Source organism: Dipodomys spectabilis, unplaced genomic scaffold (assembly GCF_019054845.1).
Source record: "Dipodomys spectabilis isolate Male_0828 unplaced genomic scaffold, ASM1905484v1 ptg000714l, whole genome shotgun sequence".
NCBI classification, from domain to species: domain Eukaryota; kingdom Metazoa; phylum Chordata; class Mammalia; order Rodentia; family Heteromyidae; genus Dipodomys; species Dipodomys spectabilis.
In genome coordinates, this window is record NW_024871391.1 from 332613 (window position 1) to 454508 (window position 121896).

The 121896-nt window shown below is 44.6% G+C and overlaps 2 protein-coding genes across 3 annotated transcripts; both read right to left on the reverse strand.

Annotated features, from left to right (window-relative positions):
- Positions 1-38337: 38337 nt before the first annotated feature.
- On the reverse strand, positions 38338-42236 carry Fam170a (family with sequence similarity 170 member A). The gene is made up of 3 exons (XM_042672520.1): positions 42167-42236; positions 39775-39915; positions 38338-39098 (listed from the first exon to the last, which is right to left on the reverse strand). The coding sequence occupies exons 1-3, from the start codon at positions 42234-42236 to the stop codon at positions 38338-38340; spliced, it is 972 nt and encodes a 323-aa protein (XP_042528454.1).
- Positions 42237-65900: 23664 nt separating this feature from the next.
- On the reverse strand, positions 65901-121666 carry Hsd17b4 (hydroxysteroid 17-beta dehydrogenase 4). 2 transcript variants are annotated; one of them, XM_042672485.1, is made up of 24 exons: positions 121541-121666; positions 119786-119839; positions 111157-111264; positions 110477-110536; positions 109854-109875; positions 109715-109761; positions 108157-108241; positions 106442-106629; positions 103901-103992; positions 102032-102056; positions 99906-100034; positions 98247-98353; positions 95126-95362; positions 92960-93011; positions 89528-89599; positions 86424-86527; positions 83947-84012; positions 80892-80961; positions 80230-80336; positions 79152-79238; positions 77001-77087; positions 74549-74687; positions 70556-70683; positions 65901-66295 (listed from the first exon to the last, which is right to left on the reverse strand). In XM_042672485.1, the coding sequence occupies exons 1-24, from the start codon at positions 121596-121598 to the stop codon at positions 66206-66208; spliced, it is 2214 nt and encodes a 737-aa protein (XP_042528419.1). In that variant the 5' UTR covers positions 121599-121666; the 3' UTR covers positions 65901-66205. The 2 variants fall into 2 exon arrangements, with proteins under 2 accessions (XP_042528419.1, XP_042528421.1); XM_042672487.1 differs by lacking the exon at positions 65901-66295 and having other exon boundaries at positions 70597-70683; positions 74471-74687.
- Positions 121667-121896: the final 230 nt, after the last annotated feature.

Sequence of the window (121896 nt, forward strand, 5' to 3'; positions counted from 1 at the left end):
TTAGGGGAAAGCATGGTGAAGCACTGCTTGAAGGGGCAAGGGGGGGTGGCATTTATGAGAAGGTAGAGAGAGGACTCAGGAGAAAGAGTTGGAAAGAAATTACAGCTAAACTTCTGTTCAGCAGTGGTGTGTGCATGTGTATGTGTGTGCTTTGCCTGGTCTTTCCTTTCTTCCACCCTCCATTTCCTGCTAGTGTCAACCAGTTACAAGGCCATGTGGAAGCCAGGGAGCAAAAGGGCCATCAGGAGAGGGGCAGGTAAACGGTGGAGACCATTATCTGATCTATACTGCATATGTATTAAGTTCTGCTGACTTTTGTATGCTCCACCAGATAAGAATGAATATTTCAAAAGCACTAAGAACTTGTCAAAAGATTATTCCTTTTTTAATTTTCCTTTGCTGTTCTTACATCTAAAGCTGTGGGGTGTTAAAAGAATTCAAAGGGGGGGGGGGGAGTTGGCTCAGTGGTAGAGCGCTTGCCTTGCATGCCTGAGGCCCTGGGTTCAATTCCTCAGCACCACATAAGCAAAAAGAAAAAAGCCAGAGGTGGTGCTGTGGCTCAAGTGGTAGAGCGCTAGCCTTGAGCTGAAGAGCTGAGGGACAGCGCCCAGGCCCAGAGTTCAGGCCCCACAACTGGACCCCCCCAAAAAAATGGAAAAAAAAGAATTCAAAGGGGGAAAATAGTAGGCAAAAAAGTCAGGAAGAGACATATAGAAGGGACTCGTGTGTGTGTGTGTGTGTGTGTGTGTGTGTGTGTGTGTGTGTGTGTGTGTGTGTGTGTGTGTGTGTGTGAAATACCTGATTCTACATATATTTGAGAATTTAGCTAAAGAATTCTGCATTTAGTCTGGGGAACTTTTCATTAACGCATCACATGAACAGTGACACACACTCTTGGTTCATTCAATATTAGTCCTATACTTTTTTAAATTGTGAACAGATTTTCATTTTGTCTCGATATTTGTGGTCAAATACTTTAGGAAAGGCTGGCCCTCCCTAGGACCAGGGGTGAGTTTTAATTAGCTTTAAGAAGGTAATCAAGATGTTACAGGATGCCAAGTGCTATCATTTTTGTTTCATTCACATAGCAAATCTGAGGACAATGTTCAGGGACTATATGCCCTAAGGAATGTATATCTGTGAGGAATTCCAAGTGATTTGTACTAAAAAAATTATGATGGCTCCATCATATAAATCAACAAGATAGATGTGATGAGATTTGAGACTCTCAAGGTGTTAGTGGAGTAGTTCTGGGCTTCTGCTTTCCTCCAGCTGAGACAGTAGACAGCTTCAGTAAACTATATATAGGGTGTGGAGTTATACAAGTTCTCAAGGCTATAATCCACGCATCAGCAGACAGTAGTTCCTAGGAGAAACTATGTGGTCCCTCTTGATTTTTAAACCCTTACATTGGTGGCTCATTGGATGTACCAAGTAAAATGAATAGCAAGGGTTTCTGTAGACACAGGCTGTTATCTGTGGATTGCTTTATCTTTATGTCACCTCATCGAAACTGTTACTGGCAGTGGGAAGCCATGACACTTATTTCCATAAACATATTTAATTTAGTTCTGGTTAAGATGTTTGTAGAAAAGAAATCTAATGCAGAGAACATAAAAGAAATTCTGTGTAACAAAATATTGAGATGCTATAAGTCAACGCCAATGATGGATGTAAAAGAATTATACAAAAATAACAAGTTAATACTAATATATCTCCTCAGAAATGCAGAAAAGACAGGCAGTGTTCACTTATAAAAGAAGAAATATGGGCTGGTAAGGTGTCTCAGTGGTAGAGTGCTTGCCTTGCATGCATGAGGCCCTGGGTTCAATTCCTCAGCACCAGGTAAGCAGAAAAAGCCGAAGTGGCACTGTGGCTCAAGTGGTAGGGCCCTAGCCTTGAGCTGAAGAGCTGAGGGACAGCACCTAGGCCCAGAGTTCAGGCCCCATGACCGTCAAAAAAAAAAAAGAAATATAAAAAGTCACAAATATGTGCAAGTTTTTTTTTAATGGCAGTCCTGGGGCTTGAACTCAAGGCTTGGGGCTGACCTGAGCTTTTGTGTTCAAAGCTAGTGCTCTACCACTCAAGCCATAGCTCCACTTCCAGCTTTCTCATGTTAGTTGGAGAATAGTCTCACAGACTTTCCTGCTCAGGCTAGCTCTGAACAACAGTCTTTAGATTTCAGCCTCCTGAGAAGGTAGGATTATAGGCATAAGTCACTGGTACCAGGTAACAAGTTTATTTTTAAACTTTGAAGTTAACACACTGATATACTTGTGGTAAAGAACAAATTTTTAAAATCCAATTTAGCGATGGCACCCAAATAGATGATGTGAATCCAGAATAATCAATGATGACATCTTGTTTGAAACAGGGACATATGCAGAGACATCTATTTATATTGATGATAATTGGAGGGAACGTCTTATACCTCCACAAAAAAGCAAATAGCTCAATGAATAAATGTACACATGTAGTATGCTCATAGTATGAACAATAATATTTTAATGACCTGGGAATATTCTCATGATAGGTTGCTTAAAAGAAGAAAGAATAGAAGAAAAAAAAATAGGACAAATCAGGTCAGTGGCTACTTGGGAGGTAGAAATGCAGGATGATGGTTCAAGGCCAGCCTAGGCACAGAAGTCCCCATCGCAGCCTTTCATCCCAGCTATGGGAAGTACGATGGTTGGGTATAGTGGCGTGCACTTGTCATCCCCAGTGACACAGGAAAGCACCATCAGGATGATCATAGCCAAGAATGGCCCAGGCACAAAAGTTGGGCACTACCTCAAAAGTACCCAAGGTGGCGAGGGAAAGGGTGACATTTTCCAAAAAGAAGCGTACTCTTTATCTGACTTACATAACTGAAACCTCTCTGTACACCACCTTTATAATAAACATAAAAATTTTGAAAGATAACCAAGGTGAAAAGGACTAGGAGATGTAGCTCAAGTTGTAGAATGTCTATCCTAAAAGTACAAGGCCCTGAGTTCAAACCCAGTGTTGTAAAAAATAATTATATACATATATATTTATAGAGAGAGAGATGTATCATATATACATATACATATATGGTATATCTGTGTATGTATGTGATATACCCAGAACATAAAAGAACCCTAGGGAAAAACTGACAACCTTATTAAAATAAAAAATTACATTATTCTTACTAAAATTTTTAAAGCTGAGCTGATAGTGAAATAAAAATGCAAACCATGGACCTGGAGAAAATATGCCTACCTATGCCTGTCTCAACAATGCAAGGAAGACCAACCCCACAAAAATAGGAAGCAGACTTGGAAGTTTCTACGTGGTTGTAAAAAATGTTGCATACTTAAATGCAGCTTATTGTTTATAAGTTATTGACTCAATTCTTGCAAAGGGACTTGAAACTGCCAAGTTTTGATAGGTTCACTCAATGAATGAGCATGCCACTCTAATTTTCCTTTGCCTTGGACTGTACCACCCACTGGCAGGTTTGGCAGGAAGGTCTCTGCAGTGAACAGTGGAAGCAGCACAGGGTGTTCTGTCCTGGTGACCATCCAGCCACCTGGCTTCTGTGCCCAGCCCTGTGCTTGCCAGGTCATTCCTTGTTGCAGGAATTGTTCCCTGTGGCGGAGAGAGCTTAATAGACATGTCTGTTCCTGAGGTTTCTTGCTGCAGATTGATAGATGAGTACTCTGCTTACAGATTTGCGTCGTTGGATCCCCCACTTGACTCGGAGGTGACTCAGGCACCTTACCCAAGTGTTCACAGAGGAGTCAGTTCTGTCCCTGTCCAACCACCTTGTGGAATAGTGTTCTAACTAGAGTTCACTTTAGTTCTATGTCTCAAATCTCTGAAGGGATTTGGCTTGTGAGTAGAATCAGGCCCATCACATTGTGACGATCATTTTAAACTGAAGCAGGATCTGGGATGAAAGACTATAGTGTTAGAGAAGGCTGAGTTATCACACTTGGATATGATGTCCTTCTCCTTCACAGTAGGCCAAAGTCATAATGTTTCTGTTCTTCATTGATATTCTCAATGTAACTGGTACTCTCTGATTCATGGACACTAAGGAGATGTTCTTAAGAGGATGATGACGGGTGGGAAGATGAGGGCATTTTTTTAAATTTGGATATGAGAACAAGCGAGACAGTAACACAAAAGAAAGGCAGAATGTCATTCTTCTCCATTTATTTTTCTAAGAACTGTGACCAAAAAAACAACAATAATTGCCTGAAGAAAACTCAACCAAGAAGTTAGTTTCTTACTGCTTTCAGACAACCTGGTAATTTACCATTAAGTGAATAGACAATAAGAATGATGGGAACATCAATAACAGCTAGGCTTGAGGAAAAATTGCTCTGCGGAGAAGGAAAGTTCTGCAATTTATTTCAAACAGTACTCACAAGATTCACAGCATGCTATGATCGTTGTCTATTGCATATTGTTCTGGGTAATGAAACTTATGGCCTCTTCTCATCTCCCCTTAAGATGAGTCATAAAACTCCAACACAGTTTTATTCTTAGAGTCACAGATTATGTATAAAAATATAAACTCCACTTGCAGTTTTAGATTGAAAAAGACCGTGTCAATAGTAGTTTAAAGATGTTCTATGGGAGATTTTTAAATGTGCTAGACAAAAACAGAAACCACCCTAAGTGTAAAGGATATTTTATGACTATATAACTTACAGATTTTTATTAAAAATTAAGATCTGTATTTTATGTATTTATAAATTCATAATATTTGCATGTATAACTAAGATTATAAAATGAGTTTCCAAAGCTGGGTGCTAGAGGTTTACACCTGTATTCCTAAACTGGGTGCCAGTGGCTCACACCTGTAATCCTAGCTACTAAGGAAGCTTAGATCTGAGGATTGCGTTTCAAAGCCAGCCCGGGCAAGAAAGACTGTGAGACTCTCATCTCCAATAAATGAGTAGAAAACCAGAAGTGGCGCTGTGGCTCAAGCAGTAGAGTGTTCATTTTGAGCTGAAGAGCTGAGTGACAGCCTCTAGCCCAAAGTTCAAGCCCCATGACTGACCAAAAATAAAAAATAAAAATAATAATAATAATACACCTGTAATCCTAGCTAGCCAGAAGGTTGAGATCTGAGGATTGCTGTTCAAAGTCAACCCAGGCAGGACAGTCTGTGAGACTTTTATCTCCAGTTGACCACCAGAAAACCAGAGTTGTGGCTCAATGTAGTAGAGAGCAACCTTGAATGAAAGAACTCAGGGACAGCACCCAGGCCCTGAGTTCAAGCCCCATGACCCACCAAAAAGGAAAAGTGCATTTCCAGATTTCATAAAAAGTTGTAAAACCCTGAATGACCCAAGATATGAACAACACTCTAGACTCAATATTCAATAATGAGCATCACTAACTTGTTAGGGACTGTTTCCTGCAAATCAGCTTTTCTTAAAAATTAGAAATCATGTCATATATAGTTTTGAATTTTTTCTCTTTAATAGTATATGGTGACATTTTTAAGTTATATATTATAATTCAAAAACTAAATGGTTGTCTATTAGTCTATTATTTAACAATATTGGCTTATTATACTTTTTTCATGTTTTTCAAACAAGTATTATAACTATGATAATGAATATCTTTGTGCATTAGTTTGTGTATGTATGTCTGAATACTTTATACATAACTTATTATATCAAATTACTTTTTAATGTAATCTCACATAGGTTATAAAAGATTTTTTAAAGCTCTTAATACTAATTAAAATTTATTTTCAGAAATGCTTTCACTCTTTTGTTCAGTCTTTGGATAGTTTTGTTTGAAGTGCTACTATGATGAATAACACTTTGCATTTTAATGCAGTCAGAATGCTTTGAAATTTGTAGGTATTTTAATGGAATTACACAGATATTTTGCTCTTGATTTTTTTTTGATCATTTCTGGTTTTTATTTTTTTTCTTCTATTTGTCCTACCCCTTGACTTCTTACCTGTGTTATTTTCATATATTTTGTAATTTTTTTAGTGATTTTAAAGATTCTACTTTTTGCTGGGGGCCAGTGGCTCACGCCTGTAATCCTACCTACTCAGGAGGCTGAGATCTGAGGATCACGGTTCAAAGCCAGCCTGGACAGGAAAGTCTGTGAAACTCTTATCTCCAATAAACCACCAGAAAACTGGAAGTAGTGCAGTGGCTCAAGTAATAGAACGCTTGCCTTCAGCTGGAAAGCTGAGGGACAGCGCTCAAGCCCAGGTTGAAGCCCCACGACCTACCAAAAACAAAAACATTCTATTCATAAATGATGCTAGTTACCTTTCCAATTATAAAATAATATACCTAAAACTCATCTCTCCAGTTACTGTTATCAAGAATAAGATACTTTTTACTATGCACCACCATATATATTACTTTGCTCTTTTCCTGTATATCACTTTCTAGATTTCGTGGATATTGTCAAGAACTGAAAAATCTGGGACTTGCAGGCAGGAGGAATAAAACTCCTGGGTCAGACAAAGGACCTTAGTTCTCATATCACAGTGGGCTACAGAAGCATTATGCTCATTGGGTCTTTGGCCCTACTTAGAAGTCCCACAGATGACAGAGTGGGCCTCGGTGGGCACTGTGCCTGCAGTGGCTCTCACCCGGTCAGCATGGAGCCGGCCATTCACAAGTTTGTACTGAGTGGCAAGAAAGCCTGTTCTTCACCTTTCACCCTGGAACTAGTCCATGATAGACTGCAGGTAATATTACAGTTAGCTGATATTCCACAAAAGTTTTCCAGAATTATTGCTGCATTTTCATGCAATTGTTTCTCCTATTCTCTCCATTCTTGCATTTTTTAAATGTTGAGTTATCTTTCTCTTGGTGGGTAAGTCTTTGAGTTACTTCCATGATGGAGAAATGAGTCCTCTTCATAGAATGAGTGAAAAGACTCATACTTGATGTGTGAAAATTTGACACAGAATTTGGAGTAGACACTAAAAGTGACTATGAGCCCAGTAATCAATAAAGAAGCTTGGGTAGCCCACTTCCAGTGCTCTTCCCTGGTAGACAACATTTTCACAGTCGCTGGCATAATACAGTACAAATAATAACACATTATCTGAAATAGACAACACGAATGCAATCCCAGTTACAATAACTACAAAATAGGAATGTTTAACCAAAGAGGTGAAGGATCTCTGGATTAAAATTATTTTTAAATTGAAGAAATATGTTTAAGAAGAAGACACAAAAGAGTAGAAATATATCACATGTTCATGAATGATAGCAGTTGATGTTGTTCAAATAACAATACCCAAAACCCTTTACAGATTCATCATAACACAGTGAATCGGTAATCAGCCAATATGTTAAAATGACATTTCTTACAGAACTGTAGAAAAAATATAAAATGTATATGGAACCACAAAAAATCCCAACCAGCCAAACCATCTTTAACAAGAATAAATCAGGAGGCATTATTTCCCTTGCTTTAAACATTCAACAAAACAACATGGTGATGCATTAAATATAGCCCCGTGGAGCAGAATAGAGAGCTTAGAAATAAACCCCACATCTGTAACCAACTGGTTTTCAACAAAGGTGCCAAGAGTTGACAGTGGAGAAAGGACAGTGTTCAAGAGAAGTGGGTAAACTAGACCTCCCTCTAGTTAGAAAAATCGAGTCAAAACAGTTTTTATACAGTGTTTGCAGGCAAGGTTTATAACCCAACACTTCTGAGAGCTCTGCATTCTTATTTCTGCTGCTGCTGTTATCATCAGCATCTGTAATAGCGACAAATAGACACAGCAAAAGAAAGTAAGTGTAAATCAGTTGTGTGGCCGTCACTTAGTACTTAGTAAGCGGCAGAGAGTGGACTTCAGTGCGGGTCATGAAGCTCTGAATCTTTCTTTCTTTGTTTTCTAATTGCATACCTGAGTGTCCACTGATAATTATAAATTATATTTATCAATGTGATGCTTATTTCTCTAGAGATAGTTGGTTGATCATTTTGGCGGATTGTTTGCTTTCTTGATTGCTTGGTAATTTGGTTGGTGCTAATGTTGAATCCAGGCCAGTTTTTGCCAAGCACCTGTTTTATAGCAAAGCTGTGGTTCTTATTTTGTGGGTAGTGCTACTGGGATTTGAACTCAGGGACTTGGCCTTTGCTAGGCTGGTGCTAAGCTGCTGAACCATGCCACTAGCCCTGGTTATTTGTGTGTATACGTGTGTATATATGTGTGTGTGCATGCACACATGTGTGCTGATCCTGTGGCTTCAACTCTGGGCCTGGGTATTGTCCTTGAGCTTTTGCACTCAAGACTAGCACTCTGCCACTTGAGCCACAGCTCCATTTCTGCTTTTTGGTAGTTGGAGATTTTAAAATGTCTCATGGACTTTCCTACCCAATCTGGCTTTGAACCATAATCCTCAGATCTCAGTCTACTTAGTAGCTAGGATGCACCTACTCTAGGCTCCCATTCTTGCTGGGTTCACTGGTGTGTCACATAGAGCTTCCTTCTGTAGAAGGAAGTTTTGAGGACTTAATATGGGCTCCAGTTATACTAATATGCAACACAATACTGTAATATAAACCTGGAGCTACATAAATCTTATTGTTCCTTTTTAGTTTTTATTCATCCAGTGGGTAAAATCATGTGTTAATCTTTCCCTCTTACAGTTCTTGAGAAGTGTTTTCATACTGGGACATCTTTTCTTACTAGTTTGTAGACCACTTTTTTTTTTTTTTTAATCACTCGTGGGGTTTGAACTCTGGACCTGGGCACTATCCTTGCACTCTTCAGCTCAAGGCCAGTACTATACCATCTGAGCCACAGCGCCACTTCCAGTTTTCAAGTGGTTTATTGGAGATAAGATCTCACAGACTTTTCCACCCAGGCTGGCTTTGAACCATGATCCTCAGATCTCAGCCTCCTCAGTAGCTAGTAATACAGGCATGAGCCACCGGCACCCGGCTGTAGACCACTTTTTCTCAGTAGTGAACTATACAGTGCTAAAAGATATGTCATTTATTTTATCTTCTTTGGTCTTTGAAGTTTTGGCAAGAAAAGACCAACTATCTAGGGATGTCACCTTCTCTGGTAGAGATCTGTTCTGCTAGCTTAGATGAATGAGGTCCTTTTAAAACCATCTTCATTGCATTTCTCTTAAAAAGACCTTTGGAAATTTATCTTAAAAACTTCTTTTTTGAGGTCATTAAAGTTTTTTTTAATCAGTGGAATACATGTCTTTGTTAAAAACTAAGATGGGAAACTGTATAACATTGAAAAAGAAGTAATTTTTTCTTTAGCCTCTCTCCAATCCTAATCACCAGTTATTTTAATTGTTTCCAGTTTTAGTTATTTTAGTAATTACATACACAATTCTAAATTCTATACCTATTCTTCAATTCCTTTTATTTATGATAACTAGAGAAGAGCTTCATTTGTCACTTGTGGTTTTAAGAATGAAAATTTAACTCCATTGAACAATTCCTATCTCTTTTGCTCTCTGCTTTTCATTTCTTATCATTTAAAATTACTCTAAATCATCTACTAGTTCCTCTTACAATTTCCATATTTGAACCACAGAGAAAGTCATGGAAGTTTCCATCTAATGAAAATTAGGTAACTATACATAGAAATTATATATAATCACTTTTGATAATCTTCATTCTTGCTACATGAAATGGATGTTTTAGAACTGCTATTTTTCTTTAATGTGTCTCTTGCCATTTGTCTACTTCTTGCAGCTGTGTCTGTATACTTTCTAAATGAAAACTTTTACTTTGTTAAATATTTGTATTGTTATTGTAAAGAAGCATTACAGTTACATAGGTCAGTTAAAGAGGACCTCTCTTTTTGGACAGTGTCACATTTTCCCTCGCTCTCTAGTTTTTCCCTCCCTCAAATAGAAACTTTTATAAATTCTTTTGGAACCATAATTAACCCTGTTTTTGTAGGTTGATTTTTTAGGTTGATTCTTCCCTCAAGAAAGCCTTTACATCATTATGTATATGTTTCTATTTCCTTCTCTGTGGATCATGTATCACCACCCCATTCTGATTAAGGGAGAGTATAGTGTTAAAGTCAAACTGGAAAACAGTTCCCTCGATGCACTTTTAATCCCATGTCTTTAATTCCAGTGAGTTTTCTACTCTTCTCCTTTGATAATTCCTAAAATCACACCTGCTAGGAAGACATGTACCACTTCATCTTAGCCAGTACTTGTTTTCTGAAACCTATAAATGACATTGAGTAAAAAAGAGATGGGAAGATAGGGCTTTATGGGAGCTTTATATGTTTATCTGTCTCGAAACTGGGGATTTTGTGGCCTGTGTCAATGCTAAAATTTCTAGTTTGCTGTTTCCAAGAGTCTTTTGAGATTTGCAATTATTTTAGTTTTCATGTTCTACTAATATAGACAGTGCTGTTGATAGGATGTTAAAGTGTAGAAGCAAGGAAGTGTTTGTCATCCAGTGATTGACATGCGAAGGACATGCTGGAATTTCACCATTAGGTGTTCGGGTATGGATTTCTTGTTTATTTATTCAGTACCCTGAAGCTTCTCAAGTCCCATCTCTCTCCAGTTTTATTGAATTTTCTACTCTTCCTTTGATAATTGACAAAAATTTATTCTTCTGAAACGATTATTCATGGTTAACAATGAAGGACAATGTTTGATGGAGCTAATAAAATTTGTTGTTCATTTTCTTCTGTTGTTTAAGTAAAAATGTTTTCTCTGTGTGTTTCTCACCTGCATGATGGAAAGACTTCTAGAATGGCCACTTTCATTCAGACTATGGCATAGGTTGCAGGCAGAGGGCTTTAATCAGGAATATCAATTTCTTTTTTTTTTTTTTTTTTTTTTGGTCAGTCGTGGGGCTTGAACTCTGGGCCTGGAAGCTGTTCCTCAGCTCTTCAGCTCAAGGTGAGCACTCTATCATTTGAGCTACAACGCCACTTCCGGTTTTCTGCTGATTTATTGGAGATAAGAGTCTCACGGACTTTCCTGCCCGAGATCCTCAGATCTTAGCCTCCTGAGTAGCTAGGATTACAGGCGTGAGCCACCAAAGCCCAGCTTAGAATATCAGTTTCTAGGAAGCATATCTGCAGTTATCAAGACTCCATCAAAAAGACCTACATTCTTGCTCTGTACCCAGCATTTTACCTGAGAGAAAACCAAAAGATACCTATGTGGTTGAGAAAGACTGAGGCAGTAACCAGCCAAAGTTTCCTAAGGGTTCCTCCCCAGTGCTGTATCTTTGCTTACTTCTGAATTTGGTCCCCCTGACTCTAGCCCCAGTCTCTGAGGATCAGCTCTCAGCTCAATTTCAGATTCCTTATTAACTCCACTGTTATCATTTGACCTATTTGAATTCACCCACTATAATCATTTACCTGTGTTCTAGAAACTTGGGCTATTACTATTCTATTCATTTTGCATATTTTTAAATTTCAATAGTAAATTGTACAAAATGGTTATAATTCCATAAGTTAGTTTACGGCTGTAATGCTTCTTGGTCAATATCACCCCTTCCATCATGTATTTCAACATCTATGGTTGAAAAAAAAAAGGATGAATATAGGTGCTTAGTCTGTCTTCACGAACCCAGGATCTTAGTTCCTTAAAATCTGTAGCCAGGAGGGGTAAGTGTTGTTGGTGTTGGGCAGCTCAGGAAGACTAGAGGCGAGAGGAGAGAGCTCAACTAGACCCAAGCAGGCTGGTCACCAAGGACCGTTAGAGTCTGCTTTTCACTCCCCCAGGGTCTGGGCCAGCCCCCACTCACTGGCTCAGCCAGCGCAGTTCTCACAGTCAGAAATGACCTTCTGCAGACATTTATTAATACTCTTCTGACTTCAGCCTTTGTTGTCTTTGCCCTACTTCACACACTATTCATTCCCTTGGCTCATATGCTACCCTTTCTCCTGTTGACCTTTTTTTTTTTTTTTTTTTTTTTACATTATACAGATTAAGAAAGGTGGCCAAGGAAATAAAAATCACCTTTGTAAGCTGATTCTGATCTGACAAGCCACTCTGGACCACTTAATCCATATTGAAAGCTCTTCCTCCCCTGAACTTAGAAGACCCACATATAAGGAGTTCACAAATAAGTAACTTCACCTCAGGAACATCTGAAAGTTTTATCTGTATCAGATCTTTTAACTGTTCTGTCAAATCCTATCCTTTCTTCTATTTTTTCTTTCTCAGTAAGTGGTGCCATATCCTTCACATTACCAAAGTCCAAACCTCCCATCTTATCCTACATCTTGTCTCCCTCATATAGTTTTATAACTTTTAACTTTTTATAACTTATGAGTTTTCTAACTTAAATATCTCTTGTAGTTATCGGTGTGCCCCAGGGTCACTGTCACAACCATACCCTGTTCAGGCTGCCTTCTCACCTGGACCACTCTTTTTTACGTACTTCTCTCTTTTTTCATTCTTTTGTCTGCGCAGTACAGTGAGAGTGTGCATCTTACCTCCTATTTCAAAATACAGCTTGCCATTGCTATTAAAATGAAAATTCACGTCCTTAATGCAATCCCAATGTAAATTCTTGCATGGTCAGGCCTCATTCCTGCCCTACCAGGTTGCATCCCAATGCCCATTTCTGCTTTCTTGTTCACTGCATCAGACTGTGCTTGTTGTATATACAAAGATTAACCTGTCCCCCCAACTTCAGCAAACCCTCATAGAATGATCTAGCATGAGATTATATGTCTTTATTTCATCATACTTAGTCACAGTAATCATTTACCTTTATCTGTATGTTTATTAGTTTAAGTCCATGTCCTCTGCTTGCTATGATTTTCCTCTGTAGTGTTCCCTAAAGACCACGTGTTAAAGGCTTGGTTCTAGGCTGTGGTGCTACTAGGAAATGGTAAAACTTTCAGGAAGTGGAACATTTAGTGGAAGGAAATTAAGTAATTGGAGAGAAAGTTAGCAACCCAGCTCCTTTTTCTGTGTGTGTGTGTGTGTGTGTGTGTGTGTGTCTGTGTGTGTGTGTCTGTGTGTGTGTGTGTGTGTGTATCCTGGCTGCCAGGAAGTGACCCCACCCTCCACCACATGTTGTTGTATGATGTTTATGATGTTCTAACAGTCCTGTATAACAGCAGGACCAGGTGGCCTTGTATTAAATCCTCTGAAACCTTGAGCCAAACAAGCCTCCTTTTAAGTTGATTATCTTTGTTTCTCTTTTGTCAGAGAGATGAAAATCCATACATTCCATAAGGTGTGTCACACCATGTTTGTTTTGTTCATTTGAGTCTTCACTCTGCAAAACTCCATGGCAGGTGCTGGATGCTTATTAAGCAGGTCTGCACTACATGGAGACAGAAAAGCAAAGGAGTTGTGATGGAAGAGGGGAAAGGTGGTGAGTTCTGGGCCCGCAAAGGTAAATGGCCTTTGTTGTCTTCATCGTATGTAGTTGTCCACTCCAGGGAGGATGGATAACTTTCTCTCTGCCTGGGAGCGCAAACTTCTGGGCACATGGTGGCATTGCTTCTTTGAACATTGCTATTTCTCTTTTGTGCTTTTTTTCATGAGCTGATTTTTTTTAATGAGTATATCTCTGTAGGAAAACAATGACAAGAATTAAACTATAAAATTTTCCCTTGAATCAATATCAAACCCACAGATTGGGAGAAGATCTTTACTAAACATACAATGAACAAGGGTCTCATATCTAAAATATACCTGGAACTCAAAAACTTAAATCCCCCAACAAATCCTCAAAGAAACAACTGCCCAATAAATAAGTGGGCTAAAGACTTAAAGAGAAGGACTGGGAAGGTGGCTCAGTGGTAGAGCACTTGCCTTGTATGCCTCAGGCCCTCAGCACCACATAAGCAAAAAGAAAAAAGCCAAAAGTGACGCTGTGGCTCAGGTGGTAGAGCTAGTCTTGAACTAAAGAACTGAGGGACAGCATCCAGGCCCAGAGTTCAGGCCCCACAACTGGACCCCCCCACACACACAAAAAAAAGACTTAAAGAGAAACTTCTCTGAAGAGGAAAGAAGGATGGCTAATAGACACATGAAGAAATGCTCAACCTCTCTAGCCATAAAAGAAATGCAAATCAAAACAACATTGAGATACCACCTCACCCCAGTTAGAATGGCTAAAATCAAGAACTCTAATAACAACAGATGCTGGAGGGGATGTGGACAGAAGTGTATTGTTGGTGGGAGTGTAAACTTGTTCAACCACTTTGGAAAGTAGTATGGAGGTTCCTCAAAAGACTCCACATAGAGCTCTCTATGACCCAGCAATTGCACTTTTGGGCATTTACCTGAATGATCACAAACAAGACCATACTAAAACTACCAGCACAACCATGTTTATTGCAGCATTATTTACCATAGGTAAGATATGGAACCAAGCCAGATGCCCCTCAGTAGATGAATGGATCAAGAAAATGTGGTATATATACACCATGGAATTCTATGCCTCCATCAGAAAGAATGCCATTTCCCCATTTGTTAGGAAATGGAAAGACTTGGAAAAAATTATATGAAGTGAAGTAAGCCAGGCCCAAAGAAACATAGGTCCCATGGTTTCCCTTATTTGCAATAACAAATATATGTCTGAGACAAGCAGAAAAGGTCAGATAAGTTGATATTAGGTGAAATGAACCCCAAGATAAGTATTCAAATGTTTTTTCTTTCATTCAATTGTTTCTAACATATTTATAAGATGAATTCTTTGTTGCTTTGTATGTCCCTCCCCCACAGTATAACCCCTGCTTTCACTGTATTTGATGTTGTTATAATTTGTGGAGGGGAAAAAACAAATCGTTTAAATAGGGATACAGGTGGACCCATTGCAACAATGAAATGTACAAGTCGTATGTTGAAAACAAACTTTACAACTTTGGTGGGAGGGGGGAGGGTTGGGTGGGGGGAACGGGTGGAGGATGGGAAGGGAAGGGAAGGGTAAACAAAGGAGGAGGCTATGATGCTTGATAAGAAATGTACTCATTACCTTGCCCATGTAATTGTAACTAACCCCTCTCTACAGTATTTTCACAGTTAAAAAAAAAAACAGATATACAATGACAAAAAAAAATTCCCTTGATGAAACAAAAATACTCTCACTAGCTTGGAAGGTTAGGATAGGAATACTTAAGGGCCACTTCTCTATTCAGATGAAGAGGTGTTCATAGTATAAATTTGCCAGATAGTAAATCTCTGTTCATTTAAACTCACACATTTGTGAGCAAGTAAAATTACCTGTCATGATTTGAAAGGATTATTATTTATAGTTTCCAAACATTCATCTCTTCCAGTTCAGCTCACATATTGCTTTTAGAAAATGAAAATTTAATTTTATTACATTGTCCTATTGTCTAACACCCCTTGTTATATTGTAACAAGACTACATTCAATTGCCTCACTTGCCACATTAGAAAATGATAAAGCACATCAAATAGTCTTTTAACTTGTTACTATAATACATACTGGCTGCTATGGCTGAGATCCACAATCACTGCAAAAGAAAAGTGACAATGCTTTGCATTGATCCAAAAAGAAAATAGTTCACTGTAATATAGAAAAGAATAGTGATGAAAAATGATCAACAATAGACTCTCCAAAATAAAACATTCAAGGTAGAAACAGAAAAATAGAGTTTAAATGACATTTCTCTGAATTTTACAAATACTGTTATTCATTTATGTTGAGTTGTATTAATTTTGATGTCAAAAGTATAGTGCAGATAGAACATTGGTGTGTCTATGAGATGGTTCAGGTTAGGTGTAAGGGACAAAATGAGACCTGACAAAATTGTCTCAAAGATGACTTGAGAGATTATGATGGAGAGATGCAACTGAAAGAAAGATCCCTATCAGAGTCTGAAATTAGTTCTCTTTTATAATTTGGCCAGATTTTGAGCTTCTAAGAGGAGACATCATCTGCAAAAGACACTACTCACACTGAGGGGGGCCTGAGCAGTAATTAAGAGGAAATATTGCATAGATTGCTACCAAAACCCACAAGACCTTGGAGGAATTTGATACTGAGTGACCATGTAACTAAGAAGGACATGTAGTCAGAAATTTGAAGGGAAATTCAGGATGAGCATTCAGTAATGAATTTTCATTTTTAAATATCAGATTGTGTTTTTCAGACAGGAACAGTCTGTGGGATTTGTTGAATGTCTATGTATTCTTTTTTGTTTGTTCTCCTCTACTACTGACTCTGCATTTGGAATGACCTTTGAAAGAAAACGTGTATGATTCTCCGTAGCTTCTCCTCTAGGCATAAGCAAGTACCACTGGGGGATAACTCGGAGGTGTGCTCATAGCCAATACACTCACAAGGCACCTTTAGAGATGATTGGCTTCCCCAGAAGTGAAGTAACTGATTGAAACCATTTCCCTATTATCCTGCAGTCTAAAAGCCACACCATGAAGCTAATGCACTGTCATTGCTCCTCCATTATTTGCTGGAAATTTTTTGTGAAGCATGATTTTTTGCTATGGAGGAAGAAAGCTTTATTTTTCATGTAAAAGGCACAATCGTGGCAACTCGAGATTATCATAAAATTTGTCAAATGATGGCAAGTTTTATTAAAATGTCATTATAACTTAACTCTTAGGAGATTTTTGACAATCATTCCTCAGTTTTAGTGACAGTAGATCTATAATGTGAACAAAAGATCTTAAAAGCATTTATATTATGTATGCATGTGGTTATTTTTGTAATGCAATGACAGAATTTTGTAAGGCTTACTACACATTTCTCCTAAATGATAAGAACAGCTAACATTACTGACTATAGATTGGCTTTTTAAAAGAGCTGTTTGATGGACTTGGCTAATTCGTATTGTAAAAATTGTCATACTGCCAAAAGTAATCTCCATATTCAAGATGATACTTGTCAAAAATTCAGTATCATTCTTAAGAAAAATAGAACAACAAGTTCTAGAATTTACATGGAAATGTAAATAACCTTGAAGAGCAAAAGTACTTAAAAAGGTTGAGGTGTCTCAGTACCAAACTTCAAACTGTACTACATAAACATAGTAACAAAAATAATACGTTACTGGCCCCAAAACAAATAAAAACACCAACGGAATAGCAGAGAAGACCCAGAAATAAAGCCACACAACTAAAGTCATCTGATCTTAGAAAAAGAAGCCAAAATGGAGAAAAGACAGCCTCTTCAACAAATGGTGCTAGGAATACTAGCTATCTGTGCAGGATACTGAAACTAGACCAAAGATATCAATGATTTTAATGTAAGACCTGAAACTAATGCAGTATAACAGGGAAAACACTGAGCTACAGTATAGGTAATTATTTCCTGAACTAGAACTCCGATTTTCCAGAAAATAAAGGAATGGCAACTGGGAATGCATTAAATTAAAATTTTCTGCTCATCAAAAGAAACGATTACTACAATCAAGAGACAACCCATAGAATGATAGAAAGTCTTCACCAACTATTAAAAACTTGATATCCGGATTATACAAAGAGCTCCAAAAACTAAACAGCAAAGGAACAAACAATCAAATTAATAAGTGGACAAATGGATTGAACAGTTTTCAGAAGAAACACAAATAGCTGATAAGATACATGAAGAATTGCTCAACATCTTTAGGCATAAAGAGAATGCAAATCACAAGTACAATAAGATTTCATCTCACTCTGGTTTGAATGGCTACCATCAAGAATACAAACATTGCAGGATGCCAAAGGCTCACACCTAGCCACTCATCAGGCTGAGATCAGCCCAGGAGGAAAGTGCATGACAATTAAGCATCAAAAAGCTGGAAGTGGAACTGGTTGTTAAGTGATAGAGCACTAGTTTTGAGCAAAAACTACATCAGGGACAGTGCTCATGTCCTGAGTTCAAGCCCCAGGACCAACATAAGCATGCGCATGTGCACGTGCATACACACACTCATACGCAAATAGCTAAAAAACTCATTTCCATTCATTTGTAGAGGGTAGACCTAATATGATGATTATAATTGGTAACATACATTAATGCAAAAAATATAAAGGAGGGTCTGTCTAGGAGGGGTCATCAGGAAGGTGAGGGAGACAGAAAGAGGCCCTTTAAGTATGAAAATCTGTATTTTATATCTAGACATATATACATATAAATATAAGGATACATTTATATAATATGTAAGTATAAATTTATATGTCTATTATATATTTGTATCTATATCTAGATATAAATAAATATAAATGATACAAATATAGCACAAATATATACTTATATACTATATAATAAATATATATTTATATCTAGATATATATCTAAATATAAAATTCAAATTTTCATATTTAAAATCTAGATAGGTAGGTAGATAATGTTTTCTAGCTTTCTATGTATCAAAATCCTTAGAGAAATTATTCTAAATTAGACTGAGAGTGATAATTCTATGCTCCATTTGTTTCGCATAAAAATACATGTGGAGTATTTTAATAAAGATTATGGGTCTTGGGGCGGGGAAGGTGGCTCAGTGGTAGAGCGCTTGCCTTGCATGCATGAGGCCCTGGGTTCGACTCCTCACCACCACATAAGCAGAAAAAGCCAGAAGTGGTGCTGCGGCTCAAGTGGTAGAGCACTTGCCTTGAGCTGAGGGACAGCGCCCAGGCCCAGAGTTCAGGCCCCACGACTGACAAACAAACAAACGAAACAGGTTATGGGTCTGCCCCTCTCTGGTTCTGGTGAGAGCAATTTATCCACATAGGTGAAGGAAGAGTTTTGGCATGGCCTCCAGGGTGCTTGGAGCATAGCAGATACATTTGTTGAAACAGCACCGTGCTTTGTAGCTACATGATCTCAAACCTGCCATCCTCTTGCCTTCGCCCCCTGAGTGCCAGGGTCACAGGCAGGCACCACCACACCCTGCGCAGTAGCAGATGCTAAAGACCAGGAGCAGCCTGCTCATGGCAGGGACTAGCTTGTGGTACATACATCTTGCCTTAGGACCCATTTTTTAAAGAGTTTATAATCAGAAATTTTCTGATAGTAGATAAACATTGTCTTGATAATATTTTTTAACTATTCTTATAATATATTAAGGTTTAGGAGAAAATACAAGTATTATTGCAGCTAACAGGTGCTAGAGTCAATATGTTACTAAATACAAATCAAGTTCTGTAAGATGACTTGGAAGAGCCATGTCTAGACGGGGATCACAGCACACCTCTGCGTAGCCTGGTAACCCTCCACTGTCGTGGAGACCTGTGAATTGCCTCCTCAACTCATCTTCCAGATGGAATCTCCTCAACTGCCTTGAGCAGTTCTGATTCCATTCTGAACCAGTTTCCTTAGTCTTCAGTTGAAGAGCCGTTGGAAGATGTGGGTCAGCCAGCGTGAGCTGTGCAGCATTTGACAGTGACTTTTTTTTTAATACCCTCTCCCGCAACTGACAGGTTACAGCTACAGATCCAGCTTTTGTGGAGGATAAATTCTTTTTTTTTATTGTGAAAATACTGTACAGAGGGGTTACAATTACATGGGCAACATAACGACTTGTACATCTCATTGTTGCAGTGGGTCCACCTGTATCCCTATTTAAACGATTTGTTTTTCCCCTTCCCCTTGTGGAGGATAAATTCTTAACTTAAAGATATGCAGAAGAGAAAATTTGATTTGACTCCTGCTTACCATTTGTCCTTTGTTCCAGCTGGTATCCCACCCTGAGAGACTTTAGCGCTGTGATTTAGGTCAGTGTCCTCTGGTTCTTGATCCATTTCAATTTGCATTGGCAGTTTTGTTTCTCAGTCTGTGGTGGTGTTCGTTGCACATTGTAATTGTTGCATCAGCTGTGAGTCCTGGTGTAGGGGAGGAGGCTGAAGCACAGTCATTGTAATGCTAACATCCAGCTGTAGTGCATTAGTCATGCATGTGTTTTAAAAATATAATTTAAAGAAAAACAGTGTCTTACAACATTTCCTCCCACGACTGACGAATTTGGCTGTCTTTTACTTTTCATGACTCCAAAATGAAGCATTAACCACATGCATTAGACTAACTATTATATTTTAGCGTTAGAACAGTTCTTCATAGCAAATTTTCTGCAAAATAGATGGTTGTAGTCCTGCCCTGTGCCAGAAAAAAATACTAGGTGACCTGAAGTGCCTTGCTGCCTTGATCTGTTAAATGTTAGGTAAAGATGGATTGTTGATTCTAGTTGTTTTCAGAGCAGATGCTGTGTTTTCTATTCAATTACTACTTTCTAAGGAGGTTTTTTAAAAAACCAACAAGTGTTCAGAGCCTTATCCAATTCATAGCTCAATGATGAATGAATGTCTCAAGTTCAGTAAAGGCAATAGTGTTCTAATTTGGGAAAAATTGAGGTCCCTGTCATTGACATTTAAAGCACCAGTATCATTACTTCATCTGCTATAGAAATTGCTCTATTATTTTGTTTTCAAAGCTTCATATTTGGTAAAAATTATCTTATTTTTTATTTGTTTTTCTGACATTTCTGGGGTTTGAACTCAGGCTCTGTCCTGGGCTTTTTTTTTTTTGCTCAGAGCTAGTGCTCTACCCCTTGAGCCACAGATCCACTTCTGGCTTTTTGTGTGTAGTTTAGTGGAGATAATAGTCTCAAGGTCTTTCCTGCCCAGGCTCGCTTCAAACCATGATCCTCATATTTCAGCTTCCTGAGTAGCAAGGATTACAGGCGTGAGCCACTAGCACCTAGTAAACATTTATTTTTGACTAGTATACTCACTTGGTTGTATGATTACAGTGACATGTTTAACTACATGTGGCATACTCTTACTTTACATTTTCAAATAAATGCAATCATTTACCACAGTCCTTCTTCCCTCCAAAGGGCATCAGTGTTGTCAAGGAAAGATACTGAAACTGTTACATAAAAGACAGCTTCAAGAGATCTCTCCAAAATGAAACTGTTGTTTTTCTCAGACTATGTTAAAAGTATAATTTACGTGCATTTCAGGTTAAGGAAGTAATGTAGAAGCAATTCATTTAATGCTATAACTTTGGAAAAAGCTATCAAGACTTTTTTTTTTCCCAGTCATAGGGCTTGAACTTGGGTCCTGGGCCCTGTACCTGAGCTCTTCAGCTCAAGGCAAGCACTCTACCACTTGAGCCACAGCGCAACTTCTGTTTTTCTGGTGGTTTATTGGAGATAAGAGTTTCACAGACTTTCTGCCCGGGCTGGCTTTGGACCACAATCCTTGGATCTCAGCCTCCTGAGTAGCCAGGATTACAGGTGTGAGCCACTGGCGCCTGGCTCAAGACTTTTTTTTTTTAATTTGAAGGTTCAGTGATTAATGCTACTAATATAATTAATACAAAAATGCAAGCAGGAGAAACTTCTGTGAAGACACATGAGACCTGATTCTGATGCCTTTTTATATAAAATTTTACTGAAATCTTCCAGATGGAGATGATGTAGATTACTTGATGACAGGGTAAAGGGGAAAAGAAAATAATGATTGTCTTTCAAGGCATAAAATGTAAAGCCCAGGGGAACTTAACAGGAAGTGCATTGAACAGCAGTGCGTGTTATTTGAGTGTTCAAGAAGCCATGTTGGAAAGCAGCATATCAGGATGGTCACCAACCTCATGCTCTTGCTGGTAGTCTATTCTAAACTTGCCTTTTAGTATTAAAGGATATAAGCTTGAAGGAAGCCTAAAAGGAGATACTCTGAAATACATTGGTATTTTTTGACTAAAAGTATATATTGAGCTACATAATGTCATAGAACACTTAGATTTGAAGAGATCAGTTGATAGATGAAGAAATTTACTGAGAAATTTGCCTAAAGTTACTTATGACAAAGCCAGTTTCCTGTAGTTTCTTTTGTAGTTCAGTGCTCTTTTTCACGATATTGTTGGCATACAGAAGTTGGGTTATCACTCCTTTCTGAGATTTTTTTCCCAAATGAAATGTCAACTCCACATAGCATTCTAGATGTTATTTAAATCATCCCTGAGGGATGAAGGTAAGAAATGCAAGAAGTAAAAATAAATTGATTTTCAAGAAACCTATAAATGCTCTCAGTATTCTTGATGATACATTAAGGAATGAAAGGCCATCAAGACTAACAGAGCTATCTTGGTCAAAATCAAGTTTTATAGCTGAAATTATGAGAATGGCCAGGAACGGTGGCACACCCCTAGAATGCCATAACCTGCAAGGCAGATGTAAAGAGACTGCTACTCAAGGTCAGCTTGGGCTAGCTAGCCAAAGACTGTCTAAAGAATACTATGAAAATGGGTAGATTTTTGCTGGAGACAAAGTGAGAATAAGATTTACAGAGGAAATTACAGACTTTGCTTTTTCTTGTATATTCTTATTGAAAATGTTGCACAAGCCAGGTGCCAGTGGCTCAAGCCTGTAATCCTAACTACTCAGGTGTCTGGGCAGGAAAGTCCATGAGACTCTTATCTCCAATAAACTACTCAGAAAAAGCTGTAAGTGACTCTGGCCAAAGTGGTAGAGTGCTAGTCTTGAGCACAGAGAGGCTCAGGGACAGAGCCCAGGCCCTGAGTTCAGGCCCAGGACCAGCAAGAAAAAAGATGTTGCATAGACCTAAGATGATTCTTGCCCAGCACAGCTCTCGCCTGGTGTTATGATCAGACTAGCCACAGCATGGAGACGGGAATGCCAGCCTTTGTAAGGCATGGCTTAAGCCATTGATTGAATGCTACTTGCCAGTGGTCAACTGTGAGCAAGTAAATTTATCTGTTTGAAACTAGTATCTAGTCTGCTTTCTCTGATCACTTTAAAGATTTTCTCTTTGCTCCTAGTTTTCAAATATTTACTTGTATAAACACATATGTGATTCTTTTTATGTGTATAGTTATCTCACTTGGTATGCCTAGTATGTTTTGAATTTGTAACTTCATATTCTTTAGGACACATCTCAGCCAATTTCATTTTGTGTTTTTACTTCACTTATTTCTCTTTTTGTATTTACAAATACGTATATGCAATACTTATTCATCATGTGCCATTTGCTGTTGATATAGTTCTTTCTTGGACTCCTATTTTTTTTGCCAGATTTTGTCTTATTTTGTTCCTGATTCTTTTTCCAAGTCACTGTTTCTACCTAGATCCTTATTTAATACGGCTGATTCTTAGAAACTTATTAAACACGTCCATTTTGCTTATTTTTATCATAGCTTTGTCTGCTCAGTTGTATTTGCTGTTTATAGTAGATATATTTATCTTGATGTTCTTGTTTCTCTGCATGATTACTTCTTCTGTTACTTGTTATTTCTCTTGCATCTCCTTCCTGCCCAGTTATGTTTGACCATATGCTTGATAGTGCACAAGTATAATTTGAGGACAGTGCTAGTGCTATTTTTTGTTGTTGTTGTTGTTCAGTTGTGCGGTCTGAACTCTGGGCCTGGGCGCTGTTCCTCAGCTCTTCAACTCAAAGCTAGTGCTGTACCACTTGAGCCACAGGACCACTTCTGGCTTTTTCTGCTTATGTGGTACTAAGGAATCGAACCAAGGCGTTGTGCATACAATGCAAGCACTCTACCACTGAGCCAGCTTCCCAGCCCTGATGCTATTTTTGACAAGAGAGCATTTATATTTGTTTCTGGAACAATTAGGTGCACTAGTCATTTCAGCCCACTTTAATCAAGGGTTGAAATAATTTATAACTCTACTTCTGGACACTTAGAATTCCTACTTGATTTTACTTACTGAGTTTTAACTTGTTTACCAGCATGGCTGGTCCAAGTTTTTAACTACTTTTTCATCAATTCTTACTACTAGAAGTCATTCTACCAAAATCTGTCTTAGAAATTTGCCACATTTTAATATTTGTGAAGCTTTCATTTTAAAACCATCACAACTTTTTGGTGGTGGATATAACTGTTACTTTCTTTTTCTAACTAGTGATAGAGAACTAATAGCTAAAAATAATTTAAGCTCAGTATTTTTATGGCATCCCTTTCAAGATTGATAGTAGAAATTAAATGGAATACAGTATGCTATTTTTTCTTAATGACTAGGATTGCTTCAGCTAATATCATATGTCTGTTCTAGAAATGTAGGCCTAAGGATATATATCAGAAATAAAACAAAAGAGTAAAGGAAATTTGGGGCTGGTGGGGTTGGTTCTGTGGTGGAGTACTTTCCTGGCATTGACAAGGCCCTGGGTTTGGTACAAAGTCAAGTGGAATTACTTGTATTTTATCACTATTTGTGTCATAAAATATAATTTGTAATTAGTTTTTCTATCACTACCATACTTTTGAATGTGTTACAACATTAAAAGCCTATTAAGAATCACCTTTTAGGGGTGGATGGAGAAAGGAATGATGAATGAATATGATCATAAGACTTAATGTCCATACATGAAAGTGGAGACAGGTAACTTGAGGGGAGGGGTAGGTTTGAGGTAGACTTGTAGGAGGGGTAGTGTGGTAGAAGGGGTGACATTGATCAAGATGTATTGTACTCATAAAGTGACATTCTGAATTGAAACCCCTTTGTATACAACTAAAAGATAAAGAACCAACTTTTATGTCATTGAAACAATTCATTCCTCACTTTCAGAATCTTACAAATGAAAGCAAAATTGTCCTCACTTTCAGAATCTTACAAATGAAAGCAAAATTGTATGCAGTCATAATTTATTAGTGTGCATGAATATTATATGTATGTATGTATGTATGTATATGTGTGTATATATGAATATATACAGAGAGATTTTTTTTATTTTGCTATACTTTAGGTACATAAGTTTCTTAGAATAAATTAACATCCATAAAACCACCACCTACAAAACTAAATCTTACAAGCACACATACTACTCCTGTCTACTTCAGACTGTCCTCCTTCTATCCAAATGTAACCACTTCTCTGGATTTTTGTTTATATGCCAAAATAACATGTTACCTAATTGTAGTTGTTTTAAAATTGCTGAAATCTTAATCTTGAAAGTCAAGGTCTTCCTGCTACTGCTGAGCCACTTGAATAGAAGGAAAACCCTACCAACATCTCAAGATCACTGCTGATCTCTCTCCAAGCAAAAGAATATTTTTGCTTCTTGCTCAACTGGTATCAAAACAGAGCTTGAGCATACATACTTCATAAGCATTGGTGGGTGGAATACTTGTGCAGCAATTATTGTATTTCTTAGTCAGTTTGTAAAGGCAGTTAAGTCCACCTGGACTACAAATACGTAGTATGTATTTTATGTCCAGAAAGTAAATGCAGCCCTTGATGAGCTGCCCCAATTCCATTCCTGTTTCTGTTATTCTCAGCTTTATTCAGCACCCGAGGAAAGCTAACTACTTGGAACCACATGAGTTGTACATTGCCTGTGACCCTCATCCATATGAGCTCTGAAATGGTGACTGTATCATAAGGAAGCATATAATTTCAGAGACTCAGGTTCTGGTTTTCCCCTAGATATTTTGAGACATTTGTTAAGGAGCAAATGATAAGAATAAATGCTTGACAAGAAATGTACTCATTACCTTAGTCATGAAACTATAACCCTTCTGGACAGCATCTTTACAATAAAATAAAATTTAAAACAGAATAAATGTTATTATATAGAGCTTAGTGCCAAAAGCCAAGAAAAATATGGTTAATTCAAAGCTTAAAATGTCAGTCACAGACAGTACTGGTGTGCACTTTGCTTCTGCAATGGCTTTGTAATTCAAGAAGAATGTCTTGGTTTAAAAATATGATTTGATTTTATTAGTAGTACAGGAATTTGGAGGAGAATGAATGGAACTGAAATAGAACAGACATATTTGACTAAAAAGAGAATATATTCTTTGAAGAGAGATTGAAATCGTAGAGGTCTGACTACATAGGTATGTTGAACTACAGAAAATAGCCCAAATTTAACTGCTCTTGAAAATGGGATTATAAAAGTGGCAGTGGATTTAGTTTATTGCATCAGAGAGGATGATTGGCACCTAGGGAAATGTCATTGTTAAATAACAGCATGCTTATAAAATGTACTTGGATTTTTATGCCATGGAATTCTAGATCTATCTAACAAAATACTGGCTTTTTAAAATTAATACACAAATATATACACAATGGAATTCTATGCCTCCATCAGAAAGAATGACATTGCCCCATTTGTTAGGAAATGGAAAGGCTTGGAAAAAATTATATTAAGTGAAGTAAGCCAGGCCCAAAGAAACATAGGTCCTGTGGTTTCCCTTATTTGCAATATCTAGTGTATGCCTGAGACAAGCAGAAAAGGTCAGATAAGTTGATGTTAGGGAAATGAACCCTAAGATATGTATTCAAATGTTATTTTTCTTTCATGCGATTGTTTCTAACACATTTGTAAGATTATTTCTTTGTTGCTTTGTATGTCCCTCCCCCATAGTATAACCTCTGCTTTCACTGTATTTGATGTTGGTATAATTTGTGGAGGGGAAGGGGAAAAACAAATCGTTTAAATAGGGGTACAGGTGGACCCGATGCAACAATGAGATGTACAAGTTGTTATGTCGAAAATGAACTTTACAACTTTGGTACGGGGAGGGGGGACAGGGAGTATTGAGTGGGGGGGTGGGAGAAGGATGGGAAGGGGAATCAAAGGAGGAGGCTACAATGCTTGATAAGAAATGTACGCATTACAAGTTGTCATGTTGAAAACGAACTTTACAACGTTGGTGGGGGGGGGGGGGAGATTGGGTGAGGGGGAGGGGGGAGGCTGGGAAGGGAGGTGATGGGTAAACAAAGGAGGAGGCTGCAATGCTTGGTAAGAAATGTACGCATTATCCTGCCCATGTAATTGTAACCCCTCTGTACAGTATGTTCACAAAAAAATACATAAAGTTAATACACAAATGTAGTGTGCATTGATTGTGCAAAGGAGCTCTACTGAGGCATTTCACACTTGCATATTGAACTGCTGCTCTTTTTCCTCTTCACTTGATTTCTCGATGGCTTTCAGCAGGGTTCTGTGTGCCATCTTCATACATGGACATAATGTATTTCAGTGGTATTGACCACCTCCCCAGTCCTTCTTTTTCTCCCTCCTTCCCCTTCTTAAACAGTCTCTCAAACATGGTCACATCCAACACATATCTAGGAAACCTTGGAAAGCAGATAGGCTTTCATGTGTAGTAGCCATAGAGGTATAGAATATTTGGACAGATTTGACAGAACGTGACTGATAGCTTGGCCTAACTTGAAATGACAGCATGTCCAGGTGATTCGGTTATTGTGAGGGTGAAGCTACCCTCTCTCAAGTATGAGCAACTTAGGAAATAAGGGCTGGAAGTAAGTACGGAGGCGGACACACCTAACACACCTAACACACGACCCTCTGAGACGGAACCCAAGGAAACCTATGCAAAGCAGTTAGTCAGGGCTTAGGAACAGCTGCGCGTGTGGTTGAGAAGGAACAGAATCGATGTCAGAAGCCAGCCAGACTATTTTGAGCCTCTTCAAATATAAGACCAGATAGAAATAAAGCATCAAAAGCCATCCCCGTGGCAGCAAAGTGCCCACAAGAAAAGCTGCTGGAGCAAGTGTAGAAGGTTTGGAAGCTGAAGCCAGGTGCCGGTGAGGGGGAGCGGGCCTTGCCGGGGCGCGCGGAGGGCGCCGGAGGCGTCCCCACAGACGGAGCCGTCGCTGCGCAGCGGGCCTGCGTCGGCCAGGCCCCGCTTTCCAACCCGGACGCAGACGAGGCAGGGTGGGCGTCATTCCTCCCACAGTAACTGAACGCCCTCTCCCTAGCCGGCTCCTCCCTCCCCCCAGCCGGCTCCTCCCTCCCCCCAGCCCCGGCTCCTCCCTCCCCCCCAGCCCCGGCTCCTCCCTCCCCCCAGCCCCGGCTCCTCCCTCCCCCCAGCCCCGGCTCCTCCCTCCCCCCAGCCGGCTCCTCCCTCCCCCCCAGCCCCGGCTCCTCCCTCCCCCCCCAGCCCCGGCTCCTCCCTCCCCCAGCCCCGGCTCCTCCCCCCCCCCAGCCCCGGCTCCTCCCTCCCCCCAGCCCCGGCTCCTCCCCCCCCCCCAGCCCCGGCTCCTCCCTCCCCCCAGCCCCGGCTCCTCCCTCCCCCCCCAGCCCCGGCTCCTCCCCCGCCGCCTCCCCCCAGCCGGCTCCTCCCTCCCCCCAGCCCCGGCTCCTCCCTCCCCCCCAGCCCCGGCTCCTCCCTCCCCCAGCCCCGGCTCCTCCCTCCCCCCCCCAGCCCCGGCTCCCTCCCCGCTCCCCCCCAGCCCCCCGGCTCCTCCCTCCCCCCAGCCCCGGCTCCTCCCTCCCCCCCAGCCCCGGCTCCTCCCTCCCCCCAGCCCCGGCTCTCCCTCCCCCCAGCCCCGGCTCCTCCCTCCCCCCCAGCCCCGGCTCCTCCCTCCCCCCCAGCCCCGGCTCCTCCCTCCCCAGCCCCGGCTCCTCCCTCCCCCCCAGCCCCGGCTCCGCCCTCCCCCAGCCCCGGCTCCTCCCTCCCCCCCAGCCCCCGGCTCCTCCCTCCCCCCCAGCCCCGGCTCCTCCCTCCCCCCAGCCCCGGCTCCTCCCTCCCCCAGCCCCGGCTCCTCCCTCCCCCCAGCCCCGGCTCCTCCCTCCCCCCAGCCGCTCCTCCCTCCCCCCCAGCCCGGCTCCGCCCTCCCCCAGCCCCGGCTCCTCCCTCCCCCCAGCCCCGGCTCCTCCCTCCCCAGCCCCGGCTCCTCCCTCCCCCCCAGCCCCGGCTCCTCCCTCCCCCCAGCCGGCTCCTCCCTCCCCCCCAGCCCCGGCTCCTCCCTCACCCCAGCCCCGGCTCCTCCCTCCCCCCAGCCCCCGGCTCCTCCCTCCCCAGCCCCGGCTCCTCCCTCCCCCCAGCCCCGGCTCCTCCCTCCCCCCCATCCGGCTCCTCCCTCCCCCCAGCCCCGGCTCCTCCCCTCATCCCCCCCCAGCCCCGGCTCCTCCCTCCCCCCCAGCCCCGGCTCCTCCCTCCCCCCCAGCCCCGGCTCCTCCCTCCCCCCCAGCCCCGGCTCCTCCCTCCCCCAGCCCCGGCTCCTCCCTCCCCCAGCCCCGGCTCCTCCCTCCCCCCCAGCCCCGGCTCCTCCCTCCCCCCAGCCGGCTCCTCCCTCCCCCCAGCCCCGGCTCCGCCCTCCCCCAGCCCCGGCTCCTCCCTCCCCCCAGCCCCGGCTCCTCCCTCCCCAGCCCCGGCTCCTCCCTCCCCCCCAGCCCCGGCTCCTCCCTCCCCCCAGCCGGCTCCTCCCTCCCCCCCAGCCCCGGCTCCTCCCTCACCCCAGCCCCGGCTCCTCCCTCCCCCCAGCCCCGGCTCCTCCCTCCCCAGCCCCGGCTCCTCCCTCCCCCCAGCCCCGGCTCCTCCCTCCCCCCCATCCGGCTCCTCCCTCCCCCCAGCCCCGGCTCCTCCCTCATCCCCCCAGCCCCGGCTCCTCCCTCCCCCCAGCCCCGGCTCCTCCCTCCCCCCCAGCCCCGGCTCCTCCCTCCCCCCCAGCCCCGGCTCCTCCCTCCCCCCAGCCCCGGCTCCTCCCTCCCCCCAGCCCCGCTCCTCCCTCCCCCCCATCCGGCTCCTCCCTCCCCCCAGCCCCGGCTCCTCCCTCCCCCCCAGCCCCGGCTCCTCCCTCCCCCCAGCCCCGGCTCCTCCCTCCCCCCAGCCGGCTCCTCCCTCCCCCCAGCCCCGGCTCCTCCCTCCCCCCAGCCCCGGCTCCTCCCTCCCCCCAGCCCGGCTCCGCCCTCCCCCAGCCCCGGCTCCTCCCTCCCCCCAGCCCCGGCTCCTCCCTCCCCCCCAGCCCCGGCTCCTCCCTCCCCCCCAGCCCCGGCTCCTCCCTCCCCCCAGCCCCGGCTCCTCCCTCACCCCCAGCCCCGGCTCCTCCCTCCCCCCCAGCCCCGGCTCCTCCCTCCCCCCCAGCCCCGGCTCCTCCCTCCCCCCCAGCCCCGGCTCCTCCCCCCCCCCAGCCCCGGCTCCTCCCTCACGGTTCACAGGACACGCACTGTAGTCCCCTCCCTACCCCGGACTTCCTTTTTTTCTTCTAGAGATAAAATCCCTTTGGGACTAGGGTTCCTAGAACTGGAGCTATTCTAATACTTTTTTTTATTGTGAAAATACTGTACAGAAGTGTTACAATTACATGAGCAAGGTAATGAGTACATTTCTTATCAAGCGTTGTTTCTAATGCTCGTCTGTTCTTAGTTAACTCTGTGCTTTCTAGGTAGTGGGACAGTGATGCCTTTGTTCCATTCCTGTGGAACAAAGCAGACGAGTGCAGCTGGGGCCTATTCTAGAAAGACGCGAAAGACGTTCAGGAAAAGGGAGTCTAAGCTCCTTGTTTTACTTTAATGTATAGGTCAAGCCTCGATATCAATTGGACTTCAGTGTTTGCTGAGCACCTCCTCACACTCCACTTGGGGTAACTTACATATTGTTGATGGGAATGCTGAGCCCCTGCTGGATCACACTCTGTCGAGTGAAACGTGGACAGCGAGGCTCGATGCATTTGAAGATGGGAATCAAAACAGGGCAAACCTTTGTAGTCTGGAGCCCACAGAGATCCAGAATAAGTCAGTGTGCTGTTCTCTCTACATGGGGAATCATGGTTGGTATTTGTGGGAAGACATGTGAACTTCGGAGAAAAATGACCTGAGACCCATCTTCTCCTGGGCAGTGAGGCGAACCTTTCATTGACTGTTTCCATTACTAAACAGCATAGGAAAAGAGAAGGGAAGACAGGGATCATGTATGTATGTGGGGACCTAGCCCTTCCCCTCACTTCCCAAGTATGGGGTGGAGACTTAGCCCTATTCTGGACTACCCTAATATAGGGTGGGACTTAGCCCTACTCCCCGCTTTACAAATATGGAGTGGGACTTAGCCCTATTCCCGACTACCCTAATATGGAGTGGGACTTAGCCCTACTCCCCGCTCCCCATTTTTCCATGACTAGGATGTAGAAGTACTCTGATTTCCATAGGCAATAGTATAGGAATCTCCACTGGCCTTCCACTGCTTCCTTGTCTCCCTCCAGGACTCATTGGATGGGTTCTGGGAGATCAATTTGGGGAAAGTACAAAGCCTGATCAGTTTTGCGCCCTATGAGTTTTCTCGTTTTTATTTTTCATTTTCTTTCTATCTGTATGGAACAAACACAGGAGGCAGTTTGCTGTGTTTGAGCTGTCCTTGGAGCAGTGGGATCTGTTGTTATAATGGAATTAACTTCAAGTCAAGGTGAACTGTATTAGAAACCTAAAGCTAATCATCAAACTTCCTCGTCACTAATGAAGTTCAATTGTGATATTCATCTTCCTGACTCCAGGAAAGCAGACACTCAGAGTATGGTTATCCTCCCCACAACTCCCGCAGTCACAGAGGTACCCACCAATGTGCTAGAGACGGTGCACGTGAGGTCATTCAGTTTGCTAGGGCTTCAGCACAGACGCAAAAATCACCAAAAGCAGAATAAAAAGAGGGCGGGGTTCGTGACTCATGCCTATAATCCCAGTTACTTTTTTTTATGCCTATAATCCCAGTTACTTAGGAGGCAGAGATGGAAAGGATTATAGTTTGAGGCCTAGGCAAAATGTTGATGAGACCCCAGCTCACCCAGCAAGAGGGCCTGGTATGTTAGTTTACAGTAATGATCTCAGTTTCATAGGATACTGTAGGTAGATGGACCAGTCTGCGGGACGCTCAGAGGCCCTGTGCGAGCAACAATTACAGGCGAAAGGGCTAGGGGTGTGTGGCCCAAAGACAGCACGCGTCCGGCAAACTCAAGACCCTGAGTTAAAACAGAGGTACACCAAAACAACCAAAAAGGTGACTTGTGACATGCAACTATATTGTCCTGAATGCTTCTTTCAAGGGAGAAGAGCGGCAGAAGGCTGGCTGGATGTGTGGTGGTGGCAGTGGCCCAGGGGACTCTGTCTCTTCAGGATTGGAACTTGCAATGTACCATATAAACAGACCGTACCTATAAGGAAATGATCGTTTCTTCTTATTTTTAAAAGAAGAGAGAAGTATTTTTGTAGAGGATTCTCTTAATGTTTAAATGTTGGCTTTAGTTGGGTGGGTATATGCTATGTGGAGATTTTGTGCTCTTGCACTAAAACTGGTATTTCTTACCCCATGCCCTTAAATTAGCTTTCTTTATTAGGGAGTGATTTTATGCCACTTGGTCAGAGCAGCCCAGTGTGGTGTCTGCTTGCGGTATTTAAACTTCAGCACTACCTCTTTTATTACCATGGATTTAAGGGTTTATCATATTCTACCACAGACCACATGTAGGTTTATGGCTCCAGTGTCTCGAGACTGGATTGGACCTGAGGAAACACAAATGGTGAAATGTGCCATCTCAACATTCTGTCAGTTATGCCACAAAACTTGCACCAGAGAAAGTGATTTTTGTCTTCTAAAGACATGAGCCAGAAAGATTCCTTGTTTTATGTGACATTCTGATGCAATTAGCAGGCCTCCAGATGTTCCTGAATTTTATATGCAACATATATAGTCACTTATGAGTCCCACCAGATGCAGGATGGTTTATGTTGTAGAAACTCAGTTGAAAAGCATGTCTTTTAGCTTGAACTTGAGATGGCTAAATATTTCATGGTATAACTTTTAATTATATATATTTGGCAAAATTAGAGGACTTTTATTTTTATCTCTGTAACTTTGAATTTTGGCCACATTTATTGAACAAACATCTGATTTTAAAAAATGGAGCTATTTGCATCTGTCATGGTTCACTGACAGGATCTCTGAGGGGGCTTTATTTGTAACTTTCAGACTCATTGTTTGAAATCATTGTTGTTCTATATCGGAACTGTTTCTTCCGATTTTCACTAGGCTGTGAGATCCTCTAGAGAGCCATACACCGTTTGAACAGGACCTGCATGTAATAGGCGTTTATGAGATTTCCTTCATTTGTGCAAAATCACTCTTAAAATCAGACAAAGGCATTTATACATTATCAGCTGTCTGAGAGATTTTAAGATACGTAGTATTATCATCAGCACTCATAGTTTGCATAGTTCAGCATTCAAGGCTGACTGCCAACCTTGTTTAAAGCTGAAGCCATTTAACAGGGAATCAGGATGTACAGACAGAAAAGCAGCCAAATGACCAACTCCATTGAAGCAGTTTTATCTAATATACCACAGTTTTCATAGATCAACAATGAGTCATGTGACCTTTTACCTTTGATAGCCTCAGATGCATAAAATCATAACTTTGGGGGCATATCAGAGATCATGTACTTCAGTTTTGTTTGATTTCATAAGCTCTTTATAGATGAGGGTACCCTTACAGGGACAGAGAACTATATCCTTAGGATGTAGGCTGAGTCTTCCGAGGAAAGAGGCAACTCTTCTGTACAATAAGTTTACATTGTGTCCCTTTCGTCCATCAGTTCTGGCCTTCCCTTTGGGTAAGGGTAGTATAAATTTAATTCCTATAATCCCAGCTCAATAAACTAAGGTAGAAGGGCAGCCTGAGCTGCATAGCAAGACCTTGTCTCAAAGGGAAAAGAAAAGAATTTCACGTCACAATCATATCATCAGTGAGACAACCTCATAGAGACGCATTTAGGGATAGACTGCAATGACGCATGCATTTCAGGAACGATGTAGGGGGAGGGGGAGGACGCACATTGCTCCCTTGAGAAGTGTGCTCAGCTGGGGACGGGCGGGGTGGGGGGTAAGGGGGGAGATGGGAAGGGGAAACAAAGGAGGAGGCAACAATGCTTGATGAGAAATGCACTCATTACATCATATGCCATGTGCCTGTCCAAGCTCTTCATGCGTATTATTCATTTAGTTCTTAAGGCAACTCTGTAGAGTAGGAATTATTATCATCATCATTTTGGGATGAGAAAAGTGAGTTAGAGAAATGTTAGGTAATTCTTTCTTCTCCTTCTCTTTCACCAGTTGGCTGTTTAAATTATTACTGAAAAAATAGCTTGGAGTTCCCAAAATAACATCAATTATCTTAGATTCAACTTTTACTATCTTAGGTATCCCAGCCTGTAAAATTAGCATTACACAAATACTGCAAAAAATTCAAGCATTCACTGCCTAGAGTACTGTGGCAACCTGGAAATATTCATCTGGTCAGGGTTCTCTGTAGAATGCCTACAAAATAATAATGTTTCTTTGATTAGTAAAGCATCTGCCTTTACAGAATGTGTACTAGTCACAAGTTTGCAACATTGGGGTTTTATTTAAACCTTTGATTTTACTAGTCTTAATTAGTGCTAGTAATGACCAAATGCCCAGTACTCTGATTTTTAAATTGTATGTTTCAGTTCTGGACAAAACTGCTACACTATGCTCAGTAGAAATCGGTGTGTTCTCAAGGATTTTATAGACTGTAAATGTCAACTGGAGTTCATCCCAGTGTCACGCATTAAGCACAACCAGGATGTTTAGGACTAACTCGTATCCAGAGTTGATTCACTCACTCATAAACTTCTTATTGAATGCCTGCTGAAGTAGAAGGATGAATAATCTCTGCGGCAAAGCACTTAAAAGCTTCTCAGGAACATTCTCACCAGTACTTGTTAGCATTAGTCTTTTGATAATGACCATCCTTGCTGGATGAGATGGTTTGACTTTCACTTCCCTGATGATTAGTAATTTGAGGGTATTTTACAAACATGTTGAGGATTTCTATGTCTTCCTTGTAGAAAATGTCTTTTGAGATACGTTACTCATATTTTGATCTGATTATTTATTTTTGGTATTCTTTTTTGTTATATTTTTGTGCTGGGACTGGAGCTTGAACTCATGGACTTTGATTCTCACTTGCCTTCTTTGCTTAAAGCTGAGACTTGGCCTCTTTGTGCCCAACCACTTGAGTCATGCGCCCACTTCTGACTTGTTGCTGGTTAATGGGAAATAAGAGTATCATTGACCTTTTTTTTCTTTTGGCCGGTCGTGGGGCTTGAACTCTGGGCCTGGGCACTGTCCTTCAGCTTTTCAGTTCAAGGTGAGCGCTCTACCACTTGAGCCACAGCACCACTTCTGGTTTTCTGGTGGTTTTATTGGAGATAAAGAGATTCACGGATTTTCCTGCCTGGGCTGGCTTTGAATGCAATCCTCAGATCTCAGCCTCCTGAGTAGCTAGGATTCAGGTGTGAGCCACCAGCACCTGGCTCTCATAGAATTTTGTACTTGGGCTAACTTCAAACCATAATCCTAAGATCTCAACCTTCTTAGTAGCTAGGATTACAGGTGTGAGCCGCCAGTATCTGGTAAGTTTTTGGAGTTGTTTTTTTTTTTTTTTTAAATTACAGTGTTGTTCCAAAAACTTACCATCTAACAAATCAGTTTATGAATGTAATGCATCTTCCATTATTCTTGGAGTCCTTAATATGTTCTAATTATCAACCCATTGTCTGGCAGATCATAAATAGTTTTTCTGATTCTTTAGGCTATCTCAATACTATATTGTTTCCTTCACTGCAGAAAAGCTTTCTAGTATTTTTTTTTTGTTTTGGAGTGTTTTTTGTTTTGCCAGTCCTGGGGCTTGGACTCAGTCTGAGCACTGTTCTTGAGTTTCTGTCTCTCAAGGCTAGTGGTATACCACTTGAACCCAGCACCACTTCTCTTTTTGTGAGTATTTTATTGGAGATAAAAGTCTCATGGACTTTCCTGCCAGGGCTGGCTTCAGTGATCCTCAGATCTCAGCCTCTTGAGTAGCTAGGATGACAGGCGTGAGCCACCAACACCTAGCAGCTTTCTTGTTTTATGTAATTCCATTTGTCTATTTTTATTTTTTTCTCTGTACCTTTGAGTCTTTTCAAAAAAGTCTTCAGTGTATTGTCTTTTGCCACATCTAGTAATTTTGTTTCTTTTTTTTGGGGGGGGGCGGGGAGGTCCGGTCATGGGGCCTGAACTCTGGGCCTGGGCGCTGTCCCTCAGCTCTTTAGCTCAAGGCTAGCACTCTACCACTTGAGCCACAGCGCCACTTCCGGCTTTTTTCTTTTTGCTTATGTGGTGCTGAGGAATCAAACCCAGGGCCTCAGGCATGCAAGGCAAGGCAAGCGCTCTACCACTGAGCCACCTTCCCAGCCATAACTTTGTTTCAATCTTCCTTTAAGCCTGTAATGCAATTTGAGTCTATTTTTATTTAAAAAAATGGTCTAGTTGATTCATCTGTTGTGACTAAATATTGAACTATACCAGTACTACTGAGTGAAAAGACAGTCATTTCTCCAATGCAAATTATTTTCACCTTTGTCAGATATAAACTGGCTAAGTCAATGTATTCACTGCAGTCCCATTAGTGTCAGTTTTAATGCCACTGTCATGCTATTGTGACTAGGATGGGTTTGTAATACATTTGTAAGTCAGTTTGTTCAGCTTTATATACTTTTTGGCCATTTGGGGGATTTGGGTGTTGCATATACATTTTAGGGTTGTGTTTTCTAGTTCTGTGAAGATGCCATTTTTAACATTCTGATTAGTTACATTATATCTGTAGATCATTTTGGATAGTGTAGATACTTTAACAATATTGATTCTTCCAGCCCAAGAACGTGACATATCTTTCTACTTTTTGTGTCCTCTCCCATTTCATCAATATTTAATAAGGCCTGCCTGCCATTTCTTCAGAAGAGGGAGACACGCAGCCCTTCACACACACACACACACACACACACACACACACACATTTTAACGCAGTGAGTCCTCTAAGTTCTGTCTGCCATATCTTCAGAATAGGAAGATATGCTGCCCTTCACACACTCACACTCACACTTTTGGATGACAGTGGACAAACTCTTCATCAAAGCCAGTCTTCAGTGCCTCCTGGGTTCCTGTTGTCCCAGTACTATTATCCAGTATTACCACAGTACTGTGATAATACCGTTCAGGAGGTGCTTGAGTCAAACCTTCAAAAGACAAAATAAGTGTGTTTTAAAATCAAAACATGGCTGTCAGAACTAGAAGTCTCAGAGTTTACCAGCTCAGACTCCTAATATGGCCAGCTCTTTCCCCAGGCTCAGATTGGGGTCTTCTGTCCTCTGCAAATGCTTTTGAGGAAGTCCCACCATCTCAGAGATACGCCACTCCTTAGTTAACACCAACACTGAGAAATTTCCTTTCTGGCTTGCTGTTTCCTGTGAAGCTGCACCTCACAGCCCCTCTCTGGTCCATCCCTGGGGGGGGGGGGGGGTAATGCAGACTGCACTAGACCTCTCTAAGTTCTTCTTCCAGTAAACCCTACCCAGGGCTTTCAGCCATGGTCCACAGTGCCTGCCACTGCCCCTTGGCCTCTTTTGTGCTCAGCGTGGCTTGTTGTAGTCTCCTATGAAATGTAGTCATGCACTAGAAGCCTAATAACCCTTGGAGCTTGAATATTGAGGGCTTCCTATGGAAAGTGCGGGTAGACTCCTATAGTGCTGATGGGAGACCTCATTTGCAAACTACTAGAGGGCCAAGTGGATGGACTGATTGGTTCATTAAATAATATCTTCAGGCAAAGTGTGTAAAAGAAGTTTTATTGGATATAACATTTGCATGGTAGACTGGGTATTGGTCCACGCGTCCTCCTGTGTGCTACTGGTTTCTGCCTACATCTGTCTTCATGGTTCTCTTCTCCCTGGAAGTGAGGAAACAAGTAAGGCACAAGAGGAAGAGACCGGAAGCGACAGAAGCTCAGCTGCTCAGCTACCTCTTTCTTTTAATCTTAAAGCTAGAGTCATGCTTTCACAGTGAGTTCACTTTCAGACTCACTACAGCAAATGAATGCCCTACAAGTTTCCTAGACTTCTTGAGACCTCACTTCCACACTTCCCTTTCCCCCACCGTGTTCACGGACCAGTGAGATCCCAGTTCAGACTGAAGACTCACAGACACAGACCTCTGATTTGCTGGGCCTTGTTCTCTACAGGCCAGTCTGGCCTTGAGTTAGGTTGAACATCTTTTTCCCCTCTCTCCAGTATTTCTGCTTAAAGTTGAGCTACTGAGAAAGTTCCCCCTTCTCATTTTAGTAAAGAAGCCCCAGGTGTAACACAAGTTGGCTCAGCAGCAGAACCACCGGGTAAGCCAGCCCTGCAGCCCTTCCTTTCCATTCCTGTGATGTAGCTCAGCAGACAGGCCTTACCTCTCCCAAGAGAAGGGCTCCCCAACTTCCGGGATCGTCTGGCCCATAAATCTCACTTGCTATGTGAAAGGGAGTAAAAGGCACTTCTTAGTTACAAAGAAGGGAGTTCTGCTGCTCCTAACAAATTGTCTCAACTCCCTACGAGAACTGGAAAACTCCAGACAAACCTGGACATAGTCATGTAAGGTGTCTGAGCAGAAGCAGAGGACCCAGTTAATTCCAGATTCTCTTGTTCCCCACACTAGGGAATTTCCTGTTTCCTCCTCATGGAGGCCCCAATCTAGTTAGAGGAAGGGTACTGGCTTGGAAAAGGCACTGGCCCCTCAGTTTTCCCCTCACGCTGGCCCAAATCTAGATTAGAGGAAGGGTGCTGGCTAGGAAAAGGCGCTGTCCCCTCAGTGTGCCCAGCCCCTGCTCACTTCCTGTCCTTTGCAGAGTGAAACACACATCCTGGGCATTGGCTCCATGATCTCTTCAGTCCAAGGTCTTCCTCTGTGGGCTGCTGCTCCTCATTCTCCTCTTCTGGTCTCTCCTCCTCCTCCTCCTCCTCTTCTTCCTCTTGGGTGCTCTCTGATTCCACATTTTCTATCAGGTGAGCCATGGTGAGGTGGAAGACGTGGCAGCTGAAGCCCTCCCTGATTCCATATTGTACATGTTCTCGAAGGATCTCCATGGTAGCAAAAACCCGGCAGCAGGCCATGCACCTAAAGCCGTTCTCCGTTGTCACCAGCCAGTCAGGCGTCTTGGCCCGGGGCCTCTCCTCCACTGCGGGTGACCCTGGTGTGCTGTCTGACTCTACTTTCTCCTCGTATTCTTTCTCCTCCCCGCCAGGCTCACTGTCAGACAGGAGGTTCCTGGTTGACACGTCGGAGGGTGGCGTGCCCACCCGCACGCTCCCCAGAAGCACTGCTTCCTCCATCCGTGGCTGCTTTTCTAGGATCTCGGAGGTTTCTTCCCTCTCCCAGGAGACAGCCACACCTTTTATCATTTGTACCTGCATGTAGTATATTTTCATGCCCTTTTCATCTGTGTTTAAAGGCAGGGAAGACACACAGGTCTGATAGGATGAATGGGATGAGGAGACCTGCTGTGAAGGGGCAGGAGTCTCTCCTGGCTCCTGAGCCTGGGCTGCAGGTGATCTGACCTGGGGACTTCCTTGTTGTACTCTCTGGCATCCTAGAGAGAGAAATTAGACGCATCAGAAGATGCCCGGGGCTCCCGGCAGCTAAAGGGTGTGGCATAAATGTGTGAGGAGCTTGATGTTTGTCAACTGTGTGGTGGTGACATTGTGTTTGTAGGGCTGTTGATACATGGGAGTATGGCCTGTGGTTTTCAGGGCTGTGAACTTCATGGAGCAGGGGTAGGATCGTGTGGCTCATTGGCATGTTGTTTGTGGAAAGTAGGGGCAGAATAGCATAGCATCACACATTTGAGTGTTGTTGTATGTGCCAAGACTAGATACACCTGTGTGGAATATCATCGCATGGTAGCTGTACAGCTAAAGACCTGGTATGACACAGTCCTTTTGTCCTTTTCTGGTAGTCAGACATAGGCAGAGTATAGTCCCTGCAGAGGTGCTTACTCTGCCGCTTGGCCTGATGCTCCAGTCCAGATCCCCCTGGTCACTTTCCCCCAACTCCCACATGATCACACCAGGGCTCCTGGCCTCCCACACCAAGCTCCCATCCATGTGCCTCACAGCTCTGAGCCCCCCTGGACCCCTCCACAGAGCTGACCACTCCAGCTGCCCTGGGCCTCCTCTCACCTTGTGCCTGAATAAGCTACGTGCCTCTAGCCTTACACAGGAGCCACACACCCAAAGTGTCTCACCCCGAGAGCCTTGCACCCTTACTACCATGGCCGAGCTTGCATGGAGGAGAAACACAGGAGAAGTATTCAGAGGCAGAGGAGACCTCCCCTACCCCTGGGCTCCAGACTGTGGCCATTGCAGTGGGTCCAGGCTGAGGGCCATCCTCTTGTATCTTTGAAATTCCTGGAAAAAGGACAAAGGGCGCTTGAGATACGGTGGAGTGGGCATGCTTGTACATTGTTCACTTAGCCAGCACCTGACATGCATGCCCTGTATGGAGACTACAGAGAGCCTTCGCGTCTGGCTCCTGGTGGACGCACCGGTATTTCATCATAGTCAAAGGCCCTTTTATTAGTGTCTTGTTAGGAATGTAGGCCTGTGAGATGACTGAGTATGGACGGCTCACGTGGAAACCTTTGATAAGCATGGGGTCAGTGCAGGGAACAGAATGGAAGTGCTTGTCTGGGTCTGTGGAGAATTGTGTATTCACAGCTCAGGATTGACAAGTAGAAAACAGTTACTAAATCCGCATAGTGAACGGCTACTACGTATCAGGCAGTATTCCCCACTCTGTGTTCTGGGATATTAGACCAGATAAAACCCATCTTCTAACTGGACCTTCTAGTTTAATCTCAAAAGGCAGGCACTAAGCAGAAGCATTAAGTATATGACAGGTCAACTCATAGTTACCAGATTTAACAAAAATACCTGACTCCTATTTCAATTTGAATTTCAGATAAATTACAAATGATTTTAGAGCCAGTAGATCCTATTCAATACTCAGGACAAATTCGTCTTAAAGGAATCATTTGTGGGAAGTGACACTGTGGCTTAAGCAGTAAAGCACTCGCCTTGAGCTGAAGAGCTGAGGGACAGCACCCAGGCCCAGAGTTCAAGCCCCACAACCAACAACAACAACAAAAAGAATCATTTGTGGTTTATCTGAAATTCAAGTTTAATAGGAATATATAATACATATTATATATCATATATATGACATATATAATGGTGGAACTAGGTTTGAACTTGTGGCTTTGTGCTTCTGCTTGCTAAGCAGGCACTGTACAACTTAATACATGACCCAGCACTTTTTACTTTAATTACTTTTTCCGATAGTGCCTTGTGTCATCCCCCACCCCTACTCCGAGCCCAGCCAGCCTAGGACCATGATCCATCTCCCCATGCCACCCATGTAGCTGGGATTACCGGTACACACTAGCATGCTCAACTTTTTTGTTAAGATAGGATCTCACTAACCCTTTGCCCAGGCTGGCCTTGTACCATGATTCTTCTGATTATCTTCTGAGTATCTGAGATTACAGTCATTAGCCACCAAGACCAGCCTGGACATTATATATTTTCTTTAAGGAGGTGGAAATGAATCTTTGCCTCATTGTATGTTGTACAGAATAGCCCTGGTGTTGCTGTATATTGTGTTATAGATGTGGCATATTAGAACATTTGACTCGTTATAGAGGTATTTAGAGACAGAAAAGAGTTGAGAGTACACACACACACACACATGCACACACACACACATGCACGCGCATGCACACACACATACACGCACACACACATGCACACACACGCGCACACACACCCCCTCCAGAGTTTAGTGAAAGGAGAACTGTCCCAGCCATGGGCTGTGTGTCCATGCCCCTGGAAGTTTGCCTGCACTCCAGGCCTCTTGCCCAGTCTATCCTGGGCACTATACGAACTGCCGGGCTCTGATTTGACCAGACGCCTCCAGCTGGCTCTCACCTTTTTCGTTTACATCTAATATATGCCGTTAACATGCAACCTGACTCCCTCTGGTTCCTGTGAAGTCTGGCCCCGTCCGTTGGGTCATGTTCTCTGTGAGGTTCACACACACACACTTTTCAGTTCCTCAGGAAACACCAAACCTGTGCAGTCACAAACTCTGATGGACGGTTAGGTGATTGTTTCTGCTGAGGGCGTACAGTCTCTGTGATCTCAGCGTGACTCTGCCTCTGGACCACTCACGTCAGCCATCAAGGCCCCTCTCACCAAGGCCCTCACTCACACACTCATTAGCCTACTCTTTCCCACTTCCCTGAAAGGAAGGACAACTCAAATTTCTTGTTCACAGTGCTCATTCAGTTGACCCTAAGCAAACAGCAAACAAAGAGCGTGAAAGAGGCAACTTGGAAAAGCTGCATCTCCACGCTGGGTGGCTGTGACCCTGGTCTTTGTTGCAGTCGAGTCTCAGGGGCCAGCCTCTGGAAGAAGCTGCAGCCCAGGAAATCTGCTTCCTGTCTTCGAGGGCATTTGTATGTTTTATGCTATCTCGTACCCTAGAGATCAGCAGTGTCCACGGATGCCAGGCCCCTCCTGACTTACACATGCCACCCTGCTCAGCCCTGCCCTCCTAGAGAAGGCTGGGCTGCGCAGCGCCCCTGTTCCCAGCGCATACCTCCTCCCAGCTCTTCATCTTCCTGGGGCTCCTCACTCTCCAGGTGTTTTCTCTTTTGTCTTCGTTTCATAGTATAGCTAGAAAAGGCCCTTCAGGGATGTCTAGAGTGGTGTCTACCTCCCCTTCTTCCTACAGACTGGCCCTTATTGACTCAGGAAATCCGTTGAAATGATTCAATACAAATAAATATACCCAAGTCTCTGGATGGCGGAAGAACTCAGACCACTCTGTGAACCAGCCACCTGCCCAGAGCTCAGTACCGTGCAGGGCTGTTAAGGTTCAAAGGTCACCAGGCCCATAGCAGGATTCTCTGACCTCAGTGATGACATCAGAGAATTCTGAGAGCCTTGGTCCACCTTGGCCCCTGCAACTCCAGAAACCCCACTTTCAAGAACAATCCTCTCACCCAATGGAACCTCTCTAATGAAGTCAACTCTCTCGTCTTTCAAATGTGGCAGAATATTTTTAGATGTTAACATGTTTCTGTTTAACTTTTTCTTTTCGCCTTTTACTTCACCCTTTCCTTTCTGCCCTCAAGCAGGAAGCAAGGCTTGTGTTCATTGCTGAGAGCAAAGGTAGGCAGAATTGAAGCACCAGTAACTTGCTAGAACCCCGAACTTCAGGAGAAGAATACTGTGGCAGAAATACAGTAAAAACAGGATCTTTTGAGATTATGTATTGACTCTCTTCTTACCCTACTAGAAGAGCTTAGATGCTTAGATCAGAGATTTTTGTTCATTCTATGGGTAGTGGAAAAAAAGGATCCTTGAAACATAACTAGAAAGATAGGTGTACAAAAATTCCGGGAGGAGATGGCTGCACTGTGCATCTAAGCAGAATAGTGGCAGCCTGTCCCATTCATAACAGATAAGCCACCAAGCCTTCAGAACTGTGGCAGCCCAGCTGGTGGGCATCCAAATGCAAGCTGCCTTCAGAGCAACAGTCCTTCATGGCTTCCAAACAGGGACAGGTGAAACACGGACAGAATAGCAGCAAGACCAAGGGCTAAACTAAAAATTACATAGAGCCAGGCACTGTGGCTCACACTTACAATCCTAGCTACTCAGGAATCTGGTTTCTGGGGGAATCTCAGTTTAAAACCAGACCAGACAGAAAAGTCCATATGACTCACCTCCAGTGAACCAGCAGAAAGCCAGATTAGAAGCCTGGTTGAAGTCTAGAGCACCAGCTATGAGCAAGCAAGCCAGGATCCAAGATCCTGTATCTGAACCTCCCTCCATACCAGAAAAAAACACACGTGCAGTTGTAAGAACTAGCATGCTATTTCTTGCTGACAAATTAGATATCCTCCAAGAGACAGGCTTCTACACTGTATCCGATACTCTACCAAGAAGCCCACTCCAAGTCTATTGCTGGGAAATGGAGACTATGGATTAGAGGAGATACGCTCATGGAAAATCTGGTGAGACCACATTTTGTCCCCAGAAGCCTAACAGTGGAGGCCTTCAGGAATAACCAAGGACTTTCTGCTTTGCTTTGGAGAACATGGTTTGATACAGTGTGAGAATTCTTCACTGCTAATGTCAAGCTGAAGTGTGGGAGGCATTGCTGAAAACCACAGAGAAAGTGAGTGACAGTTTGACTCTGAGCAAGACAAGGCTAAATTCATTGACCCTGGTTTTCAGTCTTGTAGCAAACAAGTCTGTCCTAGAAGGAAGAAGCTAGCAAGGATAGCAACCAGCCTTGGAGCAGAGCATCTGTGACTTAAGTTTGTAATCCTAGCTTCTTTGAAGGCTAAGAGCAGGCAGAAAAATTCTTGAGACATGTCTTCAATCCATAGTTGGGTTTAGTCATCCCAAGTTACAAGGGAGGCTGAGGTTAGGGGATCATGATGCCCTCAGTAGGCAAGTGTCTGGAGGTAAGCTGGGTGGGGCCATATGTCCCTGTGATCTTAGTAGCCATAAGAAGGCAGTCACTAACCTAAGAATTACAGCTAACTCCTGTACACTAGAACGCACACTGGAAGTTCTCAAGCCAACCACCTTCCTTCCTTCCTTTTCTACAGCCTCCCCATCAAGGGGCTGCCCAGGCCATAATTCAGCATTTCTAACGATAGGAAATACCAGCCTAAAGTGGCTTGGACACCAGCTGTGGCCATCACTATCGGCATATCTCTACCCTATCCATCCCAGGCAGACTCTCCAGAGGCTGCGTCAACCATGATAATAAATACCCCAGGGAAGGATTTTGCTGTTAGAATGTGCTGGCTGTGGGCTAGTGGGGAGTTCTGCTCCTCTCTGTCTCTCTTCTCGAGTTTCCAAAGCCACAGCTCTCTGGAAAGTTGACAGATATGGTTGCAGAGGGGAGGAGAATGCTGGAGGGCCTCACACATTGGGGCTGGCCTGGAAATACCCACATGACACCCACTCAAAAGTTATTCCCAGACAATAGAGTCAATCAGGCCAGACATTCTCAAAACTAGATCTAGTGCTCATATCTCTTACATTATATGCTGTTAGCATTTTTACACAAAGACAGTGTTGTTCGATTGAATGCATTTATTTTACCTTTTGTCTTATTTTTCTTCTTTTATGGTAAATTCAGGTGAAAAGGTTGGAAGTTCCCAAAATTCTTGGCTTAAACTGAAAAGCAACTGGAAAATCACTTTGTTTTGAAATGGTTAACCTAGCAAAGATTAGATATATGGGAGGGTTTTGTGCCCTGAATATAAGGAATACAAAAAGAAATGGTCTTCTGAATATTTCTAGAGACAGTAGGCAAACTGATTCCCATTTGGCTGTTTCGATTATCCTGTTGACACTCCGGGTCTTTGAGTAATATGGTGGCAGGAACCTTTCACAGGCGTCAGCTGAGATGAAAGTACATATGATAGCAAGCAGCCGTGCACGGCCACACACCATGGCAAATGCCTTAGTGCAATCCTATTTGTTCACAGTCCTGTGCAAAGTACACATGGCTCTGACGCATTTTCCAAATAGCTTTTGCTCTTATTACTTTAAAGATAACTTGACTGCCAGACGCTGTTCCATGATGATAAAGAACTCATACATGGAAAAGGGGCTTATGCATTGCAGTTACACTGCTTATTTTGTCCCTGCAAAATAGACTCACATTTTATTAGAGACAATCTTTCCTCTTTTCCAAATTGTGAACACATGACCATATCATTTTTTTCTTTAAATCCATCTTGGCCACAGTTATGTTTTAAAGAATAGCATTCTCTAAAAGTGGCTTACTAATAGAGAATAGAGTCTAAAATAACTCACCAAATCTTAGAAGCCCTGCAGAATTGGGTTACTGATTGGATTTTCCCATCTAGAGCACCATACTCACCTTCAACTTAGCCAAACATCCCTCAAACACAGCTCAGGGCATTTCTCAAATCATTTCTTCCAGTTGTACAAATTTTTAAATATATTTTTAAGTTCCACTAAAACTTTTTTTAAAAGATTCTTTCCAGATAGACCAAGGACACTAGCCCACACATTCTCATAGCATGTCAAGCCTTCTTCTACAATAGTTCTTCTCAAGTTCTATTTTTCCCTTGCAACCCATGGTGTAGAAATCTTTGATGAGTAAGGCTGACTCCTTCAGTTAATTCTGTTTCTTGTTCCGAGGCCGAGCTCCCTCACATACCACTTTTCCCTTGGAACAATAAAGATCTTGTAAGTCCTTTGTCCAAGGATCTTCTTTGTCCTTTGCTCAAACAGTTCCCAACTGGTTCCTATTTCATTTTATTTTCTCCAATCCAAGACCATAAGAGTCATCTCTGCATTTATCTGAAAAAAGGGGATATGGCCATTCTCTGCTCCAGTGTGTCTGAAGTACCGTGAAAGCCCAACTTCATCCTTAAACTACCCAAAATTCCACCACTGAGACTTAATATTCAACCATACACAATTTTTCTCAAAATTTAAGTACTTTTGTGAGCAGTGACGTCTTAAGTCATTATCAGCAAGGACTGGGGGAAAGGTTAGGCTAAAAATTAGGCCGTTTTTGAATGACCCCATCTGGACAAAGGGCAAAGGAGAAATGACACATGGTAAAGAAATAGGTGTTGAAGGAATGAGGGGGAAGTACCAAAAATAAATACCCACCTTTCTCATAAATTGACAACAGTCTAGATCTTCTGGAGAGTGGAATCCTTGAAAGAAGTTATGGCTTAAGAACATGAACACATAAAATATATCCATAACCAAACTGATAGTGCTTAACAGAGCTGATGCTCATGATAGTTCAGATGATTACATGGTAATGAATCTCTAGTTAGAAAAGAATCCAAGGAGTAAGTAAAACACCACAACTGTAAAAACCCTTCTCGTCAGGGGCTCGGTTGCTGCGTGCACATTGTAAGCCACAGAATCCAACCTTACAAAGCAGGCTTAGATGGTTAATAATGCCAAGGTGAATCCCTCATGGAGAGTCTAAACTGAGCCACATCTTCTTTTAACCTCATCTTGTGGAGTTTTGGAAATTTCTTCCATGTTCCTGATACCTTTGACATCAGTGCATGGAAATAAGTGGGATTTAATAGACTGTGACCAAGGTCTCTGTGTCCCTTCTAAGGGATGGGAAGTATATCCACAACCATGGGAAACAGGAATTGCTAGTCAGTCCCAGGCCTTAAATAACTCTTGGTCCATAAATTCTGTCTTACTGCTGTTTAGAGTTCAGTAAAGGATCAGCGAGAAGCTTGATTCTAAGTGTGAGGGCTGAGATCATTGAAGATTAGGTGCTGCTGTGAGCACACAGGATCTGCCTGAGGGAGCAAGAAAATGGGTTCTTTCTCCAGGAGTAGTTAATGGTTGTTGCTACAGAAGGTCTGTGAGAAATTAGCAGAAGCCAGAAGCCATCTACCATCCTCACTCAGCCCCTTAGTGGGCAAAAAGGGCTGAGAGGCTCAAGGCTGCAGAGCAAAGATGCCCAACTGGCAGGGAGCTGGAGCCGCACAGCAGATGTGCATGGGAGCTCCAACTGCTCTCTGTCTTCTTGAGTGTCCCAAGATTTACATCTTGTGGAAATGTGGCAAACGACTCAAATCCTTTCTTCCTTCAGAGAAAAAATACAGCCACACTAAAATTAGAGTCTGTACATGGTGCCAAGCTACACTGCCTTACTGTTGAAGCCTGACATTGCATATCTAATAAAGGTTATTATCAAATAACATGTATAAGAACACAGTTGCATGAGATGATTAAGTTGCAGACTCATATCTACAGGGCCCATAGTGTATGGCAGACATATACAGGACACAGAAAAAAAAAAGTATATCAAATCAGCATGGACTGCCAGACATCAGTGTGGCTCAAGCCTGTAATCCTAGCTGCCCAGGAGGCAGAGATACAGGATTGTGGTTTGGAGCCAGCACAGGCAGACACATCCTTGAGATTCTTATCTCCAGTTAACCAGCAAAAACTCTAGAGGTGAAGGTGTGGCTCAAGTAGCAGAGTGCCAGCAGTGAGCAGAAAAGCTAGTGAGAGCTCAAGGCCAGGAGTCCAAGCCCCAGTACGAGCACAGAAAAAGTAACTCTTTGCTGTGTGGATTCTTCCCACATTCTTCCTTCATCACCCCCTCACCCAGGGCTCTTAGAAAGACCGCTCACAGCTGCTGAGATGCTCGATCCAGTGCCTGTGTTACCCAGGCATTTCCTCAAAACTGGCTCGACCACATAATTGCCTGCCCCAACAGACAGCGTCTTCCCTGGCTGGAGCCATCGCTTTTGGAAGGAATTTCAATGTCCTTGGGCAGTTTCAACAGATAATCTATGCTTGTAGGACCAAATTTCCTCACCGCTATCTAGCACAAATCTACATTCCTCTTCTTTCAGAGAGTCTTTCTATTATTTGAAGACGGTTATCTTTTGTCTTTTTATCAGCTATACAAATATACAAATTTCACTTTCTTTTCCTATCCAACTTTTCCCAAATGGGTTCTACTTGCTTATATTAGTTTCAATGTATTTCTCTAGAACTGAGCATTCTGTGATCTGACTAAGGCAAACTAGGACATGGGTTTTCTTCCATTATAGATATTTCAACTTAAATCACACCAATAATGCCTGCTGAGCTGATACACGTCATTTCAAAGGGTCCAGGTTAAAACTCAACTCATCTATTTAAGTAATGTAGTCAAATGGCATCCAGAATGACCTCTTCTAGCCTATACACAGAGCCCACTGGAGGATAGAAAAGGAACATGAAATGGGTGACATTGCCTGATTTTAAACGTTGCTTTAATTCTCTCAAGATGCATCCAACTATTTCCAGATTAAAAATGGTCATTTCAGAACGTTATGCAACTTGGTGAGGTAACTGAATAAAACTTTTAACTTTCATGAAGGAGTATCAAATGAGTTGTGAATCAACACCCTGCACAGTTTAAACAGTAAAATACAGAGGAGCTCACACAGGTCTGTAACTCGGACCATGTGGTTGGAATCCTAGCCACATTAGTAAACAGCTGTTGCTCCAGGGCGCCTGAGTTCACACACACACACACACACACACACACACACGTACCTTGCCACGTCCTTCTGTAATGTGCTTGGTACTCTGCCTACAAGCAAACAGAATAATTAACAGCAAAGAATTCCCCTCACAGTACAGATTATTACAGCTTATATTTCATTTCTCTTAATTAACTACCAACTCTTAGAGAAAAGGGCTGAGACTTGCCTGTCTTCGTGTCCCTCATTTTCCTAACAGCTAGCATAAGTAGACACCCACATTTTTCTTGAATACAAATGGGAGCATCTGGCTTCAAATTCACTTGTATATCAGCTAGAAATAATCACACTTCTGTTCTGGCTTCTTATTTTCACAAGAGCTGCTTGAAAATTCCAAGTAAGATTCTAAGATTACTTTTCTTAGAAGAAGAAGAAGAAGAAAAAAAAAAAAATTGCCGTCACGAAGTCCTAGGCAGTCATGTTGAGTCTAGGCTCTAGGTCTAATCTATTTGGAAAACAGTTTGGTATTGATATTTCCTACATTTTTTATGTTGACCCAATTTTGAGCCCTATTTCCTTTTAAGCTTAATAATGTTCCAAGATGCAGCTAAAAAAGAAGAGGCCATAGGAGACTGGTGGGAAAGCCAGCATCTAATATATCCAATTTCCAACCTGTGCCTCAGCAAGCTAAAGGAAAAATTTGTTGGTCTCCAGTGCCTGCCCTGAACAGTAAAATTAAGAAGGTCCACTCCCACACTGTTTCAAACAGGCTGAGGTAATTGGTCCTGTTATGGCTTTAGCAACTTGAGTGGGAGATGATGAGAATTCTGAAAGAGATTTATTTACTGCAAAGCATCCCAAATATCTCATTAGTCTGCTTTTCACTTGGCAAGGTTTTCTTTCATTAAAAGTGCCATGCTCAGCCGGGCGCTGGTGGCTCACGCCTGTAATCCTAGCTACTCAGGGGGCTGAGATCTGAGGATCGCGGTTCAAAGCCAGCCAGGGCAGGAAAGACCGTGAGACTCCTATCTCCAATAAACCACCAGAAAACCGGAAGTGGCGCTGTAGCTCAAGTGGTAGAGTGCTCGCCTTGAGCTGAAGAGCTGAGGGACAGCGCCCAGGCCCAGAGTTCAAGCCCCACGACCGACAAAAAAAAAAAAAAAAGTGCCATGCTCTGTAATTTAGGACAAAGCAAAAATGTCTCTGGGAAGAATATGTAGAAAGGTGTGCCCACTGAGTTAGGTCTGAGTTTGCTTCCCAAGTATTGGGCTCCTTACTTCTGTCATCATAGAAGTTTTCTGCGATCTTCCGGGACTTCATGTCCTCATCTACAAAGGGAGGGTTCGTGAGTAATGAGCTCAGTTCTAGAACCTTAGGCATTTTGCTTTTATTTCTTTATGGCTCCAATGGCCATCTCCAAGATGAAGGTCCGAATAGTGGCAGCTCTGTAGAGCTTATGATGAGTCTGTCTTGACATGAGTGAGCATACGTAAACTGATTAGGACAGCATCCATCCCAAAGGAAGTGGTTGGTAAGTGTGTGTCACCAACGTAGTGTCAGCATCATAGGAATTAAGTGGCACTGTGCAGTGTGAGAGGGATAACATCTCCCCTCATGACTACAAACTTTCCACCAGGATCTGAAGACACTAAGTTGACAGTCACAGACACAGACCTTAAAGGAGGGTGGTGGAGATCAAGCTTGCTCATAAATGAACCAGTCAAGAGAGGTAGAGAAGGGAGATGCCCTGACATAGTTAATAGAAAAAGAAAATCCATACTTCCTGGCAGGAGAGAGACCATAATCATGGAAAGAAAAATCTCCTGTCGTGTGACAGCTGATGAGCTCCCCTCCCATCTCACCCCACCCCCAGTGAACCCTGTTATTTGAAGGTGTCACATGGAGGAGGATTGCCTTCCCAAAAATAGTTGACAAGGTCAGTGGCTTCGGATTCTTTATGGGGCTTGTGGGGTCGGAGCAGCTGGAGGAGACACTGGAGCATAATGGGAGATGATGTCTCCCAGTAAGCCTTTCTAGATGCCCCAACTCAGAGCGGGGAGCATTCGCCTCACTCTGAAAACAGAAGCAGTGCTCTTGGCCGCCCACAAATGCAAATCTGCAAGCTTTGTCTCCCTTGGCTAATTTTAAACATTGCTTTTACGTCTCAGTTTAGATTTGTTTTGCTGTGTATGTGCAACATAACTGAGATCCAGATCTCTTATTTCTTAGCCTGAGGAAATGCGAAGCCCTTTGCAGCTGATTTGCTGTCACTCTGAACCAGAGAGCACAGAATGCCCCTCTTCTGAGCAGACATACAAGGAATGGGTGGCTGCGCCTCTGGGCTCCCTTCGTTCTCTTCCTTCCTGTCAGTGAGCTAGATCTGGCCTATGAAGTTGGGCCTTCCAAAGCAGGTTTTTATAAAACTTCATGAGCTAAAAATAAAAGAAATTCAATTAACCAAAAAAGCAAAAGCCAAGGGTGGCGGGGGAGAGGGAGAGATGGAGAGAGAGACAGAGACAGGGAGAGAACAGAAAATAAGGGGAAATTAGTACTGGTTTGAGCACAAACTATTGCTAGTTTGGGTATGCTCCATTCCGCGGCAGGCTTCTGGGCCGCTGCCTGCGGGTTCAAGGGCGGCTGAATGAGGACTCGGTGAGGGTATTGTCTCAACACAGCACTCCATCTTTTCCCTGGCTTTGTCCCTGCCTCATCTGCGCTCAGGGGCTCAGGACCAAAAAGAGAAAAGCCTACACTGCAAAAATAAAGACAAACTATACTACAATCCCTGCCTTGCTTTGAGATGCATGCTTATCTCCAAAGGCAGGAGAAATCGCCCTGGGGCCAGGCAGGCTTGGCAGCCGGGCGGCTCTGACCAAGGACAGAGGCAGCAGCCTGACAGCAGGGTCCTGAAGCAGGGAGGAAAATATAGACCACAGGTGGCCAACAGAACCGGGGAAGTTCACTGTCATGAGCCTGGAGGACACGCAGGTTTGCTATGGTCAGAGGATCAAAAGCTGAAAATACAGGTTATTATCATTTATACGACTCCTTTAAAGCTCTGGGCTCACACAGCCTGAGGAGAGCTGCGTACATCAGCAATAGCACCTCTTTCTTTGCTTTTCCACAACTTAACTTCTCTACAATTTAACTTTTCTACAATTTACATGTACAGTGTTATAGTGAGGATCCTTTGTGGGCTGTGTCCACCAAACTAACTCTGTTCAGATGCAGAAATACGATTTTTAATAGAGAGTTTGTGTGTTGCTCATCACATATTAAAGCAATTTAAACAAGTGAACTACCAAGCCACAGGACTTTTGTTGCTTCTCTTTTTTTTTGGGGGGGGGGGGGGAGGGAGATCCGGTCGTGGGGCCTGACCTCTGGGCCTGGGTGCTGTCCCTCAGCTCTTCAGCTCAAGGCTAGCGCTCTACCACTTGAGCCACAGCGCCACTTCCGGCTTTTTTCTTTTTGCTTATGTGGTGCTGAGGAATCGAACCCAGGGCCTCAGGCATGCGAGGCAAGCGCTCTACCACTGAGCCACCTTCCCAGCCCCTTGTTGCTTTTCTTACAAGTGTAATATAATAGGTCGGGACAAGATCACCCACTTGTTCATTCAGTTTCACCAGCAGCTATTCACACACATAGAAGGTCAAGGTTAGAGGCACAGTCTGCATCCATAAGAGAATTTCTCTGCAAACAAGCAATATAATATACAGAACTAAACTGCATTGATTTAGAGAATAACAAAAATACTCAGGTTTACCTGCTAAAGCCTAGTCTCAACCTATCTGGGCCACAGTTTCTTCATGAGGAAAAAATAGTCTTGCAAATGAAATCTCCTGTGTTTCCTCTCAAAGAGTTGGTTTGAAAGATGTGGGGGGTTTTTGTGGTTTTTTTTGTTTTTTTTTTAAGCTTATGAGAGATCTTAAAAGTAAGAAACTGGGGCTGGGAAGGTGGCTCAGTGGTAGAGTGTTCGCCTTGCATGCATGAGGCCCTGGGTTCGATTCCTCAGCACCACATAAGCAGAAAAAGCTGGAAGTGGTGCTGTGGCTCAAGTGGTAGGACACTAGCCTTGAACTGAAGAGCTGAGGGACGGCGCCCAGGCCCAGAGTTCAGGCACCATGACTGACACAAAAAAAAAAAAAAGTAAGAAACTGAAGCCAGGCGCCAGTGGCTCACGCCTGTAATACTAGCTGCTCAGTAGGCTGAGATCTGAGATTGCAGTTCACAGCCAGCCTGGGCAGGAAAGTCCTTGAAACTCTTATCTCCAACAAACCACCAAAAAATGGGAAGTGGCACTGTCGCTCAAGTGGTAGAGTGCTCGCCTTGAGCTGAAGAGCTGAGGAACAGCGCCCAGGCCCAGAGTTCAAACTCCACAACCGACAAGAACAACAACAAAAAGTAAGAGACTGCCTAGTCCATTGCAATAATAGAAATTTGTTTGCAGGTGAGTTCAGGCATATGCTTCCCTAACTTACTATTAAGATACAGTGATTCCCCAAATGTACCACACCACTCAGACTTCTCATTCAGGTGAAATCTCATCAACTCTGTGGGCACTTGGAGTTTTCATACTAGAACTCTGTGTGGGACAGTGCATTCCTAACACTCAAGCCTGAGACCTTCCTCAAAGAACAGAGAAGGCATGTGCCAGCACTGCCTCGCGTCAGCCATTGCTCTCAGCAGTATCTCTGGGTGTCTTCTTAGGACACTTTGAAAACAGTATGCCACCAACCTAGGCAAGGGGGCCGCACACACCACAGGCCTGACTGCTGTCCTTCAGAGAGGGTACAAGAGAGAAGTTCAGCAGGAGTCTGTGGGTCGTGATGGCAGAAAGGGGCGTCCTTTTCACACCCCATTTCCTTTACACCTTCATGTTCAGAGAAGCCCAGCCTCCAAACTGTGAGCTTCCATATTGCCTTGGGGAAAGTGACTTACAGTGATTGACTGTATTTGATCAACTTCCCTTAACACCCCAAGCCACTGAGAGATCCAGCAAGCCATCATTCCTAGCTCAAAATCCTGCCTTTGGGTGTAGCAGCTTCGGTCAAGTTGTTTCTCCTGTTACTCATTCTGAATAAATATAATCATCATGTCAGGCCCTGGCCTTCAGCTTCAGCCCTCTGAGTCTTGTCCTCTGCTGTCAGCCTGGACAACAGTAACTCTGAGGAGAATTAACTGAGACGTCACTCCATGGTCCCTCCTCTGTGAAGGTTCTATGTGGCGCATAAAGCAATCACAACATTTAGTCCATGTACTTGTTTATATTTGTGTCTCCACTCACCACACTGAAAGAGTTCAGACCTTGCCTTATTCATTTTAGGAATTCCCCAAACCAAGCTGTACTAGTATTTGTTGTTTAATAGTTCCAAAGAAATTTCTACTAGAGGATTGCTGTGTTGACTCTGATTGAACAAATGCTACCGATCCAAGTACCTCATAAACTTTCTCTATCTAGACAAATGTGAGACACTATTACTCAGAATTCTGTGAATTAGCTTTGTACTTAAGGTAATTAGTTGTTCAATGTCAGAAGGTAATGGACCCGTAACTGGCTTTGTGTCATAGTATCCTTAGTTTTTGTTTGTTTGTTTAATCCATACAACTGCCAAGATTTACACACCCCAAAACAATGCATAGAAACAGTATAGACATAAAAATATAGGAAATATTTTGCTTATTAGTTTTGACTCTTTGAAGATATAAAGTAATGAACTCCTTTAAGTTTTGCCTTTGGGGTAAAATGTTACCCTAGCTGGATGCCAGATTACAGGCTCACGCCTGTAATCCTAGCTACTCAGGGGGCTGAGATCTGAGGATCGAGGTTCAAAGCCAGCCAGGGCAGGAAAGTCCGTGAGACTCTTATCTCCAATTAACTACCAGAAAACCTGAAGTGGCGCTGTGGCTCAAGTGGTAGAGCACTAGCCTTGAGCTGAAGCGCTGAGGGACAGCGCCCAGGCCCAGAGTTCAAGCCCCATGACCAACAACAACAACAGAAAAAGTTACCCTAATGAGAACCATGCACAGGGCCCTGTCCTGGGGTGGTGTGTGAGAGTACTTAAAGCAAGAGGAAGGGTTTGAAACATGTATTCCCCACCACAGTTCAACTTCATGGTATAAACCTTAGACACCAGTATGAGGGGGGGAGGTTGTTACAGAAGTCTTGATAAGATCACAGATACCATCACAAAAGCAGAACATAAATGCCCTAAGACCAGCTCCCAGTGCTGTGGGTCTAGAGACCGAGAAATAACAATTGGAAAAGACCAAAAAAGACTTCATGGGGGAGGAAAACTTGTGATAAAAGCAAAGCTTTGGGTGGGACTTCAGTCCAGAAGGAGGGCCAGAGGAGTGTGGAGGCTGCGGGGAATCCAGTGCTATACAGAAGGTCCAGGACGGAAGGGAAGCTGCACAGTGAACTGTGGTCTTCATTTCCAGAAGTTTCCAGATCATCTCCTGGTATACCAGCTTGACTTTGACAAAAGCCAATTTAAGATTACCTGCACTTACTGTAAAAAAACAAAGTTGGGTGCCACAGGCTCATGCCCGTAATCCTACCTACTCAGGATGCTGAGACATGAGGATCGGAGTTTGAAGCCAGCCCGGGCAGGAAAAGCTGTGAGACTCTTACTTCCTATTAACCACCAAAAAACAAACAAAAAACCCCTGAGAGTGAAGCTGTGACTCAAGTGGTAGAACACCGGCCTTGGGCAAAAAAGCTAAAAGACAGTGCCTAAGCCTTGAATTCAAGCCCTGGTTCTGGCAAAAATAAATAATTACATAACACTAAGGTTACTACAAATCAGTCTTCCTCCCTCTCTCTTCCTGTCTCCCTCTCTCCTCCTCCCTCTCTCTTCCTGTCTCCCTCTCTCCTCCTCCCTCTCTCTTCCTGTCTCCCTCTCTCTTCCTGTGTCCCTCTCTCCTCCTGTGTCCCTCTCTCCTCCTCCCTCTCTCCTCCTGTGTCCCTCTCTCCTCCTCCCTCTCTCCTCCTGTGTCCCTCTCTCCTCCTCCCTCTCTCCTCCTGTGTCCCTCTCTCCTCCTCCCTCTCTCTTCCTGTGTCCCTCTCTCCTCCTCCCTCTCTCTTCCTGTGTCCCTCTCTCTTCCTGTGTCCCTCTCTCCTCCTGTGTCCCTCTCTCCTCCTCCCTCTCTCTTCCTGTGTCCCTCTCTCCTCCTCCCTCTCTCTTCCTGTGTCCCTCTCTCCTCCTCCCTCTCTCTTCCTGTGTCCCTCTCTCCTCCTCCCTCTCTCTTCCTGTCTCCCTCTCTCCTCCTCCCTCTCTTTTCCTGTCTCCCTCTCTCCTCCTCTCTCTCTTCCTGTCTCCCTCTCTCCCTCCTGTGCCCATTTCCCATTCTGGGGCTTGAACTCAGAGCCTGAGCACTGTCTCAGTTTTTTCTGCTCTAGACTGGCACTCTACTACTTGAGCCACAGCTTCACTTACGGCTTTTTGGTGGTTATTTGGAGATAAAAATCTGGCCTCAAACTGCAATCCTCAGATCTCAGCTTCCTGAGTAGGATTACAGGTGTGTGCAACTGGTGCCTGGCCAAAATATGCCTCTTCAACATGAAGACAGTTGACAGCAGATAGAGACGTCAGAGTCAGGAGTAGAAGAGACTTACTTGAGGGGAAGGATAAGCAAACTGAGAATAAGGGACAGAGAAGGATTGGGCAAGAAAAGCCTTAGGCTGGTAGCGGTTTGATGTGTATGAAGAGGAGAGGACAGGAGGAGGAGGGGCCTGGGATGACAATGCCAATCTGCCAGATGCTGTCAACCTCCTGGGAACCTCTGCCAAGCTGGCCCTTCAGAGCTGCCACACTCCACCCTAGCGTGGGAGCTTCCTAGCAATACTGTGGCCTTGAGTCAGAAGCAGAGGCAGATCCCACGGGTACTGAAGGCTGCCAGGAGGCTGGGAGGCCATCAAGATGGCAAACTCTTCTCCAGGTGATCAGAGCTGATCACCTTTGTGGCCAGGGCCTGCGCTGCAGGGAGGCCCTCCACCACCTCTCACTCTCCAGGGCGAGAAAAAGTCATCCCCGGCAGTGTGGAGCCCTCTGAATTCCTGTTCCAGCTTTGTGATCGCTGACCCAGATTCTGTACACTCTGTGATCCCCCAGTTAATAGCAAATTGGGTGTCCGCTGACACAGTTGTTTCAGGCTGTGAGAGCCAATTCAGGGAAAGAACAGCATGGGAGCAGTGCAGTCACCAGGCACACACGAGCACCGGCTTCCCAGGTGGTGGCGACCACGCGACCGGTCGCTGGCAGAAACAGACATGACGGGCAGGATGGTGCTCTGCTCCGGGCCTGGTGCCGGAGCCCCTGGTGCACATACTGTTCTCATAGGCACTGTTGGTGACTGAACTGCTGCAAGTCTGGCTTCCAGATAGCATTCAGACGTGTGCTTCAGGGTGGAGAGGCAAGTGATCAAGGGGGAAGTTAAGTGATGGATCCGATTGTGAATTCGATCGAGGTTAAAAGTGAATTCCCGGAGAGAAAAACTGGGAGAAAGCGAAGGAAGGGGTGACACTGTCCAAAAAGAGATGTGCTCATTACCTGACTGATGTAACTGTAACCCTCTGAACATCACCTTTATAATAACCGTTCTTAAAAACTCAAAACGTGAAATCCCATACCAATTCTGGAGCAATCCCATTGCAACTTTCCATACGCTTCGATCATATTCACCTACTGCTTTCTCTCTACTCTCCTGCTGGTCCCTTCATCTTCCCAATAGTGAGCCCTCTACTTTCATATCTTTAAAAAAAAAAAAGAAAATCTAGTTTCTTCATGCACTATTTGTCTTTTAAAGTCTGGCTTATTTTTCCTGGCACAATGGTCCTGCAGCTCCAGCCATTTTCCTAAAAATGTCATGATTTCATTCCCCTTTATGGCTTTCTAGAGTCTCGTTGAAACTTTATGTGTCCGTGTGCCGCACTGGTGAGCCCTTAGGCTGATTCCATCGTTTGGCTGTTGTGAGCTGTGCTGCAGGGCACAGGTGTGCGTGTGCGTGGGGGAAGGCTTAGATGCGGAGGAAGGGTGTGAGCTGGGCAGCCTTCACTCTTTCCTGTCTCCAGGAGTGTCTAGTGTGACTTGGAAGTCAGCTGTTCTTTGAAAGCTTGCTAGCACTTACGTGTAAGCCTGAGCCTGGAGCTTGAGGGGAAGTTGCTTTTATGTAACATTTATGGCTATAGCTAACGTTGCTTAATTTTGCCAGAAATCAGTCACTGTAGGCAGAAGGGCCGTCTAACAGTGAGGTATAGTGAACTGTCCAGAACAGTCTTTCAGCCTGGGAACCAGGAGTTCTGAGCTGCGTGGTTCCGTGTGCCCCGGCTGGCTGTGGTGTCCTGCCACCTAGTGGCACTGGTCCCCCCCGACCTCGGGTGTACATTTGGATTACATAACTCTGTGACGTACGCTGGCAGAAACGCTAGGCCACTGGGAGCAGTTCCAGAAAATTCCAGTTCAATTTGGTTAGCACTCATTCTGTTGCTTAATGTTGCAGACTTAAGTCAAACTGATTCCTACTGCCTTTAAGGCTTCTCCCGACTGCACCCCCACATTCTGTCTCAAACTCCCATGCAAGGAGTGCTGGGTGCTTGCTCGCTCTGGTCCTGTCTTGTGGAAATTCATAATGGATATCTGAGAGAAACAGCGTGACTACAGGACTTTCGTGGACGCAGGTCTTCAGAGGTTTCAGCCCATGGCCGGCTGGCTGACTTGTGTCCGGGCCTGTGGTGAAGGGCACAGTGTGGGGCGGAGCAGGTTGGCGCAGAGCTGCTCACCTCTCAGCAGCTGGGAAGCTGAGAAAGAGGGGGAGAAGGACCAAGGTCAGACGGCAAGGCCCTCACCCCTGTGGTAGGCCTCACCTAGACCCCAGCACTTGCAAGGGTGATCTTCCTGTGCATTTTAACAAGCAAACCAAGAAGCCGTGAAAGCTGCAGAAATCCTTCTCTATGACTACTGACAGGGAACAAGATAAGCAGGCTGGCCTGCATCCTCTGAGGACAATGGGATAGTCAAGACACTGTTCTGGAGCAGAGCAGCATCCGAGGGCCCTGAGAGCTTACGAAATGAGGATTGCTCACCTCACCAGAGCTTCTCGTTTAGTACTGAGTGGGCCACGATTTTGACCTTCCCAGGAGATGTGATGTTGAGGCTACTGGCCGAGGAACCTTAATTTGAGAACCGGTGGTCTAACAAGACATAGTGTCTCTAAAGTGTACAAACTGGTGTGCTATTTAACAAATTATTTGGTACTTGGTAAATCACATATGAACAGCAGAATGTAGTGCTGAGAAAACTAAGCCACTGGTGACAGGAAACTGGTGAGTAATGGTTCAGTCCCAGAAATCTGTCCTGCCCCTGGATGAGGTAGGCAGAGCCAGTTCCACAAGCATCTGCTAGCGTCAGATCAGAGCTGCTGCCCTTGCGGTGCTGGGGAGAATCAGGTACACCACCACTGGTGTGCAGAACGCTGTGGCAGGAAGCCACGTCTCCTGAAGACCTTGGGAGCAGAGGCATCTGCAGGTGGACTGGAAGACACGCTCCCTCCCTCACACAGCACCTCTCCTCCCGCCGTGGCCCATTCTGCCACAGTGACAGCCAGCCAGAGCCCTCCCGCCGTGGCCCACTCTGCCACAGTGACTGACAGCCAGAGCCCTCCCGCCGTGGCCCACTCTGCCACAGTGACTGACAGAGCCCTCCCGCCGTGGCCCACTCTACCACAGTGACTGACAGAGCCCTCCCGCCGTGGCCCACTCTACCACAGTGACTGACAGAGCCCTCCCGCCGTGGCCCACTCTGCCACAGTGACTGACAGAGCCCTCCCGCCGTGGCCCACTCTACCACAGTGACTGACAGCCAGAGCCCTCCCGCCGTGGCCCACTCTGCCACAGTGACTGACAGCCAGAGCCCTCCCGCCGTGGCCCACTCTGCCACAGTGACTGACAGCCAGAGCCCTCCCGCCGTGGCCCACTCTACCACAGTGACTGACAGAGCCCTCCCGCCGTGGCCCACTCTGCCACAGTGACTGACAGAGCCCTCCCGCCGTGGCCCACTCTGCCACAGTGACTGACAGAGCCCTCCCGCCGTGGCCCACTCTGCCACAGTGACTGACAGAGCCCTCCCGCCGTGGCCCACTCTGCCACAATGACTGACTGCCAGAGCCCTCCCGCCGTGGCCCACTCTGCCACAGTGACTGACAGCCAGAGCCCTCCCGCCGTGGCCCACTCTGCCACAGTGACTGACAGAGCCCCTCCCGCCGTGGCCCACTCTGCCACAGTGACTGACAGCCAGAGCCCTCCCGCCGTGGCCCACTCTACCACAGTGACTGACAGAGCCCTCCCGCCGTGGCCCACTCTACCACAGTGACTGACAGAGCCCTCCCGCCGTGGCCCACTCTGCCACAGTGACTGACAGCCAGAGCCCTCCCGCCATGGCCCACTCTACCACAGTGACTGCCAGAGCCCTCCCGCCGTGGCCCACTCTGCCACAGTGACTGACAGCCAGAGCCCTCCCGCCGTGGCCCACTCTGCCACAGTGACTGACAGAGCCCTCCCGCCGTGGCCCACTCTGCCACAGTGACTGACAGAGCCCTCCCGCCGTGGCCCACTCTGCCACAGTGACTGCCAGCCAGAGCCCTCCCGCCGTGGCCCACTCTGCCACAGTGACTGACAGACAGAGCCCTCCCGCCGTGGCCCACTCTGCCACAGTGACTGACAGAGCCCTCCCGCCGTGGCCCACTCTGCCACAGTGACTGACAGAGCCCTCCCGCCGTGGCCCACTCTGCCACAGTGACTGACAGAGCCCTCCCGCCGTGGCCCACTCTGCCACAGTGACTGACAGCCAGAGCCCTCCCGCCGTGGCCCACTCTGCCACAGTGACTGACAGAGCCCTCCCGCCGTGGCCCACTCTGCCACAATGACTGCCAGAGCCCTCCCGCCGTGGCCCACTCTGCCACAGTGACTGACAGCCAGAGCCCTCCCGCCGTGGCCCACTCTGCCACAGTGACTGCCAGAGCCCTCCCGCCGTGGCCCACTCTGCCACAATGACTGACAGAGCCCCTCCCGCCGTGGCCCACTCTGCCACAGTGACTGACAGCCAGAGCCCTCCCGCCGTGGCCCACTCTGCAACAGCTCTCTGGGTCTTGACAGTACATTTTTTTTTTAAGGAATTTTTTATTTATAGTGTTTTATTTATAGTACAACAGGGTTAAAGTAGGGATACATGGATACTTCCTGATCTCCATGCAGGAAATGGGGGTTAAGGACTCAAAGTGGTGGTTCTTACCCGTGGGCACCTTCTTGAGTGTGGTGAATATACGTGGTCACGTCACCCAGCAACTCCTAGCCCGTAGACAGCGGTTCACTGTGGGTAACACTGGTGAGCCCTACCCAAAACACATGCAACCTTCAGTACTTTCTTTTGCTAGATAGCTCCTCTCATTCTTTCTGTCTTTATCCATTCATAAAGAGTTCTAAGAATTTCGCATTTCAAACAAAGCAGGCACAGCTTCCAGGTCCACATCTCGTAACTTAACGTTAAAAGGTAGCGTGATGGAGAACAGCTTATCTTCTTTTCCAGTTCACTTTCTGGTTTCAACTTCTGAGTCTGGAATAATGCAATTTCCCTGTCTTCTTACCTATCCTGCTTCATTTCCCTCTCAACCACGTTAGTCTCTTTTCATCTCGAAAAGTTCAGAGGATCAATGGTCCATCTTCTACAGCCGTTTTATGCTGAAAGTGGATTATTGGGCCTGCCTGGAAAAAGGAGCCAAAAAGTATAATTTCCTTATCTAATTTAAGAGGAGACATGAGAAATTCTGTTGTCAGCTGCAATAGTGACCCAGTCTTAACAATCCTTATATTATGAAGTAACATGCTTACATCACTGGACACCACACTCATACCCTCTATGTATTGTCTGCAACAATTACATAAGGTGTCACTGAAGATTTCCATATTCCGTCTCATCTGACTCAAACCCATGAGAAGGGCCAGTAACCAGGAGAATAGATCCTTAGGGAGCACCGGGAGAGCCTGGTGCAGCAAGCCCAGGTCTCACATTTCCCCCCTTGTAAACCAATTTTTTTGTTGTTGTTGTTTATTTACTTTTTAATTTTAAACTTTTTTATTTTATTTTATTTTTTAGGTCTGGTCATGGGCCTGAACTCTGGGCCTGGGCGCTGTCCCTCAGCTCTTCAGCTCAAGGCTAGCGCTCTACCACTTGAGCCACAGCGCCACTTCCAGCTTTTTTTCTTTTTGCTTATGTGGTGCTGAGGAATCGAACCCAGGGCCTCAGGCATGCAAGGCAAGCGTTCTACCACTGAGCCAGCTTCCCAGCCCCTGTAAACCAATTTTTAACCAACTCTACAAAGCAGGAGGGCTTTATTCTCCCCTGCTAGGATGACAGGCGTGAGCCACCAGCACCCAGTTAATTTTCTCCTGCCTCAAAAGCAAAAATCAAAGTCAATAGATTATTCCAGGAAACATTTCAGCCCTGCTCTGAATTTCCCAATATGGTGTTCTACTTTCCCAAATCTGTCCTCCCATGCCCCAGGAAAGCCAGAGCCCTCCAGCGTTATTAGTAACTATGAAAGGCAGCTGGTGAAGAACAAAATCGAGGCATTCATTGGGCTAGATAGACTGGATTCATTCAGCCCTATTGAATCTAAAGTCTCTCTCTTTTTTTTTTTTGGTGGGTTGTGGGGCTTGAACTCTAAGCCTGGGCGCTGTCCCTCAGCTCTTCAGATCAAAGCTAGTACTCTACCACCTTGAGCCACAGCACCACTTCTGGTTTTCTCGTGATTTATTTTGAGATAAGAGTGATCTCCCGGGCTGGCTTTGAACCGTGATCCCCAGATCTCAGCCTCCTGAATAGCTAGGATGACAGGCGTGAGCCACCAGCGCCCCGCTCAGGCTCTAATGTCTGATCAACCTTTTCTGCAGCTTCTAAGTTTCTGTGGATACCATAATTTTAAAAAAAATTGTAGACTTGGTATTTTAGTTGCAATAATTAACAATGCTTTTTTTCATATTTGTCAGTTTATTTTCAGTCAAAACTCATGACTTCTTATCATGGGTTTGGAATAACAAAATTTGAATAATACTAATACCTCACAACCCAAAATACATTTCTTGTCCAATAGTACCTTTACTATGGGAAAGTGTTTCTTTAATCTTTTTTTTTTTTTTTTGGAGGGGGGGGGTCCAGTTGTGGGGCCTGAACTCTGGGCCTGGGCGCTGTCCCTCAGCTCTTCAGCGCTCTACCACTTGAGCCACAGCGCCACTTCCGGCTTTTTTCTTTTTGCTTATGTGGTGTTGAGGAATCGAACCCAGGGCCTCAGGCATGCAAGGCAAGCGCTCTGCCACTGAGCCAACTTCCCAGCTCTCTTTAATCTTCTTTAAACCAATCCTTTCCTGTTTATTTCCCTAAAAATGTAAGACCATTAGATGTCAATTGTCTGGTGTTTATCATAAAATTTTAATGGAGCCATTTAAGTTCTGCGTGTTTAACTAAAAGTACAGATACGTTAATGTTTTAAATGCAGAGCCTACCAAACAAGCATGCCTTTAGAGTTTTTTTGGGTGAGTTGGAGTTAACTCCTGCACAGTGCATCCTGACATCCTAAACTCTGGGAAAGGCTGATTAGGTACAAAGACGGCCTATTGTTTCCAAACCTGTCACTTGATAGCAGTGTGGTCTAGAGGAAGTTATTTAACCTCCCTGAACCTGGATCATTATCTTTAGAATAGGGATATTTAGGTAATAATTGTTGGTGTCATGATAACTAATCTGTCACGCTGAGCCAAGTGCTGGTGGCTCACACGTGTAATCCTAGCTTCTCAGGAGGCTGAGATCTGAGGACTGAGATTCTAAGCCAGGAAAGGCTGATACTCTTATCTCCAGTTAATCACCTAAAAGGTGAAAGTGGAACTGTGGTTCAAGTGGTAAAGCACTAGCCTTGAACAAAAAAAAGCTCAGGCAGTGCTCAGGCCCTGAGTTCAAACCCCAGGACCTGCACCAAGGGAAAAAACAAAAACCTTCACACAGAGAAATGCCCATGGTGGACAACTTACGGACATTACTTTCCTTTTCTAGCCGACTTCCTAAACTTATTCTCTCTACTTCTTTGTCTTGAATACATTCAGAAACAGAAATCTTTAAGCATACACATTGAAACACTTGTTAACTATAAAAAGAAACACTCCAGAGTCTAGCTGAGAAACTGAGCTCTTCAGAAAAAACAAGGCAGGGGTTTGAAGCAGGGAAGCATGGGAGATGGGGAGTTAAACAGCCAGGCAGGAATTCTCAGCAGTAGGAATGGCTAAGGCCACTGTGAGACAGGAACCAAGTATCGGTCTAGTGTACTGCACGAGGAGTCATCTTGGCTTGGCTTTCTTAGTGTAACGCTAAAATGATGGTTTGTTCGCATTCTAGCATTGAATGTTTGTGAGATTTAAGGGAACATAACAATGCAAATGTACCACATTTAGACTCAACACAGGAAGCAGAATGAGGTGCGGTATTATAATTCAGTGAAATCATAGGAAAAAAGTGGCTGGAAAGTCATTAAACGTTTTTATCTGGACAGTAGTTTTCTCCCTGTGAAGAGGAAGGGAGCTCTGAGCGTGTGTGCTATCTTAGGTGACTGCCTGTATATTCTGTAGTTGAAACAGTCCCTTATTTCAGCTGTTAATCGTCTAATAGATGCATTATTATTACATCTATAATGAAAAACTCCCCTTATGGTAAAAATATCATGGTGAAATTTTTCCTTTGAAATCTGAACATTACAAAGGAAAGTAGTTCTCATTGTCAGAACTTCGGAAACTATACTTTGTGTCTAGCTGAACTACACCCTCCACTCCTGATCTTTTGGTGGTTAATTGGAGATAAGAGTCCCATGGACTTTACTGCCTAGGCTGGCTTTGAACAGCAATCCTCAGATCTCAGCCTCCCTTAGTAGCTAGGATGACAGGTGTGAGCCACCAGTTCCTAGAATTAGGGAATTATTTGGTTTCTCTGAATGGTATTGATTTCGTCGCATTAGCTATTATTGATCTCATATATACACATACGTGTTTTTATTTATATTACTATATATTACATATATTCAGGCATATATGTTGTGTGTGTGTGTGTGTGTGTGTGTGGTGTGAATATATACAAACCATTTTGATATTGACTGCATCCTGCTTTTTTGTGTGTGGGGGGGGGGGAAGGGGGGGTTCCGGTCGTGGGGCCTGAACTCTGGGCCTGGGCGCTGTCCCTCAGCTCTTCAGCTCAAGGCTAGCGCTCTACCACTTGAGCCACGGCGCCACTTCCGGCTTTTTTCTATTTGCTTATGTGGTGCTGAGGAATCGAACCCAGGGCCTCATGCATGCAAGGCAAGCTCTCTACCACTGAGCCACCTTCCCAGCCCTGTCCTGCTACTTTTTAAAACATTTCTAAGAATGGAATGATACCATCTACAAACTGGGAAACAACTTATTTCATTTCCTTTTTTCTTGCCTAACTGCCCTGGCTAAAATTTCCAGTAGTGTATCAAATAAGAGCAGTCAAGAATACACACCTTTGTGTTGTTTTGACCTTAGAGGAAATGCTTTCTGATTTTCTCCAGTATGATGCTGTCATGATGATGATGTTGCCCGCTATAGCCTTTACTGCACTGCTTCCTAAATCTAATTTGTTCTGGGATTTGATCTGGTCTTTAATTTCATCAGATGCTTTTCTCTACTCAAATATTATACAACATTTTATCCTTCATTCTGTTTATATGATGTATGTTTGTCTTCGTATGTTGAGTTCATCCATGTAATCACTTGTTGAATTCTATCTGCTAGTTATTTTTTCTTTTTTGCCTATTGGGTTTGTGTGCTCTTTTAATTATATCTTCAGCTGTACCGAGAGGTTTCAGTTATTTTGTGAGAACTTTACAATCTTCTTTGTCAGGTCTTAGTAACAACGTCGCTGGCCACCTTGTACAATGAGTTTGGAAATGTTCTGAATCCTATAGAATAGTCATTAAAAGTCTAGGTAATATCCAGCAGTGACACCACGTACTGTCCTGGGATTTTCTTTGGTAACTTACTATCAATCTTGGTGTGGGTGTGTGCATACATATGAAATAATGGTTTTTTTCATGTCATTACGGTTAATTCTGGAATGTTATATGTGCCTAAAAATCTGAAAATGTTGTCATTTCTCCTGTGTTTTAGTTTCAGTCACTTCTGCAAAATAACCAAGTATGAACAATGCATAGCTACAGAGACATTCATGTTAAAACCAGTGTCAATAAATTTAAAAAATGTAAAAGGTCTCAAAGCAGCTTTTATTGATTTTTCCTTTCAAGTTACAATTGCTATTACAGGTTCTAAAGAAACTGGATTCATGAGAATTTATTATGAAGATACAGATCTGGTAGCAGAATTATGTGCTAGATTGCAGTTTCTTGTAAAAATAATATGTGAAAAATTAGTAGAAAATAAAAATCTGAAAAGGTACCTGAACCCTGAACCCTTAGGCAGTTTCCCCTGTATTTTAGTTTCACCCCTTCTGCAGCATGACCACCACACGGGTGAGAAGAAGCACTGTTAAGTCTGGCGGGCAGGACTCTCAGAGCTTAGCATAGTCTTTGAGGATCATCTGAAGTTTCTGGCTCAGCATGATGTTCCCTTTGGCCTTCAGTCGGCCACTGAAGAAGGCCTGGGAAGGAGATTGGAAAGAGAACCAATGGTTAGCACAGTACGCTTCATTTCTTGTTAAAGACACTGGTTCAGAGTGAATACAGTTGGGCTGAAAACATGGGACTGCAGGGCGGCTTGTAAGCAATGACAGCTTCATGATAATAGACAGCGGTCACATTTTTAGATGCCTGAAAAAAATAAGACTCCTGTGTGTGTTCTAGAAAACCAGAGAATAATTTATCTGCACTGACATGTCTGGGAGTTCTGTTTCAACCTGTGCTGTCTTTACTCTGTTCTGACACATGAATTTAGGACTAGGTAGATAAAGAGCTGTACTGTATCCCTAATAACAAGTCCAGAACTTTAAAAGCAGATTAACAATGTTTATTGTACTTAAGCCAGGAAGTAACAAAAAGGATCATGTGTAGCCCTATGGTAAACAATAATGGCAGTTAGCATTAGTCTTTGTGTGACTTGATTCACTTAAGCATCTGAAGTTCTCTAGTTCCATCCATTTTGCTGCAAATGATACAAAGTCTTTCCTTATGGCTGAATACTCCATAGTTTATGCACACCACATTTCCCTTATCTACTCTTGATGGCATGCAGCCAGGCTTATTCTGTATCTTAGCTTCTGTAAACAGTGCCACAATAAACACACATAAACTCCTTTCTATGATGACACCATTTATTTTGGAGATACACCCAGGCTTAGTGTTAACAGGGTCATATAGTAGTTCTGTTTTTAGTTTGAGGCCACCTGTATAATGTATACTGATTTCCAAAGTATTGTACTACACATCACCAGTGGTGTGGAAGGGTTTCTTTTCTCCAACAGCATCTGTTATTCTTGCTTGATTTTAATAGTCATTCTAAGCAGGCTGAGATAGTATCTCACTGTAGTTTGGTTTTTGTGTCTGTATTGGGGCTTGAACTCAGGGACTAGAGCTGACACTCTACCACTTGGCTAGGTTTTTGGCTGGTTAACTGGAGATTCAAGTGTCTTAAGGTTTTGTCTGCCTACGGTGGCTCCAAAGGGCATGAATCATTCAGATTCACTTTCAGTTTTGACTTGCATTCCTGGTTGCTGATTTATCAAGCTCTTCTGTATTTTGCTGACCATCTGTATCTGTTCTTTCAGGGCATCTTTTCATACAGCTTGCCTCTTTGTAAGCCGATTACCTTTTCTGTCACGTGATGGGCTCAGCAGAATCCCCCCATTCACACTGTGAACTATTTCCTTTGCTGCACACAGCATTCTGTTGCAGATGCTTTTCAACTTCTGCTTTTGTTTCCTGGGCTCTTGGAGGCCATCTGGAAAGTCATCCCTGCCCCAACACCACCGGGCGAGAGCTCTCCCTCTGCTTTCCCCAGTATGTTCTCCTACATGAGTCTTGGACCCATTTTTGAGCTGGCTTTTGTAGAGATTGAGCATGCCTGTTGGGAATCAGGTGGCTGGAGACGTGTGAGTTTACTTCTGAGTCCTTTACTGCTGGCTCTGTACGACTTGCAACCAGGACTGTTCAGGACTGCTTTGGCTATTCAGAGTCCATTTGCCTCCATAGGCATCTTAGGGTGGTTTTCTGTGACTCACTGAAGAGTTTAACTGGTATTTTAATGGGGATTTCACTGTGTAGAATGGATATAGGTAAGCCGTGCTTGTCTTATTCCTGACACCAGAAAGCACATTCCGCTTTTACCTTGTATGCTGGTGCAGGTGTGTTACATACGGTCTTTCTGCTCTGGAGTACGAATCCTCTGTGCCTGATTCCTCAAGTGCAATGTATAGATCACTTGTGTCCAGAAATTTGTCCATTTCCTTCCTCTGAGTTTTTTAATTTTTTAGCATAGGTTTTGAAAATAACACTCAAGACACTTGAAATGCAAAGTCTCCCTTTCCATCTCTAGCTTTTTATGCTGGTACTGTGTACAGCTAGCTAATCATTTGTTGATCATTTTTTCAAAGATTTTTGCTACGATGATCTGTTAATTTGTTCTCTTAGACTCCATTTCATTTATTTCTGCACTGACTGGTTGAAGGACTTCAAATTCAGATACCAGGTGCCTTCTCAAGGTGGACCCTGGCTGCAGTATTCTGTCCTTCTCCAAAACCAGGTTGCCATGCCATGCAGAGTTCAAGTTACTGTCTACACAAACTGTAACCCTGTAATGGTGGCTCGGACTGCCAGAACGTGCACTGAGCTAGGATCAGTGGCAAGCGTGCATCCGTTGCTTTGGAGCCAGTGCCATTAAGCAGTGTTACTCTCCTCTCGCCATCATTCCCTTTGATCTCATGTTTATAGGACCCTTCTATGTGGTCTGCCAAGCAAGAGTTCCAATTTCTACTCAACTGCACTTCCGGATCGCTTTTCATGTTCAATGTACTTAAGTATTAACCGGGTGTCTGCAGGGTACTGGACAGTATTCTATGCTCAGGACAGATGTCAACCCCTCTTATCATGAAGTTAACATCAAGCTGGGAAGTACAAAACGGTAATCAAATAATTAAAACCTGTTATGAGCTCTATCAGGGAAAAAAAACAGGATGCCATTTGAGTCCAGCAGGAGGGAACTCCTCTGGTTGCTAGGGAAGAATTCTAGAAGAGATACATGTACCAGCTGTGAAGCAGTAAAGGTTATGGGGAAGAACTAAGAGGAAGGGCATGTCAGTAGCATGATGGGTGAGTGGTGTGGGAGAAGGCCAGAAAGGCGAGCAAGGGGAAATCACACCGAACAGCCTCCCAGGACGCTGTGAATGTTTTCATCAGGAACAGCATTGCCGGGCCACCTCCATAAAGGGCTATGATTAGTCTGATGTGTGTGGGTAGACGGGCTGGACAGCAAACAGCATTAAGAGAAGATATTCTAGGGTCATACCACCCTGACCAGGCCCCATCTCACCTGATCTCGGAAGCGAAGCAGGGCCAGGCCTGGTTAGTACGTGGAGGATAATAGGTGAGAGGTGATGGGAACTGGATCTTTTTCTCATCCCAAGAGATAAAATTAAAGCAGTTCTTACATTTTTATATATTTTATGCCACTTAAAGAATCAAACACAGTTTAAGGGGAGAGGCCAACATAGAACACACAGAAGGCTTTAAATGTCAGGTGTTAGAGCTCATGTTCTAAGTTTAATGAACAAGGAGCCGGGGCATCAGAGGTGGAGAGTGAAAAGTAGGGCACACGTCATGCAGGCTCGAGGATGAAGGCATGGGCATCGAGAGCGTAAGACACAGAAAAGACAGAGAGATCTGTTCGCAGACTTGATCATACAGAAGCCTGACTTGCACAGACCTCTATCAGAGGAGTGGTAGTTGCAGGAGCAGATGAGAGGCAAAGAGCAGCAGGTGGCTACATGGCTACTGAGCATTTAGGAGCAGACCTCCGTGGCCAGACACACACATTCTAAGCATGACACAGACATTGAGAAGCAGTAACTATCACCAATAGCACCAACGTTTTCATACTGATTACATACTGAAATTAGAGTATTTGTAGGTTCTAGGCTAAATATTCTTTGAAGTGCACCTTCTAACATTCTTTAATATGTCTACTGGATACTGCTGGTTTAAGCCACCCTTTTTGTAAAAAGTTGCAGACAAATGTATACCAACATGTTGGATAAGTGTCTGATATGGGAGAAAAGGCTTAAAATTGAGATGTTAACATTGCCTTAAGCCACAGGGAGCTATGCAGTAGACGGGGAAACTGATACGTCTGTTCCCAAGGTTTCAAAGAATTACTAGACCTTTACATGGAGAATGAGTATCTTCGTGGGCACTGGTTGCTCACATCACTACTCGGAAGGTTAAGATCTAAGAACTGCAGTTCCAAAGCAGCCCAGAAAGGAAAGTCCTTAAGACTCTGACCTCCAATTAACTACCAAAAAAAGCCATAAGTGAAGCTGTGGTTCAAGTGATAGAGTGCTATCCTAGAGGACAGTGCCCAGGCCCTGAGTTCAAGCCCCAGGACTGGCAAAAAAAAAAAAAAAGTCTTGTTTTATGTAGTACCCACTAATTCATAGGGTTTTTGGACTAATGACATTAAGAAGTCTTTATAAGAAGCCTTTGTTGTTACTAATGTATGGTAAAGCTCCATCCAAGAATAGATGTCAACTGAAAAAAAGTAAGCTATGATCTGTCAGCCAGGTGTAAGTGCCAACTCTGTCTCTTCAGAGTCTGAGGGGATCTTAGAAATCCCCAACTGGGAGTCAGATCAACTTGACCTGCCATTATCAAGCAGGAAGAATAACGCTGAGTAGAAGTTAGGAGAGCATTACCTTCTGGGGGTCGAGCCTGCCCAGGACCACCTCCATGAAGTCTTCATCTGAAATGATGATCGTGACATCGGCAGCGACTTCTGCAGGGGCTGGATACACTTTTCCAGCATCGTTTTTCAGGTCAATAGCTGGAGAGGCAGGAAGAAACCACTGTAACCAGAGGAAGTGGTTTTTATAACCTGCAAGTTCTAATCAGGAGCTTGTTCTACACGATTTTACACATCATCTGTCATTTAGAAAATCTTACAAGTTCTTCAAAGCAGTGAAATCAGCAATGTTTCCTAAATGAAGAAGTTAGTATAAGATGCTATGAGTATTAGCTCAGAGAGAATAAGAAGTGAAGTTCCTGGAATGTGTAATTAAGGCCTTTGAATTTAAAGACCCCAGTCAGCACAGCAGGAAAGCGGAATTCAGAAGTTTCATGTTCAAACACCTGAATCCATCAAAACATCCTGCATATGAATAGCAAGGTAATAAAGACTGAACATGCTCTAGCTGTATGTTATGCATTTAATACTATAAATACTGTGAAAACTTTTTAAGCTGTAAATGTTTCTTTAACAAAGCTTTGTTAGCAGAACTGCTCCAAAACCATATAAAATTTATGAAGCGTTAGCTGAAGCCACACTTTAGAAAGTCTGAGTTTGGCTGGAGGTGAGGGGTAGAACACCTGCTTCGTGTGAAGTAGTGAGTTCAAAACCCAGTACTGACAAAATTTAAATAAAGTGTGAGCTGCCCATGAATGAAAACCCAGGTCCAGTCCTATAGTTGGTCACACAGCACGTGTTTTAAGCTCCACTTACATTCAGACAAAATGCACAACACATCATTTGTCTAGTCATGCTATCCAAACGTAAATCCTATGTTCCTACATGGAAGAGATGTAGACTGTGTGACTAGACTTGAAGCCAGTCTGGAGGCACGGCTCAAGTGCTAGAGCACTCTATGAGCAAAGCCACTCGTGATTACTCCAGTCAGTTAAATAAAGATGAATCTCACACAAGTTCAGCTCAGGTTTTGCTAACACTGGAAAGAAAAAACTTCATTTTCAGAGCTTTGGGGCTTTACGAGTTTCAGCTCAGAGTAAATGTTTAATTTTCAGAAGCCAATTATTCTGCAGTCCGCAGAAAGCCTGTTTTCATTCTTCTTATTGCTTTGTTTTTTCATTTCTTTTAGATTTTTACTGTTGCACAGAACAACTTCTGACTGGTTTTAGAAATAATACTGTAAAATAGTTAACTGTTTTATCTCAATGGTAGATATCATTACCATATATTGTACCCCGATATCGGAGTGTTTGCTGACATTTATCTTAATAGAGGGTAAAAGCAATCCTACTTCATCTAAACTAAACTTTCTGCAATGCTTTTAGCAAATAAGATATCCATAGATCTAGAGGAGCTGGGAAAGAACAAACAAACCGTCAGAGAAGCCCCAGGGGAGACAGAGAGTGATAACCACGCTGCATAAGTGACAAGCAAACAGACTTTGTTAAAGGGAATTCAGAAACTTACTTAGCAAGTAAGCCTTTACTCAAAAGAGTAAAAGCAACGCCTGTGGACATAGGGTATTGGAAAACCAAATCTGGATATGCCCAGGCATTCAGTTCCACGTGAGTCGTAAAAACGCAGATGGCACAATAGCTGCGTTCTTGCTATTCTAACAGCTATTCATCCTGACCCCGTCACCCACCCAGGGATCAAGATGGCTTGTATTAGTCTATTCTAAAGCTATACTTCCTAGAGTTAAAAATAAGCTACAAATATACGTGAAAGTGGGGCTTCTTTCCCAAAAGAAACTCTTGGAAGCCTTCTCTTGGCTTCCTCTCGGTGGCTCCCTTTTGGCCCACAGGAAGGATGAAGGGCTCTGCAGTAGCTCAGCAAGGCAGAAGCCACGCTGCTCCCCTCCTCCCCTGGAACAGTGTCAAAGGGCTAACCCTCAAGACACAGCCACAGCCTCTCCCTTCAGTCAGAATCAAGGGTGGTCTGGCTAAGGAAACCATACCCATGCTTTCCGGTCAAAGACTTCTCTCTGGGGGCTAGGAAAGTGGCTCAGCACATACATCCTGCCAGACAAGTATTGTCCCTACAGGTGAGTGGGTGGCAGAATGGGGGACAAAAGGAAAAAATGGGACAGATGGGGAGCATCGGGATGAATTAGCAAGAATGGAAAGAGATGAGGGAAAGGACAGATGGAGAAGAATGCTTAGCAATGAGGAGGAATGGGGAAGGAGGGAGAGGCTAGGGAGGATGGGAGGCAGGGAAGGATGGGAAGGAATCAAGGAGAAGCTGGAAAAGTACGGGAGGAATGTGGCAAGGAAAGGAATAGGAAAGAATGGGGGAAACTGAGTTAGAAGTTCGAGGATTAAAGTAGGGAAGGAATAGCGACTGAGGGAGACTGGGAAGAACATGGGAGAACAGAAGAGGAGAGGGACAAAGGGAGGACGGGGAAGTGGGTCAGATAAGACAAAGGCAAGGAACAGGAGAAAACGAGGACGGACTGGGAAGGACGGGGAGAAGTGAGACCAACGGGAGAAAATGGTGACGAATGGACAAGAGGAAGGATGAACAAACGGAGTCCATCATCACAACCTAATGAAAGAATGGAAAAGAATTGGGGAGGAAGTAGGGGCAGGGAATGGGGAAGAATGTCTGAGAATCAGAGAGGAATGAAGTAAGAACAGGAACGAATGGGGGAAACGGTGAAGAATGAGGACCGAGGAAGGGCTGAGGGCTGGGGAGGCCGGTCAGGAGCAGAGAGGGGTGGGGAGAATCAGAAGAGTTGGGGCCAGTGCAGATAGGCAGGGGTGGAGAGGAATGAGCAAGAAGGATGAGAGAGGAGAATAGAAACGGGGAACTGCAGAAGAAGGGGTGGAGTCTGGGAGGCCCAGCAATGGGGAAGGGTAGAGTGGTGAGCGAGGATGGGGAGCTGTCTGGGAGAGGAGTGGGGTTCAATGGAGAACAGGAAGGAATTGGGGAGGCATGTGGGATGGATGAGGAGGTTGGGGAAGAATGGTGAAGAGCGGAATAGGGAGGAATAGACAAGAATGGCTCAGGCAAGCTGAGTTCGGAACACAAGGCCCCGAGTTTAATACCCTCAAGCTATTACACATTGCTTTTCCCATTTATGAGAAAGACTGCCGAAAACTGCTTGACTAACAGGGAAAGACTTCTGGTTCCTGGGACTTCCAGGTTAAGAAAGAGAAATTAAAAGATTTCAGTGAAAAATTAAATGAAAGTATTATTTTCCTGTATCCTCTAATTATACTCCTTTCCTCACACAATGGTAGCCTTTGGAAGAGAATAGGACTGCTGTGTTTCCTCAGGAAGTCAGTCTACGATTAGATGCCTAGCCACCTTGCCAACACAGTGAGATAACTTCCTGGACAGATCAAGTAGCTTTGACTACAGCATACGTATGTCAATGAAATAAATTACAATTTCATACTGATAATAGTTGAGACAATTCAGAGTATTGTTTTGGGACACAGAATTCTCAAATGACTCACTCACAAGTATTTCATTTGACTAGAGTTAAAGCAGCTGACTGTTTCTAATGGACAGGTCCATTCCAAGACCTGTCCACTTGGGGACTCAGAACGCTCAGGTTCCTTTTGCAAAATGGCACTGCATTTGCATGGAACCCACGCAGAAACCTCTGGACAGCTTGTAACACCCAGTACAATGTAAACACTGAGTTGTTTAGAGACAGAGACAAGAAAAACATGGAGCCACAGACCCAGCTGCATTTCCCATCTGTGGCTGACTAAAACCCCAAGTGTGAGACCATGCATATGGAGTGCCAACTGCATTAACATTACAATGAAATCTTTAAAACACAGTTTTCATTGTTTCCCTCTATATTTAGGAAAAACTACAAGGGTTTGGAGGCTCCAAACCCTGAGAAGAAGCTTACCTAAGAAGGTCAAAGGCAGAGTCTTTAACTCTCCGCCCACAGAGTTTTATTACAGCATTAGAGTCAGGGCCCACTTACTCCACTTGGCCACAGTGTGTCCACCTTGAGTGATGTGCCACTCAAACACAGCGTGGACTTTCTTCACCACCTCACGCCCAACCTCCTTCAGGCGCCGGCCTATCTCCTCAAAAACAAGAGCGCTCTGGAGCTGGCCATTCTGCCAAGAAGACAAAGTGTGAACTTTAATAATACTCTGACAATCTGAGGGCAAAGATGATTGTGAGCATATGCCATTAAAAGGGGGGGGGGGGGGGGTGGTATTTTTTAGAATCCTAGACTTTTTAACCACTGAGTTTCAGGCAATTTGGGTGACAAAAGTTTCATAGGAGGCATGTCTTGTACATAAAGAGCAATTACATGCTCCACTGTTTGTTTTTGTTTTTTGTAGGTCGTGGGTCTTGAACTCTGGGCTTGGGCACTATCCCTGCACTCTTCAGCTCAAGGTGAGCACTCTACCGATTGAGCCACAGCACCACTTCCAGTTTTCTAGTGGTTAGTTGGAGATAAGAGTCTCACTGACTTTTCTGCCCGGGCTGGCTTTGAACCGTGATCCTCAGATCTTAGCCTCCTCAATAGCTGCTCCACTGTTTTGCTGTAATTGGCTGGGATAACAAACACTGTTACAGAAAATAATTTAAAGACACAGATCACTGCATTTATAGTTACAAAAAACCCAAAAAGAAAGATGCATCTCTCCTTTACTAGACAACTCAAAAATAGAGGTTTAAACATGAAGGCCATGATAATTCTAAAACATGAAAGTCTAAGTTAAGGCTTTTATGTGTGCTCTGAAACCCAGATTCCTAGGCCACCATGACCAAAGCTAGGGTTTATCTCCTGGGTAGAGTTGGTCTGGCGGGACATGGCCATGTTATTAAGCCATTATCAAGTCCTGTGCACTAGGTGGATGGGATATTCATTTGCTTTCACAAATCATTAGTTCCTTCTCACCTTTTCTCTTGGGGGACTTAGCCACAGAAAGAACAGAGAGTTTGGAGTAGACTCACCCTTACTGGCCTGAATTCAGTCTGCTTAGCACAGAGAGCCCCTCACCCCACCAGGCTTGCACCTCCAAACAGAGAAAACCAGGTCCTTCAGACGGATGGATCTGTGGTGTAATTTACTGGACCAAAGCACTTACTAATTGGAGGGAAAGGTGAGCAGCAGATGGGAGGGAAGGTCTCTGCAAAACATGCAGACTGTCCTCTGCCCGTCAAGTGCTGAGACTGGGCTGGGGCCGCGGATGTCCTGTCCTCTTCCACGCTCGGGTACAGCCTTGTGAGAGCGCTGGGGGAGGCATCTGACCGGCTGAGAGCAGGAAGGAGCTGCTCAGGGCTTGGGTGCTAGCCTGAGGTTTGCTTTGGGTTTGTTTCCTCAAAGCTAGAGCTCCACCACTTGAGCCACAGCTCTACTCTGAGCTTTTTGCTGGTTAACTGGAACTAAGAGTATGGTAGCTTTCGTGTCCCGGCTCTTTGACCCATGCTCCTCAGATCTCAGCCTCCTGAGTAGCTAGGATTACAGGTGTGAGCCACCAGCGCCTTCTTAATAAGAGGGTTCTCCTTTCAGCGACACTTGGAATGGGGTTACCTATGTCCCAAATTAACCTCAAAAAGATACTAAACAAGAAGGGACTCACATCCTAGGGTCTACAAAACAGGACTCAGATGTAGCCTGAATTTCTCTATAGCAGTAAAATGTTGTATGTCTTCAATCTCAGATAATTTTTAAGAGATTTTAATTTGTATGTGGTAACATGGTTTATAACAGCAAAGATCACCAGTGTGAAAATCTCAACAATGACAAGTTATTTTAGAGACAGAATATCTATTTATCAAGAGCCTTAACAAACGTTAATAGAGAATGCAGATGTTTCAACAGATACGCTGTTTTCATACCTGCACATATACATCTTTATATATCTATCTTTAACTCAAGCAAAAGACTATTTGGCCTTTTCACCTATTTTTATCCAAAATACTGTTCAACGTAAAAAACTGATTTAGTCACTCAAACACTGGAGAATTCGTTTTTTCTTCAGAGATCCCAGGATCATGTAAAAAGTTTGTTAAAACTTCATGCTGTCGGGGCTGGGAAGGTGGCTCGGTGGTAGAGCGCTTGCCTTGCATGCCTGAGGCCCTGGGTTCGATTCCTTAGCACCACATAAGCCAAAAGAAAAAAGCCGCAAGTGGCGCTGTGGCTCAAGTGGTAGAGCGCTAGCCTTGAGCTGAAGAGCTGAGGGACAGCGCCCAGGCCCAGAGTCCCCACGACCGGACCCAAAAAAACAAAAAACTTCATGCTGTCAAAATATTCCTTTTCCCTCAATTGTTTTTGAATCAGTGTCCACATGAAGAATTGTGAATTTTTTCATACATCTTGACAGGAAAAAATGTGGCTTAAGCATTCATTCCTAAAATGCTGTCAGCTCAAAAATTCACAAATAAGGAAAAGCTTGGAGCAGTTTTGAACCTACCACAGAGGGTGTCTCAGCAGAAGCAGCCGTGGCTGGCACAAGGTCCACGTACGCATTTGAAATGACAATGGTGCCTGTTTCCTGCACCTGATGAAGAGTAGAAGAGGGGCAACAACAGTTTACTCTGATGGCTTCAATGGAAACACACTTTCACTGTAAATAACAACAGTCATATGAAAGATATTTGTATGAAAAAGGAAACAAAAGGCTAATGATGTATGGTACAAGAATAAGCATGAAGGCGTTTAAGATGATACAAATGTTATTAGCTATGGCTACAGAATCAACTAAAGCCCTTAAATCTTAGAATGATCAAGTCTCGTCCCCTAAAATAACAACCAAATGGGTCTGGATGAGCCTCGGGCTGTGGTGTTCAGGGGATTTTACTTTCTGAAACCTAAGTGGATTAATGAGGAGCCACAGATTTGAGAAGTGCTAGCAGAGATCAGGACACAATGTCTACATGAGGTAGTACTCAAGGTATATTTGGTTCCTCTTACCGAGGGAAAGTGGCAAGGAACAGACCACCGTTCAGTTTTCAAAGTAGTAACTCTAGTTTCAGATTCCACAGTGAAAAGCATAAAAAGACTCCCCAAATGCACGTCAGTAAGTTCCTTTTTTGTAATCAGTTCAAACATACTGCTTTGAAACATGTTTAATTATTTCTTAAAACATGGTGGAAAGGAAGTTAGGAGAAACGGAAGGAGTGAAGAAAGGACTCTCATGCATCACTAATAGAAAAGTGCACTTCTGATCTCGGGCAAAACAACAAATGCACTGAAAGGAAAGTAGGCTTTCTTGGAATGTCTTTAAATGGTAAGAATGCATTATTACTATTCCCTAGTCCTCCAAGTTTGTAGTCATACAAATTATGTGTGGAATTCTGTGAAAATAAAAACTTAAAATACAGCCATGGTCCTCAAAACTTCTGAGTTCATAATGTGGCTAATGCTTTGCCATTGAGACGCATCTCCAGTCTATTTGCATATGCCTCATTTTTCAAGTAAGATATGAATGAATTCAAGGCGTGAAGCTCAATGGCAGAGCATTTGCCTTGCATTGGCAACACCCTGGATTCTACTGTCACAGCAGTAGGCTCTCCCTCCCCCCAAAAGAGAAATAACTAGAAAATGAGAGGGTTGCAGATATGCAACAAGGTTCAGAGAAAAGCCCGTGTGTGTGTGTGTGTGTGTGTGTGTGTGTGCGTGTGTGTGCGTGCGTGTGTGTGCGTGCTTATGTGTGTATGTGTGTGGTTATGTGTGTGAAAGAAGGGTGGAGTTAAAAAGATTGACTCAGACAGGTGTGGTTATACAAGCTTTTATCTCCAGAACTCAGGATGGCTGAAGTGGGAAGATCTCAAATTCAAGGCCAGAGCCCATCTCCAGAGGCAGAGACAGACAGATACCAGCTCTGAGGGTGAACTTGTACTAAAGCCATTACAACAGGAGAATTTGCCTAGTAAAATAACTGGTAGGTAACGCTAATCTGTGAGCAAGAAGCAGGAAGGAATTTTCGGCACTAAAACTACCACAGAAGCAGAAATTTGCAGTTATCAATTTAAGAGAAAAAAAATGGGTAAAAGGCCCCGGACTCCCAGCTGGGCACCTTCTCAGCTCCACCGCCTGCTGTGTGGCCAGCAGCAAGTTAGGAACAGATTTTCTGAAGCCTGTCTTACAACATCAACAAATCAGAGTCCACAAAATGACCAAGCCAAAAAGTGTTAGTTAACAAAAATTATTTTTTAAAAACATTCTTAAAAAATGATTGAATGACCTTGTAGTAATTTACAAGAACACCAATAACTCCCTCAAAACACTCTAATGGATACACTTTTATTCTCTAAACCATTTTTTAACTCAGTAAAATTACTTTAGAACACTTTTCCTATCACACTAGTGTTTCTAATTCTCCCTTGTACTAGGGGTTTGCAAGATGTTGCAAGATCTTTCATTAATGAGATAAAGCATAAGCAAAAAAAGGTCCATAAAGCATCTAATTTTCAACTACAATTAGTGATGTAAAAAGAAACATCTAGTTTCTATCTCATATGCACATAGTGGAATCCAAGAAACAAAACACTGTTGAGAATGAAATCATATAGAGCTTGAAGAGAGCAACAAAGCAAAGCTCCGCCAACTCTAGCATTCATACCTTGGTTTGAAAATGAATTCTGTTTCCTTCCTTCCACATTTCAGTTTGTAGAGTTTGACCTGGATACACTGGTTTTGCAAAACGAGCCTTTAAAAAAACAGCATTTGGGAGTCAAAAAGTTTTAAATGAAACTTCTACTTGTGGGGGAAATTTGGGAGGCCAATGAGTAAAAAGGGAAGAAAACACAAAAAGCTATGTGAAAACACTAACAAAGAGAACTGCATGGTACGATGTCTTTCCAAGTACAAAATCAGCGAGTAATGTTTACCAACGAACTTTGAAAACCATTATCATATTTAAGTACAGTCACTTGAAAGTGCTACTAAGTCAGTCTGGGAAACACAAGGCAAAACTTTTTGGCTCATACTTTACTGTTAGTGCACACATGACTGGATAATAAAAATAACTGAGAGTTCTATCCAAGGAAAGGTATCTTCTAGCTGTGCAGGGGGAAAAAAACCAGTGCAACTTTATGGTGCCATTTGATGCTGCTGTAAACAGTTTACGTAAAGATGCATTTTTTTTCCTTGGGTCTCTGAAGCAGGGTCTTCCTGAGTGACCCAGGCTGGGCTTGAGAATGCAGCCCTACCCCAGCTTGCCCTGTGCCAGGGTGAACAACGTGCATCTCCACACCTGAGTGAGTCTACATCTTTCACTTATGCAAAATATTGTAGGCACAGGTGAAAGCCTGTGAATAATCCTGAATCTACTAAAGCTCATGTGCAGCCATCAGGAGCTACAGATGCATGTTTTTATCAGAATCCAAACAGAGCCCCTTCACACTTTTAGTTAAATTAGGACAGACTATCAAACAGAAAAAGCAGATCTGAAGGTTTTAAAAGCTGACATGTGATTATATTAAACTGATTCATAAAAAGTCCAACTAGTCTGTTACATCTACACCTGTAAGATGGTGTGTGAGGAGCAGAGCTATTTATAGCTACTGAAAACAATGAGCTGAGTGCCAATTCAGTAACAGAAATGTTTACTGCTTCAGTGCAGTACTTATGTTAAATTAAGTGACAAACTGTTTCCTTAATTACAGAGAGAGACCATTCAAATTATGTAACATATATACCTTAATTGCCTTGAATCTCAGCACATCATTATCTGCAAACTGCCGTAAAACATGCCTTGCAGAAAATCCAAAGGTACATAATCCATGTAATATGGGCTTCTCAAAACCTAAGGAACAGAAAACTAAAATGAACACAGGTACCATGTAGTTATACTTAAAATGTGTCTTTGAATTACACCATTCATTTTAATATACATGTAAAGTATTTTGTAAATAATGCTTCCTAGAAGAAAATGGTGGAAGAAAGAGTAAAACAGGAAATAACTGTGAGAGATCTGGGAACACAAAGACTTGTTTCATTTCAGCTTGTGACGGTGAACTTGCCCAGTGATTCCCTTCGGTGTCTATGAGGGAGATGATTCCTGTCTAACCTTTCAGTTCTCTGCTCTCTTCCTCTGATGACCACGCCTTCTGGATCACGTGACACCCCTCCCCACAGTCCCAGGCCCTGTGGTAACGGGCTACCCTAGACCTGGCCTTGGCAGCTCTGCTCTGCCATAATCCACACATCAAGCACAAAACTTCCTGCAAGCCACTTCCTGTCATTCTACTCCTCTCTGTATAGAGGGCGTAAGCTATTTTTTAAAGGTTAGTCAGATTGCCAGATATAAGCAGTACTGTCTTTAAGTATGTGATTAGATAATTCCCTATTATTAACTCACCTGCCATGCTAGCAAAGTTAGGATCAATGTGTAAGGGATTCCAGTCTCCACTGAGGCGGTACAAAGCAGCCTGTGGAGAAACAACTGTAAGTATCACTAGCACTTGGTGTTTTCTGAGAATACATTAGATGTGGAGTAGGAAATATGACTGGCTATCCTGTAAGAATCTGTCATCCCTAATCCATGTTCTGATTAAAGGAAAAAACGGGCTCAGTGGCAGAGCGCTTGCCTCATGTGCATGAGGCCCCGGGTTCAATTCCTCAGCACCACCTAAACAGAAAAGGCCAGAAGTGGCGCTGTGGCTCAAGTGGTAGAGCGCTCAACCTTGAGCTGAAGAGCTGAGGGACAGCGCCCAGGCCCAGAGTTCAAGCCCCACAGCCGACCAAAAAAATAAATAAATAAATAAAAGAAGAAAAAGAATAAACAACAGAATAACTAAAAAAGAATACCTGAAAATTAAGTGTTTTGTAACTGACCGTGCAATCAGTGGGGAAGAGGAGCTGTTCAACAATGGGGAGGCCAATGGGGAGGATATTACACATCACCGTCTACGGAGAGCTTCACAGGAGGGAACCCTTTTGTCTGCTCTCATTAAAACAAAATAAAGACAAGGAAAATGTTCATAGTGTTTTTCTATGCCAGTCCTGGGTTGTAAACTCAGAGCCTGGCACTATTCCTGAGCTATTTTTCTCAAGGCTGATGCTCTACCAACTTGACCACAGCTCTACTTCTGACTTGCTTACTGGTTAATAGGAGACACAAGAGTCTCATGGACCTTCCTGCCCAGGCTGGCTTCACCCTCAGATTTCAGGCTCCTGAATAACTAGGATTAGAGGCATGAGCCACCAGTGCCTGGCTATAGTCTCTTCTAACCAAGCAAAATTCATGTCAACTTTTTCAATGGAATGTTCTAAACTGAAATTCCTAACAAAATTCTAGACATACCAAGGCCAAAAGCCATCTCTCAAACTTGATAGCACACTAAACCCAGAATGTCAGCTCTCTGCAGTACAGCCTGACAGCTTACCGAAAGATTATTTCTGGTTAGTACAGATCTTCACATGACTAATTTATTTAAGTAGGATTCAGGTATAAGAAATTGGGAAAAAGTCACATTACTCCTGGCATTCACATTGTCCGTTTTTCAAGTAACAGAAATTGTGTAACCGAATTGAAAGTGGGAAATTCACAAAGGAGCCAATAGCGGGCACTTAGTGCACCTATGAACCGACTCAACCCTCAGGGTCTGCCTCCACCCGTCTTCCCTTGCCAGATGCACTATAAATTGTGGAGGGTTGCTGAGCCACACCAGCATAGACGGCTTTTTTAATTGCTGATGAGTCTTGGTTAGCACGTTTGATTTGCAGAAAATGTTTTCTGTAATTCTTAAGACAGGACTGCAGTTCAAGGCCAACCTGAGCAGAAAAGTTTGAGACGCCTCCTCTGACTCCTAGCTGTGCGCATGCACGCCTAACCCGAAGCAACAGGAGAGCTGAGACCAGGAGGACAGCAGGTCCCAGCAGCCTAGGCAGAGACGGGGCCACATCGAGGGAACCTGCACTCACGGAGGCTGCCTGTCATGCCGACACTGCCGAGAGCCTAGGCAGAGCACTCCAGGCACTAACCAACTCTTATCTGTCAAGCAGTCCACGTGGCAAGGCTCAGCATGGAACACTGGCCTAGCAGGCTCAAGGCTCTGGGTTCAATCCTCAGTACAACAGAGAGACAGACAGACAGACAGAACAAAAATACTAAATATATAGGGACAAAAATACTGGGAATCTGAAATTCGAAAACAAGAATAGCAGCATGAAGAAACCAAAAAGTAAACTCAAGATTGACTCAGGAGAGAAACAGATGAAAAAAATTGAAGTACTATAAAAAATGACGACTAAATAAAAATAAAATACCCAAAGAACATGAGCAAATGTAAATATACTGAGACGGAAGAAAGAGAAAATGAACCATGAAAGTGAGCGTAAAAACTAAAAGAGCACAGAAACATAAAAAGATCCAGCATACATGTAAGGAGAGCAGTGGAGGAAACTAAAGCAGTGCACGAGAACCAAAGGAGGTCTGACTAGATATGTCCGGTGAGAGACACTCAAAGACAAACATCAAGCAACTTTAGAGACAGCGGCCCAGGGCCTCTGACTTGGCCTGGAGGCAGAGCGCGTGGTTCAGTGTGCTTAAAGAAGCTCCCAGGTAAGGCCCTCTCCTTCTACCAAGAGCACTGACAAGGAAGGTGGAGATGCTCAAGACTGAGATGAGACACAGATGGACCACGGTGGAAATAACAAAAGTAAAATGAGGGCCCTGGAAGGAAGAGTTAAACTAATAAGCTTTGTTCCACAGAAGACAAGTGTGAGACAAAGGACAGCAGAAACATGCAAAATCACACAACTGTAGGGGAAATGAGCAAGTGGGCACCAAGCACACGGTGACAAAGCAGCCAGAATGACCTTAGGTCCTCTGCTGTAAACAAGCACGAGTTGGCGGGGGGGGAGGGGGGGGGGAAGGAAGGCCATGGGGCAATCAGCTGTGTGGAGACAGGGGTGCGTCTCAGTCATCTTGACCCTATCTGGGTGTGATTCAAGTGGAAGAGCACCTGACTACCGTGCTCAAGACACCGAGTTCAAACACCAGTACGGTATTGCCAAAAACAGAAAAACTAACCTGAAGACTGAAAACAGTGTTCTTTCCATCACTTGATTACTTGAATAGACCATTTCTGAAATTCAGACTTCTGCTTTCTAGGAAGCATAAGTCCTCAGATCAAACACATCAGAATTCATATCACAAAACAAGTGAATAATGGTTTCATGCTGACCTACTGCAGAGGCCTAAGAACTCTGTCCACACCACAGCCTTCTGGATCCGAGAGAGCAGAATCCTGAGGTCTCCGCCCGTCCTATGGCTACTTGGTACTGCCCACAGACAAGGCATTTTACCTCCTCTATCAGAAAACAAATCACCTCCTCACTATACCTGAGATGCTCCATTTTGGCCTAAACTCACTGGACACCTCTTCTTTCTGACCAACAGCCTTGCTTACCTGATTAAGTGAGGTGGTATCTGTAAGTACAGCATCAGGAGGCCTACTAGGTGTGGCCACAGATACCTGAAATTTAAAAAACAATGACATGTCATCTCGTACTACGGATGCTGGATTCTATCTAATGTGGACAACCTTGTTTCAGTAGACTAAATGCCTTATGTTTTAAATGCCTTATGTTCAGGATAACATTTTAAATGACACTCCTAGTTTTAAGTGAATTACAATTTTCCTAATTCTTTCGAATGTAAGGAATTATATAATCAGATCCAGTCTTCAGATCACAAAGGAGAGAAAGCAGGACAATGACAGCCCTAAGAATTATTCAATCTCAATTGAGTCCGTCTTTAAAACTGGTCTTTTACCATCCTTGCGTATATTAATTACCATCTAAACAAAATGAAGTATTTTAAACTCAGTCACCAACACATCCTAAATGACCATGATCTCTTAAAACCAACAAGTAAAAATACTAAAGAAAACTTAGGAACATGTCAAAAGTAACAATGTGAGCAAATTTGTAACTGATTTCCACCAAAGTTTAAATTATATTCAAATAGCTAATATCTACTGTTCAGCATTCTATAACAAAAACCAAATTGTTTTGTCCGTATTACATAGTTTCTTCTATAAATCCAGCTTTTTTCTTATAGAGCATTAAGAGAATTAAAGTTATTTTTCATTATTAATGCCAAGCCTAGATATGTACCAAATTCATACTTGAAAACTCCTCTCCATACCTCCTACCAAAATAACAAAACAAAAACCATGATAATAAAAGCCCTTGGGGAAGATGCAGATGCGAGGCTTCTATTTTCCAACTTTCACAGGAAATGCACTCCTGTGTTTTATTTGTATGCAGTACAGTCTGCAGGGTGTGTTTTTTGCTCTGTAATTGCAGACTCTCCAAGGTTTGGAGCAGTGATAGTTGGGTAAGTGGTCTTGAAGTATCTCCTAGATGTCTGTAGTACCCCCTACTACAGAAGGCCAGTTAGCCACAGCCACAGTTGCACTAAGTTCCACTGACATAATAACCAGACAACCATCAAATACAATCCACACACACAATGGAATACTCTGCTATCAAACAGGCCATTATGTTAACTAAAATAAGACAGATACCACTTTGTACTTTCCAGAAAGTACTAAGTCAATCCTGTAGAAGAGTGAAGAGGACAGTATTCATTAGAAACTGGAAAGGCTGGAGAAATGGCGGATGAAAGTTCAGTAACAGCCACCAAAAAGCTAGTGGGGACTTCCAGGGTTTGTTTTTGTTTGGTTTTGTTTTAGTTTACCAATCAGTACAGTAAGATTTTTAGTATTCAGAAAACGTGAATAAATTTTGTTTTACACAGTCTGAGAGCAACAAATCTTAGCATAAAACACAGGAGCAGTAGTATGTGCATTCCTTTGCTAACTTTTTTAAATTGTGTCAATATCTTCAGTAAACTCTTACAATCTGGGAACTGTTTTCTCCAATTACTACCTCTGCAACAGTCATTTGGAATCAGTGCTGGCCTTCATGTCTCTCAGGACTGACTGCTAACTTGAAGATTTGTGTGTATACCTCTAACATCCTCGGAGTGAGCTTCAGAGAAGCCCGAGGGAGAAACACCACAAGAAGCAGCTACTTACGTGTATAGTGGAAAGAATTCGGAGTGAGCTTCAGAGAAGCCCGAGGGAGAAACACTACAAGAAGCAGCTACTTACGTGTATAGTGGAAAGAAAAAGGCCAGCCAGGCCAGTTGTGACGTGTAAATCCACCTTGCCCTCCTGCCCTCACCCCATGGGAAGCCAAAGCTCTCCCCACCAATCTTATACAAACTGCTTTTCTACCAGGAGATTCTTTGCATAAACTAGATCAGCACAGCTGGACAAAGAGTTCTTACTTCCAGTGCCTTTTCCTTTCATTTCAACTTCAGTTGCTTAAGGGTGATCAAGTCACCACTGCCAACAAACAAAAATGGTCTTCTGTTTAAGAATAGTTTAAATTTAAAAATACAGAAAACCCCAGCTATTTAAAGTTCACATAGTACCTTCTTCTGACAGTGAGGAGATGGGCTTGAGGAGCCTGGAGCCAAAGCTTCCAAAGCACTACCGTGCTCCACAGCCCAGACAGCTCACTAACACTAGTGCTCTGAGGTAGTGCTCTGGGGACACCACCGGCCACACCACACCGCAGAACAGGACGGTCCTAGTCTCCTAAAGTGCAAGATGCCATGACAAAAGCAGCTACTCTCCAAGCACAGCGAGGACTTCTCGGGCATAGGACTTATGGTTTCTAACGCAGCAAAGTAACTATAGGTTAGAACCATTTACAAAGAAAATGAATGAGTAGAGTACCACAGTAGCACACATAAACATGATCAGTGTTTGAACAGATAGTATCATCATTATTCTGATTTAATACACACTGCATACATAGTACTGAATCATTATAAAGATGTATAGTAGGTATTTTAAAAGCCACGCCTTACCTTGGCTTTTTCTGATGTTGGTTTACCACCAAAGCCTCCAGAGCCAACAACAAAGATAGTGAACTGATTATAACAGATAAGCTCCTTTTCCACGTAAGAATAGACTACAAAAACAGGGAAAAAAGGAATTATTAAAAACCAAACTAGCTAACCATACCTTTACAAGTTTAAGACAGAAATCACCTACTGAAAGGGCCTCTAAATTACAAATAACCCAACACATTCATTTCAATGCATTAATCATTGATTTCTGGATGGCAGAAAGAAGAGCTTCACAAATACTAGGAAACTGCAGTTTCTCTCATTTCTTAAAAGACCCCAACTGATATATATTTCAATTTTTTTCTACCATAAACACCACAGAAATTTCCACTAGAAAATGCAAGGGACAGCCGGACGCCAGTGGCTCATGCCTGTCATCCTAGCTACTCAGGAGGCTGAGATCTGAGGATTGTGGTACAAAGCCAGCCCAGGCAGGAAAGTCCGTGAGACTCTTATCTACAATAAACCACTATAAAACTGGAATTGGCTCTGTGGCTCAAGCGGTAGAGCGCTCACCTTGAGCTGAAGAGCTGAGTTCCATGACCGACCAAAAAAAAAATGCATGGGACCACATTCAAAACTTCCTAATGCTCTATGCCAAAGCACTGGATAAGAGCACAGAACACAGAAGGAAGAAAGGGGTGGCCACCAGGGGCTCATCATAGTCTCAGAAACTAGAAGGTTGTACAAAAAAGGGCCCTGAGTTAACTAGTAAGTCAGCCGATAAACGAGCAAGCAAGTTAGCAGATGAGCAGAGGTTAAGGGACAGAGCTGTCCCTCCACTCATCCACTGGGGTTTTAGTACTGTCTGCTTTATATCTAGGTCAAAGCACTTCAAATGTGATTTTGAATTGCACACTGGAATCCGGGAGATCGTTTTTACTGTCAAGACAGAAAAGGGCAGTGGCTGCCGGCAGTGGGTGTAGGGGAAGCTCAGCCGGCAAACCTGAGGACTTCCCCACTAAAATGAGTCATAACCTATGGATGGATCCATTTCACAGTGCTCTTCAGGAGTGTGCCCGTGACAGACCAACTGTGAGTGCTAACTCTGTGTCAGTGAAGGCCACTCTTCCAGAAGTTACATGTGCTAGGGCCAAAAGAGAACTTCCTGTATTTTCTGCTCAATATTGTGGTTAATCTAAAACTACTCTTTTTAAAAACTCGGTTAATTAGAAAGAAAAACCAATTGGAAAGCAGCAGTGTTTTGGTTAAAAAAAAAAAAAAAAGTAAGGTTCTTACCTAAAGATAATACTCCTAATTTTATCTAAACTGTAATTCCTATTACATGTCCATGGTAGCCAGTGACCAGGTTATAACTGAGGGAAAGTAAGTAGCTCAGAGAGAAGGAAGGGGGCAGCAGGTTGCAGTGACCAAGAGACAACTGGAGAATTTTAGCCAGACGTTGGCCAACCTCCAGAATGACAAATGTTTTCAATACATTAAGCTAAAAGGAAGGCAAGTTCCTCACAGCCCACTGTGGTTCATCTTCCTGAGCTGCAGCATGCAGCAGCTGTACAGGTGGGCAGCAGGTGCAGGCCGCAGGCCGGAGGCAGACCACTCACACAGTGGTAGGTTTTCACGTGAGAAAATGTGTCAACATACAACCCCAGCCAACCCAAGTCATCTACAACCAAAGAGACTGGGCCTGTATTCCACATACTGAGCAATATCAAACTTCCTGCAAGCTTTTACTATCTCTTTTCCTCTTAAACTTTCACAGAAATAAATTATTAGTAACTGAGCAATATCAAACTTCCTGCAAGCTTTTACTATCTCTTTTCCTCTTAAACTTTCACAGAAATAAATTATTAGTAACATATCTGTAACTTATATTTAACTACTAAACTTACTAGTTTAACTTACTAGTTTGGCTAGTTTAATTAGTTCAGCTTACTAGTTAACTATTAGTAAAACTTACATTTAACTATTTATTAGACTGCTATCATTTTATTTTCCTAATGCAGATAAAATGTGGGATATGGTACATTTTAACTATGAGTCCGATAAGTTTAATTGTACAAGTTGAAAATCTAAACTAGCATTAAGAATAATGATCCAGGGGCTGGGAAGGTGGCTCAGTGTTAGAGCGCTTGCCTTGCATGCCTGAGGCCCTGGGTTCGATTCCTCAGCACCACATAAGCAAAAAGAAAAAAGCCAGAAGTGGCGCTGTGGCTCAAGTGGTAGAGTGCTAGCCTTGAGCTGCAGAACTGAGGGACAGCGCCCAAGCCCAGAGTTCAGGCCCCACGACCAGACCCAAAAAAAAAAAAAAGAATAATGATCCAGTGGTCAAATATTTTGCAATTTTACAGTAGCTAACACAGAAAAGATTATCAGTGACACAACCTATCAATTGATAGCTACTCAACATTCCTTCTGCTCCAGCAAATGCAATTCTCTCTTGATTTGTATTCAAGCCATATTCCTTACCTTGGCGCTTTCGTTGTGTTGTTTTAAATCCACTGAAATGCCCCAATTACTTTCTTCTCCCTTCCCTCCTTCCTTCCTAAAGAATGGGTAAGACCACCTGGCACTGGTGGCTTACACCAGTAATCCTATTCAGGAGGCTCAGATCTGGGGATGATGGTTCAAAGCCAGGTCAGGAAGAAAAGTCCCTCAGGTGGTAGAGTGCTATCTTTGAGCAGAAAAGCCCAGGGACAAAGCCCACACACTAAGTTCCAGGATATACAACCAATAATAATATTAGTAGTAATAATGATAATAATAATGGATAAACCAGTGGTTCACACAGTAATCCTAGCTATTCAGAAGGCTAAGATCTAAGGATCACAGTCTGAAGTCAGCCCTGTTAGACCAATCCCCGAAACTCATCTCCAACTAACCATCAAGAAAAGGCAGACATGGAAGTGTGACTGCACTGGTAGAATACTGGCTCTGAGCCGAAAAGCAAGAGCACAAGGGCCTCAGGTCAAGCCTTAGCACACCACAAAAGAAAAGTAGTTCTCAAATGCTTCCACCATAAAGGCGAATGGTCACTGTCTGTGGTGTTACATTACATATAAAGCCGATCAGTCCAATAACTCTAGTTTAAGAACTGTAGTTACCATCCAAAAGAATCACAAGGCCGGATCCTTTATCTAGGACATCAGCAATAACTGCTTCACATCTTAATTTTCCTAAAATGAAAAGTAACACAAATTATTGTATTAAGACATGAAAGGATTTTTAATTTTTTCACTGTAATTTCAGCAAATTAGTTTGAAATAATTTTCTTGAGCACATTGGACAAAACTTGGTTAATTCAGAATAGTAAATCCCTTCATTTGAAGTACTAACACTTGTGATGAATGGGATCTTTAAGCACAGCCATTTTTAATGTCAGCAACTCCGCTGGTGTCTGAACTGTCATCCATTCAACAGTCACTGAGCACCATTACCATCTGCCCAGTTCCTTCTCAAATCTCCACTGGTTTCTTTCTAATGTTTCTGTCTTCTTATGGCCTCTGTCTCCTCTTTTAACTGAGGCATCGCAACAGATAATCCTTCCTTAAGGGTACACTCACCCTCTTCCTCTTCCTTGTTTGTTCTCTCAATGAGTGGATGCTAACCACCCATCTGCACAGTCATGCTTCAGAGAGTCTCAGAGAGTGCTGAGACTGGTAAGAAGTCATACAACCACTTCACTTTACCCTGCAGTCTATGGACTGCCACTTGAGGCTTTAAACTGACAAATGCAAACACAGTGGCATGCAGTAAGAAGTTAGTAAGCCTGGGAAACAAGAATTGAGGCAGAGAGACAGTGAAGGAAGTGGACTGGAGGGGACATACACAGAAAAACTCTAGATGTAAGTAACTTAGTAAGTGCCGGAGGTGAGAGGCAGCCAGGGAGCGCCCAGCCTTGTGTCAACGGCCCCCCAGTCCTGCTCCCCGTTTAGACTCACGGCTATAGCTTCCTGAGCCTGCCTTCTAAGGCCCTTCAAGACTCTTCTTCACTCTCCCTAGCTGGAATCTCCCTGTCCTCCCCAGCTAGTCCTTGGGAAGCCTGAGCTTTTTTCATTTCCCCAGCAGCCATACTTTCGGCTCACTCACTCCTAAACTTTTCATGAAGGGCTCAACACACTCCAGCCTCCTCCCTACACGGCTACATCTTAATCAGCCCTCAGGTTGCAGAGTGGGTTCCTGTTCACCAAGAAGCTTTCCCAGCGTCCAGTCTGGTCCTGGGCTAGAGGCGGCCCTGTGTGCCTGTGCTCTCCAGACTTCTCCCATCGCATGCCGCACGATGCTGACCACTGCCTCATCTCCTACACAGACGCTAAACCCTGTCTGCCCAAGAGCAATGTCTGTTTCACGATTAGATTACCAACCGGCACACAGCAGATAAGTACATACACGATTACAGACATTTATTATTTATTTTTATTTTATTTTCTGCTTTTCTAATGAGCATGTTATCATTTTGGAAAATTAGCTAAATGAGTACTTAAGGAAAAAAGGTTAAATCTACACTAACAAAATCAGTTCAATGACAGTCTATCCTGGAAATCTGGCATAATTATATTTGCAAAATGCTCAAAATCATTGTTACGTATATTAATATTTGGAGATCACATATTCTCTGTAAGAAACTCAAAGTTGGCTGGGAAGGTGGCTCAGTGGTAGAGCGCTTGCCTTGCATGCCTGAGGCCCTGGGTTCGATTCCTCAGCACCACATAAGCAAAAAGAAAAAAGCCGGAAGTGGTGCTGTGGCTCAAGTGGTAGAGTGCTAGCCTTGAGCTGAAGAGCTGAGGGACAGTGCCCAGGCCCAGAGTTCAGGCCCCACACCAGACCCCCCCCAAAAAAAAAGAAAAAAAGAAAGAAAGAAAAAAAGAAACTCAAAGTTGGTGACTTTATATCAACACCACACTTCCCAGGTGAAATAATGCATTCTTCTGCACTAACAATACCTTGTCAAAGACATCTATAGAGAATGACATCATAGAGAAACATTACAAGAACAAACTCAAACTCAGAACATGTAGAGACCAGTGTATTCTAGAATAGAGTGTGTTCTGGTTCATGGGCGGGACATACAGTACTACTGTTAAGTTTCTTTCTCTCCATCTTGTCTTGCTCCGTACTGCCCTGTGGCTGACAAGATGCTGCTAAGACTAGCTGGCGCGGTCCCATCAGTGCTGTATCTGCTTTGTACACAGAAGGTAATCAGTGGTCATTTGGTTTGCTTTTCTAGGATCTAAAAAGTTCTAAACTCTCAGATTTTGAACATTCACATTTATTAGAGAGTAAACGTTAAAACTACATAATGAAAATGTACAGACACTACTGGAACAATCTAAGAAGCTAACTTGGGGATGAGGAGGAAGAAACTGAGGAGTATTCTAGCCTTCCTGTTTCTGACACTGTGTTATCATCTCTCCCTCAGGGCAGAAGCCAGCACATTCTTCTGGCTGCACTAAGCGGCGGCCCGGGCTGCGCCTTGCCCCAGACGGGAGGAGGACACTTGTGAGCACACCCACACAACCTCCAGGGCCGGAGTCCAGAATCCACACTTCATTCCTGACCCCCGTGACTGCGATACGCACCAGGGCAGAGGATGTCTGATACTCGACTACGCTTTGCACACTGCACTAGCACACAGGTGATGCACACAGTCTCCAGTCACAGCACCATGGCAGAGAAAACAAAAGGTTTGAAAACATGTGCTTGAATACACTGAGTGAAAAATCCTGTCACATTTCTAGTAAAATATAAAGGCTCAAGAACAAATGACAGTAGATTCTAGCGACTTGCTGACCTCGACATAATAGAATGTGAAATGATAAATGAATACTGATTTTTGTATTTGACCACTTTATATGGCCAAAGAAACAAGTCAAATTTACCAAATTACAGTGACGCACTAAGAAAAACAGTAAAAAAAAAAAAAGTTTTTAAGGTAGTCTGGGTCTTAATATCTCCAAAAGGAAAAAATGGAGAAAACATAATTAGAGGCAGCTTTATATTTTTCAACACTGCCTGCTTTATGAAATCTGTATCAAGACTAAAGAATAAAAAAAAATTGGGCTGGGAAGGTGGCTCAGTGGTAGAGTGCTTGCATGCATGAGGCCTTGGGTTCCATTCCTCAGTACCATATAAGAGGGAAAAGCCAAAGTAGCACTGTAACTCAAATGGTAGAGTACTCGCCTTGAGCTCAAGAGCTAAGGGGCAGCACCCAGGCCCATAATAAATAAGTAAATCACCACACTTAATGACAACTAAATCTGGAATACACACAGAAACGATCCATGCCATTGTTAATAACACATATATCAACCCAGGTAAGATGTTGTCTTAGAGAAATTTATTCTAAGATTACTATGGAACCAAAACAAGTACTTACTTGCTAACATCAATCTCTAGAATAACCGAATAACCTCAATCTTGACTGGTTTCTCTGCTGATAACCCTCACTGGGTTCCTCTACACCAGTTTAATACAATGGCATCTTGGAAGATGATCAGAAAATAAATTATGGTACAGAATAGTGTGTAATAACCCACCTTCTCTAGGAAGTGGCTTATATAACTCCAGGTACTGCTCTCCGTGAAGAAGCTGTGTTAGTGAAAGAGAAATTCATTAACAATCTGTGAGGATATCCCTCATCCCAGTGACGTGTTATTGTGGGCTCACACATACAGGCCTTGTTTGACTTCCACTAACTGTGATACACATAATCAGTCCTCCTCCTAAGACAAGCAGCACTTTTAGAGTAAAGACGCCGCTGTCTTTCCAGGATTCAGAAACCCTTGCTGGCTAGCACCAGAGACTAACCCCAGCTGTAGTCCAAGTGCTCCCTCGGGGCCCAGAACATGGCAGACCTCCAGTAAGTTCATCTGTGAACAGATAAATAGGCCAGCTCTGGCAACTTCAGGCAATACTTGCCAAGCTGAAATGACTCAACAAAGATAAGCCTTAAAATCACGTTCAAAGCACACGCTGCCCACAGTCCTTTAGATATCAAAATTTATCTACGGGAGTGGATAACTTAGAACACCATAACTTAATAGCGATGTTTAACCTCAGTGTTTCAAAGCAAAACAATATACATGTATTTTTCTAAAATTTCTCTAAATCCAGAGGGGAGAAAGGAAAAGACAGAGATAGAAAGAAAGTAAAATAAGTTAACTAAATGACTACTGTCTGTGTCAAACAGCCTGGAAACTCCAGGGAAAATGGAGGTGCAAACTCCAGCTGGCCATCACTCATGGTCACAAAATAGGGTACCATTTATGATTTCCAACTCTGACAGTTTGTGATATCTGCTTAAAGGTTCTGCTCTTACATTATCCAACAGAAGAACAGGAGTGTCATGTGGAACAGAAGAGTGACTAACAATCAACTGTGCAGCATCTAATCCTGGCCTCCATCCCCGCTTCATCAGATACCCTAATAATTTCCTGTCCCCTCAAATGGGACCATTAGCAATGAGACAATCAACACAATCAAAGTCACAACTCTGCTCATGGCTCTATGACTGACCAATCATTGCTGATCTCAAAACCAGGACTAAAATATACCCTTATCTTACAATTACTCGTTCCTATCAGGCGCTGGTGGTTCACATCGTAATCCTAGCTACTCAGGAGGCTGAGATCTGAAGACTGAGGTTCAAAGCCAGCCCCGGCCAAGAACAAACAAACCCTCCTCCAATTAGCCAGCAGAAAACTGGGAGTGGAGGCATGGCTCAAGTGGAAGAACACAAACTGTGAGCAAAAAGGGTATACTTGCTTGTGAGCAAGAGTACACACCCAAGTAACAATGCTCAATAGGAAATGCCCTCATTACCCTACTCGTCCAACTGTAACCCCTCTGTACAGTATTGTTACAATAAAAAACATGTTAAAAAGTACAAACCCTCGGTTCAAGTCCCAGGACCAGCACACACTAAGAAGCCCTCACTCCTTCCTGACTGATGGGACTACTTCACTCACTTGGCTTGTCTCCCTTCACAGTGCTCGGGTTACACGTCTGAGTCTTTTGGGAACTCTTGCCCAACTCCTCAACCTCTGAACAGGGCAGGACCTGAACTCTGGTGTGTGTGGTCAGCTGTCCTCCGTTGTCCCCTGCTTCCTCACATCTAGCTCTTGGATGTGAGTCGCTGTGAGAGACTGGAGGGTGGCTTCCCAGCATTGCGGTCTGGCTGCCCTAACACTCTGGCCAGACTGAGTCTCACACCACGGCTGGACCACAGTGAACACGGCTGGTCACGCCACTCCCTGGCTCAGAGGGTTGCAGTGGCTCCGTGTTAATCCGTGTGTCACCCAGGGACCGAGTCACCCTTCGTTCCTCTGCAGCTCTACTGGCCACCACCCGGAGGGCCTTCTTCTCTCGTCCCCACACGCTCCCTACAGGTACGGAGACTAAAGCCGGGAGAATCTACTGACCTTGGCCAAATAGCAGGACCTGGCAGAGAAAGGATCAACAGCGTTTTGTCTGGCTTGTGGAACTGCACAGAACTACCGGATTTGGGCTAGCACTTTAACTCCCACTGTTATTCTTAAAATTAAAAAATCAGATGATGTGCTTACTCTCTATTCTAGAACCAACCACTGCAAACTACATTAAAATTGTACACATGTAGATGAACCTATCCACAACATATACACATCTATCAGCATGTAGAGAAGCAGAAGCAAGGTCAAGTAGAAGTTCTGTATTAGGCATACCTTCATAAGGTTGATTGAAAGCCCAGGCACCTCGGCCAGCGCTCCATCCATCAAAGACTTCTGAGCAACAATAACACCAAAGGTGGGCAGACAGGAGAAGTCGGAGCTCCCCTCGTAAACAAACTTCAGATCCTCCGGGTCTCTGACTGACGCCCCCACGCCAAGGGCATACATGATAGTGTCCAGTTGGGTGTACGCGGTGGAAAAAGAAGGGAGTTTATAGCCAATAGCGCTGTCCTGTAACAAGTTGTAAGACATGATTTTCTCATTGATATTGTTGTCAGAATATTAACTGTTTACATAGCTGTGCCTAGATGTGGGCAGGGGTGGGAGGGGAGAGCCAGAGAAAAGCAAAGGAAGAGGTGACCGTGTCCAAAAGGGTGTGTGTGTGGGGGGGGGGGGGGGGTAGGGACTCATTGCCTGTCTTATGATGTGGTAACCCCTCTGGAGAGGGAGGAAGGGGGGGGACTCTGTCTTACGATGTGGTAACCCCTCTGGAGAGGGAGGAAGGGGGGGGGAACTCATTGCCTGTCTTACGATGTGGTAACCCCTCTGGAGAGGGAGGAAGGGGGGGGGACTCATTGCCTGTCTTACGATGTGGTAACCCCTCTGGAGAGGGAGGAAGGGGGGGGGGGCTCATTGCCTGTCTTATGATGTGGTAACCCCTCTGGAGAGGGAGGAAGGGGGGGAACTCATTGCCTGTCTTACGATGTGGTAACCCCTCTGGAGAGGGAGGAAGGGGGGGGACTCTGTCTTACGATGTGGTAACCCCTCTGGAGAGGGAGGAAGGGGGGGAACTCATGGCCTGTCTTACGATGTGGTAACCCCTCTGGAGAGGGAGGAAGGGGGGGGGGACTCTGTCTTACGATGTGGTAACCCCTCTGTCCAACCCCTTAATAGCAACAGTAAAATTGTGGTTTGTTTTTTTTTTTTAAAGATGTGACTAGAACATCAGTGATGGAACATAATTTTTTGGTGGTTTTTTAAACAGGCGTCTAGAATAGTTTTCAATAACAAATACTCTTTGCTTGCTTCTTGCTACAGTTTGTTTTTTTCAGCTTTTCTACCTTAGATGATGGAAAGTCCTGTTAACTCAGCAACTATTAGCACCCCCAAATTCAAAATGTAGTGAACCTTTAGGAACCGTGCATTGCGATATAAAACTCACCACCAAAAGATTAGCAAACCTCTGCTCCTCAAACACTTGTCAACTAGACTCTCCTGACCTGAACCTCCTTTAGGAACGGCCATCTGCAACTGGATAATACATTTCTTTCAACTGAGTCATGATATGCTCTACTTACTGTATAAAGCCCATCCTAGGTTTCAAGAGTTTCCAAGGTTTTAATCACTTTTATCACAAAGCCAAGGTCAGAAAAGAAGGGACAGAAGCTAGTAAAGCACTTTACATTTTTGAAAGACGGTTACAGAAAGAGAAACAGTAGCAGAGCATGAGTTTGTGCTTAGCAATTACAGGTTCACTTCCCAGCACCAAAGGAGAACCAGCAGGATGACAACACAGTGATAGCCCCAAAAGTGTCTGCTACGTGACATCACCAAACAGTCACTGGCCCGATTACAGAGTAAACTCCCAATCAAACTGAGATTAAACATTTGATTCCCGGGCTGGGAAGGTGGCTCAGTGGTACAATGCTTGCCTAGCATGCTTGAAGCCCTGGGTTTGATTTCTCAGTATCACATAAACAGAAATCAGAAGTGGTGCTGTGGCTCAAGTGGTAGAGCGCTAGCCTTGAGCTCAGAGACAGAGCCCAGACCCTGAGTTCAAGCCCCAGGACTATTAAAAAAACAACAACCTTAGATTCCCAATTTTCTTTCTCTCTATGACTCCCTGGGGTCACAAAACACCAGAATCTAATTTAGCAAATGACAGGTCTTGGTATTTTTGTGTATTTCTCATCAGACACAAGTAGGAAACAGTAAACCAACCAATTTCACATATGGAACTATAATTCTATTAGTATTTCTGACACACTAGAAGCTTCTTCTTTGCAGCCATGTTGGGAGTTTCTAAAACACAGTAAGCTGAAGCTGTGCACTGACGGAAGTCAAATAAAAGAGAATAAGAATCTCTAAAATCAAAGTCCTTTTCTAAAAAGTTAGAAAAACAGTGATGGAAAGAGGATTGTCAATAATGATCACAGACAGTGGTCAACCATGCTGAAGAAAAGAGTCACTCATGCTATATTCAGAATATACAGTGTGCTCAAGAAAGTGTTTTCAAATGCTTGCATTTCTAAGTTTTTACTGACACGAAAATGTCAGTGAAGGAGTAAAAATAGACAAGGGCTGAAGTGGGTGAAGAGGAAAAGGAGGTAAAGCTAGGTAGAGAAAATGATCACCATCACAGTAGTAGAAGTAGGTCTTCCTGCAGGGCCCGCCCCACGTCCACAGAGGTCACCTCTGCTCCGTCAGGTCAAAGGCAGCCTTGAAGAGGCACAGAGGTATTTATAGACAGAATAACACATCAGGACAGGACACAGAAGCATGCATAGAGACCAAGAACAGGTAACAGCTCTGCCTTGAACAGCGTGGTGACCTCTTCTCTCCCTGAATTGATATCCACACACTCCTGGGGAGGTGAGGTGGAAGCTAAAGTCACCAACTGGATCCATTATTCCCCAAAGAAAGCCTGTCTATCAGGTAGAGTGTCCCCCGGAAAAGTACAGAAAGGCTGACAAGCACCTCCTTCTACTCACCCAGAAAACCAAAGGCAGACACCTTCCATTTTCTTACACCTACTCAGACACCAGGAGGAACCTCAGAACCCACCCAACGGTCCTCATCCCTTCTCCAGATAGCCCTTCATCAGGCTAAGGAGAGCCTAGCAGAGTCGAGAGAAATCTAAGATCAAGACTAAAGCTGTCTTGGCTGTCTTCAGAACTCACTCAAGTCACCTCCTCAATGCCTCCACGGTCATACATCCCTGCACATCACCCTAAAGTTAGTCACAACTGGTTTCTGAATAAACACTACTAAATCCCTTCATAGACAAATCAGGGAATGAAAGAGTGATCGTATCCAGAAGGAAAGACAGGAGGGGGGACAGGAGGGAGGCCAGGTTTCCAGAAAAGACAAAAGCATTCTGCTTCTCCACACTTACAATTCCAGACGAGGCTGTGGACGGTGCTGAATGACTGGTATGGTTTGTTGAAATTCCTCCTCCTGAGTCTACTCTATGTAAAACTTCAATAATGCCGCTTGTTGATTCTACAGTTCAGGGAAAGGAAAAAAAGCTTTGTTTAAAAGGCGACTCAAGGAAGCTACCAAATGCTACATAACAGCTGCTATACATGTTCAACATGGCTCCTGAACTGAGTGTGAAATACCTTGGAGCAGATAAAAAACAACTAGATCTCTTGGATGGAAAATGAGAGACCATCTAACACTCTTCCCCAAAAATCTGGTTCCAAAGGGACTCAGCTTTTCAAGACCTCTGAGATTTTTTTTTTTTTGGTCGGTCGTGGGTCTTGAGCTCTGTGCCTGGGTGCTGTCCCTCAGCTCTTCAGCTCAAGGTGAGTGTTCTACCACTTGAACCACAGCGCCACTTCCGGTTTCCTGGTGGTTCATGGGAGATCAGAGTCTCACGGACTTTCCTGTCCAGGCTGGCTTTGAACCATGATCCTCAGATCTCAGCCTCCTGAGTAGCTAGGATGACAGGCGTGAGCCACCAGCGCCCAGCCCTGAACTATTTCACACCTCCACACGCTATACACCGCTTTACACTTTTGTATGAATATGCAACCTGTGTCTGGTTGAGAGGCCGCTGCTCTCCCTTCCCTAGCCAGCATCACCCCATCCCAGGAAGAGGTACTAGTTGCGAGGACAATACCAGAATTATTCCACAGACAGAAAGGAAACTAGTAACAATGTCCAGTAACTTTGGAAGCTATTGTTCTGCAGTCTAAAAGGAGGCTTGTAGATTCTACACAGGTTATTAGCTACTCTGGAGGCTCTGGAACTCACTCCTGACCACAACAAAGACTGACCAGTCATGAGTAGGAGATGACCAGACACCGTCCCTCCAGAAAGCAACAGTGACAGGTCTCCTGTGCACAGCCCACCCCAAAAGACAGCACCTCTGACAAGCCAATCGCTTAAACTCAGGGACACACAGCTGGCTAGTTTTGATTTTCTGGGATTTAGTTCCATCATTGGTAAAATGAAAACACTGGAAAGTCAAAACTACAGAAAACAGGATTTTTTTTAAAACTATGCTTCAAATATTAGCTGTATCTTTACTCTGTAAGCCACCAATGCCGGGCCTCTACAGTGTTTTAAGTGCAAAATTACTAAGAAGTCTTTGTATAAAATGACCCTGACTCCTGGTCTTTCTCAAAACAGTTTGCAAACTAAGCGATACTAGAACAATCTACTATGAACTGTATTTGGTACCTACTCCTGCAGGTATGTCTTTCCACACCATGCAGACACCAAACACACAAGAACTACACAGGCTGGGACACGGAGACAGAGGGTTCCATCCCCGGGAAAGAAACAAACAATACTCGGAAGGGAGCCTGCCTCAGAGGAGCTCACCTTACATCAGCTGGAGAACATCTTCATTTAGCCCCAAGGAACAAACACCGAGTACCACACCCCAAGTCACACAGCCCAAAACACAAACTGAAACGCTGGCAGTGCCGAGTACAGGAAATTCTAAAATTTACTTGAGCAGAAGACACTGCAGATGAGGAGGCTCTAAGTCACCCCAGCTAAGATGGGGGAGTGGGGGCAGGGGGGGGGTCCCCGCAGCTGGCACCTTGGACACTCTGAGGCTTGCTGGCCTCTCGGAAGTCGCAGATCTTCTCCCAGTGGGTCCTCACGGCCTCGGGGGTCATGGGCTGGTTCCTCTGCCTTACAATGGCTCCAAGGGTCCGCTCCCAGCGCACTAATCACAGAAACAGAGCTGCGGGTCAAGAGGGGGAAGGAAGACCACAGGACCCAGAGGCCTAAGAGCCCATTAACTGTTGAGCCACAAGGGAAAGGAAAAGGATTCCAACCTAGAAGGGTTTACCACAAACTTTAAAAGACATTTTTCCTAAAATAAGCAAACAGAAGCTATTAGAAGACTCTTTTTGTTTTTCCTGTCATTGTGGGGCTTGATCCCTGGGCCGGGGCACTGTCCCTAAAACTTTTTGTTCCATGTTAACACTACAACTTTGAGCCACAGCGCCTCTTCCAGATTTATCATGGTCAATTGGAGGTAAGAATCTCACAGACTTTGCTGCCCAGGCTGGCTTTGAACTGTAATCCTCAGATCTCAGCCTCCTGAATAGCTAGGATTATAGGCGTGAGCCACTGGCACCCAGCCAAGTGTTTGTTTTTTCAAGAAAAATGTTTGAAGCTAAAGGGAAATCTTCTCTTCTGGCTATGCTAGGTGATACTAAGGAAGAACATGATGCGGACTCTGAAAGGTTGAGTTAATTTAATAATCACCAAAAGGCTGACCCCTCATGACCAGAGATCACTGAGTAAAGGTTTCTAGGACAAGGATTAATGAGTAGCAAACTGAGAACAATTCTGTCAACAAGACAGTAGTGCACTGAGTAGCAGGGTAATGCCCCTTGCCCCTTCCTTTGGTCTGCCCATTCAGAAGATGGCCATACTACAGAGTCACACAAAAAAATCACTACTGCTTCTTAGTTTCATTAGGAAAATTTTTTGTTTTATGTAATCTCTAGTAACCTTATTTTAAACTTAATGGCCAGACAGGAGTTTGACAATAATGCCTCCTTCTACATCTTTCTTACTATAGGACCAGATATAGCTTTTATTACAATCCCTACATTCCTATCTTAGATGAGTAAACACTAGAAGAATACATGTCCCTTAACAACCGAAGAAACAGTCATTAATCCTAAAAGTACTGATGCTCTACAGTAAATACAGAATCCTCCAGTGATAGCAACTTTTTGTGTTTTTTTTTTTGGGGGGGGGGGTTCTATGGGCTTAGACGCTGTCCTTCAGCTCTTCAGCTCAAGGCAAGCGTTCTACTGCTTGAGCCACAGCACCACTTCCAGTTTTCTAGTGGTTTATTGGAGATAAGAGTCTCGGAACTGCGGGGCTGGCTTTAAACCGTGATCCTCAGATCTCAGCCTCCTGAGTAGCTAGGATGGCAGGCGTGAGCCACCAGCACCTGGCTTGATAACAACTTTTAAACAACTGCTTGTGTGATTAACTTTGATAACCAGCAGCCAACTGAAAACAAGCTGACATAAACTTTTAACTGCTTCAAAGCAGCTATCAACTGTGGCGCTCACCATGGTGTTGGAGCTAAATGCACACCTCCTGGAGAGAGGGCCTATCTCCTCGTCACCTGCCTCTCTGACCCAGCACGCTCCCAGCCTTAATGTCTCCTGCTGACTCGTGAGCTACAAAGTAGACACCTTGCCTGCTATGCTGTCTAGGGTAGGACCTTGCTTCTTTTCAGAAACAGCTCTTCCTCTTACTCACTTCTCCAGGGAAACAGCAAAAATAGGTATGTGGGACACCAGAGTCATTGGAAGGTAATAACATAGAGAGAGACTCTAGGAGGGGCAGTTAAGAATAAGAACAGGTACTGGTCAGAAACTTCCTGTAGGATGAAGATAGGCTCTGAAAAGGAAATGGCGTGCTTTAGAAAACCTGCTGTTCTACCACTGTTCAAGGGTGAGGAGTGTGTGTGCGTGCATGTGTGTTTATGTGCATATGTGTGTGTGTGCGTGTGTGTGTGCATGTGTGTGCGTGCATGTATGTGTGCATGTGTGCATGTGTATATGCATGCGCACATACACTGCATCTGGTGACTGGGCATCCACAAGACCCTCATTATCCAGTAATAAGGAGGTACATGTTTAAAGATAGAAGAATAACCTATGGCAAAACAAAACCCCAATGGAGACTTACATTTTCCAATCCATCCTGCTCCAACCTAGTGGAAAGAGGAGAGAAAATGTATCATTTTAAAAAGTCATCAACAGAATTATTAAAATTCAAAACCCCACAGCCGTCCTTCTGGGACTGTGAGAATGTAGACAACAGGTGGGAAGCAGCGCAGGGGCTGGGCCCACGGCTCTGCATGCCCACACCGCAGAGCAGAGACCCAGGCCAGCACAACGCAGCAGGGAGGAGCGACAAGGACACCTATGCCAAGTTCTGAGAGCAGCTGTGCAATGCTGCGGAGACGCCTAAATCCACACTTGCACATGTACACAACAAAGTATGGATACGCATACTTCACAGGGACAGCACGACGTGAACTTCTGCACGTAACAGGTCTATCCTTACGATAAAGGATCAGAAATGGAGAAAACGTCTGGAGTATGACACATTAAGTGACAACAAAAAGATCAAACACAAGTAAGCAGAAATACATAAATTGGCTATAAAAGTGTAAAAAGACTTTGTACAGTGAACAATGGATTTCACTGGATGGTATGACTATGGGTGGATCTTGTTTTTATAACAAAAACTTAAGGCTTTGTAAAGTGGTAAAGCTAATGTTTATTTTTTCAAAAGTTCAATGTTGGAGTTGGGCAAGTAGCTCAGTGGTAGAATGCTTGTCTCACATGCATGAGGCCCTGGGTTCAATTCCTCAGCACCACATAACCAAAAAGAAAAAAGCTGGAAGTGGCACTGTGACTCAAGTGGTAGAGCGCTAGCCTTGAGCTGAAGAGCTGAGGGACAGCGCCCAGGCCCAGAGTTCAGGCCCCAGGACCGACAAAAAAAAAAGTAATGTTAACACTAACATAAATAGTAAGTGTAACTACTGATCTGCCACACCCAGACTGAATTCTTGCTACACCGAGAACTCATGTCCCATGCTCAGAGCTGTCCTGGGGAGGCTGCTGTGTACCAGGCTCTACGCTCAGGGTTTGGCGTGATTAACATCTCTTACACAAGCCCCAAGAAAACTAAAACTCAGAAAGGTTAGCTCATGTAAAACTCCTGCAAGTCAATAATTACCAGAATAAGAATTCAAAGTCTAACCTAGTTAACTCTAAATCTCAAGTTCTGTGCTTCTGCTTTATCAGGCAGCTTCTTAAATCAATGAGACTTTCTGGGTTTTTTTAACATATTAAATCAGACCTTTTCTTACTTGGGAAGATTAAGTTTGGACAACTAAGGAAAAATGTAATTTACAAAGCTGTTGTTATCTCAAATAAAAACACTAATCCACATCATTACCTACTTTCATTTTTAATCATTCATTTATTTTTATCCTTTTTGGTACCGATACTGGATCTTGAACTCAGGGCTCAGGCACTGTCCCTGAGCTTTTTCACTCATGGGTAGCGCTCTATCGTTTGAGCCACACCTCGCTTCCAGCCTTTGCTGGTTAAAGAGTCTCATGGACTTTCCTGCCTGGCCTAGCCTCAGATTTCAGCCTCCTGAATAGCTGGGATTACAGGAGTGAGCCTCCAGTGCCCAGATTTTTTTTTTTTTTGGAGACAGGGTCTTGTGATGTAACAGCCGGGCCTCAAACTTAGGATCCTCCCGCCTTCATCTCCTAAGAGCTGGGATTACAGAAGATATCTGCCACTTGGTGATTCAATAAACTAGTACTTAAGAATCTACTAGACAGTGTTGTGGCACGTGCCTGGCTGAGTCAGGAGCGTTCAAGGCCAGGTAGGCTATACAGTGAAACCCTATCTCAAAAGCAAAGCAATATATACATACAAGTTATGCTAAGGGACAGAGTATTAGAAACGCAGGCATTTGGAAAATACTCATTTAAAATCGGTTTTTCACACTTAATCACACATTTCAGAATACCTCAAATAATCCACCATTTTCGTCACAACTCTCATGGCAAAGCCAGAGGACCAGGGGTGCCACATAGTCGGGCTTTAGGGCTTCAACAAGATCTGAAACACAGGCAAGAAAGGTTAAAATAAGAAACTGTACAAGTTTGTGCAATTTACTGTCTGAAAAGTAACTCAAAGGATCTTCAGGTCGGTGTGTTACTGTGAGGTGGGTCTTCAGGTAGGTGTGTTAACTGTGAGAGCAGGTACAGGGAGCTGCTGAAGACCAACCAGCAGCAGCTGCCAGAAGGGCAGAGGCAAGCCCTGAGCCAATCAGACCCCGGCCCCGCCTCCTCCCAGGCCCCCAGCCCCCTAAGCCCACCCTGAATCTGCATCCATCCCATGATCACAACATGGAACAAGCCTGGCTCTTACGAGCTAAGCTCTGGAATCTTCTCACAGAAGTGCCCAGAAGGCTGCTTTACAAATTACTCCAAGCACTTCTGCTCCAACCAAGCAGACAAGATTAACCATCACAGGTGGATTAACCATCACAGGTCCAGAAAGCTGAACTCACTGACTTTCCTACCCAGGCTGGCTTTGAACGGCGATCCCCAGATCTCAGCCTCCTGAGTGGCTAGGATGACAGGCTGAGCCCCCGGTGCCCGGCCAAATAGAGTATCATTCTTAAATGGACAAAAGATTTGAATAGACACCGCCCTAAAGAAAACAAAGTCGAGAAGAGTGACCAGCATCTGAGTTATTGCCACCACCAGTTACCTAAGGGCCCTGTCAGAGAAACCCCAACTCCAAGACCACTTCCACCGCTGAGGGCATGGCACAAAGACCACTCAGTCTCTGGCGGCGAGAACCCAAAATAACCCAAAAGTAACCCAACAGTAACTGTTCTGCCATAACCAACCAGCACGCACCCAACAAACTGAAATTTATGTCCACACAAAAACCATCCTGTGGCTCACGCCTGTACTCCTAGCTTCTTAGGAAACTGAGCTCAAGGGTAGAAGCCAGCCCAGGCAGGAAAGTCCATGAGATTCCCATCTTGAGCTAACCACCAACAAGCCAGAAGCAGAGCAGTGGTTCAATTGGCAGATTGCCAGCCTTGAATGAAACACATGCGCTCGCGTGCGTGCGTGCGTGCGCACACACACACCACATATTTATAGCTGCTAAATTCCCAACTGCCCAAAATCAGAAGCTACCAAGATGTCCCTCAGAAGACAAGAGAATAAACTGCACCATAGCACAATCATTGCTGAATGAAAGCAGGGATGACCTTCCACCCCAGAGGCAGCTGAAAGTCCAGGCACTTCAAAGGACAGTGAAGTACTCTGCATGAATGCAGTAATGCTGGGTAACATTTACGAAAGATCTGACAGCTGTACGACCAATGAACCCCAGTGCACGCTACTAACCTCAGCTAATCGTAACTGTCAGAGGCTGGGAAGGAGGCTCAGTGGTACAGTGCTTTGCCTTGCATGCATGAGGCCCTGGGTTTGACCCCTCAGCACCACATAAGCAGAAAAAGCCGGAAGTGGCGCTGTGGCTCATGTGGTAGAGCACTCGCCTTGAGCTGAAGATCTGAGAGACAATGCCCAGGCCCAGAGTTCAGACCCCACGAACAACAACAACAACAAGAAAAATAGTAACTATCAATACTGGTTCACCATTTGTAACACACACACACTTTTTACAAAAACAGTGGGTAAGAGAAGTCCATGAAAACTCTTCCCAATTTTTCCATAAAGCAAAAACCACTCTAAAAAACATTACTTTCTATAATTAACATGTATCTTATTTCACACACATTACATAGTTTATAATTATATGCACAATTATGTTATAATTATTATAAAAGACCAAGAATGCAATTACCTTGCCTCATTCTATGTAAAATATGGATTGAGGCTGGGGCATGGCTCAAGTGAGACCTGCCTTCTTCATGTTTGAGACCCTAAATTCAAAGCCGGTAGGCAAAAAGAATAAGAAAGAAGGGAGGGAAGGAGGAAGGGAGGGAGGAGGGAGGAAACCATGTGTGTATCTATGCAGATAAAAAGAATAAAAGTTTACAGTGGTCTAATTACTTTTCAGCATTTCCATTGTGCTTTTGGTTTTTACATTATTTCACACACATTACATAGTTTATAATTATATGCACAATTATGTTATAATTATTATAAAAGACCAAGAATGCAATTACCTTGCCTCATTCTATGTAAAATATGGATTGAGGCTGGGGCATGGCTCAAGTGAGACCTGCCTTCTTCATGTTTGAGACCCTAAATTCAAAGCCGGTAGGCAAAAAGAATAAGAAAGAAGGGAGGGAAGGAGGAAGGGAGGGAGGAGGGAGGAAACCATGTGTGTATCTATGCAGATAAAAAGAATAAAAGTTTACAGTGGTCTAATTACTTTTCAGCATTTCCATTGTGCTTTTGGTTTTTACAGAATCACAAATTGCATTCAGTGCTCTGAAACTGAAAACAGAACCACCACATGCTTCTGCAGGTCACTGCGCACACATTGGCCGCAGCACTAAGCAGTCACGGCTCCCTACCTTCTGGCATGACCGTCTGAGTCATGCGGGACCCGGCGTTAGGGGCAATGGTGTTACAGTGGATGTTGCTCTTCTTGCCTTCAATCGCAAGCGTATTTGCCAAGCCCAGGATGCCCAGCTTAGCGGCACTGTAATTTGCTTGTCCAAAGTTGCCATATATTCCTGAAGCTGACGAAGTCATAATGATCCTGAAAGAAACACACCACAGCAGCCCCTTCGTGTGCTCTGAGAGCATCACCAGCACAAGCCCACGCTCCGTCCACTTGTCAGAGCCACTGGAGGCCCGGTCCTAGCGCTCGGCACTCCCACACCCACAGTAGGGCTGACTGAAATAACCTCTATGTAAAAAGAATCCCCGCCAGAGCGGAACGAATTTAAATTTCACATATTCAGTATCTACAAGGAACATAAACAAGCAACACCTAAGTTAAACTTTCAGCACGAAGTATCAGATCAAGCTGTTCTACTTCCTGTGCTCCTCACCGTGCTACTGCCCGTTCTGGTTACACTGACCATCTCACTAAAGCAATGCATCTCACACACATCTCAGTAACCATCAATACTGGTTCACCAAGTGTAACACACACACGGTGGTTTAACAAAAACAGCGGGTAAGAGAATTCCATGAAATCTGTCTTCCCAATTTTTTTTTTTTTTTGGGTGGGGGGAGGCGTCCGGTCGTGGGGCCTGAACTCTGGGCCTGGGCGCTGTCCCTCAGCTCTTCAGCTCAAGGCTAGTGCTCTACCACTTGAGCCACAGCACCACTTCCAGCTTTTTTCTTTCTGCTTATGTGGTGCTGAGGAATCGAACCCAGGGTCTCATGCATGTAAGGCAAGCGCTCTGCTGAGCCACCTTCCCAGCCCCTCTTCCCAATTTTTCCATAAAGCAAAAACTACTCTAAAAACACATTACTTTCTATAATTAATATGTATCTTATTTCACACACATTACAGTTCTTATCATTATTAGATTATTTTATCGTTATTAGAAAAGACTAAGAATGCAATTACTGGCCTCAGTCTGTGAAAAATATGACTGAGGGTGGGGCGTGGCTCATCACGCATACACGCAGAGTAAGGGTGTGCGAGGCCTACACACAGCTAAGGGGCGTCCCAACAACAAGCATTCGCTCCTAGCACTGTGCACAGAGCACACGGAACACACCAAGCACTCGCGCCTAGCACTGCACAGAGCAAACGGAACACACCAAGCATTCGCTCCTAGCACTGCACAGAGCACACAGAACACACCAAGCACTCGCGCCTAGCACTGCACAGAGCGAGCACACGGAACACACCAAGCACTCGCGCCTAGCACTGCACAGAGCACACGGAACACACCAAGCATTCACTCCTAGCACTGCACAGAGCGAGCACACGGAACACACCAAGCATTCGCTCCTAGCACTGTGCATAGAGCACACGGAACACACCAAGCATTCACTCCTACACTGCACAGAGCACACGGAACACACCAAGCATTCGCTCCTAGCACTGCACAGAGCGAGCACACGGAACACACCAAGCATTCGCTCCTAGCACTGCACAGAGCGAGCACACGAAACACACCAAGCATTCACTCCTAGCACTGCACAGAGCGAGCACACGGAACACACCAAGCATTCGCTCCTAGCACTGCACAGAGCACACGGAACACACCAAGCATTCGCTCCTAGCACTGCACAGAGCAAGCACACGGAACACCTGGCCTCCCACCTTCCGTAGTTCTGCTTCTTCATGTGTTCCCATGCTGCCCGGGTCACCTGGAAAGAGCCCCGCAAATGAACTCTCTGAATCATATCTGAAATAAGAAATTCATTTTATTACATATATGCAAAAATTGGGCATATCTGCTGGGCGCCGGTGGCTCACGCCTGTCATCCTAGCTACTCAGGAGGCTGAGATCTGAGGATCACGGTTCAAAGCCAGCCTGGGCAGGAAAGTCCATGAGACTCTGATCTCCACTGAACCACCAGAAAACTGGGAGTAGGGCTGTGGTCCAAGTGGTAGAGGGCTCCCCTTGAGCTGAAGAGCTGAGGGACAGTGCCTAGGCCCACCCCCCAAAAAAAAGCATATCTTCCAATCAACGTAACAAATGCTTTACTTATCCACTTTATTTATTGTTCATATTATACCCAGCATTCAAACACCTGCTCACCCCTCTGAGTAACTGCCTTGTTACAGTCAGTAGTCCGTACTCGCACCTCAAAGACTCCATCCTATACTTGGTGAGACTATCATCAACCCTGCACACGTTGAATTACAATATATACATACTTTATGTAAAAGTGTGTTAATATAAACCAAGAGCTTTACATATATACACCAACCCTCAATGCTAACAATTAAAACACAATAGTAAACCACACAGCTCATCACCAAGACTGTATTTTACAATATCTTCCTGTCAATTCCTGAACTGTGGTTGTCAGAAGATGCGTAAAAGGGGACTCGAGACACAGGTGGGAGCGGAAGAGACAGGAGGGGAACAGAGAAGGGGGCCCTGCGGCCAGGCCACGGCCACGCCACCGCTCCTAACCCAAGCTCCTGTCAGCAAGCCTTATCCTTCCAGCATCTTTCCAACCCAGGTAGAGCAAAGGGAGGAAGAAACAAAAAGCTCTTGTTGGCTAACTCCTCACACACAGGACGACTTCTGGGGACGGCCTCAGCACCACCCACAGCACAGCCAGCCACGGTCTCGGCCACTGGTCTGTTTGGGTTCTGATGGCCAATGAAAGTAACAACAAAGATGGCCAAAGAATAAACCACAGCCACTGCTGTGCAGACTCAGTGCTTTCCTTCAGGGTAAGGGAAATGGAAATGTTTCCTTTTCCCAGAGGCGGCACATTCACATTTAGATCTTGCCCTACTTTGCCCCAGACCTCCGCTGTTTTTAATTGTAAGTTGCTTAGTCTCTTCCACATCCTATTCTACTCTTGAAAAAAGAATCACACAGCCAGGTAAGCATTTTGACGACTACTTCAAAGAATACTGCTAGAAAATGGTGGCAGCCCCAAGCAGAAAAACTGAAAGAAACGAAAAAAAAAAAGTTCTTTTACATAATTTCTGCCAAGTAATTTAACATTTTTTAAATTTATTAAATGTTTAGAGAAATAGGTATGTCCAAGTACACATCATTTCCAATGCAGAGCTCATCAACATGTATCTTAGCAGTCAAAGCAGAAAGAAGCAGGTTTTTCTTTAATACAAAAATAATTTAAATACTAAAAAGAAGAGCAGATAGCTATGCTCACAGAGACATTAAACAACTTACCCCAGTCCTCATCACTGATCCTGGAGAAGGAGCGGTCCCTCAGAATCCTAAAACATTGACATCATACACAGTAAGGAGGGAGATACACACTTACAAAGAGCTGCATGCAGGACACTGTAAGTGAAAAAAGAATACTCACCCTGCATTGTTGACCACAACATCTACAATATAAAAAGACCCAAGTCACATAAGCACGTTAATTACAACTCATATTCCCTTCAGAAACTAGCTTTTTGTCCACCATGAAAAGTAAGTATAACAGGTACAGAATATATCATGGTACCAGTGGCTTAATCCTGTAATCCTAGCTACTCAGGAGGCTGAGATCCTCAGATCTCAGTTCAAGTCCATGAGACTCTTATCTCCAATGAACTACCAAAAAGCTGGAAGTGGTGCTGTGGCACAAGTGGTAGAATGCTAGCTTTGAATACAAAAGCTCAAGGACAGTGCCTAGCCCCTGAGTTCAACCCGCAGAACCATCACCAAAAGGTGTTTTTTTTTTTTTCTAATAATAAGAAATAAGGGAGGAAACATAGCAAACACGATTTTTAAAAGCCAACGAACAAGTTCAGCATGTTATACACATGTAACTGTAACACTGTCACCTCAAGTTCTTTATGGAAATAAGGTAGGATAAATAAAACTATAAAACAAATCCACACTGTGATGATCAAGAAAGAGTGCTATGCTTAGTGAACAAATGTAAACTGGTGCGTTCCTAAGGTGGCAGGTGATGGGCCGCCCAATGAGACCCACCCTCACCTATTCTCCCAAATGCATCCAGGGCCGTCTTCACAATCTTCTCTCCAGCTTCCACCGAGTCTGCAGGGAAAAGATCGGTGTCACACGCGCGTTACTGTTCCTCACAAATCAGTTCTAGGCTCTCAGTCCGAGCACAGGCTAGGAAGGACAAGTGGGGGTCAGGAAACGAAGGCAGGAAGAAGTACACATGCGGTCATGGTGTTTAGTATGCACTACGTGGAAAATAAACTATGCAACCTGTGGACAGGGACACCGGGGAAAAATGGGAAAAGTGAAGGAAGGGCTGACAGTGTCCAAGAAGAATTGTACTCACTGCCTGTCTTTGGTTGAAACCAAAAAAAAAAAAACAACGACAACTGCAAGCCGGGCATCCTAGCTACTCAGAAGGCTGAGATCTGAGGATCACAGTTCAAAGCCAGCCCGGGCAAGAAAGTCCATGAGACTTACCCCCAATAAACCACCAGAAAAACAGAAGTGGTACTGTGGCTTAGGTGGTAGAGCGCTAGCCTTGAGCTGAAGAGCTGAGGGACAGCGCCCAGGCCCAACAAAAACAAAACAAAAGCAAAAACAAACGCTGCCTAGTGGAGAACAAGCGTAAATAACCAGACTTTTAGAAAAGAGCCATATCTGTAACTGCTTACTGATGAGAACGGCACTGCAAACACTCTTAGATAGCATACCATAGTTGGGCACGGCCTTTCCACCCTTCCTTCGTATCTCTTCAACAACCTTGTCTGCAGCCAAGGAGCCTTTACCAACTCCCTTGAAATCACCTCCTAAGTCATTCACTGCAAAGGGAAAACAAACAACAATGTATCTCTAGACATTCCAAATTTGTTAAAAATTAATATTTAGTAGTATATTTCTTCAATCCTCTGCCCAATTCCCTCTGCTCCTGTCCCCACCTTTTAGATCACACATGTATTCAGACAATACACCTCTTCATTTTTGAACCCTGTATAAATAACAGAAATATTTAAACGCAGGGTCCTGGAGAGAATTTTAACCTTGCAACACTTTTCCTCCGTTGGAAGAAAAAGACATGACCAAGGCACTTTTTGAGAAAGAAAAAAAAATTGAAAACCTTTTAATAAAAAGACACAAAGCAAGAAAACAGAGACATTTCTTGTGCTAGGGACTAAACGCAGAACCTGAAGACAGAATAGTGATTCCTGGAGAGAGAGCGTGGCCGGGGTGCAAACCCTAAGGCTGGATGTGACTACACATGGTGCGCACGGGTGGGAACAGCACCCCGAAACCCATGCAGCTGTACAACTGATGCGAATTACAAACTGAAACTTCGATCCAGCAACCGGACTTCAGATGCTTACCCCAAAAAAACAAAAATTAGTTCGCAATTCATATCAGTTGTACAGACGCATGGGTTTCGCACTCCCTGCAGAGCCTATTCACCACATACAGCATTTACAATGCAGAAATAGACTAAATGTCCATCACCGGAAGAAAAAATGAGTAAAGATAACCTGGAAGGTGCTGGCCACTGGTGGAGACACTGCAATCCTAGCTGCTCAGGAGGCTGAGATCTAAGCAGCCTGGACAGAAAAGTCCCTAAGACTCTCATCTCTAACTAGCAAAAAGCCAGTAGAGGTTTGGCTGCAGTGGTACAGCAACAGTTTTGAATGCAAAAGCCAAGGGAGAGCTTGAAGTTCCGAGTTCAAGCCTCAGTACTGGTGTGTACACACACACACACACACACACACACACACACACACACACACACAACCTGCTGAGTGAAACAAAATAGTCACAAAAGAGAAAGGCTGCAGAATTTCATCCTGCAGAGTATCTGAAATAGTCAAACTCAGATTCAAAACAGACTGTGGGGCTGGGGATGTGCTTTAGTGGTAGAGAGCTTGCCTAGCATGCATGAAGCTCTTGGTTCGATTCCTCAATACCACAAACACAGAAAAAGCCACTGACACTGTGGCTTAAGTGGTAGAGCACTGGACTTGAGCAAAAGAAGCTCAGGGACAGTGCCCAGGCCCTGAGTTCAAGCCCCAGGACTGGCCAAAACAAAAAACAACAGAATGTGCTTGCCAGAAACTAGAGAGAGATTTGAAATGACAGTAATGGTTGTAAGTTCCAATCACTTAAGAGTAAGTTGTAGATCCATTACATATACCAAGCATCTAACACTACTGTGTTCTAAGCTTTTGTTTAGAGGACAGATCTCACTTTAAACATCCTTGCTAGCTGCATCAACAAAATCTGAGCCAGACACCAGTGGCTCACGCCTGTTATCGCTACTCAGAAGGCTGAGATCTAAGGACTGCAGTTCAAAGCCAGCCCAAGCAGGAAAGTCTGTAAGACTCTTATCTCCAATTAAATCACAGCAAAAGCTGCAACTGGTGCTAAGTGGCAGAGTGCTAGCCTTGAGCAAAAGCAGCTCAGGAAGAGTGCCCAGGCCCAGAGTTCAAGCCCCAGTGCAAGAAACAAAAAATGGTGTTTACAGTAATGATGAAAAATAAAAAAAGAGCATGATTTTTCAACTACTAAACAGAGCACTAATAATTTTATTAAAACAAAGTCTAAAATGTACTGAATGTGCTGCTCTGGTGGTGGGTGACTGGACTGTCAAGGATGCGGAGCAGAAGTGGAGAAGGGGAGACAGGAGATAAAAGACAGACAGACAACCTCCCTCCCCGTTCTCAGGTCTGTATCTTATGCCTACTTAATGTCTCTAGCTGAAAGTCTATTCTCTGCCCCTCTGTTCCTTCTTCACGCCTTCCTACCTTATGAAATGGCACTCACACAAAACTCTTGGATTCTCCTTTATTTTTCTTTTCCTTACAACCCACATACAAAGTATCAACAGGTCTCCCCATGTCTATCTTCAAAATACATCCACAATTTGACCTCTCTACACTCACCCATCTCTATCACCTTGTCCAAACCACTACCACCTCAGTTGTAGGCTTACATACAGCCCATTGCCGAGGGCTGGGAAGGTGGCTCAGTGGTAGAGCACTTGCCTTGCATGCATGAGGCCCTGGGTTCGATTCCTCAGCACCACATAAGCAAAAAGAAAAAAGCTGGAAGTGGCGCTGTGGCTCAAGTGGTAGAGCGCTAACCTTGAGCTGAAGAGCTAAGGGACAGCGCCCAGACCCAGAGTTCAGGCCCCACGACCGGACCAAAAAAAAAAAAAGAAAAAGAAATTGCTGATAATGTACAGGAAGAGAGGGAAATAAAGGGAGCAACCCCATTCACAATAACCTCCCAAAAAATAAAATATTTAGGAATTAACCTAAACAAAGATGTAAAAGAACTATTTAATGAAAACTATAAAAAGTTAAAGAAAGAAATTGCAGAAGACACTAGGAAATGGAAAGACCTCCTATGCTCCTGGATAGGCCGACTTAATATAGTAAAGATGGTAATACTTCCAAAACTAATATACAAATTCAATGCAATGCCTATTAAAATCCCAATGACATACATCACTGAAATACAGAAAACAGTCCAAAATTTCATATGGAACAACAAAAGACCTAGAATAGCCAAAACAATTCTAGGGAATAAAGACAATATGGGAGGGCTATCCATGCCGAACTTCAAACTCTACTACAGAGCTCTAATAACAAAGACAGCATGGTACTGACACAAAAACAGACCCGAGGATCAATGGAACAGAATAGAAGATCCAGAAATAAATCCACAGGCCTACAGCCAGCTGATATTCGACAAAGGAGCCAAAGACATACAATGGAAGAAACACAGCCTCTTCAACCGCTGGTGCTGGGAAAACTGGGCAGCCACATGCAGAAAACTAAAAGTGGACCCCAGCCTATCACCATACACCAACATCAACTCAAAATGGATTAAAGACCTTAACATTAAACCTGAGTCTCTGAAACTACTGCAGGACAGAGTAGGAGAGACATTTGAACTAATAGGCACAGGAAGGAACTTCCTGAACAGAGTCCCAGGGTCACAACAAGTTGGAGAGAGACTCGACAAATGGGACTAATAAAAAGCTTCTGCACAGCTAAAGCTAGCGCAACCAAGCTAGAAAGACAACCAACTAATTGGGAAAAAATATTTACCAGCAATATATCAGACAAGGGGTTAACATCCTGTATATACAGGGAACTCAAGAAACTAATCCCTCCCAAACCTACCAAACCAATTACTAAATGGGCAAGGGAACTAAAGAGGGACTTCTCAAATGAAGAAATAAAAATGGCAAAGAAACACATGAGGAAATGTTCATCATCCCTGGTGGTGAAGGAAATGCAAATAAAGACAACCCTAAGATACCACCTCACCCCAGTCAGAATGTCCCACATCCACAAATCAGCCAACGACAAATGCTGGAGGGGATGTGGAGAAAGAGGAACCCTATTACACTGCTGGTGGGAATGTACACTTATACAACCACTTTGGAAAGCAGTCTGGAGGGTCCTTAGAAAGCTAAAGATTGACCTCCCTTACGAACCAGTCATACCACTTCCAGGCATCTACCCTGAACAACAGGAACCAATATACAAGGACACGTGCACCTCCATGTTTATTGCAGCACTGTTCACAATAGCTAGGATATGGAAACAACCCAGATGCCCCACCTCAGATGAATGGATCCAAAAATTGTGGTATCTATACACAATGGAATATTATGCAGCCATCAGAAATGACAAAATAATGGCATTTGCAGGGAAACGGATGCAGCTAGAAGGAATCATGCTGAGCGAGGTAAGCCAAGAGCCAAGAGACAAACGGTACATGGTCTCCCTGATAAGTGGATGCTAAATCCAAAATGTTAGGTGATACGACAAAACTAACAGACTTAAGAAACGAAGAACTCCTGCTCATCTGGTTGAACCACTACTAAATATCCCCATGCTGCTGATCACATGTACGGTGTATAACATGTGAACACCGTTATATGTTACAGACTGTGATAGACAATTTGCTCCAGGAAAGTTAGAATGAACTTGTGACTTTAAATGAGCATCATTATTCCACAATACTGTGAAATTCTGGAAATTATGTAATCACTTAATCACAATAAAAAAAAAAAAGAACCTCGGGGAAGGGAGGGAGGGAGGGGATGATAGGGGGAAAACAATGGAGGGGGTAACAATATTCAAGAGGAAGTGTACTCATTACCTCACTCATGTAACTGTGACCCTCTGTATAGTATCTTTACAATAAAAAAAAAAGAAACATAGGTCCGTGGTTCCCCTTATTTGCAATAACTAGTATATGTCTAGAATAATCTTATCAGATGAGCAGAAAAGCTCAAAAGCTATGTACCTATGACCATGTAAGATGATGCTAAGCAAAATGAACCTCAAGACAGAGACGCGAGGTTTTTCTTTGTTGTTTTTAATGTTCTAAGTGATTTCTTTAGTTCCTTTTGTATGCTCTTCCCACTATGGTAGATCCCCTGTTGTTTCTGTACTTGATTCTGGTGCCCTGCATCTTGTCTATACATTTTTCTAATTTGGGGGGGGGGGAAGGGGAATAACAAAACATTGAAACAAGGACACAGGATGACCCATTGCAACAATGACACACCACAGGACACTGTGTTGGAAACCATCTTTGCAACTGGGGGGGGGGAGGAAGGAGGAAGGTGGGGGAGGGGAGGGATAGTGGGAGACAGGAAATGCACTCGTTACCCGACTCCTGTGCTGTGACCCCTGTACAGCATCTTCACCATGATTTGTTTTAATAATGGCGCAAGATTGAGACACAGCGTCTCCTTTGCCAGCATGGCAGGAGGCCACACACGGATGGCAGAGTGTGTGTGTCTTTCTGGACGCTCTCCACTGCCCTCGCTCTCCCGAGGAGGCCACACACGGATGGCAGAGCGCGTGTGTCTTTCTGGACGCTCCCCACTGCCCTCACTCTCCCGAGGAGGCCTGTTCTGACCATCTCACAGGAGGCTCCAGATCAGAGTAGGTTTCCACACGCTTGCTGCACACACACCTGAAGCCTTGTAGGACACACAAACCACGCCCAGCCATGCCGGGATGCTGCAATAACCTCTGAGGGCCTCTTTGCTTCTGCTCCTTTTTAATAAAAAGTTATGCAATGCACAAAGTGAACCAGTAATGTAATAATGTAATAAGCCAAAGGGTGCCCAACCCTCATCCACATTTCCACTCCTTATTCCCTAAAGCAACCGGAATACTCCACCAAATGTTTAGTCAGGTCATGCTGCCTCCATCCTCCGAGAGCTGCCCACACACAGCAGGTGACAGGCCACGGCCTCAACCTCCCACCCCTCCCCGTCCTGGTCCCAGTGCTAGCAGCCAGACCAGTCACACTAGTCACACCAGCTGCCACTGCCCCAAGGCAGCGGCCCCCTCGGGAGCTGGGCGCATGCACATATACGCAAATACACACACACGCACACTTGGGAGCTGTGTGCGCGCGCACACACACCCTCGGGAGCTGTGCACACACACACCCTCAGGAGCTGTGCACACACACACACACCCCCTCGGGAGCTGTGCACACACACACCCCCTCGGGAGCTGTGCACACACACACCCTCGGGAGCTGTGCACACACACACCCTCGGGAGCTGTGCACACACACACCCTCGGGAGCTGTGCACACACACACACACCCTCGGGAGCTGTGCACACACACACACACACCCTCGGGAGCTGTGCACACACACACCCTCAGGAGCTGTGCACACACACACACACACCCTCGGGAGCTGTGCACACACACACACACCCCCTCGGGAGCTGTGCACACACACCCCCTCGGGAGCTGTGCACACACACACCCTCGGGAGCTGTGCACACACACACCCTCGGGAGCTGTGCACACACACACACCCTCGGGAGCTGTGCACACACACACGCACACACACCCTCGGGAGCTGTGCACACACACACACACACCCTCGGGAGCTGTGCACACACACACACCCTCGGGAGCTGTGCACACACACACACACACACACACACACACTCCTCCACTCTCTGATGGTCTCTACTCAGCAGTCAAGTACACTCTGCCCCATCACCCCAATGTCTCCCTCTGTAGCGCCCACCGTTATTTATTACATTTATTATTTATTACTTACTGCTTCTCCACTGCTCTCCTACCAGAACATACACACTGACTACTAAGCTGCTAGACTACTTGGACTACAAGACATGGCAGTACTGGTACTTGGGAGGCTGAGGCAGGAGAATCTCTGGTTCAAGGCCAGCCTGGGATAGACAGAAAGACATCTCCAAAAAAAAAGAAAGAGAGAAGGACCCAATCTGATCCCAATTATTTCCAAGCACCCAGAACAGACCTTGCTATATAAAACACATTTGCTATTGATTGCTCAGATGAACAAACCCAACTGATGCTGAGTCTATTAACTAACTGAGCTTCACACTGGGTTTTTAACAGGCTGACAGCGAGCAGCTGTTTCAGAGCGAGTCCACGGGCTCGTCCGGTGAGCTGGGACCAGCCCACTGGGGATGTGGACACGCTTACACGGCTCACCCAAGCAAGCTGGAGTCTGCACGCTTTCCTGACACCTCCCTCCTCCGGTGGGCGAGCATAACACACTCAGGCGGCACACTCTGGTGACTACAAGCAAAGCACTGTGCAACACTGGCCGAGGACGCACTGCTATCTAGTTCAGAGATGGTCTGCCCCTACATGAACAGAAACTCAGGGACACTGGGGAGCAGGTACATCCAGTTCTTTAATTCAGTGCCTCCACAAAGTTTGCTGTTAACAGTGTTAACCAAAGCATGGTACCTCACGCCTTTAATCCCAGCACTTGGGAAGCTAAGGCAAATAAATAAATTCTGCAGTTTCACAAAGACTGAATCCCAACCTTTAACACCAAACCTAATCTAGCTCTTTAGCCAAACTTAGCAAATATTTTACTTCTGTTTCCTTGGACTTTTGGCCAGGACTTACTGCAATAAGGCACATTATCATCCAAGTTTTATCTTTCCTTTTTCTTTGTGTGTGTGTGTGTGTGTGTGTGTGTGTGCTAATACTGGACTTGAACTCAGGACTTTGCACCCTTGCTCAGCTTTTCTGCTCAAGGCTACACTCTTCCACGTGAGCACAGCCTCCAATAACAGCTTTTGGTTGGTTAAATGGAGACAAGAGTTTCTCTGCTGTACCTGTCCAGGCTGGCTTCCAATCAGAATCCTTATTAGGAGTGCGCCCCTTGCCCCAGGCTGAATGTTATGTTTTCCTGCACTCAAACACTGCTCCTGTGAATTTAACAAATGCAAAGGCAACAGAAAAAGAAAAGTGGACCCGCAGACACACATTGCTGCTGTAACATTTTGGGGATTGTTTGTTTACCCAGATGGGGGTCTCACCATGTATGTCAGCTGGCCTTGACCTGCTGCCTCAGTCTCCTGAGGACCAGGGCCACAGGGCACTGCCACGCCTAGCTGCCCTGCACCTCTATGAAACAGGCATTATTTATTCAAATAATCTCAGATATACCAGACCCAGCCCCCAAAAGAAATATGTCAACAGTAAAAGAATGAGCAAAAGACAGTTTCCTTGCATAAAACAATACTCTAAGTCCTTTGGGAGCCAGAAAAAAAACAAGATTCTTTTGCTTTAAAACTTATTAGAAAGGATCTGAAAATTGAAAATTACAAGATTGAAGGTATTAAGAACCAAACAGTAACATTTAAAAAAATAAAAACATAGTAATAGCTCGTGTCACCAGCTGTGTGTGTGTGTGTGTGCACATGCGCGCATACACGCATGACCATACTGGGGCTTGAACTCAGGGCTGGGCTCTGCTCTGGCCCTTAGCTTTTTCACTCAAGGGTAGTGTTCTATCATTTGAGACACACCTCCACTTCCAACTCTTTGCTGGTTAACTGACGAAGAAGCTCACAGATTTGTCATCCTGAGCTGGCTTCAGCCCATGAAGCTCCTCAGTGTTCTGAGTAGCTAGGATCACAGGCATGAGCCACCAGCGCCCAGCTACATTTGTGCTTTCAATCAAAAACTTTTGATTGACAATCCATATTTGATTCCCTGATTCCAAACCTCAGTCCTACAATTCAATCATTTTTTACCTTTACCGGCATATTCACAGGATTTCTCTTGACCTTACATGAGCATGCAAGTCTCCTATTTCAAACCCTTATGACCAAACACAAAAGCAAGAAGTTCTCTCCATACAGCACTGCACTTCATCATCAGTGCCGTGAGAAATTCTGTGAAACTACCATATTCTAAACAGTAACTTCAACCTTAAGTAAATTTCAACCTCTGACTTATTAGAAAGACAATAGCTTCCGAAACTACTAATTAAAAAACAAAAACACATCAACTCACCAACAACGGAGGCTCCTCTTTCTGCAAAAGCCAGTGCATAGGCTCGGCCTAGTCCTAATTCAAAAGCAAGACAATCAGAAAGTTGAGATGTCAGCACGGTTCAGTTCCCCCCAGCTCAAGCAGCCAGTAAGCACTAATTCCACTACAGTAAGAGAATCTTCAGGAGTCTGTTATTGGTTCAACCTTGATTCCACCCTCTTCTCTAGCAACAGTGAACTGCGTCCCACTGGTGGATGAATTTGCATGAACTTTAAAAAGGGACAGCCAGGTACTGTTAAATATGTGAAATATATGTAATCCCCTGATCTCAATTTAAAAAAGAGAAGCAGAGTGGGAGAAGGGGTGGTTGGGGAGCGGTGGGGGACAATGTACTGTTTTGCAGCATGGGAACTTCTTTGTACAACTACTTAGAGATAACAAAAAAAATCATCAACAAAACCAAACACGAGAAAAGCAAATAGACTCAAAAGGAGCAGGCAGGCAGGCGGAGGCCGCTGAGAGCCTGGTTTTCCTTCCGAGGTGTGGCACGGCAGCACTGGGGACGGCGCTGGCGGCCCAGGGCTGCGCTCCCGGCCACTGGAGAGGCGGAGGCCCAGGGCTGCGCTCCCGGCCACTGGAGAGGCCGAGGCCCAGGGCTGCGCTCACTGGAGAGGCCGAGGCCCAGGGCTGCGCTCACTGGAGAGGCCGAGGCCCAGGGCTGCGCTCCCGGCCACTGGAGAGGCCGAGGCCCAGGGCTGCGCTCACTGGAGAGGCCGAGGCCCAGGGCTGCGCTCCCGGCCACTGGAGAGGCCGAGGCCCAGGGCTGCGCTCCCGGCCACTGGAGAGGCCGAGGCCCAGGGCTGCGCTCCCGGCCACTGGAGAGGCCGAGGCCCAGGGCTGCGATCAGAACCGGGCCCAGCAGCACAGTCTGTGGACTCGGAAAAGCCAGACGCGGGGCTGGGCTCCAGGCGGCGGAGCCCCCGCCCTACGCTCCGGCCCCCCGTCCTCTGCTTCTCGCTCGTGGTCTCCGCATCCTGCACTGCGCCTGCGCCGGGGTCCCCCGCCCGGGACCCACGGCCGGGGGCGGGCGCGCAGGGCAGGGACGCGACTGTGCGAAAGGTGAGCGGGGCCGGGCCGCGTACCACACTGCGCGTGCGCGTGCGCCGGGCCCGGGGCCGCGTACCACACTGCGCGTGCGCGTGCGCCGGGCCCGGGGCCGCGTACCACACTGCGCGTGCGCCGGGCCCCGGGCCGCGTACCACACTGCGCGTGCGCGTGCGCCGGGCCCGGGGCCGCGTACCACACTGCGCGTGCGCGTGCGCCGGGCCCCGGGCCGCGTACCACACTGCGCGTGCGCGTGCGCCGGGCCCGGGGCCGCGTACCACAGGCGCCGTGCTCGGCGGTGCCCGGGGCCGCCTCCCGGTCAGGCCGCGGGGCCTGGGAAGGTGGCCCGCCCGCGCGCGCGCGGAGGAGGCCGCGGCCGCCCACGGGAGGCCCGCCGCGCGCGGCCCGCACGAACCCCGGACTCCGCGCAGCCTCCCGCCGCGGGGAGGCGCGGACAGGTGCCCGCCCGGCCCTCCCCGGCCTCCCCGGACCCCACGGCGCCGAGGCCCGGCCCCCGCCGGCCTCCCCGGCCCCCGCCGGCCTCCCCGGCCCCCGCCGGCCCTCCCCGGCCTCCCCGGCCCCCGCCGGCCCCCGCCGGCCCTCCCCGGCCTCCCCGGGCCCACCCCCCGGTTGTCATGGCGACGGAGGCGCGCGCCCGCGCCTGCGGCTCACCTCCGCCCGCGCCGGTGACCACCACCACGCGCCCGTCGAACCGCAGCAGCGAGGCCATGAGTGCGGCCCGCAGCGAGCGCCGCTCCGGCCGGAGTCCCCAGACGCCGCCGGTGCCAACCGCGCTGAGCGGCGAGCAGGGGGCGGGCCGCACGCCCACTTCCGGCAGACGCAGCCCGTCGCCGCCGCGGGCGCCTGCGCGGGCGCTTGGCCTGCTGGGAGTTGTAGTCCCGCGGGGTGGCGCGCTGCGGGGGAAGCGGGGCCCGGGCGCCGGCCCAGGGGACAGCCCGAGCCCTGCCCTCGCCGGGCCTCGCGGAGGCCGCGACCGAGCGCCGGGGTCCGAAGCCAGGCCGGGCCGG

Coding starts and splice junctions, on each gene's coding strand:
- Fam170a (XM_042672520.1), bottom strand. CDS start 42,236: ATGAAACGAAGACAAAAGAGAAAACACCTGGAGAGTGAGGAGCCCCAG. Junction 39,916..42,166: donor AGATGAAGAGCTGGGAGGAG/GTATGCGCTGGG, acceptor TCCTTTTTCCAG/GAATTTCAAAGATACAAGAG. Junction 39,099..39,774: donor ATGCAAGCTCGGCCATGGTA/GTAAGGGTGCAA, acceptor TTCTCTCTCTAG/GATGCCAGAGAGTACAACAA.
- Hsd17b4 (XM_042672485.1), bottom strand. CDS start 121,598: ATGGCCTCGCTGCTGCGGTTCGACGGGCGCGTGGTGGTGGTCACCGGC. Junction 111,265..119,785: donor AAGAGGAGCCTCCGTTGTTG/GTGAGTTGATGT, acceptor TTCCCTTTGCAG/TGAATGACTTAGGAGGTGAT. Junction 95,363..98,246: donor CCACAGCCTCGTCTGGAATT/GTAAGTGTGGAG, acceptor AACTTGTTACAG/GACAGCGCTATTGGCTATAA.